Below are 121,896 nucleotides of genomic sequence, written 5' to 3' on the forward strand. Positions count from 1 at the left end.
CACTGCACTCCAACCTGGGTGACAGAGCAAGACTCCATCTCAAAAAACAAAAAACCCGCCGGGCGCGGTGGCTCAAGCCTGTAATCCCAGCACTTTGGGAGGCCGAGGCGGGTGGATCACGAGGTCGAGAGATCGAGACCATCCTGGTCAACATGGTGAAACCCCGTCTCTACTAAAAATACAAAAAATTAGCTGGGCATGGTGGCGCGTGCCTGTAATCCCAGCTACTCAGGAGGCTGAGGCAGGAGAATCGCCTGAACCCAGGAGGCGGAGGTTGCGGTGAGCCGAGATCGCGCCATTGCACTCCAGCCTGGGTAACAAGAGCGAAACTCCGTCTCAAAAAAAAAAAAACAAAACAAACAAACAAAAAAAAAACAAAAAAAAACAAAAAACCCTAGCACTTTGGGAGGCCAAGGAGGGCAGATAGCTTGAGCCCAGAAGTTCAGGACCACCCCAGGCAATATAGAAAGACCCCGTCTCTACAAAAAAAATTACCCAGGTGTGGCGGTGCACACCTGGAGTCCCAGCTACTCAGCAGGCTGAGGTGGGAGGATCACCTGAGCCTGGGGAGGTCAAGACTGAATTGAGCCATGATCGTGCCACTGCACTCCAACCTGGATGACAGAGTGAGGCTCCATCTTAAAAACAAACAAACAAAAACCACGTAAGTAAAAGAAGATTTTTTATAGAGTCAATAATATGTAAAAAGGCAAAAATAGAGAAACAACAAAGCCAAAGATAAACAAAATTAATGAACTAAATTGAACAAGAACAAAAGGAACACAAATTACTAATGTATCAGGACTGAGGGAGGGGATATAACTGTAGATTCTGCAGACCTTGAAAGAATAAAAAGGGAATGTAATGAACAACTTTATTAATAATCTATAGTTAGCCTACAGTTAATGTCATACGTTCTGGCAAAACACTGGTCATTTTGCACCTAAAATCAAGAGTAAAGTAAGGATATCCATGACACTTCTATTTCACGTTGTCCTGAAGTCTTAGTGCAATAAAGCAAGAAAAATATATAAAAGGTATAAAGGCCTGGATGCAGTAGCTTATGTCTATAATCCCAGCATCTTAGGAGGCCAAGGACTTATGAGGATCACTTGAGGCCAGGAGTTTGAAACCAGCCTAGGCAACAAAGTGAGATCCCATCTCTAAATTTTTTTTTTTTTCTAACTAGCAGGGCATGGTGGTGCAGACCTGTAGTCTCAACTACTTGGGAGGCTGAGGTGGGATGATCAGTTGAGCCCGGGAATTGGAGACTGCAGTGAGCTATGATCATGCCACTGCACTTCTGCCTGGGCACCAGAGCAAGACTCCATGTCAAATAACCCCCCCCAAAACAAAACAAAATGAAACACATCACCAAAGTGCTCAAGGGCATCCACTCAGATATCCGGCCCCACACTCCTTCACTATTAGGGCTGTCACTTTGATGCCAGAGCATGGTCTAGGTTGAGATCCCCCGCCTTGCCTGGAGTTCAGCTTTGCCTCACTAACCCCCGGGGCCTCGTCTTTATTTCTGTCCACCTGCAGGCCAGTCTCTGCGTGTACGAGCTGGGGTCTGGCGCGGGGCACTCTGCTTCATGCTGTTGACCAGTGTGCCTGGATCTGTCATGTTCACTCCTCCAGGAATCGATAGTGCTTAGCAGCAGCCTCTCAGTCTCTCAGTCCCATGGCTCCTGGAGTTCCTGTGTCTTCCCCACCTCTCAGGTGCCCAGGGCACTGCACCACTGTCTCCCATCCCAGTTTCCCCAGTGACAGTTCTTACTGTCACACTGTGACCCAGGCTGGGGGTGGTCAATTCTCCACCTGCCACCTTGGCATCTACAAGGACAGGACACCACAAAATGCTAGAAACACCAGAAGAGTGACAGCTCCTCATTGCCACCCCGCCAGCGCAGGAGCCAATTTCGGAGTCCCGTCCTTCAGGTGGGCTTCCCAGGGCCACCCGCCAGGGACCCACTGTTGAGGTCTAGCTCCCTAGAAGCAAAGCCTGAAGCGAGAATTCTTGTTCTCAGGCTGTTGCTGAGCGTGTGCTCAGGAGAGCGAGGAAGTCTGTGCTATGTTCCGGTGGTGCTGAGCCCTGTACAGTTTCCAACAGGAGCTTACCTGTTCACACTTCCGGAGGCCAGGAACCCTCATCAGGGTGTCAGCAGGGCTGTGCTCTCTGAAGGCTCCAGGGCAGTCTGCCCATGCATTTCTCGGGGCATCTGGTGTTGCTGGACCCACTGGCATTCCTTGGGTCACAGATGCCCCCTCCCGTCTCCACCTGTGTCGTCACATGGCCTCCTCCTGCAGCTCTCCTCTTCTGAGGACTTGATCGGTCTTACTGGGCTAAGAACCTACCCGACTCCAGAATGAGCTCATCTTAGTTTACATGGTTTTTGTTGTTCTTGCTTTGTTTTGTTTAGAGGCAGACTCTTGCTCTATTGTCCAGGCTGAAGTGCAGTGACGTGGCCACAGCTCACTGCAGTCTCAACCTCCTGGGCTCAAGCAATCTTCTCACCTCAGCTTCCAGGGTAGCGCTAGGACCACAGATGTGTACCATCATGCCCAGCTGATTAATTTAAATGTTAATTACATCTGCAAGGTCTTATTTCTAAATAAGTTCACATTCACAAGTATGAGGAGTTAGGACTTCGGCATCTCTTTGGGGCACACAACAGAAACCTAGGGGGATACACCATCCTGGTTTGCCTGGGACTTTCCCAGGTTTTGGTGCTGAAAGCCCTGCTTCCCAGGAAATTCCTTAGTCTTGGGAAAACTGAGAGGCTTGGTCACCGTGGAAACAGGACAGGACTGGGTGGTGGAGCGGAGACTGCCGAGCAGAAGGCCGTCTCTCTGAGAGGCCAGGTTTCGTCATTCCACATGGACGCGCTGGGGCAGACACCGAGAACTTAACAGATCAGAAGCACTTTTGGGAAAAGCAGCGATGCCGATGCATCAGACATTGTTAGGGTTTTGCCTCTGGGTCTGGAGGGCTGCTGTGTGGATGGCTCCCATTCCCTAGGACAATTCTCCAAGATCAGGGCAGCCATGAGTCACCAAGAGGTGTCAGCAGCTTGGGACCAGTAGGCTGACTCCTAAAGGGGATCTGAACAGAGCCACCGGTGCCCAACCATCCCCTTGTCCTCCCAGTAAATGGCCTGCTGCCCCACCTACTCACCCAGGTAAACGCACACCTTGACTCCTGTTCACCTTGGTAAACACACACCTGTCCGCCTAGGTTAATGCCCCACTCACTCACCTGTGCATCCCGGTAACCGCTCACTTGACTCTAGAACTGCTCAAGGCTCAGCTGGTAGGAAATGCTTGGCACTCCCCACTCCTGACTTGGATCTCATTGTCCACCTCCAGCTCCGTCTGGCATTGCCCACACCTGGCCCTCTGCACGGCCTCCACCTTGGTGCCAGTCGCAGATGTCTGCCACCTGCACTCACGCAGTGGCTGGCTTTTGAACCCACTCCCAGCCACTTTTCTCTCCTGTTCTCCTCCCCAAAGTGAGCCTGCCCCAGAGAGGCGTCAATGCTTGCCACAAACACAAGTCCAATCATGACGCCCTCATTTCAGATGCCTGGGGTGAGTGGTCCTCAGTCCCTGGAAGCCCTGGCCTCTGCCACCTCTCCCATCTAACCCATGTGGCTTCTCGCTCCTCACTCTCAGCTGCCCAGCTTCTCCAATACACAGAGCTCGCACCCAGCCTGGCTCCTTGACACCCTATCCTGGGGCTCCCACTGCCTCTGCAAAGGGGCTTTCCCTGCTGCACCTCCCTAGACAATACCAGTGCTCCCAGCTGCCATCACTTCTTTCTGCGACTAAAGAACAGGCCTAGCTGTTTCCAGGACTGGATGAAGCTGGTCAGTGCTGAAAGAGAGGGGCAGATGAGGGGGTCAGGAATCTGGAGGGGCTGGGGGAGAATCAGAGGCCAGGGAGGAATGGAGCTTTGGGTGGGCACTAACAGATCATTGGATCTGGACAGTCGGAGCCGAGATGCAGGGCCCAGGGAGCTGGAGGGTTATAGGGCCCTTAGGTCCCCCACCTGCGAAAATGAGGCTGAGGTGGGGGTTGGTCCCTTGGCAGCTGAGCCCAGGAGTTTCCCAAGCCAAGTGGCAGCCAAGGCGGTGGGGAGGGGGCCGCCAGGGAGGTGAGGACCGGGCGCTGGCCCCGCTCAGGACTGGTTGGGGTGGAGGGAGCTGGGGCCCAGGCCGTCCCCGCACGGAGTTGAGGCCACCCCACTTCGAGGGCGCGGCCGTCCGGATCCCCTGATTGCTTTCTTTCATCCCGGTCCCTTTCTCCGCCGCAAACGCCAGCTAATGCCTCCTTTATCACAGAATTATGGGATTTAGGGCCGGTCGCACAAAGGGGCCCTCGATAGCGGCCGTAATCAAACGCCAATCGGCCGATCTCGGGCGGGCCAGGGAAGAAAGGAGCGCCGAGGATTAGCGCGGGTACTGCGGCAGGGCCGGCAGAGATAGCATCGTCGCCGCTGCGGGGCTGAAGCCGCGGAGGGCCCGGCCGCGCACGGAGAAAGGCCGGCTTAGCTCCTGGAGCCGAGGATTCTGAAGCCATTAAGGGAGGATTAACACCCAGGTTAATCTGCTTTGGTCACTCAATTGCCAGCAGCGAAGGCGCGGGCTGAGGACGCCTGGCTCCCTGCGAACACAGGGCCTTGCCACCCGGCAGTCCAAAGCTAAGAGCTGGTATCAGTTTCCCCAGCTGTCACCTGGCCAATGGGCCCTGGGGCCGAGAGGGAGATGCACCCCACGGGCCAAGAGGAGCGTGGATCAGTGGACCCCTTGCCCTGGCCAGCCTTCCTGGGTGATCAGGGAACAGCCCTGCTCCTCCTGTCTCAGGCTCAGAGAAGGATGCTCCCGCCCCCTCCAGACCCACACCCTTGTGGACCCTAATCACCACTGCGGCCCGGGTTGCTACCTACACGCTGAGCTGGGATTGCATGGCAACATGCATGACACACCTTTCCCCATCGGGCAGGGCCAGGGGGCAGCCTGCAGACTAGGTGGATGCTGACAAGGGAAGCCAGCAGCCCCCTTGCTGACCCTCCATATTTCCCTTGGGGTCCTGTCCAGGAATAGCTCCCTGAGGACCTCTGTTGACCAACTCACTGACAGGGCACATGTGACACCACCAGCTGCCTCTCAATCCCTCCTCACTCCACATCTTCGGTCCTCTCTCACTAGGCGGCAGAGGGAGGGACTGGGCCTCCACAGGTCCCAGGTAGGTTCTTTTTCTCGGTCTGGGTTTTCCTATCTGAGGAATAGAGCCGGCTAAGGAAAGGCCTAACCGGGATATGCCAGTGTCGTGTGTGGCCTGTGCTCACAGCTGCCTTCTGTGGGGACACAATCCCAACCCGAGCTCCTTCTCCTGTTCCTGCCAACAGGCCCCCAGACTAGGTGGCTCAGAGTGGTGTGCCTACACCTGCCTCCTCCTCCATGGGGATGTGTCAAGGCCACCGTGCCTTACATGAGCCCACAGGCAGCAAGAAGGGGCTGGACTGGAGCTGGCCAGGCAGGCAGGATGGAGTGGGCGGGAGCAGAGGACAGGCGAGTGGAACCCTCTGGGGAACACGGCTGCGACTAGGGACATTGGAACAAAAAGTCACAAGTGGAAGAAAAGACGCAATCATAAATACATTTGTCCTTCCTTCCCTCTCCTCTCCCGCCCTCCCTCCCTTCCTTCCTTCAGCAGTGACCAACGACTCTCCCATCCAGGCCCTGTGGAGGGGACACAGGCGTGAGCCACGGGCCCAGGCTCTGTCCTGTGGGAGCGTGGGTCCGAGGACAAAGTTAACCAGACGGGAGGGCGCCATTCGGGAAAGGGAAATAGACATTCCACCTGCACACGGGCCAGGCAGGGCCTGAAAGGCAGAGCGAATTACAGGGAGAAGGCGAAGCGGGAGGAAGAGTGCTCCAGGGCGAGGAAGCCGCGCCCGCAGCGATCCGGAGAGCGGTGGGGAGCAGGCGCCGCGGCAGAAGCCCAGTTCTGGCACACGCAGGCCAGCTCCAGGCAGGGGAGAGGGGGGGCGGGAGAAGCGGGAGACCAGAGAGTGTCCCCTCAGTCTGGCGCCTCGGGATGACCCTGGCAGCTTCCAGCGTGGGCGGCCGCTGTTCCGGGGAGGCGCCGTCAGAGGCTCGGGGAGGGTGGACGATGCGGCTGGGCCGGCGAGAAGCCACGGGCTGCAGGCGAGGGTGGGGACTCGCGGTGAAACCTAAAGATCAGAGGCTGGTGGCAGAGACCGCGAGGAGCCTCAAGGCAGCCCCGGAAATCTCGACTAGGGGTTGAGGCCGCAGCGGCGCAGGCGGACAGGGTCCTAGCAGCGCGGCTCCAGCTTCCGCCACCCCGCACGGCGCAAGCGCCGCCACGGACGGCTGGGCGCGCCGTCGTGACGTCATCAGCGCGCGTCACCCCCACTTCCGAGCGCACGAGTGGTCGCTCCGACAGCCCGGGCGTTCCGGGAACGCGATCCTACTCGGCGGCCCTCCCTTCTTGGATCGGCCACTCCTGAGGCTGAGGAAGTTCATTTCTTTTTCGAAAATGGATACCCAGGAAGCCTCTCGGTGCTCCCCCGTGGCCGGGTACTGAGCTGGGCCCGGGTTGTCTCCGGCCAGGGGCCCCGCCCCTCAGTGCAGGCGACCCTCCTACTGGCCCTGGCGGGCACAGCGCCTCTCCAGTGACCTGGGCCGGCCCGCAGGATGAGCCCCCGGATCACGATCGCTGGCATTTTATTAACGTTCCTCCATTACAACCCCAGGCGAGTCTCTCGGGCCCCGAGAGGAGGTGGTGACCGGCCAGGGCCATCGGCAGCGGCGGCAGGGGACTGCATAGGGCTGCCTCGGGCCGACTAGCAGGCTGGCCGCGAGCCTCGGCAGCCCCAGTCCCCAGCGCATGGAATATGCCCCGGGCCCCCGGAGCTCCCGGAGCCGCGCTTGTGAGACAGGGCTTGGGCTGCTTGGAGCTAGTGAGCCATCGGCCACGGCAGGCATTTGAACAGAGCTTGGAGGCCAAGGGGTGAGATGGTGCATCCATTGAGGTCACTTCAGGAGATGACACTCCTGTGGCTAAGTGTAGCCTCCCAGGTCATGGCTCCCAGGTAAGGCCCAGTCAATGGGGAATCCTCAGGTGGGCGATGGGTGGAGGATGGGTGTGGTTTGGCAGAGGGAACAAATCTGACAACAGTGCAATAAGGGCCATGTTGGGGAGGGTCAGTGGTCAGGGCCTGGCCCAACCTGAGCAGAATGGAGGCTCTCTCAGGGATATTTGCCAGGTAGGAATGAGTGGGGTGGAACTACAGAGCCACCATGTTTCCCATAGGTCACCCACGTTGTTGGCCTTGTCATGTTTATCCATGAATCCTGGGTGTTCTCTGTGGTCCTCCCATCATCCCTTTTAGGCTGTCCTTTCAGTTCTCCACTGTCCCGGCATCACCCCTGCCCCTGTCCTTTGTGTGTTTCTGTTCAGTCCATGTTCCCAGGTCTTGAGGTGGCTCCTGGTTCTGTGCCCCTTACCTAAGATCCTGTGCAGGGAATCTGTGAAAACAGAGGAAATAAAAAGTGGGGAAAATACTACTCATGCATCATCGACCAATATTGTGTTTGTTGTGAGTGCTGAGAGGGACACAACCCCAAAACCAGCATTCTCTTTGTTGGCTATGAGGAGACAGACCCCCTGTCAGGAGTCACTGGCTTTTTTGAATATTAAGCTCTGACTGCCATTTATCACCCACACAGGGACACAGAAGACTGGGTGGGGGGGAGGTGGCATGCAGCAGTGTGTGAGGGGAATATCAAGGAATCTGGGGAAGGGGAGAATGGAGCTGGGTAGCTGCCTGAAAGCCTCAGTATCACAGCGGTAAGGACGAGGTTGGGAGGTCACCACCTCACCTCTCCCTTGTCCTTTTCTCTGAGGCCATTGTTCCTCCCGGGCACAGTCATCAGGTTCAGATTCCAGGCTGTGACTTTAGCTGGTCACTGTGGCTCTGGCTGGAGCAGGCCATGGTGACCTGGAATCTCCATCCACAACCATGATGTGCACTCAGCCACCTCCTGGGGCTCTCCCCAGCACTGACCAAGCTTCCTCCTTAGTGGGGAGAGGTGGAGCAGAGGCTAGAATTCAAGCCTCTTCTGCCTGCAGAGTAGCTTGAAGACCTGTCCACGTGTCTCTGCCCCTTTGCCCCCAAGGGCACGTGCCCCAGTGGCCTTAGTCTGTGCTAGTCCCTGCTGTGGGCCTCCTTTCTGCAGTCTGGTTAAATGCAACTTGGCTCCCTCCAGGCCCCTGCCTGTCACTCCAGCCTCCAGCTCTTTCCTGCACAGACACCTTTCCCCTTAGGTCTCAGCTCCAAGATTGGAGGCTGCCTTCTTCTTGAAGCGATGTGTGAGGCAGCCTAGAGTGTGGGTTCTATCTACCAGGGTAGGTGGCCCCAAGGGACTCAGACCTAGCTCAGTGAAAATTTCTGGCTGGGCTACCTGATGTCTGCCCTGTGATTCAAGGCATAAACAAGGTGATCCTAAGGATGGCAGGGGTCCAAAGAGGATGGAGACCTATGCCATCCTACACCCTGCTCACAGCTAGTGCAGCCTTCGTCCCTTCCTGTGGAGGGGGACAGGGACAGGACTCGGTGTAGGTGTGTGCAGTGAGTGGCTGGCATCTCTGGAGATGAGTATGTGGGGGTGGGGGTCCCCTTCAGGCATCTGTGAGGCCTTGCCTGCTCCCAGAACTGCCTGGAACCTGGGGAGACTGTAAACAACCTCCGGCAACCCCAAGAAAAAAGCTTCGATGTGTGAGGGCTTGCTCTGCCTAAGCATGCTTCTGAGCACCTGCAGGGAGTACAGCAAACAGATGCTGAGGCCTGGAGGGCAGACCCCAGAGAGCTGAGTGCCCCTCCAGGTTTCATGGCTGGCACTGTGGACCAGTGCGCCCCACTGCCTGTCACCCCACAGGAAAGCCTGAGGTGTAGAACCAGTGGCCCGAGCTCCAGGGACAGGAAGTGTCTTGGTGTGGGGTTCTCGTGGTGGCTTGCATGCCCTAGTGCACAGTGGGAGGAGGGAGGCTCTGTTGCCTGGGCCCTTTCTCCTCTGTGGCAACAGATTGGGAAGTGAGCATGGAGAATGCTTGGCCATCCCATTACAGCACAGGTTGAGTGCTGAGACACCCCCAGCCCTTCCCCAAGGCTTCAAAACCCTGTGCTCCCTTTGTACCCCCAAGCCCATGCTTGGCTCCCAGATTCACCTTGGGCCCTTTGGACCTCAGACGCCTCCCCAGATGCACGCTCCTGGGATTCTGGTACTGTGCGAGATCACTAGAACAGGGCAGTCTCCCCAGGGATGGAACCTGCTTATATGGTTTCTGGCTGGCAAAAGCTTATTTTCCAGTCTGAGCCAAATGCATGACTTTTCCCCCACAGAGGCACTTGGACAGGAAGCTGGCTTCTCTGCACAGCCAGGGGCACTGAGTGAGCCCCATCCTTCCCAAGTGTCCTCCACGTGGCTCACTGGCTGTGGAAGGAAGGGCTTGGCCCCATGGGGACATGCCAGTGCAGAGCTCTGGCCTCCAGCCAGAGGGACACTTTCCTCTGAGGCTCATGGCTGTGGCACAAGGTGCCCAAAGGGCTCTGGCCAGGTAGTCCCACCTCCTGCTGCCCCAGGGCAGCTGTCTCCCAGCCTGGGTGAAGGAACAAGGAAGGGCCCCTGCCCAGAGCCTTCAGGCAGCAAAGGCCAGACACCCCTGCCTGGGATTCAGAGGCCCCAGCATACACCCATCCCCTCTTCCTACGAGCAGCTCATTTCACTCACTGAGGAGCTGGGCATGCCCCAGAGGGGCCCTGAGCAACCCAACCCTTCCCTAAGCTTCCCCCTGGGTGAGGGGCAGGCAGTTGTCCTGGGGCTTCATCTCCTGGGCCCAGCCCTCTGCTCCAAACACTGTTCTCTGCCAGGCCACCCCAAGGCCTTGTGAACATACCCTTTTACTCACACCATGGGATCCTGCCCACAGGCCACAGGGAAGGCCAGGGTGTAGCCCAGATCCTTCTTGGCCTGGTGCTCAGCTTCTTAGGGAGTCAACACTGTGGCCACAGTGCCCTGCCCTGGGTGGACACTATTCTCTCCCTGTCCCCCTTCTGCAGTGTCCTCAGATGAGGGTGGCCTGGTCCCTGCAGAGGCACAGCCTCCAAAGCCAGTGCATAGATGGGCCCATATAGGGATGAACACAGGACAGGAGGCTGCTACAGGATCCGGTTTATTCTGCCTTGGCAGGGTGGTCCTGAGAGTGGCGGGTGCCACCCTGTCCTGGGTGGAGGGAGGGCCCGAGGGCCAGTTAAGGCCAATGGCGGGAGAAGCGGGGGGCTGCAGCCCCTGGAATGCGGTGAAGCCAGGCCGAGGCCCGGAGGCAGCTGTGGTAGGCCGGGGCAGGGTGGAAGGCACCGGACTGGGACCGGGCCAGGGCTACAGGGCCGAGGACCCAGGCCACACGGGCACCCCGGGAGGCGGGGCACAGGGTCACATGACACAGAACATGAAACACAGGCACAGTGCTCACAGTAAGCACATGGACAAGTGGGCACAGGGTCACAGGCCAGATGCACACCCAGCCATGGCTGGGCCAGACACTGGGGCACAGTGGTGGTGTCACAGACCACGAGGGGCACATGGCATTATGGGACACATGGATTTGACAGCCATAATGCACAGACCAGACCACAGAGCTCGAGGGACGTGGGAAGGGGCCTTTTGGCACTACAGCACTGGACTCATGTGAGACAAGGGTGGTGGGGCACTCAGGAGGTGCCTGGGGCGGTCCCCTTGTGGCCCCCCTAGGCTTAGTCCGTCTTCCACACTTTGTTGAGCAGCTTCACCACCTCATCATAGATGATAAACACTATGGCCACATCCAGGCAGACCCGGCCCAGGCGGGGGACAGTGCCCTTGTAGAATCTGAATGGGAGGAGGGGCAGGGAGAGGAAGACAGGTCACCGCAGTGTCCCTAGCAGCGAAACCCCCAGATGCTGGAGCGAGAGGCACAGAGGCCTGAAAGGAGATGGTGTGGGGAGGCCAGGTAGGTCGGGAAAGGTCTGAGGTGGGGACAATAGCCCTGGCCCTCCCCAACTCACGCCTTGAGCCCCTCCTTCCTCAGGATCTGCAAGCCACAGTCCCACGTGTTGCGGTATTTGTGCGCCTCCAGGCCCTGCAGGACAACAGCAGGCAGGGGCTGAGCAACTAGTTCTGGCCTCATCCCCCCTTTCCCTCCCCTTCCCTACCCCCCACCTGCATCCGGGTCTTAATCACGTCCAGAGGAGTGTTTCCAAAGACACTGGCTGCGCCTGCAATAGCTCCGAAGACTCCAGTGATCAGTGGGTTCATGGGCTTGTTGGGGTTGTCCCCTGGATATTGTGGGGGGGGCGCGGTGAGTGAGCTGTGGTTAGAGGGTGCTGGGAGGAGCCTGGACCAGCACCTCAAAAGGTGGGTACCCGCTGCGGGGTTGCGGGGGAGGCTGGGGAGGGCCAAGGAAAGGAGAGTACCTGGCTGTGTGCGGAGGCGGGGCCCTGTGGTGCAGACTTACCTCGGTACCAGTTGCGCAGGGAGGTCATAACGAAGAAGCGGATGGCCTGGTTCGAGCCCTGCTTCAGCACGGTGGCCGTGAGGCCCTGGTATGTCCCCTTCAGCCCTGGGGGCAGGCAGGCACTGGGTTACCCTGCAGCCTCTCAGGCCCCGTCTGGGAATTGGTGGTGGAGGAAGGGAAGGGGAAGGGGGAGGCAGGTGCTGCACAGAGTCCAAAGCAGGATGGGAGGTGCAGGCCCTTCCCGCCCTGGCCCAGGTCCCTGAGCTCTAGGGGGAAGGTCGAGTGGCTCACCTTGTTCCCGCACAATCTCCCTAACCCCGTGGAAGAATCCTCTGTACTTCGGGTTTGGAGAGGTCTGGTCGTGGATGAACTTCACCTGATAGAAGCAAGGGGGGCCGGTTCTCGGCTGCCACCTGGGTGGGTCCTGGCTAGCAGGCAGGACCAGGGCCCATGGGGGGGCGGGGCGGAGCTGGGGCTGTCGCTCCTCCCTGGGAGGCAGCGCCAAGGCCGCCCACACGGACCATGCCCTGGGACACAGGGCAGCCCTGGTAACCAGACTCTACCTTTATGTTTGCTACTTTTTTCCAGTTTTGGCAGTGAACGTGTCATTTGTTTTCTGCTTTATAAAAGTACTTTGTAAAAACTTTAAGGCTGCCTTTAGCAAAGACTCGGCTTCCACAGGCAGCCCTTCCTGGCAGGCGTCCTGCCCCAAGGCCCCGAAATCACCCTGCTGATCTTCCCTGGCACCCACGAGACCCTCCCCAGCTTGCCAGTTGTCCCTGGAGCAAAGGGCCAGCACGGCCGCCCCTCCCCCTACTCCCTGCATGTCCAGGGTCCTCACCAGGACCCTCCCCACCTTGATGGTCTCCATGGGGCACACGACCACTACGGCCTCGGCGACGCCGGCACCCAGGCCGCACAGCAGCCCGCGTGTGCTGTCCAGTCGTCCCTGGGCATCCCGCATGTGGTTGCTGAGGAACTCGAACATTCCGAACCTGGAGAAGGGAGGCGGGTGAGAGGGGCTGCCGTGGCCTAGCCCCCCTCCCGCAGCAGCCCCGGGCCGGGCCTCACCTGACAGCCGCCTTGGGGATGGAGCCGTAGAGCAGGGAGCTGAGGCCGCGGTACAGGCCCAGGACGCCATGGCTGCGGACCGTCTGCCGCACGCAGTCCCCTGGGGAAGGGGGCAGTCAGGACCCCACTGCCCTTGGTGCTGCCGCCCTGGGTGCCCGTCCCCTGCAGCCTCCCCCTCCTCACCGATGCCCCGGTACCGCGGCGGGTGCGAGCGCTCGTCCAGCTGCAGCTGCGTCTTCACGTACTCGGTGGGGAAGGTGATGCATATTTCGATGCCGCCCGCCAGGCCGCCTGCGGGGGCCGGGCACCGGCTTCTGAGACCCTAGCCTGGGCGCCGGCGCTCGGGCCCCTCCCCCGTCCCGGACTTTGCCCGGCGCGGCCGCCGCGCCAGTGTCGCGGGAACCCGGGCTGGGGCCCCACGCCCCCACCCCGTTGTCCCGGCGAGGCGCAGGGGTGACAAGCTGCAGGCGGGCGAGCCCCCACGCGGCGGGTGGGGACCAGACCGCGCCCCCACGACCCCCCAACCCACGGCCCTACCCGGAAGTGGGGCGGGGCCTCGGCGTCCCGGGCCCACCCGGAAGCGCGGCGGGACGGGGGTCCGCATCCCGGAGGGGCCCACCTGCCAGGATTGCCTTCCCCGGGTGCGTCAGCTTGGCCTTCCCGGACGCGGGCGCGGCGGCCGCCAGAGCTCGCGGGCCGCGGGGCGCGGCCATGGCGGGCGGCAGGCGGGGCGCCCGGCGGCGAACTCGGGTCCGAGCCTCCTGAACTCCGCGCTCGGTCTGGGGTGGCGGCGGCGGCCGGTTATGGTCCCGGGGGCGGGACGGCCGCGTCAGCTCCGGGCCCCGCCTCGCGTGGTCTGAGCGGGGCTCCGCCTCTGGCCCGCCCCGTGCGGGCCGGGAAACTGAGGCCGGGGCGGGGCGCGCCGAGGCAGGCGTAGGGGCGGGGCTAAAGCGCAGCCAATGGCCGAGGCCGAGACCCTGGCGACGGCGAGCGGCGGGGCTGGGGGCGGGGCTGCGGGAGGCAGGGCTACGGCCCTGCCCTGAGCTATGGATCAAGGTGCACTGTGTGCCGCGCCGCCAGGGGCGCGGGGGAGCGGGTCTTGGGTCTGCGCGACTGCCGAGAGCGACGGGAATCCCGGAGGCCGGGGACACACCTTCCCTGAAAACACGTCCTGTTTTCAGGGCTAGCCCCGTCCCTGAGGAACTCGAACGTTCTCGCCGAACCTGGAGGCAGGTGAGAAGGCGCTACGCCTCCGGGGCCCCTCCCCCAGCGGCCACGTGCCGGGCCTCACCTGGCGGTTCCCACTCACACCTCTCCGGGATTTAGAGTTCCTGCGCTCAGCGAACACGGTCAGGAAAGACCCCAAATACAAGCAGCTGTATTCTCCTAGGTGGCTTCTCTGGGCAATGCAGATCCCACACCCTCCAAAGAGGTCCCAGCAAATCTTTAACGGACTGCGGGGCCCAGGAAACTGGCCCCTCTCCCTCCTACCCACACCAGCACCAAGCAGAGCACCTTTGCCTGGATAAACCGACTTTAATATTTATGATCTCCAGGAGACTCGGAGTCCTGTTACGAGGCCTGGTACCTTCAAACAAGACGTGTTCACGTTGTCTTCAAACTGGCCTGGAGGGGGCAGCTCCAGCCAGTGGGGGACACCCACGAGGAATGCCTGGCTCCAGCAGAAGAGCTCACAGTCCAGTCCTGTTGGCGGCTGAAGTTGGTCTTGCGCCGTCAGCCTCTACCCTGGCCTCCCCAGGCTCTGGGATGGCTCAGAAGTTGCCATCATTGGGTTTCAGCAAAAATAACGTCCAGGTATCCCCGCCTCCCACTGCGGGCCCCTGTGCTGCTGGAGTGACATGCTCCTTGGAGAAGTCAGTAACTGCAGGTAGAGTGGGTGAGACAGCGCCCACTACAGGCGGAAGTTGTACATGAGAGGCTGGAGAAAGGCAGGAGCAGCGGCATATCCAAAGGAGAAGCTGGCGAGGGCTGGGGTCGCGGAAGGGCCTGCTGTCAGCGTCAGCTGCTGGCCTGCAGAGGGGGACACCCATAGTGAGCAGAGCTCTTCCTGCCCATGGGGTCCTCTTCTGGCTGCCCCTGAGTAGCCCGGGACCCAGGGAGCAGGGTCTACAGGACCACTCCTTACCACCCAGAGGCTGAGGCTCCAAGGGAGCAGGCACCCAGAGGCAAGCAGCGTGGGGTCAGCCAGAGAGGCTGGCCTAGCTTGAGGGTAAGCTAGTCCCCAAATGGGACACTTACTTAGTGCAACTGGTTGGGTCTCATTCATGCCCATCAAAATCTAAAAAAACCAGATTGGTATTAATGGTGGAGGGACACACTCAGCAGGAGGCTTGAGACCGCTGGCATGCTGCACACTCACACCACACCCTCAGGTCTGTGTTGGCCCCACGGTGTTCCAGTACCCCACAGCCTCTCCCGTCTGCTCTACAGCCAGGCTGCCCTGGGCAGGTTCTCAGGTGCAGAGCCCCTCCCAGCACACACCAGCAGCAGCCTTGCTGCCCAGGGGGCCAGGCCTGGCAGGACACAGCAGCAGCTCACAGCTAGGCAGGCACCCCCATCAGAAGGCAGGCACCTTTACAGCAGGGAGGACAGTGGCCATGCCAACATTCCTGGACATACACTTCTCCACACCCAGCAGCCACTGGGATTGTTCCGGCCTCCACCCATCCATTCCCATCCTCATCCCCATTCAAAGCCCAGCCAGGAAAGGGCAGTGGGACTTGAATCCCTCCCTGCTCCCTTTGCAGGGGGTTGGGGGCTACAGGTGCCACCTACCAAACATGAGAGGGGCAGGCTCCGTCACATGCTCCTCTTGCTTGCACAGACTCTCCAAGGCATCCAGTTTGTCCACCTGCAAGGAGGCGAGAGCATGTGAACAGCTGCTTGACAGGGTGCAGTCCCAGCCTCTAGGTGAACGTGGAGTGGAAGATCAGGACACAGGGCCTCCAGGAGAGTGAGAGCGGAGGAGGTGGACACAGGCAGGTGTGGAGCGGCCCAGCCCATACCTCATGCACTTTTAGAATGCAGCAAGGCATGGAGAGGTGAAGCCTTGGTAGCTGGCTGAGACTGAGTGCCCAGCAGGGTCCCCAGGGCTTCCCAGTGGGCACTGGGGCAGTCATTTGTTACAGGCTGAGGGTGTGGCCTGCTCATGTGGGCCAAGTTCTCCTCTAAATACAAGGACACTGCCATTTACCGACCCGCAGGGCTAGGGCCATGCCAGGAAACAATACCTGCTTGCGACTCCAGCCAGTCCAGTCTGCCCACCCCTTCTGACTAGCAGAGAGATCATGTGGCTCTCAGAGACAAGTCACCTGGCACCTAGACATTTCACCTGAGAAGCATTCAGGACAAACTTCCTCCTCACTCTTCCCTGAGGCTTCACCAGGCACCAACCCTGCCCATTGCCAAAGATCGAGGCAGCAGCAACTGTGCAGCTAGGATCCCCTCACAAAAGCACTGAGTAAGAAAGAGAAACAAGGATGTGCCCCTGTGAGCTGGGGTCTGGGAGCTGAGAGGTGAGGAGGGAGCAGGACAGGTGCCTGTCCTTGCTACCTACAGCTTGCCGACACTCAGGCTGAGGGCTCAGCTAGGCCTGTACCCTCCCTCCCTCCAGTGGAAGAGCTCTGGGGGCGTCTCAGAGGGATGGCCCTCGAGTTTCCCAGATGAGCCATGAGGCCCCGGGCCCAGCTGTCCACCAGGAAGGCACTGTACTTCTTGTCCGCACCCTCATCCTCCCAGCACTGCTGTGTGGAGTCAGCTGGGCCGCAGCTGAAGCTGAGAATCAGCTCACACCCCCACACCACTGACTGGGAAACCCCTTGACAGCCCCCTCCTCTCCTTGAACTCTCCCCATGACAGGCACCTCATCTGTCCCTACAGGATAGGTGGGCAGCAGCAGGGCACCACTTCCCGGGGCCAGTGGAGTCTCAGAAACCCAGGCCAAGGCTGTGCTGCCACAGTGTGGACAAAGGTGATAGCGGCTGCTAACTCAATCATCTACAGCAGAAAGAGAATGTGCCCCTCAAAGTCCTGAGGGATCCCCTGGTACTTTGACCCCCACAGCAAGGACATCCCTGAGGCCTGGGTGAGCCTGAGTTCCTCTAACACTAACCCGTGGGCCTCTACTGTCAGGAAGAGATTCATGCACATTCTTCCTTCCTTGTGCAGAGCCTCAGAACACAGACTGCTTTCAGGAAAGACACCTGAGGGATGGGAAAAGCCGCTCATCATTGTGAGAGCAGCTTCTACAGGCACACACCAGACACTGCACACCACACATCACACACCACACACCATACACACGGCCTGTAGGGAGTTACCATCCACTTGGTGGGGGAACCAGGGCCCTTGTCAATCCAATCAGTCTATGTCCCCGGCAGCCCACTAATCTCAGGCTACGTGGTCAGGGCTGCCCCTTCCTCCCCACCCCTTGAGAGTCATCAGGGAGTCTCTCACTCAGGCGTGCTATACACATGGGATGGGTACACACAGTCACACTGTCCTGCAGGAGGGTGATGGCCTCTGGGATGGCCTTCTTCAGGGGCTGGGCAGCCCCCTGGAGGCTAAAGCAGGCAGCATGGGCCTGCCTTCCGGTTTCCTTCCTACCACCCACTCCCCTGGGAGGCCCCTCCCTTCCCTTGCTCCACTGAGTGATGCCTCAGCATGAGTGCCTTCCGAAGGGTTCCATCTGGCTGAAGGAGGTTAGCTGGGCAAGTAGATGCTACTAGAGGTGGCTTTTCCAGCGTTAGAAAGAACACACTGCACCAGGTGATACTGCCGACACAGGTCTCTGGACAGGGGCTAAAGCTAGGTCCCAGCAGGGACTCCGAGGACTTCAACACCCAGGGAGAGTTTTATAATCGGATACTGTCACTTCGAGGAAGCAGACAGAGTCATCCTCCCTATAGCTATTAGAAGGATTCAGTGCATCCGTGAATACTCCTACTACATGTTCAGCAAAAGGCAGCTACCACCAACAGGTATGCTAACGGCTGCACCCCCAGACGCCACTGGGAGCTCCACAGGGAGCTGGGACTGCCAGCCACCTCACTGACTCCCTGAAGAAGTCCAGGGCTGGGGACAAGCATGCCTGTTGTGTTCCTGGCAGTGTGCCCACTGGGCAGCTGCCCTGGCAGGGTCTGCAGGAGGGTTGCTGCCAGTGGGCACTCTCCATGATGATTTTCTGGAGGGGCTTAATGTTGGACAGAAAACCACTTGAGCATGAAGGAAAACAGCCACTCCTGAAGGCAGGCCAGGGCTGGCTGGGCAAGCTGAGGTGGCCTCAAATGGGCCCACCCTTAAGGACCCAGCAGACCTATGGCCAGTCACTGCCAGGGGTGGGCCATGCCACACAGAGGCCAGGGAGCTGCAGCTGGCCTGGCACCTACCTTGCTCAGGTACTCCCTCATCACCTGGATGAAGTAGGGCATGGCCAAGTTCATGAGGTTGTGCCTCCAAGCCAGCTCGAGCACCACGTCTGGGCGAAGCAGGTCATAGCAGGTGAAGAGAGCGGCTGTGAAGCATTCCCTCTTGCCTTCCTCCAGGAACCACTGAAGCAACTTCTGGGCCAGCTCAGCGTCCTGCGATTCTGCGGCATGCTGCATGGCATCCTGTAGCCAAGGCAAACGCTTGCTTGGGCATCCTGCAAGCAGAGGCCTTGTGCCTGCAGCGGCTGGACCAGAAAGGCAGGGAGTGGCGCCAGGCTCCATGAAGGCCTTCCTGCACTGTGGAGCAAGTCTGGACCCATGGCCGAGCCATTCCCAGCACCCTGCTGCCCACTGGTACCACCTCCAGGGGCTGTGGAGGGGACAGAGCATGGTCCTTTTAGCCCCTGCAGAACTGCCTGCAGGTGGCTCACAGAGGCACAGCTGCCATGGGAGACAGGAACTCTGGCCCTGAGGGCAGAGGGCGTGCACGGGCTGCTGTTAGGCAGGCACTGATGGGGGTTTGGGGGTTGCTGGGGTGTTGTGCGCAGGCCCATGGAGCATGACACCAGGGGAGCAGTCAGGAGGGATACGGCTACTGCTCTAGAAACAGCAATTTGCTTTGCCTTCAAGTGGCTCAAAAACCCTTAACTGCTATTTTCATCCTTGCAAATGCATTTGTCTAAGACAGTATCATTGACAACACCTGCACCTGACCAGTCCTGACCAGCCTGCACTTTCTGTGGCCATTCTCTATTTTTTAGCCCCATAGTGGGCACTGGATCACCTGACTCCAGCACGGCCCTCTGTGGCAAGGGCTATTAGTATTCCTTTCTGAGACCAGGAACCTGACACCCAGATGAAATCAGGTGCACAAGGCCACTCCCCCTGGAGCTGGCCCTGACCCACTGACCATGACCTGTGCTCTCCAAGGATACCCTGTGGCAGTCTCAGCTCCACATACCTGCCATATGTGGAGCACCCGACATACCTGCAGCACGTGCCTCTAAGTTCCGCTTGGGAGGCCCCTGAGGACGCCCAGTACCCACGTCCGCGTGGATCTGATATGCTGAGCCCGCTCTGGAAAGAACTCTCTCCTGCTGGCATGCTGCTCACCGAGCGCTGCCTCCGGCCCCACACTGTTCCTACAAAGGCACCAGGATTCTGACCCTCAAGTGAGAGCTCCAGGTGCCTTTGGGTCGCCACTTTGAGGACCTGTGACGCCTGCTCCCTGCTGTGCCCTCCACTGGCCCAACCTACCCTTGCTGACTTGTCCTCCACATGTGCCGAGAGTGGGCACTGCTCTGTCCCTCCTGTGTGGGCCTCAGGGACTGTCTCACTGGCTTCCCAGAGGACTTCCAGTAGAAGCAGCCCCTGGGAAGCTCCCAGTCAGCCTCCTGCTCCTGCGGCCTGGAGCCAGCTCGAGTTAGGCTCTCCCATACCCTCTTCTCTCATTGCCACTCTCAGGGCAGCTCGATCCCGGTCCTATCCCTGTGTCCAGCTCTCCAGTCTACACCTGCACTTCCACAGGACACTGCTCTTCACTGGTGGGTGTAGGAGGGCCCCACTGACCAAGTTTTCATCTAAATGCTACTTCTGTCATCTGGAAATACGTTTTTCTGTGGCTGGATGGCTTTGCCCCTGACTGGACACACTGTGACCTGGCCACCCCTCCAGGAACACTCCAGGAGGCTTCACCTCTGGCCTCAGGGTAGGCTCCTTCAATGGCAGTGCTGACCTTGGGAGGTATGTAGGGGAGCCGCCTGTGCATCGGGGCTTGTGGGCCCCATCCTGCCTCTACCTCCTACATGTAGCACCACACCCTCAGCTGTGACAACCAAACATTCCCTGGGGCTACAGTCACCCCTGGCTGAGAGCCACTGTATACTCAGCTATTTTCTGTCTGTGGCTTTGTCCTCTGGACTCTCTTCTGGGCCCATGTGGCTTGGAGTGGGTGGCTGGCAAGGCCAGTAGACCTCGGGCAGCACTTAAAGCCCCGCTCACTCATCACTGCCTGAGTGTCGAGGAGGCTGTGTTTAAGTCCCTGACAGGGACCACATGGGTAAGACAGATTGGCTGTGACCAGCCAGCCGAGGGTGGCCTTTCCTCAGTTGTGTCTGAGCCCAGCTGCCTTTTCCCAGAAGCCAGGTCCAGAGACCTCCACGTGGGGTCTCAGAGCCTCAGCAGCTTTTCCTTTCTGTTCCCTTTTCAGGGGCCCTGTGGGCACCTCAGGAAGGACCATAAGCAGTGTCACTAAGGGCTAGGAGATGTCACAGAACACTCCAAAACACTGGAGGTGACAAAGTAGGGTCAAACACAATGCAACACTGATGGCAGGGATCACAGGCCTCCATGGAGTCCGAGCCAAGAGCCACAGCCCAGGAGCCAAGAGAATGAAGCCCCTGTGCTGGACAAGAGGTGGCGGCTGTCCTTGTGTCCTGGGAAGATACTCAGGAATGCCCAAGGCCAACTCCAGAAGTAACACCCTCAGGTCAAGTCCAGAGTCTCTGGGAACATGGAGACCTTGGGAATTGGCTCAGCTGCGTAACACAGCACAGACAAGAGACCCTCTAGTACAACTCCACCTTACTCCTCAGGCAGATGTTCAGGCCAAGCAGAGGATGTTAACGCCTTCAGGGTCTTGGTGGTCCCTCCAGGCAGCCCAACCTGCCTAGCAGATGCCTGGACCCCAGTCGAAGACTGGTACTAAGATACCTCTCACCAGCAGAAAAACATTCTTTTCTTTTTCCTCTTAAGTGATCCTCCCACCTCAGCCCCTAAAGTAGCTGAGACTACAACGTGCATAAAACTGTACCCAGTTTTGAAACAAATGTTTTGAATGTGATTTTATTTATTTTTTTCCTTTTTTTTTTTTTTTTTTCCAAACAGTGTCTCACTCTGTCACCCAGGCTGGAGTGCAATGGTGTGATCTCCACTCACTGCAACCTCCGCCTCCTGGGTTCAAGCGAGTCTCCTGCCTTAGCCTCCCAAGTAGCTGGGATTACAGATGTGCCCCATTATACCTAGCTAACTTTTGTATTTTCAGTAGAGATGAGGTTTCACCATATTGGTCAGGCTGGTGTTGAACTCCCAACCTCAAGAGATCTGTCCGCCTTGGCCTCTGGAAGTGCTGGGATTATAGGCGTGAGCCACTACTGGGCCTTTGAATTTAATTTTAATTTAGGTTTTTAAATTCCTTGTTGCCTAGGGAGCAGTGGTGTGATCATAGCTCACTGCAGCCTCCGACTCCTGAGCTCAAGTGATCCTCCCTTCTCAGCCTCCCGAGTAGCTGGTACCAATATCCATCATTACACCCAGCGAAGTTTTTGGAAAGACAGGGTCTTGCCATGCTGCCCAGGCTGGTCTCAAACTCCTGGGCTCAAGCACGCCACCCACCTCAGCCTCCCAAAGCACTGAGGTTACAGAGAATTCCCCAAATCTTCATAGGAAGTAAAGTGGGTGCTAAGAAGTGAATCTTGCCACACTGTTTTGGTAGAGTGAAACTCACACATAACTGCCACGAAAATAATCAACTCCATAAGGCTCTGTAAGACTCTCAATCCAAACAATTTTTAAGGGGTTTTAGATCACTCCCAACTCTTACCCCATGTTCTAAATATGGTCTCCCATTAACACCAATCCCACCACCCACCATGAGGATCTCCTGGTGAATCTCAGAGCCAGGTCTCAGGAACAAGTGGGAAGGGGTATGATCCCCAAAGCATCAGGAGGCGCACTGAGGCAGGAGGGTGGAAGGAAACAGGGGCCCGGGACACCAACCTTGTAGAGATGATCCTTCTTGCAGAGCTCCACGCTCTGGGCCCACTGGTTATTGCCCTTGTACAGATAGGCCGCAATGCGCCTGAACTCCATCAGCTGGTGCTTCTCCAGCCGCTGAGCCAGGCTGATGTTGTCAAAGTTGTCATAGGCATCGATAGATGCCCTTAAGCCCTAGGAAGATAGCCTTTGAGGGATGGGACACTGATATGGGCTGCTTGTACATAGAGCAGGCACATTGTATTACTTGATGGCTGTTGCTATCACCATGGCCTTAGAAAGGCCCCTACCCATATGTCCACGGGTGTCCCATAGGGCCTGCACACCCTCCTGTGCAAAAGCAGCCTGCTTTGAGAACAGAATGGCAGTTGCAGGGGAGGAGCCCAGCCCACCCGGGATAGGGCTCCCTCCTGCACACCCACCTGATAGTCCTCCTCCTCTGTCAGCAGGTGGTTGAGTGCCTCATTCACACTCTTGTTGTTGTGGCTCTGGACTGACCGCAGGTAAGGTTTCACCAGGGGCAGCTGACCTGCCTGACAAGTTGGGGGGAACATTATGGCACTTGGCCAAGCTTGTTCTGGGGATACTAGGCAGGGGTACAGGTGGGCACATGCATGCCATCCACTTGAATAGGCCCGCTCTGGAGCCAGGGGCACTTTCTGGACACCTAGAACCAAAAGGCCTATACTCACACAAAGAGGACTGTCTGGGCCATTCAGTGGATGCCAATGTCACCATGGACATTCACACCTCAAAGACACTGTGGTTTGGTTCCAGACCACCACAATAAAGTGAATATTTTAATAAAGTGAGTCACATTAACTAACGTTTATGCTGCAGCATGTTAAGTGTGTAATAGCATTATGTCTACAGAAACAGAGTACACACCTTAATTAAAAATGCTTTATTGCTAAAGAATGCTAACAATCATCTGAACCTTTAGTGAGTTGTAATCTTTTTGCTGGGCGAGGGTCTTGCCTTAATGCTGACGGCTGCTGATTCATCCAGGTGGTGGCTGCTGAAGGCTGGAGAGGCTGTGGCAATTTCTTCTTCTTTTTCTTTTTTGAGATGGGGTTTTGCTCTTTTGCCCAGGCTGGAGTGAAGTGGCCCAATCTCGGCTCACTGCAATCTCTGCCCGCCAGGTTCAAGTGATTCGCCTGCCTCAGCCTCCTGAGTAGCTGGGACTATAGATGCCCACCACCATGCCTGGCTAATTTTTATATTTTTAGTAGAGATGGGGTGCCTCCATGTTGGCCAGGCTGGTCTTGAACTCTTGACGTCAGCTCAGGTGATCTGCCTGCCTTGGCCTCCCAAAGTGCTAGGATTGCAGGCGTGAGCCACTGTGCCCAGGCAGCAATTTCTCTTTTTTAAGATAGAGTCTCGCTCTGTTGCCCAGGCAAGTACAGTGGTGCGATCTCAGCTCACTGCAACCTCTGCCTCCTGGGTTCAAACGATTCTCTCGCCTCAGCCTCCTGAGTAGCTGGGATTACAGGTGCACACCACCATGCCTGGCTAATTTTTGTATTTTCAGTAGAGATGGGGTTCCACCATGTTGGTCAGGCTGGTCTTGAACTCCTGATCTTGTGGTCCACCCGCCTCAGCCTCCCAAAGTGCTGGGATTGCAGGCATGAGCCACTGTGCCCAGAAGGCAATTTCTTAACATAAGACCTCAGTGAGGTTTGTCTCACTGACTGACTCTTCCCTTTATGTAAGACCACTCTGGACTTGTGTTGCATAAGACAAAAACAAACAAAACAAACAAACAAAAAGACTACTCTGCAGCATGCAGTGCTCTTTAGTAGCATTGTACTCACAGTGGAACATCTTTCAAAACTGGCCTCAGTCCCAACCTTGCTGCTGCTTTGTCAGCTAAGTTTCTGCACTATTCTAAATCCCTTGTAGTAATTTCAACAATATTCACAGCATCTGCCCCAGGAGTAGATTCTATTTTAAGAAACCACTTTATTTGCTCATGCCTAAGAAACAAGTCCTCATCTGTTTAAGTTGGATCCTGAGATTGCAGCAATTCAACTCCTTCTTCAGGCTCCACTTCTAATTCTAGTTCTCCTGCTGTTTCTACCACATCTGTAGTGACTTCCTCCACTGAAGTCCTGAACCCTCAAAGTCATCCATGGGGGTTGGAATCCACTTCTTCCAAACTTCTGTTAATATGGAAATTTTCCTTATATAATGATGTCTTATTTATTTTCAACTTTTTATTGATACATGATAGTTGTGCATATTTATTGGACAACTATCATGTATCAATAATATCAATATCACATATGGACAACATATGTGATATTCTGATACATGTACACATGTCGAATGATCAAATCAGGGTAATTAGGATGTCCATCACCTTAAGCATTTATCATTTCTTTGTGTTGGGAACATTCTCTTCTAGCTATTTTGAATGCACAATAATTTTTTTTTTTTTTTTGAAACAGAGCTCTGTTGCCCGGGCTGGAATGTAGGGTCATGATCTTGCTTGGTTCACTCAACTTCTGCCTCCTGGGTTCAAGTGATTCTCTTGCTTCAGTCTCCCAAGTAGCTGGGGTTATAGGCACCTGCCATCCATGCCTGGTTAATTTTTGTATTTTTAGAAGAGACAGGTTTCATCATGTTGGCCAGGCTGGCCTCAAACTCCTGACCTCAGGTGATCTGCCTGCCTCAGCCTACCAAATTGCTGGGATTACAGCATGAGCCACCGTGCCTGGCCTTGAAATGCACAAAAAGTTATTGTTAAGGACAGTCACCCGACTTTGCTATAGAACACCAGAAATTATTCATTTTTTTTTTTTTTTTTTTTTTTGAGATGGAGCCTCCCTCTGTGGCCCAGGCTGGAGTACAGTGGTACAATCGTAGCCTAATGCAACCTCCACCTCCTGGGTTCAAGTGATTCTCCTGCCTCAGCCTCCCAAGTAGCTGGGACTACAGGTGCCTATCACCACGCTGGGCTTCTTTTGTATTTTTAGTAGAGACGAGGTTTCACTATGCTGGCCAGGCTGGTCTCAAACTCCTGACCTCGGGTGATCTGCCCGCCTTGGCTTCCCAAAGTGCTGGGATTACAGGCATAAGCCACCATGCCTGGCCATTAATTAGCCTAATTTCTTTCTTTTCTTTTCATTTCTTTTCTTTTCTTTTTTTTTTTTGAGATGGAGTTTTGCTCTTGTTACCCAGGCTGGAGTGCAATGGCGCGATCTTGGCTCATTGCAACCTCCGCCTCCTGGGTTCAGGCAATTCTCCTGCCTCAGCCTCCTGAGTAGCTGGGATTACAGGCAGGCACCACCATGCCCAGCTAACTTTTTGTATTTTTAGTAGAGATGGAGTTTCACCTTGTTGACCAGGATGGTCTTGATCTCTTGACCTTGTGATCCACCCGCCTCGGCCTCCCAAAGTGCTGGGATTACAGGCTTGAGCCACTGCGCCCGGCCTCTTTTCTTTTTTTTGAGATGGAGTCTCACTCTCTGCTGCCCAGGCTGGAGTGTAGTGGTGTGATCTCTGCTCACTGCAACCTCTGCCTCCCGGGTTCAAGCCATTCTCCTGCCTCAGTCTCCCGAGTAGCTGGGATTATCGGCAGCTGCCACTGTGCCCGGCTAATTTTTTAATTTTTAGTAGACACGGGGTTTCACCATCTTGGCCAGGCTGGTCTTGAACTCCTGACCTCTTGATCCACCTTCCTCAGCCTCCAAAAGTGGTGGAATTACAGGCGTGAGCCACTGTGCCCAGACTGATTAGCCTAATTTCACTGTTGTTTTGTCTCAGGTAACAGGGACGCCCAAGGAGAGGAAGAGGGACCAGGGCATGGCCAGTCAGTGGAGCAGTCAGAACACACACATTTATCCATTAAGTTTGCCTTCTTATAGGAGCATCCCTAAACAATTACAATAGTAACATCAGAGATCACTGGTTGTGTGCACTGGCTTGAAACTGTAATCCCAGCACTGGAGGAGGCCAAGGCAGGAAGATTGCTTGAGGCTAGGAGTTTGAGGTTGCAGTGAGCTATGATCACACCGCTGTACTCTAACCTGGGCAGAAGAGCAGGACTGTCTCAAAAAAAAAAAAAAAAAAGAAAAAAAAAAAAGGATCACTGATCATAGATCACTATAACATATATAATAATGACAATATTTGAATTATTATGAGAATTCCTAAAATGTGACACAGAGACACAAAGTGAGCACATGCTGTTGGAAAAAGGTGCTGACAGACTTGCTCAATGCAGGGTTACAATCCTCCAGTCTTTTAAAAAACACAGAATTTGAGACACACAATAAAGTGAAGTGTGATACGAGAGGTATCCCTGTTTCTGAAACCTAACACAGTTTGATACACTGGTGAATACCCAATACACTCTTCTACCCCAGGTTCTGGCTGACTTACCTTTGAAAAGAAACTGACTGTCCGGGTGTGGTCTAGCCGGGAGGACAGCACCAGCAGCAGATCATTGATGAGGAGTGGTTTGTAATCCAAATAGAACTGCAGGGCTCTGTAACAGAGTTCAACGTTGGCAACCTGGTGGGAGGAACAAAGCTGAGGGTCAGTCCCTGCCCCTGTGTCCAGACACCCCAGGGCTCCTTCCAGTTTCTGCTCAAATGGCACATTACTACTGAGGCCTGCCACGACCACCCCCTTAAGACTCAATGGCTCATGAATGTGCCTCCTGGCTTCCCTGAGGCATTTTTCCCCTAGCACTGACACACCAGGCATTTTTCTTAAGAGGCCAGCCTCAGGGTTTCCTGCCTCAACCCAGCACCCACACTGGTATCTGATACAGAGTCGATGCACAACCAGGATCTGCTGAATGAATGAATGAATTAATGAATGAAGTGTAATCAGCCGGAATAGAGCCCAACAGCAAAACCAAACCACACCGTATCTTTCCATCCAAGCAAGATTACCCCAGCCTTCCTTTTGAAGGCTCAGCCTGAGCTGTAACCAAGTGGACAGCACATCCTGTGACATCCCCAGAACTTTTAAGCTGAAACACTGTGGTGCTCAGAACCTGAGTGAGACCCGATGGCCAGCCCAGGCAGACTGGACCACTCTCGGTGGACCCTGCGCCTGTCCTCCTGGGTCTCGCAGTCTGGCCAGGCTGCTCCATTCTCTTGCTGGGCGATGTCATTTGGTGGCTTGCTGACTGTGGCACCGATGTCCAGGGCCTGCGCACAGCTCTGCTGTTCAGGGAACATGCCAGCAAGGCCATGAACCAAGTCAGTGGTGGTAAGTGTGTCTGTCTAGTGTGGGGGGTCCTGCGGTATGTGCAGGGCACAGCTGGAGCTAAAGCCATGCTGGGAGCCTAGGGTGCTCACCATTGGAGCCTCCAGCACTGCTAGGTTTGGGTAACCTGGCAAAAATGTGGGGCCCGGTGAGGTCTTCTGACTAAGAGGCAGACGCAGAGTGTCCTCATGGCCCCTCTATGGCTTACTGACCACTTCAGGGTCTCTGCTTTTTCCTTCTCTTGCCCTTTTGTGCTAGAGCACTCACCGTCACCAGAGATTCTGACCCAGACAGGCAGCAAGGTCCCTAGTACCCACCCCCATGGATGCAGAGCAGAATGCTGACTTGGCCTCATCACAAAGCTTTACCTGTGGCACTGGTGAGCCCCCAGACTCAGCCACAGGCCACTGTCGGTCCACTCATGTCAGAGCTCTAGGATCTGTCAGCCTTCCAGGCTGGCCCTTTACCCGGCAGCAGCAGGGCCAGGTCAGAGGGTCTCAACCAGACATCTAACCAAAAGAAGGGTGGTCAGGATGTGATGTGGGGCTGAGGGGGTGGGTAGGGACCCAAGCTCACCTGCGGTGAGTCACCTCAAAGCACCACCTGCTTCCCTACCAACTGCAAGGCTCCTTGGGCCCCCCTTGAAGGAGAGGAAGCAGCTAAGGACAAACCCATTTCACTGAGGCTCTTGTGGGGCATCATGTGAGTGGGCAGACTTGAAGTGGGGTACCAGTAGTCCTGGCTTCTCTTGTGGGACACCTGGAACGAGGTGTGCTCTGGGCCTTTTGAACTGGTCCATGCAGCATGGCTGGAACACCATTTAAGGTGGAGCACAATTGCCATGTTCCCACCCAATTCCTCTGGTGCTGAGGCCTTCGAGGCACACGCACATCACTGCTGGGTTAAGCTGCTGGGATCTGGAGTCCTCTGCACCACAGGAGGAATCGGGGGCCCTCTGGAGTGTCCTCCAGACCCAAGCTTAGAGACAGTATGGGGCGAGTCCACCAGCCATGTGCCAGGACACGGAGCACTGGCAGGCCCGTGCCCACTAGCACGGTCAGCTAGCACCCCAGAAGACATGGTAGTATCCCTGTTTTATAGAAGGGAAAACTGAAGGCCAGGAGCGGTGGCTCATGCCTGTAATCCCAGCACTTTGGGAGGCCAAGGCGGGCGGATCACCTGAGGTCAGGAGTTAGAGACGAGCCTGGCCAACATGGTGAAACCCCATTTCTACTAAAACTATAAAAATTAGCCAGGCATGGTGACATGTGCCTGTAGTCCCAGCTACTCAGAAGGCTGAGGCAGGAGTGAATCGAGATTGTGCCACTGCACTCCAGCCTGGGCGACAGAGCGAGATTGTGTCTTAAATAAATAAATAAATTTTAAAAAATTAAAAAAAAAAGAGAGAAAACTGAAGCTCAGATTTCATCACAGGCTCCAGGTTGGCCGGCTGGTGTGCTGTGCTGCATGGCCCACAAGAAGCGCCCACTGGATGCCAGGTACCTGCCATGGTCCACTTGGCCAGGAGGAAACATGAGGTCCATTGTATTGATGGCATAACGAGGTTCACAGCAGTGACACCCCTAACCCACATGGAGAGAGACAGGGAATGGCTGAGGTGGGAGGGTACCCCCTCTCTGAGTTAGCAAGGCCCCCTGCTCAGGCTGCCGCTGCCTAGCCATCCCTGTGGCTAAGTGGATTCCAAAGCACCTGCTATCGTGTGCCGCAAATACAGACTGGCTGTTGCCCATCTGACTGGCCCCTGCACCGGTGAGTGTCCTCCTGTCCGCTTCACACCTGAGCTGACAGTGTCTGTCTCCCATGGCAGTGTGCTGCAGAAGCATCATGAGTCACACAAGGAACTGGACCTGACCATCAGCCCGGCAGGCAGCAGATGAGAAATGCTGTTCTCCCACACAGTGAGTCTCAGCTGTCCTGCTATTATTTTATATGCCGCTAAGAAACAAAATCATGGCCGCTTCCACCATGGCTCAGCAAATTTAAAAACACCCTGTATCAGAGGAGTTAAAATGTGAATAAAGTACATACAGGATTGATTAAGTATGGATTTTTGAGCACACAGACATATCTACAAAGCACCAGCCATACGTGCCAGGCCACAGTAAGGTGTGATCTGGCTGCACTCCCTCCAGTAACCTGCAGACTCCGCTTGGGGTGGGACGCCCCATCAAAGGCCCCCGCCTTCACACACCACGATGCCCAGTAACACGGATGGCCTCCAACAAGAAGGTGTGTGGCCTGGTGCTCAACACCGAGGTCCTTCAAATAGCTCCCAGGAAAGGCAGAGGCTGAAGGCCTCACCCTGCAGCCCACCTGCCACTCGTGGCCACTCTCAGTGGCCGCATGTGGAAAAGAAGGTGCATGAGAGAGGCCACAGCTCACTGCTGTGCTGCTCCAGTCACAGCAGACAGTGACAAGTCAGTCACTCAAGGACCGTGGCACAAAGTGCAGATACCCAATGCAAAGGGATGGGGGCTGAGGACAGAGAATTCCAGCCCGCCCCTTCACCAAGGTCATATACAGTGCTGGAGAGAGTGAGTCCTGAGGTTGAAGTCCCTAAGAGACCAGAAACCAAACAACAAAGGCTCACTTGACCATGGCCAAACCCGCCACCACCCAAAAGTGTGGTGGCGGGCAGAGGAACTCGGGTCCCGCTTTAGCCCAGGGAGGCTACAGGATGGAGGCCCACTCCCAGACAGGTAAGGCTGAAGGTCCCAGCAGCCTTGGGCTCCTTCACCCATTAGGAGTGTTTACTGTGCCTCTCACAGGTGCCTGCACTCTTCCTCTAGGCTGGCAATTTTGCGGGAAGAGACATGAATTTAAAAAATGGTCCGATGGTGAAAAACAACCATAGGAAGTGGGGCTGGGAGCCTTGAGCTGATAGGGCAGAAGGAAGAGCAAACCGAGACCTGGCCACAAGGGTGTAGTGTGGTGGGAGGGGCAGGCAGGGCTGCAGGGCTTCAGGGCCATGGCTGCATGCTGGCCTGACCCTGTCCACAGCTTCGCTGTGAGGCCCTGCCGGCCTGACCCTGTCCACAGCTTCGCTGTGAGGCCCTGGACTGGTCACCTGCTCTTCCTAAGTGTCAGTTTCCTTCACAGATGGAACTATCATCACTTGCCCAGAGGGTGGTGGACTCATACAAGTGAATGCACACACAGCATGGGGGTATACTGGCACTCAATCCACTCCCACCTGCCCATTCCCCACACCCAGAATAGGGCCTGGCAGGAGCTGGTGCTCTGTGTCTCCTCTTACCTTGGCAATGAGGTCCTTGAACTGACCCTCCTTCCAGGCCTCGGTGGGGTGGCTCATCATGGTGAGCACGGCATTGTCGTACTCCTCGTACTTGTCATAGAGGAACACCAGCTCAGCCCACAGGTGTGCCTGCTCTGCAGCCTTCAGCACCTGGACAGGGAGGCCAGGGTCGTCTTGTGCCGCATGTGGCCACAGCCGCCAGACTGCAAGAAGCAAACGGTACCTTTGGGATGTTGACACGAGACCAGAAGAGCTCCAGGTGCTCCAGCATCTTCTGTGGCTTGAATTTGGAGTAGAGGATGGCCAGTTCTGTGAACATGCCCATGTGGGCCTGCTCCAAGCCCAGGGCCGCTTCCAGCAACAAGATCAGCTCCTCAAAGTAGCCACGATCCTGGCAGACCAATAGTCACATGTGGGGCAGTGTGATTGCACATGTCCCGCCCATGCCCACAGCCCATGCCCATGCCCATACTGCAGGGACTGTGCTGGTAACTGGAAATGATCCTGAGGAGCCACGTGTGAAGAAAACGTGTGTACATGCTGTGCTACAGACCATGCCATTCACTTAGCGACTTACTGGAACATCTGACAATTAGCAGTAGCACACTTCACTACAGTTTTCAAGGTTAGTGAGTGCAGATGAGGATCACCACTTTTATGAAAAGAAATAGAAAAAGGAAAAAAAGGAAGTGGGTTAACGGTGTCTGAGAATGATTGGTTTTAATCCCTTGCCACAGCTCATGACTGAGATCCCGGCTCCATCAAGCCTTCCACTCCACTCACAATGCCAGGCCGCTGTTGTTTCACAGTGTCCCTAATTATGATGGCCGGCCCCTTGCATTCAGCCCCAAGCCCCTCTGTCATGCTCCCTGGATAAGACCAGATGTCTGGTTACGCCCTGCTCAGCATGTAGAAACTCTGGAGAAACACCCAGCAACGAGACCCTCTCCCTTTAATGCCCACACCCCTGGGAGAGAGGGCCCAACCTAGAGGAGTGCCTCACAGCTCTCGCTTTCCCAAGGAGGACACCCTTCTGTGCCCCCGCCACTCTCAGGCTAACCTCATTTCTCCATGGCACACTTGTCTGCTGGCAACATCCGAACCACCCAATTAGCTATAGTCATGCGGCCTGTGCTCCTGTCTAGAACCTGCACAGCCCGCAGCCCCATCCCACTGGCTCGCCTACCAAGGCCATTGCCCTGGTGACTCCTCATTTCTCTTCTGCCTTATCTTCTCTCTCCACAGCTGGGTGCAGCAAGCATCCCGCTAATCCTCTTGTCCTAAACACTTCCTCTCGACCCGATGGCCCTGCCAGCTACCATCTTATTTTTTCTACTTCTGTTTGCAGCAAAAACTCCTCAAAACAACTGTTCCCATTCCTCTCCGGCAACCATCAGGCTGAGTCTGCCCCAAGCTCCACGTCACGGGCAGCCCCCTGGCCCTGCCATCCTGCTGTCTGCCTAGCAGCAGGCCCTGGCCTTGCTGACCACTCCCTCCTCCCCAGCGCATCCAGAAGCCGGCACACTCTCTGGGTTTTCTTCCCACTGCACTGGCTGCTCCTGCTCTCCTCCTCAGCCCACCCCTGCTGGGCAGTCCCCGGAGGATGAGTGAAGGTGGAGAGGCAGACTGGATCATCTACGTGTCAGCAACTCCCAGTTCACTGCTCTAGCTGGGCTCCTCTGTGGACTCCAGAAGTGTCTCCAACTGCCTACATGATGCTCCTACCTCAGCATCCGGTGGGCAGCTCAAGACTAAGCACCATGTGTCCAAAAAGTAATTCCGTCCCTTCCACACTGTACCTTCAGTCTTCCCCTCATCCACTGGTGATAACTCTGTATTTCTACTCGTTCAAGCCAAAACCAAGCAGAGTTATCCTTGACTTTTCTCTCTCATTCCACATCAGTGCATTAGCACATCAAGGTGGCTGCTTATTCAAAGCATACACCCAATCCTGATGGCCTGATCACCTCTGACCCTGTCACCACCACCCTTAGTCAGTCACTGTCCCTTCTCGCCTAGACCACTGCAACAGCCTCTAGCCGCTCTCTCAGCTCCTGTCCCTACTCCTCAAGTATGTGGTCTCACCACATGAGCCACCATGATCCTTTCACCCGTCGACAGCCCTGCACCCATCCCAAGTACAGCCCGTGTCCTTCCTATCGGCCTGAGATCTGGCCCTCTGTTAGCCTCCCTGCCCCACCTCTGGCTTCAGCCCCTTCCTTGAATACACAGCACATTCCTGCCTCAGGACTCTGCCTGGGCACTGACTCTTCCCTCAAATGTCCGTGTGACCAAATCCTTCCATTTTTTCAGGTTTTTGCTCAAATGTCAGTCCCTCAATTGGTGCTACCTCAACCGCCCCTTTATGAAACTGCATCCAGGCACTTCCATGCCCTCAAACTGGCTCCATTTTCCTCTATAACTCATCACCTTCAAACACACGATATCATTATTCGTTAGGTTTGTTGCTTGCCTGCCAACCTTGCTGAATGCCAGCTCAATGACATAGAGGCTTTTCTGTTTTGCTCACTGAATAAATTATTGAGAATAATACCCAGCACATAGTAGACACTCGAATATTTGCTGACTAAATTGTTCTTTTGTCAGCGCTGGACTACTTGATTACCCTCCCTGTTGGCTTTCCAATTCATTTCTCAGGCGCCTCTCTGGGGGTAGGAAAGTGTTTCTCACTGAAAATCCATCACACCCAGCCTGATAACTGGACACTGTGGCACTGGTGTGAGCCCCTCCAGATGACATCTCGCATAGTGAGGGGGTTGGCGCTCAAGCTCCGTGGCCATGGTGACACTGCTGAGCAGATTTGCATCCCATCTTCGTCTGCCTTGACTAATCACACCTGGTGTGTCACGTGGCTCTAGGAATCCTACAGGTGGAAACCCAGGTCCCTAAACACACAAATCACTGTCTACCAACCACTCAAGAGAGCCTACCTACTGCATGAACACACAAGGCCTCGCCCTTCCAAAGGTCCTTCCCTCTCTTGCACATGCTTTGTCCCTAAGGCACTTGATAAACACAGCCCCTGGGACTGCACACTGTGGGAATGAGGCTACGGTCTAGAGCTCTGCCACCACCAGCCCAGTATTCTCAGCGAGTTATCCAAGGGTTGTTCCCATCATGCAAGCCACTGACTGGCCTCTGAAGGCCCAATAACACAAGAGAATGGAGAGAGCTTTAAAAACACAAAATTCCAGCCAGCCATGAGGTTGAGGACCGCCAACAAGACAATCAAATTTAGTTTATAAATGACCAACTAGTACATGAATCTTCCTCTCAGAGGTCATGCTTCATGTCTGCAGATGCAGCACTGTGACAGTCACATGCTAAGGGGATGACCGTGCCTTTGTATGGAGTGTTTAGGCATCACTTGTCATCTGCATTACCAGCAGAGAGCATGTCATCACCTGGTAATAGCACATCAGCTCCTGCAGCTCATCTGCATGAATGACGATGTGAAGACCACACAGCTGAGCGAGACGAAACTCCTGTCCATCCACGCAGGCAAAGCACACCTAGGGGATGGAGTGTCAGCGTGAGGGTCCCTAAGACGGACATGGCACCACAGCAGCTGACTTACAAGGGACACAGCTGCAAATGCAGAAATACCAGCCAGTGGGGTGTTTTAAGTTGGATTCTGAACAAGTAGCTAACTCTAAGATCAACTGTACAAGATGGGGAGAAAAAATAACGACATTTATAATCTGCAGGCCAAGGGTGCTTGAGACCATGGAAAGAACGTTTGTGCATTACTTCTTAGGCCCCGAGTTTTATTCAGGTGGCAGGAAAGTCATACTGGAATTTCAGGTTTGGGGTTTGAAAAGGAAGGCTAAAAAACAATGATCATCAGAGTGCATCTCATCTGAGTGTTGTTTTCATGGCAGAACTTGCTTTAAATCTTTTTTAGACTACTTTTGTTTTCTGCACTGTACAGTAGGAATACTTAATGATAACAAGCCTTAAGCAGTGCAGAATTCTCCTGTGCAGAGAGGCCCTTCTCTGAGCTTCCTGAGAGGGCTGACAAGACCAACCCTGCACCACAGAGCTGGTGTGCATGCAGTTTCCCTACTTCCTCCAGCACATGTTCCCAAGGTAGAGAAAGCAGAACATGCAGGTAAACAACAAATAAGCTCGTAAGCCAGTGTCATTAACTTAAGATCTAATCTTTGGCCCACTGTTTCCCGTGTGTGATATGTACACCAGCACCCTGACACATCTCACATACGCACAGTGGAATTACATTATACATTCTGCATGATGACGTATTCCTTGTGTAATATTGGCAACATCTTTTCCTGCAACTTTGCCTATTCATTTTGAACAGCAGGGAAGAGTTGTAATGCATACATTAACAAAGGCCTTGACACTGGACCTTTAGGTTAATCTTAAGTTTTTATTAAACAATGCTGTTTTGCATATGTCTTCAGTTTTTTCTACCTAAAGATGATTCTGATATTATCAGAGAGCCTTGAGACAGTTTACCAATTTGCCACAAAGGACCAATAATGTAAATTAACACTGATTATGCAAATACATGATTAAAAAGTGTTAGAAAATACTTAGAATACGGATAATTCTATGCTATTAAGGCTGCCTCTGGGGGCCAACTGGTCCGACATGGGGGTTCTCCGGCGCCTCTGTTCCAACTACAAACACTAGCTTAGAGGCTCTGAGAATCCCAAGGGTTCAGACCCCTGCCTGGGCAAGAGATTGGCACCCAGGCTCATCCCACATGACTGAAGAGTACCGAGCAGAACACAAGGACCATGGAGAGCACACCTGTCCAGAGCACACTCTGCCTTCTGCAGATGCCTGCAGCTCACCTCCTTCCACGTCCGGGTGCTGCTGGCCTTGCGGCTGTTGTCCACTGCTGCCTGATACTCACCGAGTTGAACCAAGGTGGAAGCCAGGCGAGCAAAGTTAGAAACATTGCTATAGAGCAGCTTGGCAGCCTCGTACATGCCCTCCTCGTAACAGCGGTCTCCAACCTATGGATAACAGGGGAGCTCAACTGAGACACTCTTCAATGAGAGGATTTCTCCAGAGTTGCTTTTAAGTTCCTAGACGGCAGAGGTATTTTTCTGTTTGCTAGGGTGGTAAGCATCTTTCTGATTGCACCTGTGACCAGATGAAGTTGGCTTTGGCTTCCCAGTTCCTGGCCACCCTCCTCCACCTCAAGGGGCGCTTCTACCTGCCTGCTCCTGCGTAACCCTGCATTCTGGCACCTCTCAGGCCCTGGCTGTCACCTTCCACACCTGCACCCCATAGGGCCTAGGCTGAGGAGGTGTGCTCCTTGCTGCATTCAAGCCGTTCCTCTTCTTCCCCAATAAAAACCATTGACAACCAATCTTGTGTCACTCACCAGCCCTAATTCCTGATGCCATTTACAAATCTTATTCTCTGGAAATTGATTTGACTTCCTATGCTCTGGGGACCTTGTTCTGCGCACAACAACAAGGCACTACCATAGCCATACCTTACACCTCAGAAGAGAGCTGCCAGGCCTGGGAACCTGTCACAAGTACCTAGTCTGCCTAGTGCCACCTAGCTCACCATCCTGAGCACCTCAACTCCATTAGTCCAGTGACTGGACTGAATTCCCATAGCCCTGTCCATGCCCAGCTTGCGCTTGCCCCAGCTGGCGGCCACAGATCATGCTGGACAGCTACCGGCACTCACCCTTGACTATACTGATCCTTCTCAGTCCTGCTCACAGCTAGTTCTCTGCCCATCCCACACCTGTGGCTGCTAAACACAGACAGCAGAACCCAAGCGTGCTGATGTGTCTCTCTAAATTCATGAAGGCTAACATCAGATGGGCTGGCAACACTACCCATCCTATTTCCGTCATCCATGGCCTCTCCCCTACCAGTCCTACATCCATCGTCCAAGACACCTCCCACATCACCCCTACTTCTGTCATCCATGGCACCTCCCACATCACCCCTACTTCTGTCATCCATGGCACCTCCCACATCACCCCTACTTCTGTCATCCATGGCACCTCCCACATCACCCCTACTTCTGTCATCCATGGCACCTCCCACATCACCCCTACTTCTGTCATCCATGGCACCTCCCACATCACCCCTACTTCTGTCATCCATGGCACCTCCCACATCACCCCTACTTCTGTCATCCATGGCACCTCCCACATCACCCCTACTTCTGTCATCCATGGCACTTCCCACATCACCCCTACTTCTGTCATCCATGGCACCTCCCCCACCATCCCTACTTCTGTCATCCATGACACCTCCCACATCACCCCTACTTCTGTCATCCATGGCACCTCCCACATCACCCCTACTTCTGTCATCCATGGCACCTCCCACATCACCTCTACTTCTGTCATCCATGGCACTTCCCACATCACCCCTACTTCTGTCATCCATGGCACCTCCCACATCACCTCTACTTCTGTCATCCATGGCACCTCCCACATCACCCCTACTTCTGTCATCCATGGCACCTCCCACATCACCCCTACTTCTGTCATCCATGGCACTTCCCACATCACCCCTACTTCTGTCATCCATGGCACCTCCCCCACCATCCCTACTTCTGTCATCCATGACACCTCCCACATCACCTCTACTTCTGTCATCCATGGCACCTCCCACATCACCCATACTTCTCTCATCCACAGCACCTCCCCCCACTCCTACTTCTGTCATCCATGGCCTCTCCCCTACCAGTGCTACTTCCATCGTCCATGGCACCTCCCATATCGCCCCTACTCCTGTCATCCAGAGCACCTCTCTTACCACCCCTCTTCCTGTCATCCACAGCACCTGCCCTACAACCCTTACTTCCGTCATCCATGACATCTGCACTACCCTACTTCCATCATCCATGGCACCTCTTGCATCACCCCTACACTTCCGTCATCCATAGCACCTTCCCCACCATGCTTTTCCTGAGAAAACAAACTATCAGGAGAGCCTTTCACAGCACAGAGTCCATGGATGTCCTTCCTATGCCACCAAGGCCTGCTCCATGGATGCCCATGATTCTCTCTCTCCACATGCTCCATGTCAGGGTTTCAGCAGACCCCTGCATCAGCATCATCTTCTGCACTTATCCACTCTGACAAGCTTAATGAACCACTGTTCTTTTCTCTAGTTTAAAATAAAACAAAACTTGCCAGGCACAGTGGCTCATGCCTGGAATCCCAGCACTTTGAGAGGCTCAGGCAGGTGGATCACTTGAGGTCAGTAGTTCGAGACTAGCTTGGCCAACATGATGAAAGCCCATCTATACTACAAATAGAAAAACTAGCTGAACATGGTGGCAGGTGCCTGTAATCCCAGCTACTTAGGGGACTGAGGCAGAAGAATGGCTTGAATCTGGGAGACAGAGGTTACAGTGAGCTGAGATCGCACCATTGCACTCTAGCCTGGGTAACAAGAATGAAATTCCATCTCAAAAATAAATAAATAATAAAATAAAACAAGATGAACCCAACTTGCTCTTGCCCTCAACTTACCCGGGGGCTGTAAGCCTGTTTCCATGCTTCCCAGCAGAGCATAGTTCTCAGAGGGTATCTGTGTGTCTGTAACAGCTGAACCCTGTCTCAAGTTTTACCATTAATTGTTTCATCTGGAATTTTACTTGGTTACAGAAATACGTGATGAACTTTTAACACCTTTCAAAACTTTAACCTAATTTCCAACATTTTTTTTTTTTTGAGACAGGGTCTCACTCTGTCACCCAGGTTGGAGTACAGTGGCACAATCATGGCTCACTGCAGTCTCAACTTCCCAGACTCCAGTGATTCTCCCACCTCAGCCTCCCAAATAGCTGGGACCACAGGATGCATCACCATGCCTGGTTAATTTTTGTATTTTTGGTAGAGATGGGGTTTCTCCATTTTGCCTGGGCTGGTCTTGAACTCCTGACCTCAAGTAATCCATCTACCTTGGCCTCCCCAAGTGCAGGGATTACAGGCCCTATACTCCTTTGTTTTCTTTTTATAGTTCGTTTGTTTTTCAAAGACAGGATCTTGCTCTGTTGCTTAGGCTGGAGTCCAGTGCCCCAATCACAGCTCACTGCAGCCTTGACCTCCCGAGCTTAAGTGATCTTCCTACTTTAGCCTTCCAAGTAGCTGGGACTATAAGCACATGCCTCACGCTTGGCTAATATTTTTTAGTTTTTTGTAGAAATGGGGGTCTCATTATGTTGCCCAGGCTGGCCTTGAACTCCTGGGCTCAAGTGATCCTCCCACCTCTATCTCCTAGAGTTGGGATTACAGACATGAGCCACCGTGCCTAGCCCCAACAACTACTCGGAACTTATTTTGAAATAAAAAGCTCAAAGTTCACTTTGTTGTTATTTTTTTTTTCTTTTTCCTTTTGCGAGATGGGGGTCTCATTATGTTGCCCAGGCTGGTCTTGAACTCCTAGGTCCAGGAGATCCTCCTACCTTGGCCTCCCAAAGTGCTGGGATTGCAGGCATGAACTATTGCGTCTGGTCCACTTTGATGTTATTTATTTCAATAAATTGTGTACATTCCTCCAAGAAGAGTGCATTTATAATTAATATAGAGTTACAATACATTCCATCATCTCTTCATGTCTCTTTATCATGTTTTCCAGGGGTAACATTTTATCCACGTGGCAGACTTCACAATTATTTAGATCTTTTATTTATGGTTAAGGTTTAAACATTTTGGCTTTATTCTATTAAAAAAGGAATGTTTTCTTCTCCATTATTGTATCTGATTATTGGTGACATAAACAAAAGCTATTACTTTTCTTTTTGAGATGGAGTCTCTCGCTCTGTCGCCCGGGTTGGAGGGCAGCAGTGCAACCTCAGCCTCCTGAAACCTCCACCTCCCATGTTTAAGCAATTCTCCTGCCTCAGCCTCCAGAGTAGCTGGGACTACAGGCACGTGCCACCAGGCCCGGATAATTTTGGTATTTTTAGTAGAGATGGGGTTTTGCCATGTTGACCAGGCTGGTTGCAAACTCCTGACCTCAGGTGATCTGTCCGCCTCATCCTCCCAAAATGCTGGGATTACAGGCGTGAGCCACCATGCCTGGCCTATTAATTTTCAACATATATTTTATGCATCCAGATTATTAACTCTGACTCAATTAATTTGTTTTCTTGTAAGTAAACTTACATACACCTGGATGTAAGTCTTCACATCTCTTCTAGGAGAATCATTCTGATGTGTACAGCCAAGGGCATGTCAAAATTCCATGAGTCTCAATTTCCATACCAATAATAGCAACAGGTTACTTACTTGCTAATGTGGCTTGCTTCTCACCACGTTTATCTGCATCACACTAAGGCAGGGGCCCCCAACCCCCATGCCACAGAATGCTACTGGTCTGGGCCCCATAGCAGGAGGTGAGCCGCAGGCAAGCGAGTGAAGCTTCATCTGTATTTACAGCTGCTCCCCATTGCTCACATTGCCGCCTGAGCTCCGCCTCCTGTCAGATCAGCAGCGGGCATTAGATTCTCGTCGGAGCGCAAACCCAGTTGGGAACTGCACATGCGAGGGATCTAGGTTGCGTGCTTCTTATGAAAACCTAATGTCTGCTGATCTATTACTGTCTCCCATCACTCCCAGATGGGACCATCTAGTTGCTGGAAAATAAACTCGGCTCCCACTGAGTCTACATTATGGTGAGTTGTATAAGCATGTCATTATATATTACAATATAGTCATAGGAGAAATAAAGTGGACAATAAATGCAATGCACCTGAATCATCCCCAAAACACCCCCCGACCTGTCTGTGGAAAAACTGTCTTTGACGAAACCAGTCCCTGGGGCCAAAATGGCTGGGGACTGCTGCGCTACGGAACATCCCTGGACCTAAATCTCATTGGCAGTGGGCAGCTAAATCAGTGGGCAGCAGCCAGGGGGCATGGCCTACCTGCTGGATGTGGGCATTGTTGGGTCCATTAATATAATCTTCTAGCTCAGAAAGGCAGCTGGTTTTAGCCAAGGCAAAAATAAGTTCAGTCTCTATATGGGACTCATGACCCTTTTTCCTGGCCATCTGCAGAAATTTAACGAGATCCTCCCAGTTGTCTAAAGACAGAAAACAAAGACAGGTTAACCCAGAGCTGATAATTTTAAACAAGGGCTCAATTCCTCCCATTCTGTCCTCAGCCAGACATATTCACCCTCCCGTTATGTCTTACTGGAAACTCAGACTTCAGATAATGTCTAGGAGGCTTGAGTATGCCCACTAGGCACATCCCTAACTCAGAAGGGAAGAGGGGAGGGGTAGAGCCATACTCAGGCCGCCTGCCTGAGAAAAGACTTTGCCAGGAGACAGAAGGCTTGTTCTGGACATGGGAGAGGTCGGTGCCACCATCAGCCTGAAGCACCAGAAGATCCCTGGGAATCTGGGCCTAAGTCACTGACTTGAAAATTAGTACAGTGGCAGTATCTGGTGTGCTTAAATGACCTCACCTTGTAAAGGAGGCCAACAGTCAACTAAAGAGCCAGTGTCAATAACAGAATAATGCTTATCTCAGACTCTTGTGGGAAACGTTCATGAAGATGTGCCCTCTGATATCTCTGGATACATCCTATGCAGAGATCTGTGAGAATCTCTTCAATCTCTTGCTTCAGCCAGGTTTTGCATCAGTGAGATGCAGAGCCCCTGGGAAAGGGGATTCACTTACTGCTCCTGTTGGCTGCCTGAACAACTTCCTGGTAAGAGGAAGGGTCGTCCCCTCTGATATAGGAGTTGATGGCTTCCTTCACCAAGCCTTTCTGGAGCTGGGCTCGGGCCAGCTGACTCCATACAGCAGGCTCATTGCATCTCTCCGCAAACTCATATGCCCGGTCCAGGTTTCCAATGTGCTCAATCAGGACCTAGGGGTTATGAGAGGACTTGCATTCTCTGCAACACCTAGTTAGCTCCAAAAAGCAGACACATTTTTGTTTCCGTGTTCTGCTGAAAGCTGCATGACTATTGAAGTTCATTCAGAAGCAATCAGGCAATAAGTATTTCTCAGATGGATTGGCTGAGGGGAGAGACGAGAGCCATTATATGACAACTGGGATTCCGAACAAAGAAGAGACACTCTAACAAAATGGCACAGAGATGGAGATAGCCAGGTTAAGCTTTCTGGGCCAGGGGTAGAACTTGGGACTTGCTCCTGACCTTGGGAGGACAGACAGTGCAATAGAAACTGTAGAAGAGCCAGGCACGGTGGCTCACACCTGTAATCCTAGCACTTTGGGAGGCTGAGGTGGGTGGGTCACCTGAGGTCAGGAGTTCAAGACCAGCCTGGCCATCATGGTGAAACCTCATCTTAAAAAAAAAAAAAAAAAGAAAGAAAGAAACTGTAGAAGAGTTAACGAGAATTGCCGTGGGGAATAAGATGGCTCAGCCAACAGAAACAGGCTTGATGGTTGTGCTTGACCTGGCAGGTTGTGCAGCAGTGAGGGCCACCACTACACAGTAGTGGACGTGGTGGCAGCATCGGCTGCCCCTCAATATGATGACCTGGTCTGTCTCAAAGCAAAGCCATCGACCATGAGGGGGCACAAAAGAAGGGCTCCTAAATTGGGGGTTTCATAGCAGGCATAGAAATACGGTAAAGGAAGAGGCAAGGAAATAGAGAATGGGTAGGAGGGCAGTTCTGGTGAGATGTCCTATGGTTTACAACTGACTTGGAAATAAAACTAGAAAAGGCTATAGCCTGGGAAGAAAGGGACACAGTTTAAAGAAGAGTTCTTGGGGAAGCGAAGGGGCAGGCAGGGAAGGCTGGAGGGCCTGCTCTGGGAACCTGACCTCAGATCCTGCAAAGCTCCTGCTGAGGAGATGGGGGCATGGGGAGTGTGGGGGGTGAGTAGCACACTGTAGAGGGCTGGAACAGTTTGTCATTGAGGGTAAAGTGTGAGCGTCTCTGAAAATCAAACGTTTGTGTCACCAGGGCTGACCACATGACATTGAGTCAGGTACCTAAGTCTGGGGGAGTGCTGGGGAGTGACTGGGAAGGGGCAGACTAACAGCTGATAGAAGGAGCACCCACAGAGAAGGTCAAGGCAAGGGGCCAGCAGGCTAGGAAGACGAGTTGCTGGTGAGGAGCAGAGAAGAGCAGGAAGAGATGCACTGGACAACCAGAAGTTGTGACACCCTTGGAGAGGACAAGGGCTTGCAGTGTACACTCATGGTGTGGCAGAGGGTGCTATGTCCAACAGCCTTGCACTCAGCAGCCCACCTGGACTGCTGAGGCATTCACATCAAACTTGCAGAAGACTGTGAAGGCTTCCTCATACAGCGTGCTGCTGATAGCGATGCTTGCGATGTCCAGTGCGTCATAGTTGTCCAGGCGGCTGATGTACTCCATGACTCGTGTGCGGTCTGCCTTGATGGCAGTCAGGATCAGCAGATTCTGTAGATTCCTGAGGAGAGAGGGTGGTCAGCATGGCATCCCAGGAATGACGCCTGCAGAAAGCATTTTTTGGCAGGTCAGATAGCCCCAGATCCCCAGTTTTAGAAAAAGTCATTGTTATACACACACCTGACTGATAAACACAACAGAGTATTTGTGAAGTATTTGGGGTCTCAAAAGAAACAATATAGCAAAGTCTTGGGAAAGCACAGGTAAGAGAATCAGAACATGCCAATCAAATCACTGGGAGGACTGCTGGGTCCTTTCAGAGCCCAACCTCTGCCTCCTGTTGTAGAGGTACCTATTTTCCTACCTGTGCTTTCTTTGTGATTCATTACAGCTTTATCACATTTACTGTATTCTGAAGCAATATAGGTAGCTTTCCTTTTTTTTTTTTTTTTTTTTTTTTGAGACAGAGTCTTGCTCTGTCGCTAGGCTGGAGTACACTGGTGCAATCTCGGCTCACTACAACCTCCGCCTCCCGGGTTCAAGCAATTCTTCTGCCTCAGCCTCCCGAGTAGCTGAGACTACAGGTGCACGCCACCACACCTAGCTAATTTTTATATTTTTAGTAGAGACAGGATTTCACCATGTTGGCCAGGATGGTCTCAATCTCTTGACCTCGTGATCCACCCGCTTCGGCCTCCCAAAGTGCTGGGATTACAGGTGTGAGCCACCATGCCTGGCCACTTATTCTTTTTTGTTTTTAACTTTTAAAACATTTTGAGGCCAGGTGCGGTGGCTCACACCTGTAATCCCAACACTTTAGGAGGCTGAGGCGGGTGGATCACGAGGTCAGGAGATCGAGACCATCCTGGCCAAAAAATGGTTAAACCCTGTCTCTATTAAAAATAGAAAATTAGATGGCTGTGGTAGTGTATGCCCGTAATCCCAGCTACTCGAGGGGCTGAGGCAGGAGAATCGCTTGAACCAGGGAGTTGGAAGTGGCAATGAGCCAAGATGGCGCCACTGCATTCCAGCCTGGGTGACAGAGACTCTGTCTCAAACAAAAAAAAATTTTTGAGATAGGGTCTTCCTGTATTGCCCAGGCTGGTCTCAAACTCCTGGGCTCAAGTGATCCTCCCACCTTGCCCTCCCAAAGTGCTGGGATTACAGGTGTGAGCCACCACACCAGGCTGCTTTGCATGTTCTTGAACCCTCCTTTGCTTTAATTATAGTAGATGCATTCTTGCACAACTTTTCCTTTACACCATTCAAAAATGTGGAAAAAAATCAGTGTAACACACCACATATCAAGAATCTAAAAAAGAGATACTACATCATTATCAAATGATTCAGAAAAAGCATCTGACAAAATCCAACATCTGTTAATGAGAAAAACTCTCAACTAGAAAAAGAAGGAAACTTCCTCAGCCTGAGAAAGGACATCTACAAAAAGCCCACCGCTAACATCAGAAGTGACAGAGACTGGACACTTGCCCTGAGGATCAGGAACAAGGCAGGGATGTCCACTCTCAACACTTCTATTTGTTCTGGAGGTTCTAGTCAAGGAATTTAGGCAACAAAAGAAACAAAAAGCACTAGATTAGGAAGAAATACAACTGTCCCAATTTGCAGCCAACATGGCTGATTAAAAAAACTCAAGAAATCTACAAAAAAATCCTATAATAAATGAGTTTAGCAAAGTTGTACAATACAAGGTCAACATACAAAAAATAACAGCATTTTTATATACTGACAATTTTTGCAGTGTACAACTGCAAACAAAAAATCTATTTAAAATACTTCCAAAAATGTGAAATGAGTATAAACCTAATAAAATCTGTATATGAAATATATGCCACAAACTCTAAACTGCTGGTGAAAGAAATCAAAGATCTAAATAAATGAAGAGACATACTGCTTTCATACAGTTAACATAGGAAAAATACCAATTCTCCCTAACTTGGTCCATAGATTTCATATAATTCCAGTCCCAGCAGATTTTCTTGTACATATATACAAGATAATTCTGAAATTTATACAGATATGTAAAGGAACTAGAATACCTAAAACAATTTTGAAAAAGAATAAAATTGTGCCTAGGCATGGTGGCCGACACCTGTAAACCCAGCATTTTGGGAGGCCAAGGTGGGAGGACTTCTTGAGCCTACAGGTTTGAGACTAGCCTGGGCAACATGGTAAGACCCTTTTCTCTACTAAAAAAAAAAAAAAAAAAAAAAAATTAGCTAGGTCTCGCAGTGCACACCTGCAGCTATTCAGGAGGCTGAGATGAGAGGACAGCTTGAGCCCAGGAGGCTGAGGCTACAGTGAGCTGTGTTCATGCCACTGCACTTCAGCCTGGGTGACAGGGAGACCCCATCTCAAAAACAAAAAACAAACAACAAACAACAAACAAACAAACAAAAAAAAAAAAAGAAAGAAAAAAGGAATAAACGTGGAAGAATCACTCTATCTAGCCCAATTTTTTACAGAGATGCAAAAGCAATTCAATGGAAAAAAGTATTTTTAACAAATAATGCTGGGAATAAACTGGACATTCATATGCAAAGATAAACCTCACCCAAAACTTCATACTTTATTGGATAATGAATCTAAATGTAAAATGAAAAAATACGAAACTTTTAGAAGGAAATAATAGAAAATCTGTGTGACCTGGGAATAGTAACAGAGTTCTTGATTTAATACCAAAGCACAATCCATAAAAGTTTATGAATTGGACTTTATCGAAATTATAACTTTTGTTCTGTGAATTACACTACTAAGAAAATAAATCTACAGAATGAGAAAAAATATGGCAATTACATATCCAACAAAGGACTTGTATCCAGAATATACAAAGAACTCTAAAAATTCAACAAAAAACCCAAACAACCCAATTAAAAAACAGCCAACAGATTTCAAGAGACACTTCACCAAAGAGGATGCATGGATGGTAACTAAGCACATGAAAAGTTGTTTATCATCATTAGCCATTAGGACAATGCAAATTGAAACCACGATGGCATACTGCTATACATTATGAGGCTGGCTAAGATAAAAAAGGCCAATAGACCAAGTGCTGTTAAAGATAAAGAGTGACTGGAACTCTCACATATTGCTGGTGGGAATGCAAAATGGCATAGCCATTCAGGAAAACAACAGGCAGTTTCTTAAACAGTACATATACCACGTGACTGGGTATGTTCAAACAAAAATCTGGACAGAAATGTTCACAGCAGACGTATTCATAATCACCTCAAACTGAAAACAACCCAAATGTCCTTCAATGGGTGAAGAGATAAACTGTGGTACATTTGCATAACTGACTATGATTCTGTGATAAAAAAGAATGTACTGCTGATGCACTCACCAACTTGGATGACTCTCAAAGGCATCATCATGCTGGGTGAAAGAAGCCCATCGCAAAAGAGTCTATACTATGTGACTCCATTTACACCACGTTCTTCAAAATGCAAAATTAGTGAGGTGGGTGGTAGCCAGGGTTGGGGGTTGAGGTTTAAGGGAATGTATAATTTACATGGTAGCTAGCACAAGGGAGTGTTACAGGGTGATGGAATTGTTTGTATCCAGACTGTGGTAATTCTACACATCTATACATGTGTTAACATTCCTAGCACTGCATTCCCTGTCCAGAAGATCATTTTGACTGTATGGTGATTTTTTTTTTTTTTTTTGAGATGGAGTCCGGCTCTGTCGCCCAGGCTGAAATGCAATGGCATGATCTCTGCTCACTGCTGCAACCTCCACCTCCCAGGTTCAAGTGATTCTCCTGCCTCAGCCACCTGAGTAGCTGGGATTATAGGCACATGCCACCACGCCTGGCTAATTTTTGTATTTTCAACAGAGACGGGGTTTCATCATGTTGGTCAGGCTGGTCTCAAACTCCTGACTTTGTGATCTGCCTGCCTCAGCCTCCCAAAGTGCTAGGAATACAGGTGTAATCCACTACAGCTGGCCTGTATGGTGATTTTAAAAAAATTTAAAGTTAGGTGCTAAGAGTCATCCATGCAACTGTATATTGTTCATTTCTTCTGCATTACTGTACCACAACCTACTTACTGATGGTTATCTGGCTTGCTCTTAGAGTTTTGCTATTGGAAATGGTGCCGCCTTGAGTAACCCTGCACATCGCCTCATACAAATGAGCTGAGTTCCTTTAGGGCTCGTAAGGAAGAGAGGAAAATGCTGGCTGTGTGCATCTTCTATCACCAGACTGTTTTCCAAATGTAATGCACATTCCCAGCAGGGGCACATAAGAAGCCCAGCTGCTCAACATCCTCATCAGCACTGATTAGGAGAGTGGAGTTCCTGCTGCTCTGGCAGGAGTAACAAAGTGATGCTGCATGTGGCCTCACTCTATGCCTCTTTGGTGGCTGATGAGGCTGAATTCTTGCCTTAGGTTCACAAGCTGTTCTTCCTCTCACTGAAGGGCCTGTTCAAGTGATCTGCTTGGTTTCTCATTGGCTTGCTTGTGTTTTTCTTTTATTACATCTTTTCCCTACTAATTTTTTGTTGGTTGTGTTGCAAATATCTTCTCCCCATTTGCAGCTTCTCATTTTTCCATCTTCTTTATGATACAGTGCTTAAGTCTAATACAGTCTTAATGGTTTTTCACTAAAGGTTTATGGTTTCTGTGACTGGCCTAAGAATTTATTAGGTCATGCATATATACTTCCAAATATAAACTCTAAAATAATATATTTTGCCTTTTATACATAAATCTTTTCATAGTTTCAGAGATGCCCTATTTTATTATTTTATCATATATATTATATAATATATAGTATATATTATTGTATATAAATAAAATATGTATTTATCAAAGTTATCTGATGCTTTAAAAATCTGCTTGATTTGTTTGATATTTAAAAATATGATTTTTCTCCTTTTTTGAGACAGAGTTTCGCTCGGTTGCCCAGGCTGAAGACCAGTGGCATAATCCATCTCATCTCACCACAACAACATCTACCTCCTGGATTCAAGCAATTCTCCTGCCTCAGCCTCCTGAATAGCTGGGATTACAGGAGTATGCCACCATGGCCGGCTAATTTTTGTATTTTTAGTAGAGACAGGGTTTCACTGTGTTGGCCAGGCTGGTCTCGAACTCCTGACCTCAGGTAATCCACCCGCCTTGGCCTCCCAAAGTGTTGGGATTACAGGCATGAGCCACTGTGCCCAGCCTAATGTTTTTTACATTGTGTGTTTAAAAATATTAGTTTCTGCAGGTCCAATTCCACTACATTGCTGGCTCTCACTCATGGTACCTTATTTCCTTATGCATTCTGACAATGTTTATAGATATGAGCCTATTATTTCTCGGAATCCTACCTGCCGGAATTCTTTGAAGCCTTGTTAGAAGGTGAGTTTCTAGCAGAGATCTGAGGCTACAATCTGATGGTGATCAGTTTACAGTTAAATTCCTGACCTGAGGATTTTTAACACTTTGCTGGTTAACATGAATGTGTGCTAAACCTCATAAGAGGACTAGCTTAAGGGGGCCAATTTTGTCCTTATAAATTTAGCACAATTGTTCAAAAGACACTTTTATTTTGGCTGGTCTCTCAGCAGAGGCTAGGCAATACTGGCATATTCTTAGTTATCTTTCCATTTAAGAGTAGATGTCACACCTTTGTAGGCCCTTTGTTTTTCCTTTTTTTTTTTCTTTTTTCTTTTTTTTTTTCTGAGGCAGAGTTTCATTCTGTTGTCCAGGCTGGAGTGCAGTGGCATAATCTCAGCTCACTGCAACCTCCACCTTCTGGGTTCAAGTGATTCTCCTGCTTCAGCCTCCGGAGTAGCTGGGACTACAGGCATGCACCACCATGCCCAGCCGATGTTTATTTTTAGTAGAGACAGGGTTTCAACCATGTTGGCCAGGCTGGTCTTGAACTCCTGACCTCAGGTAATCCACCCACCTTGGCCTCCCAAAGTGCTGGAATTACAGGCATGAACCACCATGCCCAGCGAAGGCCCTTAGGTTTTGTCTCCTGTTTTCTTGTGTCCTGTAGGGTATGAGAATCAGCCTGGGTTCAATAGGGTTGGCAAAAGTCAGATTATGTTCTTCTCTGGGTTCCTGCTCTCATTATTATTATTATTATTATTATTTAATCTCAGACTTTTTGTTTACTTACTAGTTCATTGGTTCATTTTTAAAGATTATATAATTCATTCTACCCTGTAAGTTTTTACAATAATTGGATCTGTCCATGTCTCTAGATAGCTAGTCTGCCATACCACCAACCAAGGCTATTTTTTTTAATAAAAATTTTATTTTTAGATATTTTTTTTCTTCTGGCCTTCCCCAAAGCAAGATTTAAAAGACATTATTTTATTATGAAAAATTTCCAGCAAATGCATGCATCAACGCCTATGTATTCATCACTAAGGTACTCCTGACCTGTGCCCTTTATAACATTCAGCCCTCCTGTAAGGCCTCACTGGACTATTTTGAGGCGAATTCCAAATATCATATCATTTCATCCTTTAGCAGATATTCTAATGGATCAGTGAATATAAATGCATAACTGTGATACCATGAGTACACAAAACTATAATCATCACTAACATTATATAGGAAATTTCAAGTGAGCCTTGCCATTTCCTGGTTGTTTCATAAATGTTTTTTAATGGATTTTGTTCAAACAGGATACAAATAAGTTCTGCATGTTATATTTAACTGATATGCCTTACATTTCTGACTTTTGTGTTTTTTTTGTTTAAAAAAAAAAAACAACTGAGACTTAAAATGCCTGACCTACTGTACACTGATTTAATTTTGTAGCTTCATGAATGTTTAACATGCCTATCTAGAGTCAGGCTGCTCTGTTCAGATTAAGATGTGGACATTCCCAGCTCCCCACTTCCAGAGGGAATCTGTGTTCTGGCTTCTCTCAACACAGACCTTTTAGCTTGTTCTTTTTTTTTTTTTTAATTGCATTTTAGGTTTTGGGGTACATGTGAAGAACATGCAAGATTGTTGCATAGGTTTTTTTTGAGATGGAGTCCTGCTCTGTAGTCCAGGCTGGAGTGCAATGGCACGATCTCAGCTCTCTACAACCTCCACCTCTTGGGTTCAAGTGATTCTCCTGCCTCAGCCTGCTGAGTAGCTGGGATTACAGGCACCTGCCATCATGCCCAGCAAAATGTTTGTTATTTTTAGCAGAGACAGGGTTTCATCATGTGGCCAGGCTGGTCTTGAACTCCTGACCTCAACTGATCTGCCAGCCTTGGCCTCCCAAAGTGCTGGGATTACAGGCATGAGTCACCACATCCAGCCAAGGCTACTTTTTCCAACACTTAAAACTGTGTCTGGTCAAATCGTCACAGAAAGAAGAAAGAACGTGAGGTCCCCTGCATGTCTGAGAGACAAGTATTCAAGAAGACAGCAGAGATGCAGCCACCTGTAAGTGCCTGGAAATACCCACAAGCTAACAACTATCAAAGGAGGTTGGTCAGACAGCAAGACAGAATATCCTACCCACCTCAGGTACCTTAACCCTGGCATCCTGTCATTAGTCAGGGTTTATGATTCCATCAAAATATAATTTCACATTCCATATACCATTACCATATAGTATCTCCAAGAGTAAACACACACACACAAATTCCTCTAATACCACAGCCCTTGATACCCTTTCTGGCCTACAAAATAAATCTCACAATTTAATCATTATAGCTCCACTTATAACGTGAGTAGATTAAAATCTGACACAGTATCTCTGAGGGTGAATTTTGAAGTGGAGAGGAACCCCAGGTGGCCAGCCCACGCGGAAGCACGCACTCCCACCTCTATGATGCCAGCCTATGCAGAAGGATACACTCCCACCTCGATGATGCCAGCTCATGTGAAAGCAGCATGCACTCCCACCTTGATGATGCCGGCCCGTGCGGAAGCACACACTCCCACCTCAATGATGCCAGCCCATGTGAACGCAGCACGCACTCCCACCTCTATGATGCCAGCCTATGCAGAAGGACGCACTTCCACCTCGATGATGCCAGCCCATGTGAAAGCAGCACACACTCCCACCTCGATGATGCCGGCCCCTGCGGAAGAACGCACTCCCACCTTGATGATGCCGGCCCACGTGAAAGCAGCACGCACTCCCACCTCGATGATGCCGGCCCATGTGAAAGCAGCACGCACTCCCACCTCGATGATGCCGGCTCCTGCGGAAGCACGCACTCCCACCTCAATGATGCTGGCCCATGTGGAAGCACATGCTCCCACCTTGATGATGTCGGCCCATGCAGAAAAATGCGCTCCCACCTTGATAATGTGGGCCCATGCAGAAGAACGCACTCCCACCTCGATAATGTGGGCCCATGCAGAAGCATGCACTCCCACCTCCACGATGCCAGCCCGTGCTGCTGCCCCTGACACAGCTCCTGCTCATCTGGCTTCTACATTATACTTCTGGCAAGTCTTCCCTGATACATGCCCAGATGTGGTTCTCCTGCCACCTTTCTCCAAGCTTTGTTCACTATGATTTGAAGAGTTCAAAACATCCTTGGGCCACATGAGGCCTTCATAAAATGCCAGCTCTGCTTCTCTAGAAATTGTGTTAAAGGCCAGTGTGGGCCAGAGAAGTAAGAGGAGTCCCAGGCCCCTGGAAAATGTGAAACTGAGGCTGGGCTCTGAGACAGGAAGGAGCTAAGTAAGGGAAGGGCTGGATTGAGATAGAGGAGGTGGTAAGAAGACTGGCATGTCTGGGGAGCAGCCAATGGGCAGGCTGGATGGGTAAAGCGGTATGAGATTGTAACAGAAGGTGAGTGACAAGCAGATGTTTGAATCTGACTGCGTCCACAGCTATCCCTGGCACAGCCTCACCTGTGCTCACCGAAGACAGAGTTATCCAGAACTATCTTCTCCAGCAATTCAATCAGTTCATGAGGCAGGTCAGCTGTCATAAAGGCTTTGACAGTGACCGAAACCTCTTCAGGATCCCGTGTTTCTGACAATGCTGTCTGTACCACCTGGTTTTAAAAAGCATTTGAAAGAACTTGATTAAGGTCAATTCAAGACTGTATCTTTGAAACTAAACAGAAGGGAAGGACTCCTCCAAGATGGTCTAGAATGGACACAGAGAAAATGGTAAACGTCTTAAAGTAGAAAAGGAAGGGTTTTCAAAGTCAATTGCAGGAAATTCTCGGTTTGCTCTATTTTGACAATTAGTTTTTCTCTCACATCAGATGAGCTAGACTCTTACTCTGCTCCAATGACCAGTGCACTAGGCATTTGAAATGCGTATCACCTTTTAGATTTGTCTTTTAAAGCCACTATTCATAGCAAACATGGCTCCACTTCTCTAGTGAAGGGGCTTCCAGTAGCCTCTTAATAGCAGAGTGTGGTTGTGGCATAGTCCACAACCAGAGCCGAGGAGCCAGTGCCTTCACACAGGATGTCACTCAGAACCACAATCTGAAGGAAAGACCAACCAAAGACTGGCTGTGCCACCCCTCATCCAATTACAGGTGTCTTACCAACAAAAACACTTGCAAATAGGGTGGGAAGACAGTTTTCCAAAGAATACATTTCTATGTGGCAGCAGTTTGGAATGCCAGCACTGCTATCTTTGCACTCCGTACCAGCCACCTTCAGTGACTTCAAGGATCTAATATTTTTGCCACGTTTCTGGTTCTCCTCAGGGGTGGGCAACAGTTGTGTATCAATGAGAGGGAAGAGACAGCTCTGGAAGGTCTTTCATGGCTAACATAGCCCTCTGACCAAGAACTTTCACCTAGCAATCTTGAGGGGTCTTAAAGGAACCTAGGATCAAGGTCGGTCCAGTCCACCTTTCCGGTGGTCTTTGTGACTCAATGGTACCATGAGATGCAAAAGTTCTACCTCTGTGGAGTTTGTAATAACGGCAACAAGCAGGCGGAAGAGTTTGAGAACAGGAGCTCTCACAGCAGCCGAGGAACCAAAAGTGTATGCCTGAGGGAAAGGGGCACCGGGACACAGCACAAGAAGTCCATCCAAAGGAGGAGGCACGCTTCTTACAGTGACATCTGTCAATTCTTGAAAACCTTAGAGCAACTTAAGTAAATACACAGGTTGTTTTAAGGGCAAAAATAAATTTCTACCATCCTGTTTGAGTGAAAACAGGATGCCCCGCCTAAGGTTGCCTGAGGACACCGCTCTCAGTGAACTTTTTCAAGAGGTTCTAGTCCAGACACTAAAAGCAGCCTCCCTCTGTCATTATGTGCTCTGATTAGAGGAACATTGCAGTTGGATTTCCCACCAGGAGGTGGCTACAGATATTCAGTTACAGTAGAGATAATGAAAGACCAGCAGCTCCACCCAGAAACAGGAAGACAAGAGGCCCCCGCTGGCTCTGGTATGGTGCAGTGTTAAAGTGGCCCTTCCCCACTGCCAACATGAAGTCACCTTCAAGGTGTACCAGGTGGCCAGACTATACCTGGAGAAATGTCTGATATCTGGGAACCTGGAGGTAGATCCCTAGTACAATCTTGTGTTGTTTAATATTTTTATTAGATTTGGATGGGTAAAAGTCCAAAGCTGATAGAGATTCAAAACAACATGGCCTTCCATAAATCTCAAAGTATTTCAAAATCAAAATTTATTTTAAAAAATAGTGGCACAGACTTGAGGAAACACTGGACAGAAAACGAGAAGATAAAAGTCATAAAGGTCAAATCCAGCCCTCAGGCCGAAAGCATGGTCCAGCAGGTTGGCACTATGTACGAGGGAGGTAGGAGTTTTAACTTGTCCTATGCTCAAGGCTGAAGCCACTTGTTGGGTGAGGGTTTTGTCCTAACAATGGTCTTGGCCCACCCCTAAACAGTATGCTCAGCACTAAGGGACAGTGCTAAGGCACTATCTGCATATATCTGAGGCTGTGATGGGAGGGCAGGCTCTTCCACAGGGCTGTGGAGGCCTGCCCAGAAACTGAGGCAGACTTCCACCTGCCCTGGCCCCAGTACTCTGCCCTGTGTCCAAGGAGGTGCTGGACAGTCACAGGGGCATAAAGAGTTCCTGAGCAAGAAAGCTGCTTAACCTCTGTCCACAGGGGCTGAGCTGAAGAAACAATCAAGGACCCAGCATGCAGGCGTGCCCCCAGGTACTCTCTTCCTGGGGCTGCACATCCCCGCTTTGGATTCAAGGGCAATTCTATGCCCTTGACCAATAAACGACTCCAAGTCAGCTGACCCTGGGGAATCAGGCTATTTTTAGGCAAGCTACTTCTGCAGGGGAGAAGGTTCGTAAGGGCTAAGATGTTTTATTTTATTTATTTATCATTTTTTATTTTTTAGAGACAGAGTGTCACTCAGTTACCCAGGCTGGAGTGCAATCTCGGCTCACTGCAACCTCCACCTCCTGGGTTTAACCGGATTCTCCTGCCTCCGCCTCCTGAGTCACTGGGATTACAGGCGTGAGCCACCATGCCCGGCTAATTTTTGTAGTTTTAGTAGAGATGGGGTTTCACGATGTTGGCCAGGCTGGTCTTGAACTCCTGACCTCAAGTGATCCATCTGCCTTGGCCTCCCAAAGTGCGAAGATTACAGGTGTAAGTCATCACACTCGGACTATTTATTTATTTTTTTGAGATAGAGTCTCTCTCTGTCGCTGAGGCTGGAGTGCAGTGGCACGATGTCAGCTTACTGCAACCTCTGCCTCCCAGGTTCAAGAAATTCTCCCACCTCAGCTTCCTAAGTAGCTGAGATTACAGGCGTGTGTCACCATGCCCGGGTAATTTTTGTATTTTTAGTAGAGATGGGGTTTCACCATGTTGGCCAGGCTGGTCTTGAACTCCTGAGACTTCAAGTGATCTACCCGCCTTGACCTCCCAGATTTCTAGAATTACAGGCATGAGCCACTGCACCTAGCCAAGATGTTTTAAATGAAAAATGAAACCAGTTACTTGAGCCACAACAACGACTAGCCGGCAAAATGCAGGTGCAACACACATAGCCATTTCTGTGCCTCACCTGGTCAATCAGCTGTCTCCTGGATGGATTGGTCTCCTCAAGGACGTGAGCCCAGAGCTCCGGATTCTTTCTGTGTACCAGGTAGCGGGCCTCGCTTTTGAACAGGGAATTCTCGTTGCAAACCTGAAATGAGCACACTCGTGTGTGTGACACAGCAGCCGACCGATGGAAGCTGCTTGGGAGGATGCACTCCAGTCCGTGCCCGGTGTGCCTGATACTGGCCTGGTGGACGGTCAGAGCCCAGGCAAGACACTGCGCTTTGACACGGGATGAGCAGCATCCTACAGGGTTAACAACGCACTCAAACCACGTCAGAATGCCCTTTCCGAGTTCACAACAACTCCCAGGGGTGTGGCACATCTCTGGCCGGTAGAACCACCTGTGTTCAGGGACATGCTCTGTCTCCCACTCTGTCTGATACAGCCACTGCGAGCCACGGGAGGCTACTGAGCGCTTGAAACATGGTATATGACAGCGACTAAATTGGTGATTTTTAATTTAGTTCAATTTAAGTACTCATATGTAGCTAGCTTTAAACCATCTCCAAAATGTTATCAGAACAGTCTAGAACTGGTATAAAACAGCACAGACATTGCAACATTTCAAGTCTTGCAGTGTCTGCAGACTCTTTTCTGAATGTTCTAACAGATCTCCAAAACACCAACAGTCCACTGGAATGTTCTAGCATGAGCAGCACTTGCTAAATCTTGGGGAGGATGGGATCTGTCGAGTGCCAGATGCCAGGCACAAGGCTGAGCAGCCTGCACACGTGTCTGCAGATGCAGCACAGGCTGCCTGTGTATCACGGCAAAGGCCCGACCTGTTCATGTCTGGATTTTTAGATCAAGTGGTTAGGGAGGAAAAGCTCACACAATTTAACCTAAATATGTAATTACACACATGTGGATCCAAGCCCGGGCAGACACAGGCAAAGGACCTGGGCAGATGTTTCAAGGAGGGGCCAGCAAGAGCTCGTTGGTCAGGGGATGGGGAAGGGCGTGTGTAGAGGGCTACCCCAAAGTGGGGGCATGAAGCACAAGGGCACTTGGGACAGGAAGCACCCCAGGAACTGCAGGCCCCTCCAGGTAGGGTGGCAAGAGGAGTGGCTGATCAAGCCGGGGAGTTGGGGGAAGGTGGTGTTCCACAGAGGAGCTCATGAGTCAGGCCAGGGAGTTCAATTTTGCCCTCAAATTACCAGGCAACACTAAGGACTGTCAGTAGAGGGGTGATGAGTCAGGTTCAGGGCCAACTGGTCTACAGGTACGATGCATACAAATTGCATGAGCAAGTCCCCAAAAGCTGTGAGAATCACAAGGAACTACATCTCATGACCCGCCATCTCCAGGTGCACAGAAAGCCCTGATCTGCTCCCCACAGGGACACCTTTGAAAGCTTCCCTGGGAGGCCAGGGCTAAATGGGCAGCCCAGCACATCTGCTACCCACCTTGATGAGCTCAAGGTCACACTGCCCCCGCTCATAGGCGACACAGGCCAGATGGGGGTCTCGCTTCTCACAGTAGCGACCCACCACGCTGCTGTCATAGTAGGCGTTCTCTCTCAGGAAGCACTCGGGGCTGCTGTTGCTGTCGATGTAGATTTGAGCCAGTGCATTGTGAGTGGCAGGCTCCTCACAGCCTTCCTGAATCCGGGACTCCAGCCAGGGAAGCAGGAGCTTGAGCCTTTGAAAGAAGGAAGGTGCCGTAAAGTCTCAAGGTTACCACTGGAAATCTTGAGAGCAACTCCAGGGCTCCAACAGTTGTTTCCTGAAACAAAAAATCTCTGAGTCCATCAACTTCAGTTTGCTCTAGGGACCAAGACGGACCTGGTTTCTAAACTGATTTCTACTGTTAGGTTTTCCCCCAAGGTCTTCACAGTACCAACAGCAAGTAACTCATTGCTACATCTAAGATGCGTACAGGAATGACCAACTGTGGAGACAGTCCTGGAGAATTAGAAAGAAGCAACCACAGATACTAGAATCCAGAAGCAGGAGAAAACAAGTAAGGACACCTTACCTATTTCTTTTTTCTACTTCAGCCACCAACTCATCAGTAGAGAACTGTCCTCTCACTGCCATGATTAAGTGTTTAATCACTTCCTCAGAACAATCCACATCAAGGAGCCCTCCAACCACAGCTGGGGTCCGGCTAGGATTGACCTAGGGTAGTCAAGGTCAAGTAACTTCAGTGTTGCAGACACAAGTTATTGTTAGAAGCCTCCTACAACTTGGACAGTGAGGGCAAAACCCTGAAAGGGCTCCTTTTTAGGACTGGGCTTTGTCCTACCAAAATTCACTTGCTGATGTCCTAACCCCCCAGTGGGATTATATTTAGAGAGAGGGTGTTTAAGGAGGTAATCAGTGTCAAGGGTGGGGGCAATGCAGTGGTACCGGTGTCCTTTAAGAAGAGGAAGAGACACTGGGAGCACACATGCACAGAGGAAAGGCCCTGTGAGGGCACAGCCAGGAGGCCATCTGCAAGGCTGGAAGATAGCCTTAGCCAGAAACCAGCCCTGCCAGCACCTTGATCATGAACTTCCAGCCTCCAGAACTGTGAGAAATAAGTGTGTGTTGTGTCAGCCACCTGGACTGTGGTCTTCTACTCTGGCAGTCTGAGCACACTAACTGATCACCCTTCAAAATGATAGTCTCCAAAATGTTCAGGTGTTAGAGGCAGCCTCTGAGGTGAAGACTATTTCCACTGACTGGGGCCCAGAGGCAGCTGGGTGTCACTCCAGGGAGCCAGCAGTACCTTCTGCACGTAGATCTCAATGTACCTCTGCAGGTTGTTGCGGTATAAATACAGGACAAGGTCATGAACAAAGCCAAAACGATCACACACGATGATGAGGGGAAGCTGGTCTGTGAGCTTGGCCTCCTGAGGGTTAGAATGCACAGAACAAGTCAGGGAGTGAAGAAACCAGCCAGTCAGACCTTGGGCTCATTGCCCACATGGGACGGCATTGTCTCTGCAGCAGAGGGACACACAGGAGACTCGGCATGAGACTGCTCTAGATAGGCTGCTGTTTTGTGGTACGATGTTTGCTTTAGGAAATAAGTGAGAAAAAGATAAGAGTATTTGGTTAAAGACTGCTAAATTTGGCATTAACATTCCAAGTCTGGACAAAAGCATCTTTTGATTTAAGACAAGCAGCTCATTATGTGCAAACCCAACAGAAACCAGGCCGTTCTCAAGAATAGCGCACCTGCGGTTAAGGGCTGCTTTTCAGACACACAGCTGCAGGCCACGGAAACACACTCGGGCACTGCTCCCAGATGAGGATGGCACTTGGGTATGACAGCCACAGGCCACCACAGTCATGTCTCCCCCCGTGTGGTCCCCTAGGTTCCCTCTTGAAGTTTTAAGTGTTTCCTCCAAGGAAACGTGAATCCGAGTGTCATCTGCTACTTGCAGACTTCGCCCATACAAACTACCTATGCTGGTTCCTCTGCGCTCTTCCCTTCTAGCTGGCTGGGAAGATGACATTCCGGGTGAGGTGCTGAACACAGCAAAGCAGCTACGAGCCTGGTCCTTGAAGGACACTGGGAAGGAAAGCCATCCCACTCACCTTCAAGCCACCCAGGACTGTCACATAAGGAAGTAGGTTTCCTGTTCTTTATGCCACTAGTGCTGAGTGGTCTACTAGTTCCTACAGCTTTGCCTGCCTAATTGACAAGGGCACCAATGGGATGTTGATGAACTGCAATGCAGCAATAAACTAACTCCCTCCACTTAGCTGCCAGATCCTTAGAGCACAGCCTCAAGCTTCTTTCTACAAGTTCTTAAAACGATAGATGGATTCCTCTAGAACTTTAAGCCATAAAATGGAGCTCTGTCTCCGGGGACTAAGGGAGCCCTGGCGAGACATATCCAGCTTCCCACCTCCTGGGACATCTGTGGATGGTCTGCCCCACCTGCCGTCAGCTAGGGCAGCTCATGGAAGGAGGTGGTGCTGAAACACACCTTCAGGAAGTTCTTCACATGCTCTGGGTTGTAGCAACTGCTCTCCCGGCATATCCTCTCCACCTCCTTGATCTGCCCTGTCTTACAGGCGGCCTGAATGTATTTCAGATGCACGTCTGGGTCTTGGCTGAAGTTCACAATTGAGCCCAGGAAGTAGAAGAGGCCTATGAAGAGACACCATTCCATTTTCGTCCTTGTAACTCCCACCTGCCTCCTCCACAGCTGTCGCCCACCTTTACTCGATGACCCTGCTCCACTCTTCAGGGACCCACAACCCACTAAGAACTCATAATAAATATGCCATTTGTCTGCTTTGGCAGCTCCCAAAAATAGTTAGTGAGATGTCCATCATATTTGGCAGGTATACCTGCATGTTTTGATGTAAAATACTGGGTATTTGGTACATGTGAAATTCCTTTCGGTGGCCCAGGTATACCTAGATAGTCATCATCAAGAGTAATTCTCACTGAGGTAATCTGAGAGGGCTGTGGGACTGCTGCTCTAAAAAGGCATGCCAAGGGACAGAGAAATAAGCCATGGCCTCTGGCAGGAGCCTGCGAGTTGACACGGAGCTGACAGTGACATGGGCCCCACGTGCTGAGCCCCAGGGTGAGCCCCAGAGGACAGCATTCACAGAGGCTAATGATGTTCCTCACCATTACAGAGGCCAGCCAGGAGGCACCAGTAACAACAGGATAGGATACATCCGAGAAGGCCCCTCCCTGTTGAGGTCTTTCACTGTAACCGTGAGACTGATGCTAGGAAAGGACTGGGCAGCCCCAAGGCCGACGGTTCCCCATCAACCTACTCTACTGCCCTCTCCCAGGCCAGCTCCAGCCATTCTTCTGTCATGGTCTTTCCTATAGTGGTGTCTTCTGAAGAGAAGGCCAGCTCCCTGAGGGTAGGGTCCTGGCCCACCCTCCACTGATGCCCCAACCTCACTGGACACATGGCAGTGGCTTGATGCCTAGGCAAATGCTCAGTCTCTATCCTGGGAGGGCCAGACAGCCGCAACCTGTCCCTAACAAAGCCACTCCCTCCCCCACTGCCCTACCACACTTTTTTGGTGTGATGCCCAAAAAGGGCAAAGGAATATAACCAGGTTGCCTCATCAGCCTCCACAATCACTGGGTAGCAGACACCACACAGCAAGGCACTTTCTATCGTGGGCTTGGTCCAAGGAGCCTCTCTCCTGGGGCCGTGAAGAGCAGACATCAAGCCCTTTCATTGTACCCATGACACAGGCTTTTAGATGAATTCTCGCCAGACTGTGCCTCACAGACACACTGGGCTCCGAAAGTCACTCTGCCCCATCACCAACCAGCCTGAGTTCTTCGTCAGGAAACACCAAAAAGGTTCCTGAAGCTGAGTGGTGCACATGAGATAGCAGTACATTCTGCCACCAACTGAGCACCCAAGGCAGCGGGTGCTGCCTCCTGCCCGGCTTTGCAGGAAGGCCGTTTTCAGTCAGCCAGGTAGACAGCAACACCCGAGAAGAGAGGTACAGTCACGTGGCAGCGTCGGCCAGAGGCTGCATGGCTTACCTTCGTAACTCTTGAAGGATTCGAAGAGCTCCACCAGGGCCTGCGTGCCCAGCTGCTCATGGTACTTAGAGGCCACCTGCACACACAGCTGAAGGTTCTGTCTGATGTTAGCAGACAGCATAGCACGCAGACACTCCACAGAATCCTCCACTGACAAGGAGCTGAAGAAATTGACAAGCCACTGGGAACAAGGAAGAGTCTGTCCACAACGATGCACCACTTTAATGACTGCTAACACTTGGAAAATAACTAGGTCATTCCCATGTTCCCCTGAGTGTCGAAAATATTCCAACATAACAGGACTGAAAAGCAACTATCCGTCACGGGAAAAAGTAGGAGCAAAAAGTAAAGCTGGGAAGACACTGATCTAAACTGTTCATCTGGAATATTCCACAGATGATGCTAAAACTTATTCCATAAGTTGGAACACAATAGCCAGTTTAGCTCTGTAATGGTTTCAGACAGCACTGTTATGCTGTCAGTGTTAAAAGGTGACCAGTAATCCTGCTATTAGACTAAGTCAAAGGTGGACATCAGAAAGAAAGCTGCTACAGGGCCCAGAGACACTGCTGAGCAGATAAACTTTGTGTGTGGGCTGATCTAGAACTGCTTTTGGTGGTAAAGTATGGTAGGTTAGGGCAGTGACAGGCTCAGGCCATGGTTCCACAATCACCAACAGGTGGTCATTGGGGAGCATGTGACATTAATTGCATAGACAACAGCCACAATAGGAGTGCCTCAGGGGTACACAGTACCTCGTGATTGAGGAGGTGAGTGTGGACCACAGCCCTCTTGATGTCAGAGAGCTCGGTGTAGTGCTCCAATGCCTGCTGCAGGAGGCCAGCCTTCTCACAGAGCTGGGCGATGTGGGCCCGGTCGTAATGAGTAAACATCTGATTTCCAAGGATGGCATCTGCAACCTATGAAACAGGGAGTTTGGTGAGAAAGCCTGATCAGTGGCAATAACTTTTTAAGACCAGCTGCTCAACCTTGCCCCAGGGTAGGATATAGCCTGGCAACCAGAGCTCACAAGCCCTGTCCACATCCACACCTCTGTGGTGGCAGCAGTGCTTGTGGGTCCCAAGATCCCTGGCTGTCCTTGAAGTCACCTTAGGCTCTTTGCACAAGGCTCCATCCTCCCATGTTGCAGAGCTGGCCCATCCCACATGGCCACAGAGGAGTTGGGCCTGTAAGAAAGGCTGAAAAATGGAGCTCCATAAAGCTCTATTACTGGGATGAGATCAAGTCACTGTTGGAGATTTTAAGCCATCACATTTTCTCTTTTTTTTTTTTTTTTTTTTTTTTTTTGAGACAGAGTCTTACTCCATCACTCAGGCTAGAGTGCCGCGGCACAGTCTCAGCTCACCGCAACCTCCATCTCTCAGGTTCAAGTGATTCTCATGTCTCAGTCTCCTGAGTATGTCGGATTACAGGCACGCACCACCATGCCCGGCTAATTTTTGTATTTTTAGTAGAGACAGAGTTTTGTCATGTTGGCCAGGCTGGTCTCAAATTCCTGACCTCAGGTGATCCACCCACCTTGGCTTCCTAATGTGCTGAGATAACAGGCATGAGCCAACGTACCCGGCCAGCAATCACATTCTTACAGGGTTTCTTTGGTAAGATCAATGTGAGGGCTCAAGTCTACCGATTTTCCTCGACTGAGCTCAAGCCTTAGACTCGCAATGACTAGACGGAGACCTGAATATAATAAATCCCATTTGTGCTTACTAGACTTCTCTACTAGGCTAATTACAGAATTAGGAATTGGGGACTGCATTTAAAAAACAATGAACCCTCCTGGAAACAATTTTGATGAGGCATAAAATCTTTTTTTTTTGAGATAGGGTCTCACTCTGTCGCCCAGGCTGGATGGAGAACAGTGGTGGTGCGATCTCGGCTCACTGCAGCCTTGACCTCCCAGGCTCAAGTAATCCTCCTACTTCAGCCTCGCAAGGAGCTCAGATTACAGGTGCAAGCCACCACACCTTTTTTGTGTAGAGATGGGGTTTGGCCATGTTGTCCATGCTGGTCTCAAACTCCTGAGCTCTGCTCACCTTGGCCTCCAAAATGCTGGGGTTATAGGAGGGAGCCACTGCACCCAGCTACTAAACATCATCTTTAAGTAGGTAAAGTATGTCTGGGCTAAGAATGAAGAGAGGTCAACACAGCAGTCTTGCTGCAGGGCTGACTGAGTGTTTCCTAAGTATCTAACGCTGGTCTTGACAAGCTATGCTCCCAGGCGCCTTCCCCTGCCACACAGCACACTCTTTCCCATTCCTTCTAGGATCTGCATCACCAACCAGGTATGGCCAAATACAGAGTAGCCACGGCCACTGCCACACGCCAGACTGCTTCAGAGTGACACCTGCTCCTGGTTCCCCACAGAGTTGACGATCCAAACCTAGTACTAAGAGTAGGGTTTTTTGTTTTTGTTTTTGTTTTTTCCAGGCAAGCAGCAGCTTTATTAGTAGTGCTGGTTTCTTCCTATACCTTACAGTGTGCTTGGAAGCATTCCTGAGGGTTTCCAGGGAATGCCTCCCGGCGCTCGGGACAACACTATGTAGCACTGACACTGGAATGATAGCAATAAAGCTTTGGTGTGTAGGTTTGCAGGACAGAGCCACAGGTTAACACTGTGATATGAAAACTTCAGACAACACCAACTCTCAATGTGGACTGGGTTTTTGGCCAAGGGGGTAACTTCTAAGTGACTGGACACTGGACCCATTGTCATGTCTACTTGAGGCCCCAGGGGCAGGAGGAGGGTGTCTAGGGCTGAAGCTCCGCATGGCCCTGTCGCTTTGCCTTCATCTGCAGATACTGCTCTTTGTCTTCCTCAAAGCACTTTTTCTCGTCCTCAGTCTTGGGCACCAGCTGGGGCATGGGCAGTGACCTGCCCTCCTGGCTCAGCGACACATAGGTGAAGAAGGCACTGGTGGCCCGGTAATGCTTCTAAGAGCTGTCCACAACAGGGTTGGCGTCCATCAAGACCTTGATCACCATGGACTTACTGCCTGTGAAGGTCATGTGTCCCGAGATGATGATGATGCAGCCTTTTCTGATCTTGTCATGAAAATTAATGGTGCCCACAGAAGATGTGACGATGTCCACCTTGCAATGGCTTGCAGCGGCGACCTTGTCCATGACTTCATGGTCATGCCTCCATGCACGATGCTGTGCAGGGTACAGTCTGAAGGCCCCACCAGGTGGATCAGGCTGGACTGGCTGTAGCTGACAGTGTTCGGCTCTGGGTTGAGGACTTGCTGGACGATGTCCCTGTTCTTCCACTTCGCCTCCATGTGCTCCAGCTTCTGGGCTTCATTCTGCTTCCAGCCCTCCTCCTCCTGCTCCTGCCAGGAATACACAACAGGAGGCACCTCAAGGACCTTGCGCACGTTCTTCAGCGAGAGGAGCACATACCAGAGGCTGGCCTTCTTGGTCAGCTTTTTGGCACTTGTGAGGATGTTTCTGGACATCATACTGACATGCACCTCCACAGAGTGCTTGGAAGTGTAGGTGATCTCTGTGCTGATGTGGGCCACTTCACTGATGCACAAGGGCGACAGGAAGTCAGTGTGCTTGACCCAAGCCAGCGTGGCCACACTGCACTCCCCATTCTGGCTGCTGCAGTGCCAGGTGCTGATGATGGCACCCACCTCCCAGATCATCTTCAGGATGGTTCCACCATGTACACTGCTAGCCCCGTTTGGTGTCATCTGCATGATCAGTCAGATCTGGATGGCGGACAGTGTCTTGATGTCCGGGCCCTACATGCTGGCAGCTGTGGCAGTGTGGGTGGCTGCAGGAGGGCACAGGTGTCTCAAAAGTAGGGCTTCAGAACTTGTGGTGTTTACCTGAGTCTCCTATTCTTTGTTTCCTTCAGGTTTATATTTACTTCTGGTTTTCAAACATTTCCTCCTCATAGCAACAGTATAGTTAAGAGAATTTAGAAACCATCACGAAGTCCCACTGCCCAGAGACTGCCAGCATCCTGGGGCACTAAGCCAGAGCCTGCTGGCACTTTACCCAGCTACTTGCTTGTTCTGCACACTTTAGGGTCTGGGCATTCCTTGGAGTCTGCCACGTTTCTGAGTTGTACTTGGTTTGTTTCAAACCTCATTCGCTAAAAACTGTCACATACACTCACAAAGTCATGAGAGTCCAATAGACTCCAAGCAGAAAATTAACAGCACCTTTATTTCCTAGAGTTGGAATATGACCCACTTCTTAGCAGTTAACTTGGGGATTTGAATAAATTGAGGCAATATAACAATATACTTAATATGTTGTTTCCTAATTACAAAAATAGTAAGTGATTATTAAAGCAAAAACAAATCAAAAGAGATAAGTACAAAACAAAGTGAACTTCTACAATCTTACCCGCTTAGTACCATGGTGAACGGCTTGATATAAACTCCTCTAAATCCCTTTCTTGTATGTATATCCAAATTAAACCCAAAATAGCACAGACATGTGACTTGATTATACCTGCCTCCCACAACTTTCAGGCCAACAACTGATGCCTCACCACCATTAAGATGATGATTACTATTATTATTATTTTAGACAGGGAAAATGTGTTGGCAAGGATATACAGAAATTGGAACTGCTAAGCATTGCTGGCAAGAATATAAAATGGTGCAGCCTCCTGGAATACAGAATGGTGGTTCCTCAAAAAGGTAAACATAGAATTACTGTTTGATATGATCCAGGAATTCCACTTCTGGGTATATTCCCAAAAGAATTAAAAGCAGGCCAGGCCTGGTGGCTCATGCCTGTAGTCACAGCACTTTGGGAGGCCAAGGCAGGTGGATCATGAGGTCAGGAGTTCGAGACCAGCTTGGTCAACACAGTGAAACCCCGTTTCTACTAAAATACAAAAAATTAGCTGGGTATGGTGGTGGACGCCTGTAATCCCAGCTACTCGGGATGATGAGGTGGAGAATTGCTGGAACCCAGGAGGCAGAGGTTGCAGTGAGCTGAGATTGTGCCACTGTACTCCAGCCTGGGCGACAGAGTGAGACTCTGTCTCCAAAAAAAAAAAAAAAAAGAATTGAAAGCAGGGCTTCAAAGAGATCTTTGTACACCCATCTTAACAGCAGCATTATTCACAATAACCTAAAGGTAGAAGCAACCCAAATGTTCATCAATGGATGAGTGGATAAGCACATGTCAAATATACACATGGTGGACTATTATTCAGTCTTAAAAACAAAGGTGTTTCTAACTCATGTTACAATGTGGATGATCATTGAAAATAATATGCTAAGTGAAAAAAGCCAGATAAAAGGACAAATATTTTATGGTTCCATGTATATGAAATACCTTGAATAGGTAAATTAATAAAGACAGATTAGAATGGCAGTGGTCAGCGGCTGGGAAATGAGGAGTCACTGCTTAACAGTTACATAGGGATGATAAAAAGTTCTGGACATATATAGTGGTAATGGTTGCATAGTATTGTGAATGTTCTTAATGCCACTGTATCAGACACTTAAAAATTGTTAAAATGGTAAACTTGGTTATGTATATTTTACCACAATGATAAAAAAAGAAGAAAGAAATGATGTCCCAATTATAACTGTTTCCGTGAAAGTCCTGTACTATGATTTCTGGAAAATCCTTTTAAGGAAAGTCATGGAGAATGTCCCCTGAGAAGTACAAGATAAACATCTGCTACAAGCCCAGCCCAGCCCAAAGCCACTGTGCTCGTCTGCAAGCCCACAGAGAGGTATCACAGGTGCTCTGCCTCTTTAGTGTTCACCTAGAATGTCACTAACCTGGGGTGCATGAACAAGGTTCATCTCCAACAGCCATGTCTGGAGGAGTCCCTCAGCTGGGCGATTATTCTTCAAGGCATCCAATAAGAAGGAAGTACATTGCTGAATTAAATTGTTTTCCATGAAAATGTCCACAATCTGAAACATATCCAAGCCACATTTTCACTCAGGGTGTTTTCATTCACAGTGTTTTATTTTCCTATTGAAATAGTTCCTGAAATATAATCTCAGTTAGAAATTAATCAACTAGTTCCTTCCTTTTGTATTTTCTTTTTCTTTCTTTCTTTCTTTGCACTATTGCCTGGGCTGGAGTGCAGTGGCGTGATCTTGGCTCACTGCAACCTCCACCTTCTGGGTTCAAGCGATTCTCCTGCCTCAGCCTCCTGAATAGCTGGGATTACAGGTGCCCACCACCCTGCCCAGCTGATTGTTTATATTTTTAGTAGAGACAGGGTTTCACCATGTTGGCCAGGCTGGTCTTGAACTCCTGACCCCATGATTTACCGGCCTCGGCCTCCCAAAGTGCTGGGATTACAGGCGTGAGCCACCGTGCCCAGCCTGTTTTATTAATTCATTTTTTTGAGATGGAGTCTCGCTCTGTCACCCAGGCTGGAGTGCAAAGACATGATCTCGGCTCACTGCAACCTCTGTCCTCTGCTTCCCAGGTTCAAGCGATTCTCCTGCCTAAGCCTCCCACGTGGCTGAGATTACAGGCACCCACCACCATGCTCAGCTAATTTTTGTTATTTTTAGTACAGGCGGGGTTTCACCACATTGGTCAGGCTGTTCTCGAACTCCTGACCTCAGGCGATCCACCTGCCTTGGCCTCCCAAAGGTTGGGCTTACAGGCATGGGCCACCGTTCCTGGACTCTTTGCATTTTCTTATGTCATCACAATTCACATAGAGCCAGGTGTGGAGGTGTAGTGACATGTGCCTGCAGTTCCAGTTACTCAGGAGGCTGAGGTGGGTGCATTCCTTGATCCCAGGAGTTGAGACCATAGCAACACAGAGAACTTATCTCAACAACAACACAATTCATGTAATTTATGGCCATTAATTTTTTAATAGATAAACTTGCAAAATCACATCACCTACATAATACTTACCAGTGAGGTGTTTTACTGAAGTATATAAAAGAGAGTAAGTTTTATAAGATATGAACCCCCAGAATCCTCTACAGGGATCCAAGTAGTAATCACATATTACTTAATCACATCCTAGAGGCAGCTGGGCTGCTTAACTTTAGGGGTCAGCTTGACTGGATTAAGGAACATGTAGAGACCAGGTAAAGCATTCCTTCTGGGTGTGTCTGTGAGGGCGTTCCCAGAGGACACTGGCACGTGAGTTCATGGACCAAGTAGGAAAGATCCACCCTCAATGTTGGGAGCACCATCCAATTGGCTGGGGGCACAAAAAAGGAGAGAATGGATTTCTTCTCTTTCTGCTGGAGCTGGGACATTCCCCTCATCCTACCCTTGGACATCAGAACTCCAGGCTCCCCAGCCTTTGTACTCCAAGACTTATACCAAAGGCCCCCCAGGGTTCTCAGGCCGTCGGCCTCAGACTGAGCGTTACGCCATCAGCTTCCCTGGTTCTGAGGTTTTCAAACTTAGATTGAGCCACCCCGCTAGAATCCAAGGTTTCCTCTAGCTTGCAGACAGTCTATCACAGGGCTTCTCAGCCTCCACCATCACGAGCCAATTCCAGTAAACTCCCTCTCATATGTCTGAGATGGGGTCTCACTCTGTTGCCCACACTGAGGCAGTGACAAGATCACCTCACTGCAGCCTCAACCTTCAGGGCTCAAGCAATCCTCCCATCTCAGCTTCTTGAGTAGCTGGGACCACAGTTGTGTACCACCACGCCTCGCTAATTTAAAAAAATTTTTTGTAGAGACAGTGTCTCACTATGTTGCCCAGGCTCCCTCTCATATATCTATAGCTATGCTATTGGTTCTATCTCTCTGGAGATTCCTGACTAACAAAGCAGCTGATACTTGATGTATAACCCATATATATCATTATATTATTGGGGCACAACTGGGAAAATGCAAATATTTACATAAACAATTACTAAAGTTAAATTGACATTAATTTAAATAATTAATACGCCACAGTAAGATGTGAAATATAAGAATAAATTTAGTAATTGTTTTTGAAGGACAGCTTTACAGGAAAATTTAAAAAAAAAAAAAAACAACTTACTGACCAGGCAGTGGCTCATGCCTCTAATTTCAGCACTTCGGGAGGCCAAGGTGGGCAGATCACAAGGTCAGGAATCCGAGACTAACCTGACCAACATGGTGAAACCCCTTCCCTACTAAAAATACAAAAATGAGCCAGGCGTGGTGGTGCGCACTTGTAATCCCAGCTACTCAGGAGGCTGAGGCAGGAGAATCACTTAAACCTGGGAGGCAGAGGTTGCAGTGAGTCAAGATCGTGCCACTGCACTCCAGCCTGGGTGATAGAGCAAGACTCTGTCTCAAAAAAAAAAGAACTTACTAATTGTGGAACTTTTCATAAAGTACAAGAGAGAAGTTTATATTTTAAACAACTTTAAAATATGAACTGCAATCAAAATGTGAACCGGAAATTTCTTTCCTATTGGAAGCTAAGTAAATTTGGCTCAAATCTCTTATTCGTGCTCTCTAAAATATCTGCAAATTCCCAGATGTATAAACACAATATAATGGCACTTATTATTTCTAAATAGGCTGTTGGCTATGATGCGTGGCTTCAAGCTTGTTACACATCTACATATCACCAGAGCTCCTTGGACCAATTTACTAAAAGTGGCTTGTCGTGTATTTACATCTAAATTCTATGTAGGTTACACTAAAAAACAGGCTGATGCTCACACAGATCCAGGTCACTCGGACACCCACAAGATGAACATCTGGGGGACGCAACAGCACTAGCTACTGGTGCTTAGGCCAATGGTCAGGGAGATACAGTGACATGGTAACTATGGTGGAGCAAGGGATGGAGGGCTGGATCCTAAATGACATCCTCACACCTACACCTGTCACCACCCAAAGACATAAACCCACACACACATACTCTAAAGTACTTCAAAACAAAGGAAGCAATGAGTATTCACATAATAAAAACTAGAAGACAAACTCCCCAAGTATACTAGATTTTTTTTTTTGAGACGAGGTTTCGCTCTTGTTACCCAGGCTGGAGTGCAATGGTGCCATCTCGGCTCACCGCAACCTCCGCCTCCTGGGTTCGGGCAATTCTCCTGCCTCAGCCTCCTGAGTAGCTGGGATTACAGGCACGCACCACCACGTCCAGCTAACTTTTTGTATTTTTAGTAGAGACGGGGTTTCACATTGTTGACAAGGATGGTCTCGGTCTCTTGACCTCATGATCCACCCGCCTCGGCCTCCCAAAGTGCTGGGATTACAGGCTTGAGCCACAGCGCCCAGCCTAGATTTTTTAAAACTGGAAGATTAATAGCAGATGAAGAAAAGCATTGAGGCAAGTTAACAGGAATCTTCTAGATGGCTCTAAAAGCCACAAAAAGTTGTTTGAAATGGTCTGTGCTCACCTGGTTAATGTTGGCCAGTGGCTCCTCGTCCTGCACTAGCATTTGAGAGAATTGCAGGCCCTGTTCCGGACTGATCCTCATCACACTCCTCAGCAGAAAGATCCAGTCTGGGGTGTACCCAACCTAGAAGCAAGGGAGCACCAAACAGGAAAATCAACACAAAACCTCAGGCATCAGAAAAGGAATGTCTCCATCATTTGTTTCAAACTTGTGTTTACAAAGAAATGAGCAGCAACATTATCATGTGTAGGTACCAGCCTTCTGCCAAACACAATATCCAGTTAAATCAATTGATTTCATGTACATGGAAGGCACGATTAACTACACAATCAGCTCAGACCACAAAGAAGTTAATCTGATCTGTGTGCAAACAGGGACAAGATCTGGAAGTCTGCCAAAATATCAAATTAACCTGCAGAAGGAAAGGAGGGATAGTAAAAACAAGACAAAGCTCCCAAATAAAAACGAGATGGAAGGACTGGAAAACTAAGGATAATAAAAAACGGAAGAGAATAAAATACGATCATTAACAATGAATAAAGATCCTAACAGCAACACCGCCAACTCTCACACCAGAAGACTTATAAAGAAGAATATTTTATAAACTTTGAAATCAGCAACCACTCAACCACATGTGAGTACTGTGTGAGATGCTGATGGTTCGACACACATTACCTTTTTGGCATAGAGAACAATTTTCTGGAATTGGCCAGTTTCTGCAAAACACTGGATCACTTTGCTTGGCACGTTTGCCTGAAGGTACACACTCAGAGCGAGCATGGGGTCAGTGGTTCTGACCAAGTCTCCGAGCTCCTCCGAGCACTCCAGCTGTGGTACGCCAAGGAACAAGGCAAAGTTAGGAGGTGGGGAGGGAGCCTGGACCAAGTTTTCAAGCTGTGGGGGGTGGGGGACTACGAGCTCACTAGTGTTTCTACCTTATCTTCTTTCAGCCACTTTTCTAGGAGTTGCTTACGCCCCTGCTGAAGAACCAGATGGCAAAGTTCTAAAGATTCAAGTTTATTGAGCTGACCCTGGTCGAGCAGGATTCCAAAGTACTGCAGCAATGGAGAAGCCTGGCCAGACTGAGTGGGTACACTCTGGAATTTCTGGACCGTCTCTCTGGTACGCAGGATTCCCTAATAATAAATGAAAAAAACAGGTCACTGTGTTGTAATCGTGGCGGGTCCCTTCACTCAACTTGCTTGTATATAAAAACAAAAACTTGCCCATGGAAATTCTGCACTGCTCTGTCATGGACAAAATGTCCTCTACCGACGCAACTGCTTCTACCTTCACCAAGAACCGAAAGTCCGGGGGACTCTGGGTCCTCCAGGTGGCTTCACACCTACGCTTCTCCCCAGCATGCTGCAGTGAGAATTAGGCCTCTCAATCAGTCTTGTAGTAGTGAAGCTCTGATATCATTATATTCTAATTCAAAATACTTAAATTCATGATGAGGGCTAGAAATGGTTTGTTCACAACTGCCCCTTGAAAGACAAGAAAAATTCTTTCAAGGACAAGCGACGTGGAAGTCTTTATCTACTCAGAAGCAGATCCAGTCTCTGAACAATGTATCCAAATAAAATAAACCACAGAAAAAGCCCTATGCAGAAATGTATATTCGAAAAGAGTAGAGAAAGTCCAAAGTAGGACTATTGCTAAATAAAACAGGGAACAACCACTTGATGTATTGTAGTTATATATCTGACAACCAGGTAGCAGGAGCAGAAAATTCTAAGTTACAAAGATGCGAAACTGTACCTAAGCTGTTGGGTGAGAGGTATGTGTGCACACAAGACGGGACACAAGAAGAAGTACTTTCTGTTTACTTCCTTAACTGTTATGCCATTGGTGCAAAAATGTTAAACTAAAAACTCATAACACAAATATACTGCAGTATGAGTAGTGAAATACTTTTATGACTTATTTTCCTCTCCAGACTGGTTCTTGACACTCAGAACATTTGAACGGTATTCACGGTTTATCACCTTTGGTGCAGATGCTGCCACTTTGGCGGCTTCAGCGTAGCTCCCCTGTGCAAAGAGGCTACCGAATTTTCTCACGAACAACTCCTCTGCTCCAGCCAGGTTACTACGAACGGCCAAACGCAGACCAAGTTCTGGATTCTGAAGCACGTTGGCTGCATGATTCACAATGTTATCTTCCTCAACACAAACTGACAGCACCTGTAAGGACCCAACAAGTGAGAGCGGCTGAGCCTAGAAGAGTGCTTCGCCGTCCCTCCGCCATGTTCCCTCCCGATGCTGGAGGGGTAGCCACCTTCTCAGGTGAGCGTTGAGCACACCAGTGATGCTGGCCCTCATACTGAAAGGATGCAAAGGGGACGAAAGCTGAAAGGTAAGAAAGCAGAACAGCATAGGAGTCTATGTAGTTGTTAAAGTCACACAGATAAGCACCCCAGTGATGCGTTCCGCACTACAGCAAAACGATCTGTGTGGATGGAACTCATAATTTTTCTTCTTAAACTTTTTTTTTTTAAAGCACAAAGTGTCTTTTCTTTCTTTTTTAATTTTTTTTTTTTTTTTTTTTTTTTTTTTTTTTTTTTTTTGAGACAGAGTTTCGCTCTTGTTGCCCAGGCTGGAGTGCAATGGCGCGATCTCGGCTCACCGCAACCTCCGCCTCCTGGGCTCAGGCAATTCTCCTGCCTCAGCCTCCTGAGTAGCTGGGATTACAGGCACGTGCCACCATGCCCAGCTAATTTTTAGTATTTTTAGTAGAGACGGGGTTTCACCTTGTTGACCAGGATGGTCTCGATCTCTTGACCTCGTGATCCACCCGCCTCGGCCTCCCAAAGTGCTGGGATTACAGGCTTGAGCCACCGCGCCCGGCTAAAAAATATTTTTGTAGAGACACGGTCTCACTAGGTTGCCCAGGCTAGATTCAAACTCCTAGCCTCAAGCAATCCTCCTGCCTTAGCCTCCCAAAGTGCTGGGATTATAGGAATCAGCCACTGTTCGTTTTATTTTTTTTTTTAAATTTTAGAGAGAGGCTCTCACTCTCTCACTCAGGCTAGAGTCCAATGGTGTGATCATGGCTCACTACAGCCTCAAACTCCTGGGCTCAGGCCATCCTCCTGCCTCAACCTCCCACGTAGTTGGGATTACAGGCATAAACTACTGTGCCCATCCAAGAGTGTCTTCTTTTAACTATCTTTTTCAACAGTGGTTGAGAAAAGTGACTTCAATACTGTAGTACCTGCTTTTTCAACCCTCCCAAATTAGGGTGTGCATGGTATGAAGACGATGTGTTGTGCATCAGAACTGCTGCTCCATGTGGGAAGGAGCTGCTCTCCTGGAATCAATCCTGTGTTAGAAATGGTGCTGTCTGAAGAGGGGAAGTGCCAATATGAAGGAGAAAGAGACATGGATTTAAGTTTTAATAACAGGAACTATTAATAAACGATGCCCAGCCACTTTCCTGGAGAAGAGGGAAAGTAAACACCAGTCCCTAATACACAGAAAAGGCGGAAAACAAAACGTCAGGGTTACATACCTGTCCCTTTCTGTTGACACCAACAATTCCAGAGGTTGGTTTGTGTGGAGCAGTGACAAATATTGTGTCAGCACTAATACGGGTCATGTAGATGCACACACCAGACTCTAGGTCGTACAGATGAAGATAGCCACACTTCGTGATCAAGTAAATAACACCGTGTTTAGCTCCAATCTGTAAGAAGACAGACAGCAAGAAGTTAAGAAGTAAAGAGGAGAAGCCATGTGGGTAAAAAAGAGTTCACAAATTAGATAAAGATGATTTTTTTTTTTTTTTTTGAGACAGGGTCTTGCTCTGTCACTCAGGCTGGAGTGTAGTGGTGCCACTACAGCTCACTGCAGCTTCCAACCCCTGGATTCAGGTGATCTTCCCATCTCAGCCTCCAATGCAGCTGGGACTACAAGTGTGAGCTGCCACATGCAGCTGTTATGAGGATTCTTCAGTCTCTCAGGCCAAAAGATTACTGGTGGGAGCAATACTTCACTGAGACATGGATTCTAAGTTGTACTTGATTGAGAATTAGTTTTAAAGCCAATATTTTGTCCAACCACTTTCAAACAAAGGTCCGATAAACTCAGGCTACTCCATTTATCTTTCAGGTAGAGCAATCCTTTTGGTTTATCAAACCCCTTTAAGCAAGCTGTGAGTTCATAAGAGAAGGAGAAAGTTCTGGACAAAGAACTAAAATGCCAAGTTAATGTTCCAGCACACCTTCCACCACCACTTATTAACCTTTGAATTTTGCCAAATGCTATTAACTTTTACAGAAAAATATTTAACACACAAGAAAACCTGAAGGAGATGGGTTAAAAAAAAAAGATGCATTTGCCCAACCAGATTATTAAACATATATATTAAATTTTACCATTAGAAGAGAGAGAGAGAGAGAGAGAGAGAGAGAGAGAGAGAGAGAGAAATAGACCTTAATTGAGAGCCCTGAAAGAGAATGAATCATGTATGAGGATTTAGTAAGAATGAGTGTGTGGTGACACATGACTAGAGTCCCAGCCACTCGGGAAGCCAAGGTAGGAGGATAACTTGAGCCGAGGAGTCTGGGTCCAACCTGGGCAACACAGCAAGACTCTAACTCTGAAACAATAAACAATTAGTAGGTAACATATTAGTGGAAAATAGGCACTTTAATCAATATAGAACATATATTATTAATATAGTCAGCTAGCTATCTGGAGATGGAGGTAAGAATAAGGAACTGAATTTCTGTTTTACTCTCTAGATCAAAGTAAATTACAGATGGGTCAAAGATTTTAAATAAAAAACAAACACAATTAGGAGAGGAATGAAAGAAAATATAGGTAAATGTTGTGATCATCTTGGGGTGCAGAAGTATGCAACACTTTCAATAAAGTGGCACATACCACAAATTATGATTGGGAAAAATATTCAAAATACATCAGACACTTAGTATTCTGTAAGTACAAAAAGCTCTTATAAATAAGGTAAAAATCCTGGAGCTGGGCACACGCCTGTAACCCTAGCTACTTGGGAGGCTGAGGCAGGAAGACTGCTCGAGGCCAGGAGTTCTAGACTGGCCTAGGCAACATAGCAAGACCCATCTCTACTTTTAAAAAAATATTCTGATAGAAAAAAATGCAAAGATTAGGAAAAGCCAATTAACCAGATGCATATGAGTGTCTAATAAATCAATTCTACCTTGATGGTAACCAAGGGAACTACATCACAACATGGGATGCTGTCTAGCTACCAAGGGAAGCATTAGTAGGAACGTGAAGTGGCCAGAGTGGTCAGGAGAGTCTGTTATGGGCATGTGCCCCTGACCCAGCAGTTTCATTTCTAGAAATTTATCCTTGGACTTTTAGACTAACACTCAAAGGTGTATGCAGCACATTGTTCCTTATAGTATTTCCTGTAAATGTAAAACCCATCAACAGGGGATTGTTTAAATGAGTTGTGGCACAGAAGAGATGATGCAGACAATAACATAGATACATGTGTGTTATTGGCACAGAATGATCTGCAACACAGCTAGAGGAGTTTACACAGCAGCAAGGCTAGTGCAGAGACATTTTCATAAGAGTCCATCTGTATAAATCTGCATAAATGTATGCATGTTAAGTTACTTCCAAAGGGATGGCCAAATTGCCAGCAGCGTGAGGATTTCAGGAGATATTTAATTCTGCTGTCACATTTATCGATATTATTAGAAACTTATGGATAATATATATTTTATGAGAACAAAATAGTAAAAAGGAGAGTTATTTTATAATCTTACATATATAATCTGATTCAAACTTTGTTCAGAAAAGGTATAGATCTAAATTTTTTATAAAACAAGCTGTAAAATTTTTATTTGTTTCTTTAGTTATGTATTTTTTGGAGATGAAGTCTTGCTCCAGGCTGGAGTACAGTGGCATGATCTTGGCTCACTGCAATCTCTGCCTCCTGGGTTCAAGCAATTCTCCTGCCTCAGCCTCCCGAGTATCTGGGACTACAGGTACACGCTGCCATGCCCAGCTATTTTTTTGTGTTTTAGTAGAGATGGGGTTTCATCGTGTTGCCCAGGCTGGTGTTGAACTCCTGAGCTCAGGCAATCTGCCCACCTCATCCTCCCAAAGTGCTAGGATTACAAGCATGAGCCACCACGCTCAGCCAAGATTTTCTATATATTTTACATCCAACTGGTTCATCTACAGAGGAATGTTTTCTTTCTTAAAAAATCTTTTAATTTGTACTACTCAAAAACGTTCCTTTTTTTGTTAATCTTCCTGACTCTGTGCCTTCGACACTTCCACAGCAATGTTCTGCTCCTCAGTAAGGAAAGCACACTTGATCACGAACACACTTAGCACACACGGAACCACCACAGCCCCTGCTGACACCTGTTTCTGCTTTAGAGAATCTCGTAAGAACTTCAGGTCTCACAGCACGAACTCCTCCAAGTCTGCCTGGGCACATCCCACATGCAGGTTTGGGTGTTTCCCCAACCTTCTCGATATAAATGTGAACAATTCTCCTACAGGGGCTCAGGACTACCTAGTTTCGTTAGAGGCTGCATGTCAAATGCTGGGCCATTCTGAGTACCAGCTCAAAGGACTGTCCCTGGGAGCTCTAGCCTCCTTCAATGGCAACCAATTGTAAAGGAAATGAGTGTTTTATTCTTTATGTATTCTTATATTCTCATGCCACAGTGAACATCTAATCTTTTATAATAAGAAGGAAAGGGCTTAGGACTTTGGTGCATGACTTGGCAAAGTCTCCTGATGTCCTAACTCACTCTGATGCAGGGCATTCCTTTCTATGAACAGGACATTCCAGCTCAGCATCACAGTGGCAGGAGACAGCAGAAGCATCCTAAAAATGGCAGCCTCCTATAACTTGGGAGGTGCTGGAGTACATTTTAGGACATGAAGATGTTTAGAGAGCAGCACATTCATACCTGCATAGCCACTGGAAAATCAGTCTGTGCTTCTGGAGGAAAAAATACATCTACTGCTTTCTTTACAAAAGGCTGGTTTCCTGCTGCAGGCTGTCCAACTTCAATGATGTGCAACTAGAAGAGAGATTTTAGGTCAATCGAGAGAACTGCTTGTGGTGGTGGATGAGTGTTAGCCAAGGCACAGAGGCAAGTGGAGCCTCAGGTCTACATACTGGATGACTAATGCTACAAGTCACACTCAACCAAAGCAGAAAACCCCCTTGTCGGAGCACCTGTGATTATTCAATAACCTGCTGCCCACCACCAGGCACGGCAGAAAGGGCCAACATCAGGCAGCCTGGGATTCCCAGTTCCTGACTGGTATCAGTGGCTTCCCTATAACTTTCTTTTTTTTTTTTGAGACAGAGTCTCGCTCTGTCACCCAAGCTAGAGTGCAGTAGGGGCGTGATCTCAGCTCACTGCAACTTCTGCCTCCCAGGTTCAAGTGATTCTCGTGCCTCAGCCTTCCAAGTAGCTGAGATTACAGAGGTGCGCCACCACGCCTGGCTAATTTTCGTATTTTCAGTAGAGACGAGGTTTTGCCATGTTGGCCAGGCTGGTCTCAAACTCCTGACCTCAGGTGATCCAGCAGCCTCGGCCTCCCATAGTGCTGGGATTACAGGTGTGAGCCACCATGCCTGGCCCCCATAACTTCATCTAAAGAAAAGATACCATAGCTAACACAAATCTGCAACAAAATCCAAAATGGAGGGTGAGTGAGAGACATGAAAGAAGGGCAGGAGACTGGGCTTAGAGAACATGACGAGGGTGTCCCTGGTGGGCCGTCTGGGTTTGGCTGGGCAGAGAGAGAAGAGAAGAAACACCAAAAGGGCTCAGATAATCAGGGAAGCAGCACTGAGAGCTGTGCCGGAGGGGGAGGCTGAGCAGCGAGCATGTGGGTGCTCATGTGGGTGCAGATGTGGGGGAACAGAAGTCTTGCTTTGGGTGCTTTAAGACACATAAAAGGTAGATTAGGAGAATTCTCTGGCTAGGCCTATTGGTAAGAAGGGGTGAAGCAGGTCTGAGGACCTAATAAATGGCTCTTCTGTGAGCATTTGTGAGGTGAGAAGGGCTTAGTGTACCACAAAAGGCTAAGTCAGATGTCAGACTTGCTAAAAGTCAGCGACAAGAGAATGGAATGGGGCTTCACCACTGTGGGTTCTTGCTTGGGAGCTGAGAAGGGTGACATTGCCAGCAGAAGCAGAGGCACAGAAAGGACGCCAGGCTCTGACGGTGGCCGCAGGAGGAGGTCGGCAGGAAAGAACTGTGTCCAGACAAGCTCTGACCCACACGTGGAGACAGCCGGCCAGTCCTGAAAGGACAAGTGAGTCCTGAAAGGAAGGTGTATCCCAGGGCACAGGCAGGGTAGGGCCCTCCCAGGACCCCACACCCACCCTGCAGCAGGGAGGACCAACTCTGACACAAGGCACAGGGCTGCTCTGGGACAGGTACTGTCAGGAAACTGCATTTCCCAGGCTCTCTGGGCATGGAAGGGTCTGCCACAGAAGACCTCCTGGTCCACCTCCAGCTTGGCTGGAGGGCATGCCCACCGAAGAGCTGGCTGTAGAGAGAGCCCCCAGCCCTTTCTCTTCTCGGGGCTGCCATCTGTGCACAGAGGACCGGTCTGGAGAGCGCTCTTCTCTGCAGGGCATTCCACGAGGCAGGCTCTGCTCCTGAGAGGGGGTCCTGTCACTGCCCTGCTGTCTGCGAAGGGGAAGTGTGACTCACTCTGAGGGAATATGGGAGCAAGCTCTTTGAGACAAATAGCTAAAGTCAGTGTCATTCATCAGCAACAAGGCTGACATTTGACCTGACTCCTTTTCCTTCTGGCTCTCAAATGAGGACGGCATGAAGTATGTTACTCAACAGGAGGCCAGAGTATTGAAAAACATGTATTTTAGATGAGGAAGTCTGTGCAGCCACATTCTAATTGAGAACTCCTCTGCTTTGGGGAATATTTCAGGGCGAATGAACAACCCAAAATAATGGTTTCAGAATGTGTTTTTGATAAGAGGATTCTGTCCTGAAGCAGCTCTCCAAGTGGCTGAGAACACCCTGGTGGAACCCCGGGTCTTCCTGACATCACAAGCTTTTCTGTCTCCTCACTTCTCCCCATGGCATCCCTGCTGAGCAGCTGCTGGCCATGTCCCTGAGCCTAATAAAACCCAGCTGGCTCCTGGGCACAGTTTCATCTCTCTGAAGTCTCCCTGCAACCACCTGGGCAGAAACATCCCTCATAGTAAGGATGGCACCACACTGGTGATTTCACGGTTGTCTCCCCAAGAGCACAAACTGTGCCTCACTTAACTTTTTTTTTTTTTTTAAACAAAGTCTCACTCTGTTGCCCAGGCTGGAGTGCAATAGCGCAGACTTGGCTCACTGCAACCTCCAGGTTCAAGAGATTCTCCTGCCTCTCAGCCTCCCAAGTAGCTGGGACTACAGGCACATACTGCCACGCCTAGCTAATTTTTTGTATTTTAGTAGAGACGGAGTTTCACCGTTTTGCCCAGGCTGGTCTTGAACTCCTGAGCTCAGGCAATTCACCTAGCTCAGCCCCCCAAAGTGCTAAGATTACAAGTGTGAGCCACCGCGCCCAGCCATAAGAGGATTTTTTAAATGGGAATGAGGCCACTTAATCATGGGCACCATGGTGTGAACTTCTCAACACCAGGAACCTTTCTCACACAGACACCTGCAGGCCATACCCAACGACACTCATGCATGCTCCTAACACCAGCTCATGACACTTTTCTCAGGGAGAAGACAGCAGAGCGGATCTTACCTTGCCTCCTGTGGGATTCCGTACAGCAAAGCAGAAAAGGGTGGAAGGCTTGGCATTCTCCTCGACCTTGAACTCTGCAAAAGCAGCGGCATGGCCTTCTATGGGTTGTGAAACCTTCCGATCCACAGAGTAGAGCTGCATTGCCCCAGCTACACGGTTTTGCTAAGAAAAGGTATAACGCAGTGAAAGGGAGAGAAAGGAGAGGAATATAAAGAAAAAATTCTTAAAATACGTTTCTAAAATGAAAGTCTCATACATTGGTATACTTCCTCTAATAAAAATTAAATATATTAGCTATTAAAGGCATGATATCACTCTGAATTTGATGTGGAAACGTGGCAAACACTATGGGAAAAAATAAGACCACAGAAAAGTACGATGGATGATCCTAATTTGTCAAATATAACAAGTGTGAGGGCATTTTTTCATGGAAAGTAACTCATGCATTTTGGAGGAAGAACTCCAAAGCATTAATAGTAGTTAAATCAGGGGGATGCAATCACAGGCGAATTTCGGAAAATTGTGTTTTCTGAAATTTCTAAGTAGTAAAAATTGTATTTAACAGAAACTAATAAGGCCGGGCACAGTGGCTCACACATGCAACCCTAGCACCTTGGGAGAATCACTTGAGGCCAAGAGTTCAAGACTAGTCTGGGCAACATAGCAAGATGCCATCTCTACAAAAAAAAACAAGAAAATTAGCTGATCATGGTGGCACATGCCTGTTTTCTTAGCTACTCGGGAAGCCAAGGCAGGGGGATTGCTTGAGCCAAGAAGTTCCAGGTTGCAGTAAGCTATGACTGCAGCACTGCACTGCAGCCTGGGTGGCAGCTCACGACCCTGTCTCTAAAAATACTAAAACCCCAGAACCAGTAAGGCTAATATCTTCTATAAAACTTAGAATTTATATTTTCTACTAAAGAATTTCAGTACATTTATATCCAAAATCAAATGCTCAAAAAGCTAAGTAAATGGAATACAAAAGGGTTCCAGTTCAAACTCCTGTAATTCAACATTCAATCCTCTCTGCTGAGTGAGCACACATGTAGTCCGTGGGTAAAATCCTGTCTATTCTCTACTCACTCACGACTCCTTCAAATGGGATAACAAAGGCTTCAACTTTGTCTTTGAAAATATTTTCCATTGCACAGGTTTCTGTTAAAGTTATTAAGCAAAGTACTGAAACACGCTACAACATGGATGAACCCTGAAAACATGCTAAGGAAAGAAGCCAGGCATGAAAGGCCACAGAGTGTCTGATTCCACCCATGAAATATCCAGAATAGGAAAATTTAGAGAGACAGAAAACAGATTAGTGGTTGCCAAAGGCTCGTAATAGGGAGAAATAAGGGAGTGGCCAGCAGGTAAGTGGTCTGTGTTCTAACAGAAAAATGAGCATGGAAAGGTAAAAATGAGAATCGAAAGACAGGACAAAACTCACCTCCCCAAGAGATCGTGGGAAGACTTCCAGCAACATGGTGACAGCACATTTGAGTCCTAAAGGTACAGACGTCTAAACGAAGCCCAAGATGAAGAGGCAGGGAAGACAGAACAGCCAAGGTGAAGGTGAGAGACCGGACCTGAGGCCACGTGTGCAGCCTTGGGCCGATGGCCTGCTTCTAAGTCTTAGGCACCTGCCAGGCTTACCTTCCCACCTCATGGGGCTGCTGAAAGTTAAGTGTGTCCAATTTGGGTAAAGGCATGGTAAGGACTATAGTAGGGAAGGACTCAATGCGCAAATGCATACACTGTGCCAGGCACCATGCTAGGGGCTAGGGATAAGTAAATATGGCACAGGTCCTTATCTCAAGGACAGATGGTGAGAGTTTCTGGCAAATATGTAAGCAACTGCGATACAGAGTGCTGACTGCTACGGCATGGGATAGAACAAGATGCCTTGTCAGCTCACCAAGATCAGGAAGTCAGGGAGGCTTCCCAAAGTAACACCTAAGCTGAAGTAAGAGCTAACCAGGATGACAGGAACAGAACTTGCTTAAAACAGAAAAAGGCATTTGTATTTCCAATGCTTGGACAGGGTTGGCAATCTATGACCTCATATTCCCCACCCCTTTATATGTTGAGGTGACATTCACAAAAGATAAAATGAACCATTTTAAAGCACATGATTGAATGGCATTTAGGACATTCACAATGTTGTGCAACCAAAACCTCAGCATAGTTCCAAAACATTTTCATCAGCTAGAAGAAATTCCTGTGCCCATTAGTCAGTCCCCAGTCCTCTGACCCCAGTCCCCTAGCAGCTACCAATTCTGCTTTCTAGTTCCATAGATTTACTGATTCTAAATATTTCATATAAATGGAATCATAAAATATGAGGCCTTTTGTACCTCACTTCTTTAACTTAGTAGGGTTTTTGAGGTTTATCCATGTGTAGCATGTATCAGTACTTCATTTTTAGGGTTGAATAATATCCCACTGTATGAATACACCACAACTTGTTTACTCACTCATTTGCTCATGAACATTTGGGCTATTTCTACCTTTTGGTTATTATAAAAAGTGCTATTATGAACATCTGTGTAAAAGTTTTTGTGTGGATACATTTTAATTTCTCTTGGGGAGACACCTAAGAGTGGAACTTCTGGGTCAAATGATAATTCCATGTTTAACTTTTTGAGGAACTGCCAAACTGCTTTCCACAGCATCTGAACAATTTTATGTTCCTAACACTAAATAGAAAGGTTCCAATTTCTTCACATCATTGCCAACACTTATTTTCCACTTTGTAAAAATTATAACCATCCTAGTGGGTGAAAACTGGTGCTTTACTGTGGTTTTGAATTGCATTTTCCTAATGGCCAATGATGTCAAGCAAGTACTTTGCCCATTTTTTAATTGGGTTGACTTTCTGTTGTTGAGTTGTAAGTGTTCTTTGTATATTCTGAATACTAGACCCTTATCAGATACATGATTTTCAAATATTATCTCCCAGGTTGTCTTTTTTTGCGTGTGAGAGACGGAGTCTCGCTCTGTTGCCCAGACTAGAGTGCAGTGGTGTGATCACAGCTCACTGCAACCTCCGCCTCCCGGGCTCAAGCGCTTCCCCTGCCTCAGCCTCCAGAGTAGCTGGGACTACATGCATGCACCACAACACCCAGCTAAGTTTTTGTATTTTAGTAGAGATGGAGGTTTCACCAGGTTGACCAGGATGGTCTCGCTCTCTGTGATCCACCCACCTCAGCTTCCCAAAGTGCTGGGATTACAGGCGTGAGCCACTGCGCCTGGCCCCACATTGTCTTTTCACTTTATTGACAATATCTTTTTATGCACAAAAGTTTTTAATTCTGATGAAGTCCAAATTATCTATTTTTAAATTTTGTTGCTCTGGCTTTTGGTGCTACTATACATAAGAATCCATGTGAAACCCAAAGCTTTCTCCCTATGTTTTCTTCTAAGAGTTTTGTAGTTTTAGCTTCTCCATTGAAGTGTCAGATCTATTTTAAGTTTATTTTTGTACACAGTGTGAGGCAGGTGACCAATTCCATTCTTTTGCATATGGATATTTAGTTGTACCAGCACCATTTCCTGAAGAGACTACTCTTTCCCCATTGAACACTCTTCACCCTTGTCAAAAATCAATTGGCCATAGATGCCGGGGTGTATTCCTGGACTTCACATTTTTTTGCCATTGGTCTACATGTCTATTCTTATGCCCATGAGGTGTTTCACTGTTGGTAAATGTATGGGATCTTAAAATTTGTTAGTTTTTAGTTTGTCAGTAAAGCATAAACAAGTAATTATGATTTATCGTTTTTGTTTTATATTCCTCAAACAGAATAATTTATTTATCAAGAGGTATAATTCCCATATGGCATAATTTTTTGTTTGTTTTCTTTTGTTTTTGAGACAGAGTTTCACTCTTGCTGCATAGGCTGGAATGCAATGGTGTGATCTTGGTTCACTGCAATCTCCGCCTCCTGGGTTCAGCCAATTCTCCTGCCTCAACCTCCCAAATAGCTGGGATTACTCGCATATGCCACCACTCTTGGCTAAGTTTTGTATTTTTAGTAGAGATGGGTTGATAGGGGCAGCCTCCCAAAGTGCTGGGATTACAGACATGAGCCACTGCGCCTGGCCCTTCTAAGAGTTTTGTAGGTTCAGTTCTCACATTTATGTCTGATCGATTTTGAGGCTTTTAGTATTATGAGATAGAGGTCCCATTTAATGCTTCTGCATACAGATATCCAGTGTCCAAAAATCTTGTGCTGAACAACTATTCTTTTCTTCACTGAACTGTCTTGGCAACCCTGTAAAGATCAATTGACCATAAAGGATACATTTTGATTAGCCAAGAGGAATATGTTCAAGTGATCTATTATACAACAAGTAATCACACTTAATAACAATGCTGTATACATGAAAATCACCAGGAGTAGATGATGTGTTCTCACCACCAAAGATAAGTATGTGAGATAATGCCGAAGTTAATTAGCTCCATTAGGCCATTCTACAATGTGTACATTTTTCAAAACGTCATTTTGTACATCATAAATATATACAATTTTGTCAATTAAAAATTAATGAAATTTTGACCAGGCAAGGTGGCTCATGTCTATAATCCCAGCACTTTGGGAGGCCAAGGCAGGCAGATCACTTGAGGTCAGGAGTTTGAGACCAGCCTGGCCAACATGGTGAAACCCTGTCTCTACTAAAAATATAAAAAGTAGCAAGTGTGGTGGCCTGTGTCTATCATCCCAGCTACTTGGGAGGCTGAGGCAGGAGAATTGCTTGAACCTGGGAGGCAGAGGTTGCAGTGAGCAGAGATTGTGCCACTGCACTCCAGCCTTTGTGACAGAGAGAGACTCTGTCTCAAAAAAATAAATAAAGAAATAAAATTAATGAATTTTTAAAAACTGTATTCATACTCTAGTGATATTATTTTGATTTAGAGAAATATGTTCATACCTTATTAAAAATAAACTGAGCAATGAGACCAGCCTGGCCAACAGGTGAAACCCTGTCTCTACTAAAAATACAAAAAAAATTAGCCAGGCATGGTGATGTACGCCTGTAATCCCACCTACTCTGGAGGGTGAGACAGGAGAATCGCTTGAACCTGGGAGGGGGAGGTTGCAGTAAGCTAAGACTTAGCCATTGCACTCCAGCATGGGTGACAAGAGTGAAGACTCCATCTCAAAAAAAAAAAAAAAAAAAAAAAAAAAACAAGAAAAAACCCTGAGTAAATTTCAATTTATTTCTAAGTTGATGCTATGGCTAGGCTTTTATAATTCTAAAATTTTTATTTGGTTTCTGTTCCTTTTAATCAGAAAATTAACTTTCATACCCTGTTCACAAACCATTAAAGCTGATTTTGAAACTTAAAAGAAATCACCAGACACCATTCAAAAGCCATCTTCCCTTTAGAATAACTGCTGGGATGCTAAGGTTTCTCATAGCATATCATTATCAAAGGTGATACGAATAAATGGGTCATGCGAGGTGGCTTATACCTGTAATTCCAGAACTTTGAGGTGGGCGGATCACTTGAGGTCAGGAGTTTGAGACCAACATGGTGAAACCCCATCTCTACTAAAAATACAAAAATTAGCTGGGCATGGTGTCACGCACCTATAGTCCCAGCAATTTGGGAGGCTGAGGCATAAGAATCACTTGAACCTGGAAGATGGAGGTTGCAGTGAGACAAGTTCATGCCACTGCACTCTAGCCTGGGTGACAGAGTGAGACTCCATCTCAAAAAAAAAAAAAAAAAAGAGAAAAGAAAAAGAAAACCTGGCTTTTGGGCACATCACTTTTCTAGGACTCATCTATTCTTTTTTTTTTTTTTTTTAATGTAGAGATAGGCTCTTATTCTACTGCCCAGGCTGGAATGCAAATACATGATCAGGGTTCACTGTAACCTTGAACTCCCGAGGTCAGACAATCCTCCTGCCTGAACTTCTCAGGTAGCCAGGACTACAGGTGTATGCCACCACACCCAGCTAATTTGTTTGCCATCTATTCTTAAGTTAATACCACATGCTACTTTATTTTATTTTTTTTGGAGACAAGGTCTCACTATGTCACCCAGGCTGGAGTGTAGCGGTGTAACTTTAGTTCACTACAACCTCCGCCTCCCAGGCTCAAGCAGTTCTCCCACCTGAGCCTCCTGAGGAGCTGGAACTACAGGCACAAGTCACCACACCTGGCTAGTTTTTGCATTTTTTGTAGAGATGGGGTTTTTGCCTTGTTTCCTAGGCTGGTCTTTAATTCCTGAGCTCAGATTATCCACTTTCCTCAGCCTTCCAAAGTGCTGGGATTACAGCCATGAGCCACTGAGTCCAGCCAGTACCACGTTCTCAATCTAAGCAAGTTTGTGGCAAGTTTCAAAACTGGGAAGTCTAAGTACTCCAACTTTATTTTATTTTATTTTATTTTATTTTATTTTATTTTTATTGCATTTTAGGTTTGGGGGTACATGTGAAGAACATGCAAGATTGTTGCATAGGTACACACCTGGCGGTGTGGGTTGCTGCCTTCCTTCCCCTCACCTGTATCTGTCATTTCTCCCCATGCTAGCTACCTCTTCCCACCTCCCCACCTCCCTGTCCCTCCCCCATTTCCCCCCAACGGACCCCAGCGTGTAGTGCTCCCCTCCCTGTGTCCATGTGTTCTCATTGTTCAACACCCGCCTATGAGTGAGAACATGCGGTGTTTGATTTTCTGCTCTTGTGTCAGTTTGCTGAGAATGATGGTTTCCAGGTTCATCCATGTCCCTACAAAGGATGCAAACTCATCGTTTTTGATGGCTGCGTAATATTCCATGGTGTATATGTACCACATTTTCCCTATGCAGTCTATCGTCGATGGGCATTTGGGTTGGTTCCAGGTCTTTGCTATTGTAAACAGTGCTGCAATGAACATTCGTGTGCATGTGTCCTTACAGTAGAACGATTTATAATCCTTTGGATATATACCCAGTAATGGGATTGCTGGGTCAAATGGAATTTCTATATTTAGGTCATTGAGGAATCACCACACTGTCTTCCACAATGGTTGTTTTTAAGGTTGTTTTGGCTATTCTGGGTTCCTTGCAATTCCACATAAATTTTAGGATCATCTTGTCAATTTCCACAAAGAAGCTAGCTGGCATTCCAGCAGAGATTATGTTGAATTTGTAGACCAATTTGAGGAGTACTTTCATCCTAAAAGTATTAAATCATCCAGTCCATGACCATGGGATATTTTTCTTTTTTTTTTTTTTTTTTTTTGTTTACAACAGAATTTTATTTTTATTTTATTTTTTTATTTTTATTTTTTGAAATGGTCCATTCCTTTTTATTTGATAATTTTTTTTCATTTTTTTTATTGCATTTTAGGTTTTGGGGTACATGTGATGAACATGCAAGGGATATTTTTCAATTGAGATCTTTAATTACTTCCAACCATGTTTTATAGTTTTCAGAATATAACTTTTGCACTTTTTAAATTCATGCCACTGCACAGGAACAAAACTATATAGTCTATTCTGGAGTAGAGATATGTATGAGAAAGGTAAATTTACCTCTAAGTATTTTATTGTTTTTGATGTTATTATGAATGGGATTGCTTGCCTGCTTTCATTTTTGGATTATTCATTGCAAATGTGTAGGAACACAACTGATGTTTGCATACTGATATTGTATTCTGTAACCTTACTCAATTTGTTTATTAGTTCTAATAGTTTTTTTTTTTTTTTTACCAGATTCCTTAGGATTTCCATATACAAGCTTCTGTCATCTGTAAATAGAGACAGCTTTAATTCTTCCATTTAAATCTAGATGCCTTTTGTGTTTTTCTCACCTAATTGCCCTGGCTAGAATCTCTAGTCCAAAATTGAACAGAAGTAGCAAGAGAAGACATCCTTGTCTTGTTTCTGATTCTGGGGGGAAAGTGTTCAGTTTTTCAACATGAAGATGTTCGTTGTATTTGTTGTAGATGCCCTTTATCAGGGTGAGTAAGCCAAAGTCTTAGATCTTGTTTCCCTGTATATCTGCCATGCCACTGCCTTCATCTAGTCACACATGCCTCATTTCTTCTGGGAGTTGCAGAAATGGAAGAGATTCCGAAGTGGAAAGAAATACTCCTTCCCTCTTTGCATATTCTTCACCTTTCTCATACATGTCTCTACTCCAGAATAGACTACATGATTTTGTTCCTGTATCTGCCTTTCAACTAGTCTCCTGGCCTCCAGTCTTCATGGCGGTCCATCCCCAACACCAGTGATAGCATTTTGTTCCATTCCACTATGCTGCCAAGAAGGAAAATTGATTACATCACTCTCACTCAAAACCTGCTACAGAATTCCCATTGCCTGCAGTCTGGCTCCCGCTCATCTCTCTAAGTCTTGCCCCTCTAGCTGCCTAATATGCTCACCTACAGGTACCACCCACAGTGGATGACCTCAGACTCCTAGAAAAAGCCACTCTCGTCCATTCCATGTCTTTGCACTCACCGTTTCCTTCCAAAGTGTGGAAGCTAGCAAAATGCAGCTGAGGTCCTCCTGTGATGGGGACTCTCTTGACTGAAGGCACTCATGGCTCTCACAGTACTCTCTTCAAATATGTGACAGTTATTTAATGATCAGAATTGTACATATGCACCTTCCCCGCTAGGCTATAGACAGATCATTCACTGGTCATCAGGACTGGATGATTGAGATCTGTGTCCCAAGTGCAAACATCAGTAGTCCTCGAGTATCTGGTGACTGAATTAGCCACCAGGAATGAAAAAAGGAGGACAGAAAGATACTGCTTTCATTATAAAAGCATATGAGTTAGAAACATTCCAGTCAGTCTATGAAATACAGTCTAAGGACTACTTCTTATAAATCTATCGGTTCCAAATTACTCCACAAAATTCCTCAACAACCTCTCAAAACAGTGCTAGAAATAGTTTATACAATGAACATCAGTCACCTGATGGAGTGCAGTAGTTAATGGGCCAAAGGCAAATTACTTGATCCAAGTTGAGATTTCTTTGTAATCTCTATTTCTCTCAAGTTGCAGGCCTACTTTTGCCTTAAACCTATAACCAGCTTCTATTTTTTTTTTTTTTTTGAGACAGGGTCTCACTCTGTTGCCCAGGCTGGAGTGCAGTGGTGTAATCTCGGCTCACTGTAACCTCAAACCCCTGACCTCAAGAGATCTGCTTGCCTCTGCCTCCCAGAGTGCTGGGATTATAGGCATGAGCTACCACATCTGGCCCTATAACCAACTTCTAATGACTTAACCATTCCACTCTAATGTTGGGCTTTGAAGCTCCATCAGACCAGCCTCTAAAGGCAGCTCAAGGCTTACCTGAGCCGAGATGCCTATGAGGAGCAGCCACTTCTGGTATTCATCAGTCCGGTAGTTAATCACCTGGTAGCCCGCCAGGCTGGTATGTCTATCAAACATCTTAATGGGCTGGGAGTCTCCTTCCATGCTCCAGTGGTAGACGGCTGTCTCGGTCACTAAGGCAACAGTGTTCGCAGAAACCCATTTCCAGAAAATCACCTCTTCTGCCATAGTATGAGCCTTCATTTTATTCTTCATCTCAATATTAAAGATCTGAAGTGTCTTCCCAGCTAGTATTTGATATAATAGAGATTAAAGAAAGATAAATTAAAAATATGAAAGACAAATTCTTATACTCTTAATTCTGAATTCTTTTAATATTACTTTAGGTTGTACCGGTGATCTCATTAACAGGGTCTGAAAGAAGCTGCCAGAGTAGTATTTAACCACACCTTAACATCTAAATATTGAGGAGAGCCTGTATATGTTGAATTCTTCTTCAGGAGAATATAAAAGTGTGCAAATATTTATAGATGTGTTTCTTTTTTCTTTTCCTTTTTTTTTTTTTTTGAGATGGAGTCTTGCTCTGTCACCCAGGCTGGAGTTTAGTGGCATGATCTTGGCTCACTGCAACCTCTGCCTCCTGGGTTCAAGTGATTCTCCTGTCTCAACCTCTCAAGTAGCTGAGATTACAGGTGCATACTGCCATGCTTGGCTAACTTTTTGTATTTCAGTAGAGATGGGGTTTCACCGTGTTGCCTGGGCTGGTCTCAAACTCCTGAGCTCAGGCAATCCACCCGCCTCAGCCTCCCAAACTGCTGGAGTTATAGGTGTGAGCCACCACACCCAGCAATGTTGGAAATATTCTATATTTGCATCCATCACAGCAGATAATAGCTACATGTGGTTTTAAGCACTTAAGATGTATCTAGCAAGGTATTTCAGGAACTGAATTTATACTTTTATTTAACTTTAATTAATCTGAATGTTAAACAGCCCCATACAGTTAATGTTTAATAGGATGGCACAGTTCCAGACAAAAGATGTGGGATCCATTCTCTGGCAAGAGACCCATAATGTTTCTATCTGTAGCAATGAACTAAATTTTGATTTTGGAATCTATATGAAATTTAGAGCTAAACATAAAATATTAAAATATTGCTTCCCACTAAGATTGGGAACAAGGCAAGGATTATTTCTCTCACCACTTGTTTTGATACTAAGAATAACATACATGATAAGGCAAGAAAAATAAAAGGCATAAAGATAAAAAAAGGAAGCAAACCTGTCTTAACTCACAGAAAACATAATTATTTACAAAGAAAAATCCTGCAAAATCTACAAATCTACAAAACAAATATTAGAATTAATAGGTGACTACAGGAATGTGGCAAGATGCAAAGTCAACATACAAAAATATCAACTGAGCTGGGCACATGCACACATATGTTTATTGCATCACTATTTACAATAGAAAAACATGGAACCAACCCAAGTACCCATCAATGATAGACTGGATAAAGAAAATGTGGTACATATACACCATGGAATACTATGCAGCCATAAAAAGGAAGGAGATCATGTCCTTTGCAGGGATATGGATAAAGCTGGAAGGCATCATCCTCAGCAAACTAACACAGGAACAGAAAACCAGTCACTGCATGTTCTCACTTCTAAGTGGGAGCTGAACAGTGATAACACATGGTCACAGGGAGAGGAACAACACACACCAGGCCTTCGGGGGAGTAGAGGCTGAGGAGAGGGAGAGCATTAGGACAAATAGCTAATGGATGCAGGGCATAAAACCTAGACGATGGGTTGGTTGATAGGGGCAGCAAACCACCATGGCACACGTATACCTATGTAACAAACCTGCATGTTTTGCACATGTATCCTGGAACTTCAAGTAAAATTTAAAAGGAAAAAGAAATTACACAACACAACAGAAAAGAAAGTATGTTTACACAAAGACTTGTCAGTGAGTGCTCATAGCAGCAATATTCTTAATAGCTGAAAACTGGAAACAATCCAAACATCCATCAACTGCTGAATGGGAAAACAAAATGTGGCACACCCATACAATGAAACACTCTTAGATAATAAAAAGGAACAAACTATAGATATATGTTGCAACATAAACATACGACCTCAAAAACACTATGCTAAGTAAAGGAAGCCTACGTATTGCATGATTCCATTTATTTGAATTATATACAAAAAAAATCCGTTGAGGAAGAAAGCAGATGAGTTGCTGGCTAGGGCCAGGAGTAGGAGTGGGAATGGTTCTAAACAGGCACGAGGAACTTGCTGGGGTGGTAGACATGTTCCAAAAGTATATTGTAGTGATGATTCCACAACTCTATGAATACATTAAAAATCACTTAGAAGGAGTAAACGTTACATTATGTCAATTATACTTGAAAAAGGCAGACAAAGATACATATATATATAAAACTGGACTAAAAGTTCTTGGTGGTACAATGCCAAGATGGGGATACCTTTTAGGGTCAAACAGCCTTAGGTCACAGAGGAAATTTCCTCTAGCTTGAAAACTTGTCAAGCTGTCTTTAGGCTGGTTTAAATTAACAAGTGTTTATGAGGCACAAAATATTCAGCATCATAAAAAGGACCAAAAAAGGATCAATCTTCTTTGGGAACTACCTCAGGTCAGATTTAAGTGGTCAAGGTGAAGAAGGGGTCTCCAGGAAGTACCATTCCCCTTCCTCTATCCCCCACTGAGCTCAGCGCCAATTTTGCCACACAGGTACTAGGTTAGCCTATACTCCATCTACTTCTAAAAATTAAGAGAAAAAAGGAAAAGTTTGTAAAAAGAAATACATATAAATAATGAAAGGTAATATGATATGGTTTGGCTCTGTGTCCCACCCAAATCTCATCTCAAGTTGTAGTTCCCAAAGTTGGAGAGGGACCTCGTAGAAAGTGACTGGATCATGAAGGCAGTTTTCACCCTTGCTGTTCCGGAGACAGTGAGTTCTCGCGAGATCTGATGGGTAAAAGTGTGGGTATGGCTACTCTGGACACACTGCCTATGGGTTAGCCCTGCTCTGCAAGGAGCACTTAAAAAAAAAAGGATAGCAGGGTGCGGTGGCTCACACCTGTAATCCCAGCACTTTGGGAGGCCGAGGTGGGTAGATGACGAGGTCAGGAGATAGAGACCATCCTGGGTAACACAGTGAAACTTGGTCTTTACTGAAATATCCAAAAAAAAAAAAATTAGTGGGGTGTAGTGGCATGCGCCTGTAGTCCTAGCTACTTGGGAGGCTGAGGCAAGAGAATTGCTTGAACCGAGGGGGCAGAGGTTGCAGTGAGCCAAGATCACGCACTCCAGCCTGGCAACAGAGCAAGACCCCATCTAAAAAAAAAAAAAAAATGTGTGGCACTTCCCACTTTGCTCTCTCTCTACCGCTCCGCCATGGTAAGACATGCTTGCTTCGCCTTCACCTTCTGCCATGATTATAAGTTTCCTGAGGCCTCCTAGCCATGCTTCTTATATAGCCTGTGGAACTCTCTGTCAATTAAATTATTGACTTCTTCAAAATTACCCAGTCTCAGGTAGTTCTTTATAACAGCATGAGATCAGGCTAATACACAATATTTCACAATAAAATTGGGACTATCACCCCGGGGCCAGAAATACTAAGGTATCTGCCAACTTTCCCTATAAAAGGACATGTAAGACCTCTGTCACATATTTGTCTGTTTTCTTTTGTTTTTACAATTGTTCATAAAAACCATTCTTGGCCAGGTGAGGTGGCTCACATCTGTAATCTCAGCACTTTGGAAGGCTGAGGATCATTTGTAAGAGGATCATTTTAGGCCAGGAGTTTGAGACCAGCCTGGGCAATATAGTCGGATATCATTGCTACAAAAAATGTTTAAACATTAGCTGGGCATGGTGGCACGTGCCTGTTGTCCTAGTTACTTGGGGGGCTACGGTCGAAGGATCGCTTGAGCACAGTTCAAGGCTGCAGTGAGCCATGATCGTATCACTGCATTCCAGCCTGGATGAGAGAGACAGACCTGGTCTTAAAACAAATAAAAAGCATTCCTGGTTCAGGGGCAAAAAGCAGACTGTTTGCCAATCCCTCAGTTAAGGGGTTCCACTAAAATCATAAGCAGCAGATGATGAATTCTGCCACCACCTCATGCTCTTTAAGTCAAGGGCAAAATGTATCTGGCTTTAAAGAATTCCCCACAAACCCATCAGTAGAGAAAGTATAAACGGAGACTGGGTAAGTGAATCTGCTTCAGGCTTCTCCAGAAAGCCTGGCAATAACATGGGCTGAGTACCTCTGAGCACCTTGGGAGTTCACAGCCGGGCATGAGGACATGCTGCAATGATGTCCCTTTCAATTTAATTTTTTTTTTTTTGAGATGGAGTTTCCCTCTTGTTGCCCAGGCTGGAGTACAATGGTGCAATCTTTGCTCACTGCAGCATCCACCTCTCAGGTTCAAGCGATTCTCCCGCCTCAGCCTCCTGAGGAGCTGGGATTATAGATGCATGCTACCACACCCACTAATTTTTATATTTTTGTAGAGATGGGGTTACTCCATGTTGGACAGGCTGGTCTCCAACTCCTGACCCCCAGGTGATCCGCCCATGTTGGCCTTCCAAAGTGCTGGGATTACAGGTGTGAGCCACTGCAACCAGCCTTAAGTAATTTACTATTATTTTTAGAGACAGGGTCGTGCTCTGTCACCCAGGCTGGAATGCAGTGGTGTGATAATAGCTCAGTGAAGCTTTGTACTCCTGGGCTCAAGTAATTCTCCAGCCATGGCCTCCCAAAGTGTTCGGATTATGGACATGAGGCATCCGGCCTAGCCCTTTTTGTAAAAGGAGGTCCAAGAGCTCCTTCAGGAGCGCCTTTCCAATCATAAAACTTCACCACCCAAAATAGAAAAAATCTGTAAGATACAAGATGAGGCCCCCACACCCCTGTATTTCTGCACTGGCTCCTGGGAGCTAGTCAAGGTGTGTGCTATGGCGGGGCTCACCTGCGAATCAATCATCTCCATCAACCAATCACTATACAAACAACTCTTCAAAGACAGTTTTGCTCACTTTGGTGTAGGGCCTTGAAAACACACTGTACATCCTCCACTTATTAATGATTTGTACTACAATGATCTGAGATTTTAATGCTACAGAATTAGCAGTAAAAATAAGATAAAGCCTTAAAATTATATCTCTTTGGTTCCAGAGCCGTACAGTTTCATACACAAAAGAAAACAGCACTCAACATGTCATAGTTGAAGTGATTTATATGACCATTAAGAAAGAAAATTAAAAGGAGCATCCCCTGCCACCTGGAAGCTGGCCTGGCAATCACAGCAAGGCCACACTGCTCTCCTGAGGGACATAAATCACCTTGGAGAACACCAGCCTCAGGAAGGCCCTCTGAGGCCACGATCAAGTAAGACAGAGCAAACACAAAAAAACAAGGTTATTGCACAACTCACAAAATATCAACAAACACCCGTCTCTCTCAGCTCAAATGAGTGACAGCTACTTCTTTACCCCATTACAGCTTTAATCTGACTCTAATGTTCACTCCCTAATAGATAAGATTTATTGAGTTATACAATCATAAAAATTACCCCCACTTGCTGCCAACATCCAATCTACAGCAAATTCTGCTTCCTTAGACTACCTCTTAAATCATCCAACCAAAGCCCAAATCCTATAAAGGCTCTAACGCCTTCTTACTGAGACACTCCCCAATTCCCCATGGCATGTGTTCTCTCTCACTGCAACAATAAACCCACCTTGTTCAACTGCAAATGTGCTCCTGGTGGTCTTTGGCTGAAAGGGATTGACAATATCTAACTATTGTCTTCTCTTTACTCCCAACTCCACATCAGAATACACATACACACCCTAAGAGCTCCGCACTGCATACTGTTAAAGAGAACTACACCAGAGAACCAGGAAGACTAAGATGCAGAGCATTTCTGAGACCTGCTGAGAATACGAAACAGCAAACAACATGCTAGATAAGGTCTCTCGAAAGTCCTATAACAAGGCTGGGTACAGTGGCTCATGCCTGTAATCCCAGCACTTTGAGAGGCTAAGGCAGGAGGATCATTTGAGGCCAGGAGTTCAAGACCAGCCTGAACAACATGGTGAGACCCCTTCTCTACAAATATTTTTTAAAGTACTACAACAATATAAAATGCAGAAAAAGGCAATACTATAAGGCAAATATTCCATTAAAAACAGCCAAGGGATAAGTGACAAAGTAAGAGAAAGATAAAAGAATCATTAATACTCCATAATTTATACTGGCTGGGTGTGGTGGCTCACACCAGTAATCCCAGCACTTTAGGAGGCTGAGGTGGGTGGATCATTTGAGGTCAGGAGATAGAGACCATCCTGGCTAACATGGTGAAACCTCATCTCTACTAAAAATACAAAAAATTAGCTGGGCATGGTGGCCTGTAGTCCCAGCTACTCGGGAGGTTGAGGCAGGAGAACCGCTTGAACCCGGGAGTAGAGGTTGCGGTGAGACGAGATTGCGCCACTACCCTCCAGCCTGGGAGACAGAGTGAGACACTGTCTCAAAAAAAACAAAAAAAACAAAAAAAACAAAAAAAAAAAACAGTTTATACTGCTTACACTATATGTTTAAGTAATTACTTGAACAAGATTACAGGGAAAAGGTAGAGTTGGTAATAGAACAAAGATCCTTTAGAATAAAACAATTTCAGTTATTTCTTTTTAAATAGAAAGGTTTTAACTTTCAGATGTCCTTCTACCTACTGAAATGACCAAGTAGACACTATCTCTGTTAACAAAACAGAAGCCTAGGCGAAGCTAGTATTTAGCATTCACTAATTTTAGGTCCAGAAACACCCTTTGCTTTTCAAAGTAAGTGATGGTGCATTTCACATAAAACATTAAGTCTACTGCATACCTAATCCTTTTATTTCCCAAATGAAGGCAATATAAAAAGATTCTGTATTTTTCAAGATAACTAGAAGGCTTTAAGCACCCAAGACTCCTTGATTTCAGGGAGGTGAAATTCTACTAATTATTAGCTCTTCTATCATTGATGTGTTTCACAGAAGGAAAACCCCTGAGCCTGTGTCTTCAGATGACTGGAAGCATCACTCCAGCAGGCCCTTGGGCAAGGGGGCCACACAGCCCTCCTGGGAAACATGCACAGTGCTATTGTGCATTCCTAGTCACGTGAAGACAAAAGACCTGGGCATTTGCTTCCTCTCAGTGTGTCTGGCACTGTGGGTGATGTTACCAAGAAGCTCTGGCGCTCAGAGGCCTCTTACTAGGGCACACTAAACACAGCTTTTGCTAAACCTTTTGGAATTAAGCTGATGACATTTTGCCATGAGTTTAGTGACACTTGTTCAATATTTAAGGTAACGAAGCCGTTGAAATGAGATAAGATTCCTTTCTAACAATCCCATCAGGTTTACCTTTCAGAGCTACCACCTTAGAGGCTGGATTCATGATGGCACTCTCTGCAGAGACAGGCCGTCGGATCGGAGCCATTGGGTCATTCATGTCAATGATCACAACTTGTGCCTGCTCGCCAACTTTCTCTCGGACACATATGAACTTGTCAGATTCCATGGTCAGTGTGCTGAATCCAATGTTGGCTGGATTAATTCCAAGGTTTTGGAGCTAAACAGAAAAAAGGCATTTGATTAATTGTTTTTCCTCTGAAACGGATGTACTCTAGCCAAAAGCAAAGGAAGAGGAGTAAAAGTTAAAATTTAGAAAAAAGTTAACATTAGGTAAATACTTGAACCAAACATTAGCTTTCTTTTCTACACCTTTAATAGATCCACCCAAGCCTGTGAATCAACTCTCAAGGGTATTACCAACCCACAGTGAAGACATGTGCAGGAACACCAGGCAGTGTCAAGGATGCCACAAGTGATACAGACAGGAAGAGATGAGTTGGGGGTGAACTCCCAAAGAACACTATCAAATAAGGTGTCCCAGATAAGCCCACCACTGAGGAGAGCTTTGGGAGGAAGGGGGTCTTGGAGAGGTGGAGGCGAGGGAAGTGGAAGGGAAAGGGAGAAAACACAAAACCTGGTTTCTCCAAAAGGCAAGAAAAAGGAACCGGCTGAAAGTTTTTGCTTAAATATTTCCCTAGATCTCATCAAATCTGTCTAAATCTGATTTGAATGAATTTCTAAGTCAGTGTGAATACTTCCCGGAGAGTCTGGGGTTAATAAGAAAGTCAGCAGGTTTGGCACATCTTCCAAGGCCGATGGATTGCTTCCACTGTGTAAACTGAAACCAGGCGCCTTTCTCCAAAGGCCATCTTATATATAGCGCCTGGGCTAAATCTAAATCAAGACCTGTTCATGGGATAAGCATCAATGAAAAACCCTGGGAAACACATATTCAAGGAATGTTTATTACTCCTATAAAGCACCAAGCTTATTTCTATAAACTTCCCTGTTCTGACCTACAAGACACCTTTGTTTGTTTGTTTGTTTGAGACAGAGCTGTGCTCTTGTTGCCCAGGCTGGAGTGCAATAGCACAGTCTCGGCTCACTGCAACCTCCTCCTACCGGGTTCAAGTGATTCTCCTGCCTCAGCCTCCCAATTAGCTGAGATTACAGGCACCTGCCACTATGCCTGGCTAGACACCTTTACTTTTAAACACTGTTCTGTTCAGCCCCAATTCTACTGCTACTGATGTGACCATGTAACATCTGCTACTTTGTGTAACCTTGAAGAGGCTCACACTGGCAACAGAGATCATGGACTATTGTGTTAAAATCACCACCACCCTTTGGAAGGAACATAAGCGAGACTGTTCATACTATGAGTATAACTCAGGACGGTGCTTTATTTGTCTTTTGTAGCAGAGTCTAGCACATACTGAATGTTCCAGCTGCTGAGTGGAGCAGGCTGCAGGACAACAGGTCACCTCATCTCATCTTCCTGTTAACCCACTGAGGCAGGCATCCCACTTGGGAGAAAAACCAAGTTGGGGTTAAGAAATCTTTCTGAAGTTACAAAGCTGATTAATGATGGAGCCAGGTATAATAAAGCCTGTGTTCTGACCACAATACTGAGTTGTTTGAAATTCATATTCCATTTTAAGACAGAAAAGATAAACTAAGTAGTGATTATGTTCCCAAATGAGTTCACCAAAACAAACACAAGGACATAGAACAGCAAAAAACAAAACATTACTTCATAACTGTAGTGAAGTAATTTTTTAAAAATAGAATCTCCCCTCCCTGTGTCCATGTGTTCTCATTGTTCAACACCCACCTATGAGTGAGAACATGTGGTGTTTGATTTTCTGCTCTTGTGTCAGTTTGCTGAGAATGATGGGGGTGCTGGGGGTAAATGGGGGAGGAATGGGGGTGGGGAGGTGGGGAGAGATAGCATGGGGAGAAATGCCAGATATAGGTGAAGGGGAGGAAGGCAGCAAATCACACTGCCATGTGTGTACCTATGCGACAATCTTGCATGTTCTTCACATGTACCACAAAACCTAAAATGCAATTAAAAAAAAATAGAATCTGCCAGTTGATATTGCCATTACTACAAGAAAGTCCCTTCATGTTCCAACCTCGGGTTACAGCAAAGAAAATAATGCTAGCAGTGGTTTATTAAGGATAGGAAAAACCAAATTATTTTTCCTGTTCTCACACATCACTCAACATAACGCTTCTAACACAAGATGTGTGGGGGTTTCTCCAGCAGACACCACCTGGATATCCTACAATTTAATTCAATTCTGACGATATCTACCTGGAGACAGCATCAGATCCCACAGGTTGAGGCCTCAGTCTCATAAGATTGTCTCCACTTCTGACGCTAATCCCAAGCCCAGGCTGTGGCCTTTACTTCCGACCATCCAGCTATAAAACAGAGTTCCCTTGACCTGCTTCCTGGATCTGACTAATTTGCTGGAGTAGCTAACAGAACTCAAGGGAACATGTTTCTCATTTACTACAAAGGATACAGATGAACCACCAGATGGAAGAGGTACATAAAGCAAGGTGCCAGGGGTATCCTTACCTTTTCCAGCACACTGCTCTTCAGGAACCTCCATGTGTTCAGCTATCATGGGGCTCCTAACATCTGCTACACATCAACATCATGCTATTTTATTTATTGAGGTTTGTAACATTTGGTAGGGCCTGCCATCCTCAGCACTTGTTACTTTTGGAATTTTCTTTTTCTTTTCTTTCTTTTTTTTTTTTTGAGACGGAGTTTCGCTCTTGTTACCCAGGCTGGAGTGCAATGGCGCGATCTCGGCTCACCGCAACCTCTGCCTTCTGGGTTCAGGCAATTCTCCTGCCTCAGCCTCCTGAGTAGCTGGGATTACAGGCACGTGCCACCATGCTCAGCTAATTTTTTGTATTTTTAGTAGAGATGGGGTTTCACCATGTTGACCAGGATGGTCTTGATCTCTCGACCTCGTGATCCACCCGCCTCGGCCTCCCAAAGTGCTGGGATTACAGGCTTGAGGTACCGCGCCCGGCCTACTTTTGGAATTTTCTTAGGTATTATATTGCTTAACTTTTTAGTCTAAAAAAATTTCAAGCCAAAAAATAAGAATATGGGGGTCATCTATAGCAGGCAAAGTCATGAGACTGGATGGAATCACCAAGAGAGACTGTGAAATGTGAGAGGATGGCCTGGGATCCCAGGGCACAGAGCCCCAGGATACACCAAGGCTTAGAAGGGAAGCAGGGGAGCAGCCCATGAAGATGGGCATGATTTACTTAAGTTAACCTACTTAACTAAACCAAGAATGAGAAATAACAGAAGCCCCACAAGCGTAACCACCGATAGCTAGTAAACCAAGAAACCACATTATCACAACCAAAGAAAACCTCCCAGTCTTACCAACTTTCTCACAAATAAGCCATGTTCAAATTCCATCATCCTCTCCCTAGCTTAGTCCCCTGCTGGCTTATATAACAACATCCAAGGTCATAAATTACTGGAGGGCAAGGATAGGATTAGTGTTATTTATTCTGTCACGCAAAAACCAGTCACAACAAAAAGACAAATATACAATTAATAGAAAAATCCTGAAAAACAGAATAATATCAATGCCCTAGAAAAATTACAATATTTACTTATTTATTTATTTTGAGACAGTTTTGCTGCAATGCCCAGGCTGGAGCGCAATGGTGTGATCTTGACTCACTGCAACCTCCACTTCTCAAGATCAAGTGACTCTCCTGCATCAGCCTCCCGGGTAGCTGGGACTACAGGCATGCACCACCACACCCAGCTAATTTTTGTATTTTTTAGTAGAGACAGCATTGCACTGTATTGGCCAGGCTGGTCTCCAATTCCTAACCTCAAGTAATCCGCCTGCCTCAGCCTCCCAAAGTGCTAGGATTTATAATATTTATTAATCAAACAGAGGACAGTGGGATTCCAGAAGATAAGACTGCTGCATTTGAGGTTCTCCCTCCAAATTCTACATTATCCATCAGATTTGTGAGTCCTTTGAAAAGAAAAACATGAATACCTGCAGTCAATATGGGCTCACTAAGAAGTCATGCCAAACCAATCTAATTTTCTTGAAGCCAAGTAAATGAGGTAGAATAAATCTTCATTTCAGCAAAGTATCTGGCTTAGCTCTGCTGAGGTAGCCTAAGTAACTTTCATGGGGAATCAGTCCCCTACTCCAGGTCTTTTATCTGTGGCATGCTTATAGAATAGAGAGCTTTGCTTTGTATTAGTTATTCATATTTACTTAATCTCTTTGTTTCTTCTCAGAGTCAAATTCAGGTTCTCCTCATTTTGAATCCATCTGAATATTTAGCACATAAAAGCCCAAACAATGTATGAAACAAAAGACTCTTGGAATGAGATGGAAAAGCATGAAGTGAGTGTGTGTCCGGTGCCGAACCACACCTCATTGGTGATGGCCACATTGATCACTGTCTGTGATCCAAGCCCCAGGGCTCTGACCTTTAATCATCTGCTAGTCAATATTCTGAGTAATTACTCTAATCAAAGTCATATACAGGGACTGTTTTATCTGCTAAGGGTATGCTTTAAGACTGTCAGTATACCAGAGTAACAATAAGAATTTAACAAATTTGAAAGGACTATGAAATTAAAAAGATAAATGTACACAAATAAAATGTTTATGTTAAATATCAAAAAATAAGATCAAAGCTTCCTTCGAAAAGCAGCTCTAATACATAAAATGTCAACCAAATGCAATGCATAGGCCTTCTTTGGATGTGATTTCAAACAAACCAAATGCATAAAGCGTTTGAGACAGAGAAACAACACTGACAAGATATTGGGTGATGTTGAGAAATTACTGATTTTTTTAAGGTATGACATTATTAGAGTTAAAAAAGAAAGAATTCTTAGTGTGTATCAATGGATGAAGAGATAAGCAAAATGTGTTATACACATGCAATAGGATTTACTCTTCAGCCTTTAAAAGGAAGGAAATTCTGACACATGCTACAACATGAATGAACCTTGAGGTCATTATGATAAGTGAAAAAAGCCAAGGTCTGGCACAGTGGCTCACACCTGTAATCCCAGCACCTTGGGAGGCCAAGGCAGATGGGTCACTTGAGGTCAAGAATTCGAGACCAGCCTGGTCAACATGGTGAAACCCTGTCTCTACTAAAAATACAAAAATTAGCCTGGCACAGTGGCAGGTGCCTGTAATCTTGGCTACTCAGGAGGCAGAGGCAGGAAAATCACCTGAACCCAGGAGGTGGAGGTTGCAGTGAGCTGAGGTTGTGCTACTGTACTCCAGCCTGGGCAACAAAGTGAGACTCCATCTAAAAACAAAAAAACAAAAAAAACCAGTCACACAAAAAGACAAATATCAAATATTATATGATTCCATTTATATCCAGTATGTAGAATAGTCAAATCTATAGAGACAAAAAGTAGGTGGGGTTAGGGAGAGGAGTGAATGGGGAGTCATTTTTTAACAAGTATGGAGCACCTGTTTTACAAGATGAAGAGTTCTGGAGATGGATGGTGGTGATGACTGCACACTATGAATGTACTTAGTATCACTAAAGTGTACACCAAAAAATGGTTAAGATGATAAATTTTATGTGATGTGTATTTTACAAACAATTCTAAAAATTGGAAAAAAATAACAAAAGAGTTTTCTCTCGGAGATACATTCTAAAGTGTTTTAGGATAAAACAAGATGTCTGGAATTGGCCTCAATATAAACTGGTAGTGGTTGGAGACATAAGTAAAACAAAGCTGACTGCGTATTAGTCAGCAACCATTCTTGGTCTTCTCGACCTGTCCAGATTTTCTGGCTTTAGCAGAATAGGACTGGATGCTCTCCAGACAGAGCAATGCACTTAAGTGGGTCTGGGTTTTCTAAACTGTCATTTTGTTCTCAGTTTGGGGATCAATGTTGGGTTAATACAGTGACATTCTGATTTCAACTCCAAATATCAAGAATTTGTAACGCTGAATAATTTGTATCTAATCTCTTGAGCATAGTAGGTTCTTAAATAATAGTAGTTGAGTCAAAATTTTATCTAAGAGCATATATACACATTCATGGCATGTGTATATAAGTACCTCACAAATAAGTGTTTTAACATCTGAGAATGGTGGATCAAAAAATAAGATAAAAACTATTAGATAAAAATAAGATAAATTAGATAAAAATGAGATAAAAACTATTAGAATCAGATAAAATTAAGACAGTAGTTCTCAACCAGGAGTGCTACCTTGCTGTCTTCAGATACAGGCAAGGGGGTCAGGCTCAGTGGCTCACGCCCGTAATCCTAGCACTTTGGGAGGCCAAGGTGGGTGGATCACTTGAGATCACGAGTTCAAGATCAGCCTGGACAACATGGTGAAACCCCGTTTCTACTAAAAATACAAAAATCAGCTGGGTGCAGTGGCATGTGCCTGTAATCCCAGCTACCCAGGAGGCTGAAGCAGGAGAATCCCAGCTACTCAGGAGGCTGAGGCAGGAGAACGCGGGTGTTGAAGGCTGTTGCAAGCCGGGATAGAGCCACTGTCCTTCAGCCTGTGTGAGTGACAGAGTGAGACTCTGTCTCAAAAAAAAAAAGAAAGAAAGAAAGAAAGAAAAGAAAAGAAATAGACAAGGGTAGTTTTAATAGTATAATGAACTCATTCTCTACTCATTTAGCCAGGATGCTAAATACAGGACAATCCCACAAAAGTAACTTTTCCATCTAAGATGCCAGATTCTACTGTGAGTTTTACTTCATATGCAGAAACAGTTCCAGAAAAGTGATGTGCTGAAAAGCCAGATTTTCTTGTCTTTTGAGATGGAGTCTTACTTGGTTGCCCAGAGTGGTGTGCAGTGGTTCGATCTCAGCTTACTGCCACTTCCGCCTCCCGGATTCAAGTGGTTCTTCTGCCTCAGCCTCCAGAGTAGCTGGGACTACAGGTGCCAGCCAGCATGCCTGGCTAATTTTCATATTTTTAGTAGAGATGGGGTTTTGTCATGTTGGCCAGGCTGGTCTCGAACTCCTGACCTCAGGTGATCCACCTGCCTCAGCCTCTCAAAGTGCTGAGATTACAGGCGTGAGCCACAGCGCCTGACCTAGGTTTTTTTTCCCTGCTAGTTAGCAGAAATAACTGTCGGGCACTGTGGCTCACGCCTGTAATCCCAGCTCTTAGGGAGGCAGAGGCGGGAGGATAGCTTGAGCCCAGGAGTTCAAGACCTGTTTATATAGCAAGATCTTGTTTAAAAAAAAGAAAGAAAGAACCAAGGACTCCTAATCCTTAGTATTATTATTCTGATAGGTAACTTAGCTACACATTTTGTTAAAAACTTTTCTTTCTTTTGAGACAGTCTTGCTCTGTTGGCCCATGCTGGAGTGCAGTGGCATGATCTTAAGTCACTACAAAATCTGCCTCCCACACTCAAGCGATTCTCATGCCTCAGCCTCCCAACTAGCTGGGACTACAGGTGTGTGCCCCTGCACCTGGGTAATTTTTGTATTTTTAGTAGAGACAGGGTTTTGCCAGGTTGGCCAGCCTAGTCTTGAACTCCTGGTCTCAAGTGATCCACCTGCCTCAGCCTCCCAAAGTGCTGGGGTTACAGGCATGCACCATCGCACTGGGCCCTACCTACACATTTCAAATGGCATATATAAGGGTTAACTAAAGAAAGGTAAAGAAGATGTCTAATGATCCTTTTCAGTTCTCAAAGCTTGCAATCAAATCAATAAAAAATCAAATCTGACACTGGGAGACAGGTGTGGTGGCTCACGCCTATAATCCCAGCACCTTGGGAGGCCCAGGTGGGCAGATCACTTGAGGTCAGGAGTTGCAGACCAGCCTGGCCAACATGATGAAACCCCTGCTCTACTAAAAATACAAAATTTAGCTGGGCATAGTGGTACACGCCTGTGGTCCCAGCTACTTGGGAGGCTGAGGCATGAGAATCGCTTTAACCTGGGAGGCAGAGGCTGCAGTGAGCGGAGATCACACCACTGCACTCCGGCGGAGGCAGCAGAGAGAGACCCTGTCTTAAAAAAAAAAAAAAAGAAAAGAAAAAAGAAAAAAAATCTGACACTGGGGATTATGTAAAAAGAAATTACTCATCTGATAGTCCTGTTGTTTCTATGTATAAGGGGCTTAAGGAGAGATGTCTAAGTGGGAGGACTACAACTGTGCTTATACAAGAGTATTGGTGAAAACATTAACTGCCTACATCAATGCAGCCAGAATGCTCGAGTTGCACTGACCATCCCCATGTTCTCACACTTCCGTGCCTCTGGGAACACCAATCTTTTTTCCTTCTGTATCTGTCTCCTTCCCAGTCTCACTCACTGCTTTATCCTTGTGCCTAGCACATGGATGGTAAACAAGTAGCAAAACAAATTACTTGTTTCAGGGCAGTCAAATTTAGCTCATTTGTAGTTTTTAAAACATATTTGAGGGGTGTGGTGGCTCATGCCTGTAATCCCTGAACATGGGAGGCTGAGGTGGGTTGATCACCTGAGGTCAGGAGTTCGAGACCAGCCTGGCTAACATGGTGAAACCCCATCTCTACTGAAAATACAAAAATTAGCTGAATGTGGTGGTGGGTGCCTGTAATTCCAGCTACTCAGGAGGCTGAGGCAGGAGAATCGCTTGAACCTGGCAGGCAGAGGTTGCAGCAAACCAAGACCATGCCAATACACTCCAGCCCAGGCAACAAGCGCGAAACTCCGTTAAAAAAAAAAAAAGGCTGGGTGTGGTGGCTCATGCCTGTAATCCCAGCACTTTGGGAGGTTGAGGTGGGTGGACCATGAGGTCAGGAGATGGAGGCCATCCTGGCCAACATGGTGAAACCCCGCCTCTACTAAAAATACACAAATTAGCCAGGCATGGTGGTACATGCCTGAGGTCCCAGCTACTCAGGAGGCTGTGGCAGGAGAATTGCTTGAACCCAGGAGGAGGAGGTTACAGTGAACCTAGATCACGCCACTGCACTCCAGCCTGGGCGATAGAGCAAGACTCTATCTCAAGAAAATAAAAATTTTAAAAACCCGTATTTTGTATTTCAAACTTACCAACAAGTCTTTCCTAGCCTAAAGAGGGAGCTTTGTAAATGAGGGCCTATGAAGACGGATGACACTAAAGTCTTTTCCAGAACGTACATTCTAGGAGTAGGTTAGCTCAGGGAGAGTTAACTACATTTATGTAATGCTGTACAGAACTTCTCTCAAATTACACCATTACAGGTTTTCTGTATTTTAACACCAGTGCACAAGACTCTGTATTTATCCCTGTTAAATGTCAACTGGTTGGATTCTGGCCAGTCAGGATCTATCCGATTCTAATTTTGTCATTGCACTTTGCTATCCCAGCTTTGTGGCATCCAACGAAGACTGTCTGCCAAGAGTGACGGTCATCTCCCTGGCATGGAGGCCAGCAGCAGGCCTCCAGAGAAGCAGAAGAAAATGTGGGAGAAGAGCCTACAAACTTGGTAAAGTCTCAGTGAAGAAGCAAAGAGGAAAATTCAGAAAGATCGCAGAAAGATAGCCCCTTAGAGAAGGAGGTGACAGGGTGCCAGCAACTACTGCCCTGCTAAACAACACGTCAGATATATGCAGTGATCTGTCTGTGTTCCTGCAAGAGGATCTTCAGTGTGCTAAGTTACAAAAGCAAAGGGCAGAAGAATAGTTAAAGTAAAAGTCTTTTGATCATTTTTGGAAGGATACGGTGGTTTCCTTAATAGTGGTTTCCCCTGGCAGAGATAGAGTTTGAACGGAAAGATTTTAGTTTCCATCAGACCTGCCCCTGCTACAGAATGCTAAAATATCTGAGTAGAGAGGAACCTTGACTGAGATCATTCTAGGACTGAATTCTTTCAACCTAGTCAACTAAAGAAGCATTAGTTTGTACGGCTTAGGTATTTGGAACATTTAAATGTGTTCTATGGTGAAGATCTGTTTTTCCAAACAGGCCCCATTCAAATTCATTTACTATTTGGTCACTCACAATGCCCCAGTGGTTGGCATTCCCAGGAGGCTCACCCTCCCAGACACCCTGGCTGAGGCAGGTGGTTCCTTAACTTGCTTTATAAATAAGAAAGTCAGAAGGCAACTGACTGGCCAGTATGTATTTCCAATACCAGGAGCAGTGGTAGGTCAACAGGCAAAATGTAACAGCTTACATGGTACCTTAAAAAGACATTTTACACTGGAATGCAACAATTTAAGGATACAATGAGCCAACAGTTGCCTTCGTACATCAAAAACCACTTCACAAAATGAGATAGTTACACAATGGCAACAAAAGTCAAATATGGACTGGACTACTCTGGGTACGAGTCCCCTTTTGGAGTGTGACCCCCCCGAAGCCTCTCCAGATACACACCGGTGTGCGTAGATGGGACTTCAGTTCAAGCTCAGTCTACACCTTCCCAGTTTTACTTTCCTTAATTATTAATATTGACTAACAGGTAGAAGATTGGTTCGACTGGACTGTGTGTTAGACTCACCTGGGAAGGAATAGCAAAGCTCCATGTCCACCACCCAGCTTTGGATTTAGCATCCAGCAGAGATGTGTTTAAAGCTTCAGGCCATTCTCACATTCAGCCTAGGCAGAGAAGCACTGATTCAGATCCTGACCATCTTTCTCCTAGAATTCTAGTGCTCAAGGTCTGTACATCTGCTTTGAACATCGCCTCAGAGACACCTGAAGGGAACATGCTTACGTTTTCTGTGTATCGAGCTATGACACATTTCACGGCTTACAAATTTGCAGCTGCTTTTTTGATATTGCTGGGGGGAATTACTTAGGGCTCAACAAAATTTCTAGGCCACCAAACCATTCAGCCATTCCTATTCTGAATCAAGGTGTCCTAAGTTCTCAGCCCATCCTCAGATATTACAAACAGCAATACCCTTCCAACTCTGATATTTGAATATTTCTAAAAAGTCCAAATAGTAGCTCCCTGAGCACACAATCCAGCAGAGAAAATGAACAGTTACAGTAACCTGGGAAGAGGATGATTAGACAAGGAACCCCGAAGAGGCACAGAGGAAGAACTCATAACTGACAATTCAAGGAGAGCTTCCAGAGAAAGCATCATTTTCACAGATTGCAGAAGGCTCAGTAGGGGTAGGTGGGTAAAAAGGGGTTAGGGGAGAATGTGTTCTGGAAAGAACACAAAGGGAGCAGCCGCAGAGTTGAGCAAGTGTCAGGCTGGGAAGAGCAGGGAAGAGCACTTGGAGATCAGCCTTTTCATGCCAGAGGAAACACGAAACCACCCCCTGAAGGACTTTAGCAGATGCTCATCCTGGGACATCACGTTGCCTGAATGCTGGAGAATGGACCTCAGGAGGGCAAGACTGGAGGTAGAAGGACTAAGCTAGCATGACCATCAAGGTGGGAAATGATGGCATAGTTTAGGGAAACGGTGGTCATGATGACAGTGGCAGAATGATGTCAAAAGTAAACAAGAGAAAGGGACAACAGGATGGGGAAAACACATCCCAGGCTCCTGGCTGGACACTGAACAAGATACACATCTGGGGAGAAAGGGAACCCCGTTTTTGAACACTGTGTCTGAGGAACCTGCTGACCATTCCCTGGCCTTCTTCACTAGGCAGCTGTCACAACGGCAGCAACAACTCGCAAGGACACAGTGCTTTACAGCAGTCTGCTCTTATCCGTGGTTTTTTTTTTTTTTACACTTTGTTACCTGCAGCCTGAAAATATTAAATGTAGGACCCCAGAAATAAACAATTCATAAGTTTTAAATTGCATGCCATTCTGCACAGAGTGATGAAATCTTGCACCAGCCCACCCAGGACGGAAATTATCCCTGCATCCAGCATATCTACACTGTATACACCGCCAGCCCATTAGCTGGTTGGTAGCGGTCGCTTCTCAAACTGCTGCAGCATCACAGTGCCTGTGTTCAAGTAACCCTTAATTTACTTAATAATGGCCCCAAAGTCCAACAGGATTGATGCTGGCACATTATTATTATTGTTCTGTTTTATTATCAGCTATCATTGTTAATCTCTTACTGTGCCTAATATAAATTCAGGTTGATCATACATATGTACGCATAGAGAAAAAACCAGTATATAAAGGGTTCAGAACTATCTGCAGTTTCAGGTATCCTTTGGGGGTTTTGGAACAATATTCCCCATGGGTAAAGGGGGACTACTGTATTATGTACCAGTCATTGTTTAATGCTTTACATTTATTAACTCAAAACCTCACAACTACTTTGTAAGATAAGAAGTATACCTTTTATCCTTATTTAATAGATGAAGATATGGAAGCACAAAAAAGCGACAAACATTGCCCCAAACCACACAGCCAGTAAGTGCCTGAGTCCAGATCAGATTCAGTGCCTTCACTTTGCGCTTTTTTTTTTTTTTTTTTTTTAAAGATGGTGCTTCGCTCTCTCACCCAGGCTAGAGCGCGGTGGCGCAATCATGGCTCATTGCAACCTCACAGTTTGCACTCTTAACCAGAACCAGCTACTGCCTCTCATGCGCATAGCAGTGAAACTGTGAAAACACGTGGATGGCTTGGGAACACCGAGCTTATGGGAATACATAAAATCACCAGCAGCGTGTCCTGAATGAAAAGGTAGAGGGGCCCAAGACAGATTCCAAACTTGTGCACAAGAGGTGTCCACAGGGCAATGGGTATGGGCAGAGAGGAAGGAGAAACCCTGCGTAACTGTGGGATCAAAAGCAGCAGAGAAAGGACCCTCAGGAGGTAGTAAAGTGCAGCATCAAGTATTGCTGGACGTCATAGAAGATGCGTGTGGTGTGATGGGCTTTATCTTATCTATCTCAACTTATCTCATCTTACTTTTTTATGAAGCCTTGGTCTATTACCCAGACTGGGGTGCAGTGGCATCTCAGCTCACTGCAACTTCCGCCTCCCAGGTTCAAGAGATTCTCTCACCTCAGCCTCTCAAGTAGCTGGGATTACAGGTGCGCACCAACACACCCGGCTAATGTTGTATTTTTAGCAGAGATGAGGTTTCCCCGTGTTGGCCAGGCTGGTCTCAAACTCTAGACCTCAGGTGATCTACCCGCCTTGGCCTCCCAAAGTGCTGGGGTTACAGGCATGAGGAACCACTCTCTCCTGATTTTATTTTTTATAGCAAAGATTAGCCAACTGCAGCCTGCTTTTGTATGGCTAAACTAAAAATCATTTTCACATTTTTAGAAGGTTAAAAACATGTAAGAATATGGGACAGAGACAGAATGTGGCCCTTACCAAAAAACCTGCAGGATGACTTGTAACCTTGGCAAGAACAGATTCAGCGGAAAAAAATGGAGACAAAAGCCAGACTGCAGGTTAATGGAGAACATAAAGAAGGAATGCAGCGCTAAAGCAGCTCTTTCATGACATCTGGCTATGACAGAAGAGCTTCGTGGGCACAAGTGGGGTGGGGAGTGGGGGAGAAGTTTGCTGGTTGTACAAATGGAAGAGAGGTGAGCACTACCCAACACAAACAGGAAGAAACCATGAGAGGGAAAGGATGAAAATACAGGAAAGAGAAGCTACGACTGAACAAGGCTCCCTTATGGGAAAGAGGGATACCAAATCCAGAGCATAGACAAGAAAGGACACCTACTTTTGAGGGAACAGGAAGGCAGGAAAGGGTAGCTGCAGACAAGCTTCTAAGTCTCCAGGCATAAAGGTGAGAAACATCCTAGTTATGGCTTCAGTTTTCTCCAAGTCATCTGCTGGTTGCAAGGCAGGAGAGGCAGGATTCGGGATTTAAGGAACAGGCTGAAGTACTGAAAGGTCTGTAGTGAAGGCATTGTGTGCTGACTCCGTGTGTGTTCTACAGAATGCAGAGCAGCCTCAAAGACCCAGCCAGTGTTAGAGACCACAAACCACAGACTTCCATTCATGTGGCTGCCCGCCGCAAGCCACCAGCATTTTCCAGATAATGGAACATATCCCGTATAAACTCTCACGGACATTACAAACCCTGACGGACATAGGGACACCTAAAATACCTTACTGCTTTCTTGCTCTTTGAAAAGAAGATATTTAGATAGTGGTTAAGCACAGGCATTGGAGTCAGAGACCTGGGTTAGAAGCCAAGCTTTGTCACTTACTAGCCATGTAACTTTTGCTGAATGAATTATAATATTAATCTCATGACCTGTGGTATAAAACAGGGTATCACTACCTGCCTCAGTTATTATGAGGCTTAAACAAGATTTATAAAATACAATAGCCTGGTGAATGACAAGAGAAATGGCTCAATAAATGATAACTACATCAGCATATGAGTAGCAGCAGTATTTTGCTACCTCAGCATGACTGGCACTGGCTCAGCTTAGTGGCGGAATGAAGTCCCGGGGACAAATGTCAGGGCACTTCCACCTCCACACAACTTCCACTGTGTCACCAACCAAGTGACCCCGGCAGGATCCTTGGATATCAAGTTTCCAGTCTGCAGAATGAGGGGATCTGCAGAATGAGAGGACTGGACGGGTCACTACACAACTCCCAAGGCCTTTCCCATCTGCATCCAGGGCTAACAGTGCTCTGAACGGTGAAAACAGGAACTTTCAATCAAGCACATTCCTCAATGTACTACTTTGTAGTAAAAAAAGACTTGAGCGTGAATCCTGTTCTTACAGAATGAAGATGAGTCCTTTAACACTTTTGAGAGTCGGTTTCCTCATCCAGAAAGTAAGGGCATCGCAGCGGATGGGAGTGTGACGATTTAACACAGAGCACTCGGGGAGGAGCCGCTGGCGATCCCTCCTCCACCGCACCTCCCCGGGTAAGCCCGCGAGCGACCCGCACGGCGCCCTACCTGAGCCCTCGCTCAAAGGCCGCGGCCAGTCCTTGTGTTCCTGAGCACAAACAAACGGAGAACAAATCGGGACCTTATTAAAAAGGCGGGCTTTGGGGTGTTACTGCATTGAAAACCCTTAGGCGTAACGCTGAGGAATTTTTCTCTTGGGTCACGCATGTTCACGGTCCTCCCAGGCGAAGGCGCCCTGGGGACGACGACAGAGCACAGAGGCAAACTCAGGGCCGGGTAAGAACCGCAGGACGCCAAGCGCGGCGTGGGGCTGTGGGATGGGCGCGGCCCCCGGGTCGCCCCGCCCGAAGCGGGAACCTGAGCGCGTCCTCGCGGGCACTGAGCTGGGTGTTCGCGTCCACCCCCAGCGCTCCCCGGCCGGCGCCCGCGGACAAGGGGCTTCGGAGACCGCACCCGAGTGGGTCCTCACGAGCGGCCGCCGCGCCCAGGACCCCCGCAGCCCCGGCCCAGGTGTGAGGTCGGAGGTCGGCGCGGCTGGCTGGGCAGCGGCTCAGCGGGCTGGGGGCGCGGGGCCGAGCCAGGGAGGCCTGCCCGGCAGAGGCGCGGTTGACAGGACCGAGCGCTGGGCGCGGCCCGCGGGCCCGCCCGGCCTCACCTGGAAGTGCTCCTGAAAACGAATGGGGAGGATCTGCGCCATGGCTGACGCCGGACCGAGGCAGCGGCGGCGGCGGCGGCAGGGAAGGCCACCGAACTCTCCCGCGAGCTGACAGGTGGCGGCGGCGCAGGCGCAGTTCCCCCGACCCTACCCCGCCCCCCGGCCCCGCCCCCTAGCCCCGTCCCTACCCCGCCTCCTACCCCGCCCCCTGCCCCGTCCTTAATCCCCGTCCCCTACCCCGCCCCAACCCCGTCCCTACCCCGCCCCAACCCCGTCCCTACCCCGCCCCAACCCCGTCCCTACCCCCCGTCCCCTACCCCGCCCCCAGCCCCATCCCTACCCCGCCCCCTGTCCCTGCCCCCAGCCTCGTCCTTACCCAGTCCCCTACCCTGTCCCAGCCCCGTTCCTACCCCCGTCCCCTACCCCGCCCCCAGCCCCGCCCCTACCCCGCCTCCAGTCTCGCCCCAGCCCCGCCCCCAGCCCCGCGCCCTGCCCGGTCCCTTCCACAGCCCCGCCCACAACCCCGCCCCGGTCCCGCCCAGTCCCGCCCATAACCACGCCCCCTTCCAACCTATCTCCGCCCCCTGGCCCGTCCCCTTCCGCGCGGGGTCTTCGCGGATCCCTCCGCCCGTTCGGAGGGTCCGCGGAAAGTAGTCCCGCGCGCCCGCGGCAGGACGCGGTGCGCGCAGGCTCCCGGACTGAAGGGTTTTCGTGGGGTAAATCCTGAAGGGGTTTGCGGGGGCACTTGCCCAGCGCCTTCCACGTGTAGAGCGGGGCAGTGGTGCTAGTTCTGTCTCCAACTCTGGACGCTTGAGTTCAGGGCCACTTTTTATTCAGGCACGGATGTGACAGAAGGAACGACTCGTGCCATATAACGAACGGCCTTTTGGTCTGAAGAGGACCGTATATGACCGTGGTCCCAGAGGAGAACCGAGCTGGAAACTTCCCGTCCTCTGGTGAGGGCTGAGCCGAGGGCTTTGCCTTTCCTGTGTTGGAGACACACACGCAGGTGTGTTATTGGGGTGCCGGCGGATTCTGCACCCCGCGCGCGGTGCAGGTGTGCAGCCTCGCAGCCCCGGACCGCACCAGCTGCCTGGTGTAGTGGCTGTGCCATCCGAGTTTGTGCAAGTTACCTTGTGACGATCCCACGACCGAGACGCGTGTCTCGGAATGCGTGGATGCATGGGACGCGTGACTGCACGTGCTGCAGACATGTTTCAGCTTGAGCCTCGGCCCCTGCTCCTTTAGGAAGCATCTTTCTGGCTCCTGTGGTTTCTAGAGAACACAAGTGTCGGAATATCAATGCTGAGAGTCAGCGAAGGTCATCTAGCAGCAGATGACCACCCCCAGGCCTGTGAGGATCACCCAGAGTGCCCGTGGCTGCAGGACAGGAGTAGCAGGTGGGAGCTGGAGCCCACACCTGGTTTGCCCCGCAGCCAGTTGTTTTTCTGAGGCACCGTTCGCTGATGTGTTGTGCGTGCAGGTGATTCAGCTGCATAAAAGATGTCTGTCAGGAAAGGGAGGCCCTTAGCATTCTGCACAGGCTCTCCTACGGTGAATCGATAGCCGTCTCTGCTGCTTCACATGCTGCTCACTGGCAATTTTAAGAAATGAACGACCCACCTTGAATAAGACAAGGATGGTGCAATTATTTGCGCAACGGCTTGACCATCTAGTAGCCAAAAATATGTTAAGGAATAGAACAGACTGTTCACTTATTTAAAATGAAATCTCTTTTCTAGTATTAGCCAAGACCTCTGCAGCCTGGCCTTTCTAACATCCCTGTGGCCTCATCCGCTAAATATAGAGCTGGGTTTGGCTGTGGTTAGTACTACATTTCCCAAATCGCTTTATTTTGGCAATAATATCTGTGACTCCAAGTACCCTTTACCCTAAACATTATATAAATCTTTCAGTATTAATAGAAACACTCCTGCCGGGCGCGGTGGCTCAAACCTGTAATCCCAGCACTTTGGGAGGCTGAGGCGGGTGGATCACGAGGTCGAGAGATCGAGACCATCCTGGTCAACGTGGTGAAACCCCGTCTCTACTAAAAATACAAAAAATTAGCTGGGCATGGTGGCGCGTGCCTGTAGTCCCAGCTACTCAGGAGGCTGAGGCAGGAGAATTGCTTGAATCCAGAAGGCGGAGGTTGCGGTGAGCCGAGATCGTGCCATTGCATTCCAGCCTGGGTAACAAGAGCAACACTCTGTCTCAAAAAAAAAAAAAAAAAAAAAAAAAATAGAAACACTCCCTAAATCACCTTCCCCAGGACTTTTTGGAGGTTAAAACTAAAAATTTATACCCTAAAAGTAAGAATTTAAGAAAATTGGCTGGGCGCGGTGGCTCAAGCCTGTAATCTCAGCACTTTGGGATGCCAAGGTGGGCGGATCACGAGGTCAAGAAATCCAGACCATCCTGGCCAACATGGTGAAACCCCATCTCTAGTAAAAATACAAAAATTAGCTGGGTGTGGTGGTGTGCATGCACCTGTAGTCCCAGCTACTCCGGAGGCCGAGGCAGGAGAATTGCTTGAACCCAGGAGGCGGAGGTTGCAGTGAGCCGAGATTGTGCCACTGCACTCCAGCCTGGCGCCTGGTGACAGAGTGAGACTCTGTCTTAAAAAAAAAGAAAGAAAGAAAGAAAGAAAGAAAGAAAATTGTAGTTAAGCGAAGTGAAAGGATTGTTAATAAATGGGGACCTCAAGTGGGGATTACGTTTCAAAATTAATGTTAGAGGAGACACAAAACTTTCTGTCTCTTTCTTCAAACCATAGAAGAAACAGAAAGCACATCAGTTATTTGAACAGAGGGAACTGAATATAAGTGATAGTTATAGTTAACAGGAAATAAAGTTGTTATCACTTGCTAACTAATCCTGAAAAAACCTTTCAATTCTTTTTTTTCCCCGTCGCCCAGGCTGGTGTGCAGTAGCACAATCTCGGCTCACTGCAACCTCCGCCTCCCAAGTTCAAGCCATTCCCCTGCCTCAGCCTCCCAAGTAGCTGGGACTACAGGTGCACACCACCACGCCTTGCGTTTTTAGTAGAGATAGGGTTTCACCATGTTGGCTAGGTGGGTCTCTAACTCCTGGGCTCAGATGATCCATCCACCGCGGCCTCCCAAAGTGCTGGGCTTACAGGCGTGAGCCACCGTGCCCAGCCCAGGAGTAGGTTTCAATATTAGTTTTGGAGGGGACACTGACCTTCAAACTACAGGAGAGAGAGAAAGTGCATCAGTTATTTAAACAGAGGGAAGGGAATATAAATAATAGGTGACAGGAAATCAAGTTAACTCAATAAAAGGAAAATCCCAAGCTATGGATGTACAAACAGGATGCAGCTACCACCCCTAAAGCTAAAGATGAAAGAGAAGCTGGAATTATTACAGCTTAAAGGAAGGGCCTGCAGACTGGAATTCAGATCTCTGAGGAAGTGTGTTGACCAGCTGGGGCCGGAGTCTTTGAGCCCAGAGCGGAGATCCCATGGGGATGTGACCTAGACCTCTGAGGACTTCGGGACTTTGACACACACTATGGATGAGGGGTGGCTGTAGAGCTGGGAGCAAGCCCTCTAACGAGGGCACTGGGAGACTCTCATTCAGACCTCTAAGGAGAAGGCAGATTGAGATCAAGAGATCGAGACCATCCTGGCCAACATGGTGAAACCCCATCTCTACTAAAAATACAAAAATTAGCCAGACATGGTGGCACACACCTGTGGTCCCAACTACTTGGGAGGCTGAGGTGGAAGAATCGCTTGAACCCGGGAGGTGGAGGTTGCAGTGAGCCAAGATTGCACTACTGCACTCCAGCCTGGTGAGACTCCATCTCAAAAAAAAAAAAAAAAAAAAAAAAAAAAGAACATGTTAGATCTAAATTCAGATTCAGATTCCCATGGGACTTTCCTATAGGTATAATTGAAAAGTCCATGGAGGCCTACAATCCCAACTCTTTGGGAGGCTGATGTAGGAGGATTGCTTGAGTCCAGGAGTTCAAGACCAGCCTTGTCAACATAGTGAGACCCCATCTCTACAAAAAAAAAACTAAAAAATTAACAGGGCAGGGTGATGCAAGCCTATAGGCCTAGCTGCTTTGGAGGCTGCAACAGGAGAATTGCTTGAGCCCATGAGCTCAAGGTTACAGTACGCTATGATCACGCCACTGTCCTCCAGCTTGGGTAACAGAGAAAAACCCTGTCTTAAAAAAAGAAAGAGTCAATGGAGGACTTTAGTTTTCAGGCAGCTTCAGAGAACGAACACGGCAGTGAAGAATTATTAGGCCAATATTAGAGAGAAAGGAAATGAGAGTGGTGAGCCGGTTTGTGGCTGCTTTTTCTTGAAAGACATCTGCCAATTCCAGATGAATGTTTGAGACACTAGGACTCTGAGAAGCAGTTTTAACACTCTCATTGCTCTAGGAGAACAAAATCTGGAGGCTTGGTACCACCAAGGAGGAATCCCACTGTACTGTTTTGGGACCACAAATTCTTTGGGACTCCATTCAAATCACGTCAGTCCTTGCCAGCTGCAAATGTAAATTCTCTCTGGGAATGATAACCTCACCCACGGTCTCAAATTACCTCTACAGTTGTTCACATACAGTGTTCAACACCGAATCAAAAATAAGTAGGCATCCAACGAGAAAAGATGAAATAATTGCAAAAAAACAAGAGCAAGCCTTGAAAACGTAGTGACACCCTGTTTCTAAAAACATTAATGAGCCAAGTATGCACCTATAGTCCCAACTATTCCAGAGGCTGAGGCAGGCAGATGGCTTGAGCCCAGGAGGTCAAGGCTGCAGTGAACCAAGATCACACCACTGCACTCCAGTCTCGGTGACAGAATGAGACCCTGTTTCTAAAACAAAAACAAGACCAATAACAGACAAGTGAGCTCTAGGGGATCAAAAAAATGGACTTTTCGCCAGGCGCGGTGGCTCAAGCCTGTAATCCCAGCACTTTGGGAGGCCGAGGCGGGTGGATCACAAGGTCGAAAGATCGAGACCATCCTGGTCAACATGGTGAAACCCCGTCTCTACTAAAAATACAATTAAACTAGCTGGGCATGGTGGCGCGTGCCTGTAATCCCAGCTACTTAGGAGGCTGAGGCAGGAGAATTGCCTGAGACCAGGAGGCAGAGGTTGCGGTGAGCCGAGATCGCGCCATTGCACTCCAGCCTGGGTAACAAGAGCGAAACTCCGTCTCAAAAAAAAAAAAAAAAAAAAAAAAGGACTTTTCACAAAGACTTTTATATAATTATGCTTAATATGGTTAAGAGGATAAAAGACAAGATTAAGAATTTTATCACAGGCCTGTAAACTATAAAGAACCAAATGGAAATTCTAGAACTGAAGTTATGAAAATTCAGTAGATAGTGTTAGTATATTATACACCTCTGAAAAGAGAAAGCCAGTGATGGTAGAATTAAGTCAGAAGAGTATATCTAAATTGAAATACAGAAGTAAAAGGACAGAAAATACAGCATATGAATAAATTAGATGCAGAGGACACATTTAGAGGTCTAACATACAGGTAACTGGAGTCCTAGAAGTACAGAGAAAGAGACAGAAGCAATATCTGAAGAGGTAATGGCTTAGGGTTTGAAAATTGATGAAGGATATCAATCTTCAGTTTCCAGAAGCATTACAGATTTTAATCAGAATGTCTAAAAAGCAAAATACACTTAGGCGGATCGTAATAAAATAGCTGGAAACCGGGGGGTGGGGGGGGTGGCGGGAAACCTTAAAAGAAGCCAGAGGGAAAACAATGGATTACTTTCTAGAGAGAGATAATTAAGTTTAACTACTGGCTTATCAAACAATGAAGCCAGAACACAGAATAATTATATCTTCAAAGGGATCAAAGAAAATAATGACACTGAAACTGGAAGAGTTCAGAACGTTTTGTTACCTGAAAACTACAAGAAAGCATAAGTGTTAAATAAATAGGTACTATATTCCCAGTCGGTGTTTCCAAACAATGTGGTGAAGATGATAAATCTTCCCAATTTGTTTGATAGGTTCACTGCAAGGCTTTCCTGTAAGATACGTTTGCAGTGAATAGGTAGAAATTTTAGCAAAGAAATAAAAATATAAGAAAGGACATCAAGGAAACATAGCTCTGGCATGTTAGCCCCAAACTTTGAGCTCTGACACAAGGGAGGTAGGCTGTGGTCAAGTGAGTCCCTCACCCCTGACTTTAACATCTTTTAGGTTCTCACTTCCAGGCTGGGCTGAGTCACCCATCCATGATGTTGGCTCAGAGCTCAGGAACATCATCATCTGCCTCAGGAAGGCAGCAGCGTTGAGACAACAGTGTGGCCTGGTGGCAAAAGTCTCCAGGCAGAAGTCCTGGAAATGTGGGCCCTGGGAGTTTAACCCTCAGAGGCACTGGGGGTGGAAGCTCTGGCTACAGATCTCCTCTGGCCATCCTCCTGGGACAGCCCCACCCAGCCAGGCCCTGGACTCTGCCTTGTGCCTCCTTCCTTCATCCCCACGCATGTGGGAGACTGCAAAGGAGCTGGCTGCAGTCCCTCCCCTGCAGCGCTGCTCAAACAGGGGAAAGAGGCAACTGAGAATGGTGAGATCGAGAAGATACATTTTCAGTGTAATGCAGTTGGGTTCCTCACAGGGACTGGGTTATAAAGAACCTCATGAATGAAGGAAATCTGAAACTTGAGTAATGAAACTGAAAAGAAGAAAAAGTAAGCTGCTTATAGCTTTCTTCCTCCACCCACTCCCGTCGCAGCCCAGATTCTCCCAGGACCTCTGTGGGTGGGGCCACGTTAACTGTGGAGCCTCCTGTCACCTGCCCAGAGTGCGTGAGCTGCTGCCGGTCCCCCTGGAAGCAACCAGAAGCTCCACAGGCAACACTCAGCATCAGTTGGTGACTGCGGGGGGACGACTCCCGGGAAGGACAGAGTAACCCCGGGGCACTGTGGCATCTCCTGCTGCTTCTCCTCTCCTGAGAGCCAAGGATGGGGGCTGGCCTGAGGCGGGCATATCAACTGTGTGTGTTGAATAACAGTTGAAAAAGTGAAAGATGGGACAGGTGCCTTGGGCAGGCTCCAAAATTAACTGATCTGGTGGCTGCGTCCCACTGCAGGGCCCCACGGGGACAGAGGCTTTGTGGAGAGGCCTGAGACATGGGAAGTGGAGCCTGAGGAACGTCCAGGACACCCATCTGGGCTCCACTCACAGGTGCACACACAGGGGCTCAGGGAGGTCTTGTCTCAGCCCTGAGTGTGAGGCAACACCTGGCCACTAGGGGGAGGCAAACTCTGTGAAACCAAGCCAGCCTTGGGAGAGAGATTCGCAGGGAGGGCGATGTCCTGCCCAGTCCTATGCTGAGGGGAGAAGAGGCTGGGGCCCGGCCCAGGCTCAGCTGAGGGCTCAGCATTGCGGCATCTCCACCACGGCCTGGACCTCTCTGCTACTCACCCTCCTCACAGGTCAAGGTGCGCAGTGATCAGTGCCTTAAAAGAAAACCCAACCTCCCAGACCTCAGAGCCCCACCCCTGCTCTTTCTCCTCCGAAAGCTCATCGCCTGCCCCCACCTGGAGCCCTAACTGCTGCCTGTGTTTCCAGGTCCCTCTCCCAGCCTGTGCCTCTGACGCCCCAGGAGCCTCAGTGGCCTGCACCCTGAGCAGTGGCTACGGTGGTTATGCTGACACCAGCAGAGCCCAGAGCCCTGGTTTATGATGAACATGGCTGCTGGTGGGACTGTGGGATCCAGGAGGGACGGGATCCCTGCTGCCTTCTCAGGCTCGGGCCTGGTTGCATATCTGACCGCCCAGAACACTCAGGAAGAAGCTGAGAGTGAGCAGCACTGTGGGGAGACCATGGCGGTGGGAGCAGCCCTGTCTCACCCACAGGGACACAGGTAGAGGGGAGCGAGGCGACCCCTTCCCGGCCCACCTGCCCTGTGCCCTCTTCCCTCCGACGACTGACTCTCAGTTCAGAGGGGGGTTATCCCAATCCTGCTTGAGAGTGTCCACCTTTCTACACATTTTGGGAATTTAACTCACAGCAAATGTTGCCCTGTGTGCAAGTATTTTTCAGGAGTTTCTGAAGCATTTGGGTCTGCACATGGACATGTGGGGCTGCTGCTCCTCACCCATCCCCTGAGGAATTTTAGTTTCCAGGTTGCAGAACTGCTCACAGGGGCACTCACAGGACAATCACTGACACCTCCTCCTGCTCCCTTTGTCCATAAGTCAACATCTGTGAGCGTCCCACACAGTGACAGACACGAGGAAGTTTCCTGGAGACACAGGACCTTGACCCTTACCTACAGGGTCAACTGTGCACATGGTCCACCTGGATCTAAGGGCTTTCTGAAGTTCCGTGACTCACCATCGTGAATTACCAAACCCCAGGTGTTCATGGGAACGCCTGAATTTGCAGCGTGTCTGCCCTCAGTGTGGTTTGCCTGAAACCCACCTCCCACCATCTCATGCCCAGGGAACTCACAGTGCAGGTAGGTGCCTGACTGTGAGGGGTGGGGAAGAGAGGAAGGGGGGAGGGAGAGAGAAGGGGGAGTTGTCACACACTGGAGGATCTGCGCCTGCTCAATACCTGAGGATTTGGGAGGCGCCCTCTGCTCTCCAGAGTGAATTTGCTCACATGTGGGGAGAAAGATTTGGGATAACCATTCTACATTGCTTTTCTGAAACTAACTACCTTAACTGAGGTCAAAGTTCACAAAATAAGGGCATAGCCCTTCACAGCATTGCTCCCAGTTGACACTCCAGCCCTAAGTTTAAGGGTTCAGGCAAACCACACTTAGGACAGACACGCTGCAAATGCAGGCGTTCCCACAAACACCTCAGGTTTGATAATTCGTGATGGTGAATCACGGAACTCAAGAAAGCCCTTAGATTACAATTTTATTATAAAGGATATAAATCAGGATGAGCCCATTGAGGAAACACCGGGAGTCAGGGCCAGGGGCTTGTGACATGGAGCTTCTGTGTCCTCACGACGCATCCCCTCCTGTGCACTGATGTGGGAGCACCGTGCAAGGAAACGCACCAAGACTGCAGTGTCCAGAGCATTCAGGGTTTACTACAGAGAAATGACTGATTGAATTGAACTCAATCTCCAGCCCCACTCGACCCCTCGAAGGACAGCAGGGTGGAGTTATATCAGTGGCTCAGAGCCCCAACTCTTTAGGGACCCAGGTTTTCTTTCCTACATGGCCACCCCACTTTCTGAATCAGTCAGGGGCCTACCATGAGTCACCTTGCTCTCATAAACTCAGGTGTGGTCACTGGAAAAATTGGAGGATTGAGAGGTTACCTCCTAGGAGCCAGGACAAAAGCCAGATTTGTCTTAGCATAAAGCAGAGTCTTCACAACACACACCCTACTGGTTAAAGCATGTGTGGATTTTTCTTTTTTTTTGAGACACAGTTTCACTCTGTCGCCCAGGCTGGAATGCAGTGGTGTAATCTCAGCTCACTGCAACCTCCACCTCCTGGGTTCAAGCAATTTTTCTGCCTCAGCCTCCCAAGTAGCTGGGACTACACATGCACGCCATCATGTCCAGCTAATTTTTTTTGTACTATTAATAGAGACGGGTTTCTGCCATGTTGGGCAGGCTGGTCTTGAACTCCTGACTTTAAGTGATATGCCCACCTTGGCCTCCCAAATGTGTGGATGCTGAGGTTATGACATGCCCCCTGCTGCGAATGGCTGTCATGGCCTAGGCCTGGAAATGAAGCCAGGATGGTGAGAGGATGCAGGGTTGTCAGGACCAAGTTCAGTCTCCATGTCTGCAGGACTAGACTTTTGGTGTCTCACTCACCACCCAGAGGAGACTGGGGTATTACAGAAAATTCACGTCAGCCATCCCACATGGAGTCGGTCATCTCAGGTAGTCAGCAAGAAAGCCCAAATCTAGTCAGTAGGTGTCCAGGAGTGGGCAGTCCTCCTGCCAGCACTGGCCATATATTTATGGTTCCCATTAAGAGTAAGGCATGCCAAGCATGGTGGCTCACACCTGTAATCCCAGCACTCTGGGAGGCCAAAGCAGGAGGATCATGAGGTCAGGAGTTCGAGACCAGCCTGGCCAAAACGGTGAAACCTCATCTCTACTAAAAAGACAAAAATTAGCCAGGTGTGGTGGCAAGCGCCTGTAGTCCCAGCTACTTGGGAAACTGAGGCAGGAGATACACTTGAACCCAGGAGGCTGAGGTTGCAGTGAGCTGAGATTGGGCCACTGACTCCAGCCTAGGTGACAGAATGAGACTCTGTTTCAAAAAAACAAAACAAAACAAAACACAGAATAAGACATAAAACCACAGGAGCACAGGGCCGGAGAGGTTACTACAGAAAGTAAAGTTGTGCTCTGAAGCGCCCCCTGCAGGACCCTGTCCAGAGAGTCAGCAGGAGGTGAGGCCGCTCGCTGGTCAGCGCTCTGGGCTATTCTGTGCTCCTTCCCACCTGCCCCTCCATTGGCCCAAGTTCTAGTCCCAC

The 121,896-nt window shown here is 48.4% G+C and overlaps 2 protein-coding genes, 1 non-coding gene and 1 pseudogene across 14 annotated transcripts; 1 reads left to right on the forward strand and 3 right to left on the reverse strand.

Moving 5' to 3' along the window:
* Positions 1–10,244: 10,244 nt before the first annotated feature.
* Positions 10,245–13,461, reverse strand: SLC25A1 (solute carrier family 25 member 1). The gene is made up of 9 exons (XM_039462402.2): positions 13,271–13,461; positions 12,835–12,942; positions 12,652–12,751; positions 12,437–12,575; positions 11,872–11,956; positions 11,581–11,685; positions 11,286–11,401; positions 11,132–11,205; positions 10,245–10,955 (listed from the first exon to the last, which is right to left on the reverse strand). Exons 1-9 carry the CDS (start codon positions 13,362–13,364, stop codon positions 10,841–10,843), a joined length of 936 nt encoding a protein of 311 aa, XP_039318336.1. The 5' UTR covers positions 13,365–13,461; the 3' UTR covers positions 10,245–10,840.
* Positions 13,462–13,655: 194 nt separating this feature from the next.
* CLTCL1 (clathrin heavy chain like 1) lies at positions 13,656–111,557 on the reverse strand. Of its 12 annotated transcripts, none has more exons than XM_074391076.1 (33): positions 111,422–111,544; positions 106,498–106,595; positions 95,996–96,203; positions 88,562–88,830; positions 79,266–79,427; positions 76,445–76,558; positions 73,030–73,203; positions 71,505–71,702; positions 70,452–70,652; positions 70,192–70,344; positions 69,517–69,639; positions 65,963–66,100; positions 60,935–61,099; positions 60,180–60,360; positions 58,636–58,799; positions 57,424–57,549; positions 56,689–56,831; positions 56,118–56,352; positions 54,674–54,796; positions 51,552–51,697; positions 42,587–42,770; positions 41,039–41,231; positions 40,279–40,436; positions 35,214–35,378; positions 33,798–33,905; positions 30,596–30,763; positions 30,373–30,522; positions 26,259–26,390; positions 22,295–22,405; positions 21,876–22,046; positions 18,060–18,281; positions 15,448–15,523; positions 13,656–14,682 (listed from the first exon to the last, which is right to left on the reverse strand). In XM_074391076.1, exons 3-33 carry the CDS (start codon positions 96,150–96,152, stop codon positions 14,564–14,566), a joined length of 4,929 nt encoding a protein of 1,642 aa, XP_074247177.1. In that variant the 5' UTR covers positions 96,153–96,203; positions 106,498–106,595; positions 111,422–111,544; the 3' UTR covers positions 13,656–14,563. The 12 variants fall into 12 exon arrangements, with proteins under 12 accessions (XP_074247177.1, XP_074247178.1, XP_039318329.2 ...); XM_074391077.1 differs by lacking the exon at positions 106,498–106,595 and adding an exon at positions 110,815–110,854; XM_039462397.2 differs by lacking the exon at positions 106,498–106,595 and adding an exon at positions 14,911–14,950 and having other exon boundaries at positions 14,593–14,682; positions 111,422–111,556.
* LOC141582609 (cytosolic acyl coenzyme A thioester hydrolase pseudogene) lies at positions 61,114–65,952 on the reverse strand (annotated as a pseudogene).
* LOC120361095 (small nucleolar RNA SNORA15) lies at positions 84,591–84,709 on the forward strand. The gene has a single exon (XR_005577455.2). It is a non-coding gene; the product is annotated as a small nucleolar RNA SNORA15 (small nucleolar RNA).
* Positions 111,558–121,896: the final 10,339 nt, after the last annotated feature.

The sequence above is a fragment of the Saimiri boliviensis genome, chromosome 21 (genome assembly GCF_048565385.1).
Source record: "Saimiri boliviensis isolate mSaiBol1 chromosome 21, mSaiBol1.pri, whole genome shotgun sequence".
In the NCBI taxonomy this organism is placed as follows: domain Eukaryota; kingdom Metazoa; phylum Chordata; class Mammalia; order Primates; family Cebidae; genus Saimiri; species Saimiri boliviensis.

Bases quoted from the DNA above. Each gene is read 5' to 3' on its own strand.
- SLC25A1 (XM_039462402.2), bottom strand. From the start codon at position 13,364: ATGGCCGCGCCCCGCGGCCCGCGAGCTCTGGCGGCCGCCGCGCCCGCG. The intron at 12,943-13,270 runs GTGGGCCCCTCC...CGGCCCCCGCAG, and splicing joins GGGGAAGGCAATCCTGGCAG to GCGGCCTGGCGGGCGGCATC. The intron at 10,956-11,131 runs GTGAGTTGGGGA...CCTCCCATTCAG, and splicing joins AGGAAGGAGGGGCTCAAGGC to ATTCTACAAGGGCACTGTCC.
- CLTCL1 (XM_039462395.2), bottom strand. From the start codon at position 111,463: ATGGCGCAGATCCTCCCCATTCGTTTTCAGGAGCACTTCCAG. The intron at 57,550-58,635 runs GTGTGTTTCAGC...TCTAACCCTCAG, and splicing joins ATGTGAAGAACTTCCTGAAG to GAGGCCAAGCTCACAGACCA. The intron at 51,698-54,673 runs GTGAGGCACAGA...TTTTAAAACCAG, and splicing joins GGAGACAGCTGATTGACCAG to GTGGTACAGACAGCATTGTC.